The following is a 144,179-nucleotide window of genomic DNA, read 5'->3' as shown; positions in this document are numbered from 1 at the left end:
CTTCAGCCCACATCTGAAGTCAGTCTATGCACTGCAGAAAATCAATATTTCAGGAAGGTTTGCCTGTATTAAAGTCCTCGGATCTTCTCTGTTAGCAGCTCCATGAAGCTTCTGGCCTTTCTCTGAGATGTCATTAACAGCTGTCCCATGCCTTATGCACACATCCAGAATAAGATCAATTCCATGAAGAGATTTTAATAAGGCTACTAGAAAGCAACCAATACTTAGCCCCTCAGCTATACCATAAAACTGCCTGCCCTGCCTTTGCTCAGACCCCCCATAGGCAGTTGCAGCTAACAGTATGGTTCACCCTGCTCTCATCTTACAGGAGAGACATGTGGCACAGATGCACCTGCCTCTGGCCTCTAGCGTGGAACTTGTTTAGGGGTCTTTCTGCTCTTTTTGAACGCCATCACTATTCATGGTATATAAGTTGGAGATAAGTTATTCCATTCTTGATTAGAAAGTATACTGACTTGCACATTAGAGCATCTTTCTTCACAATTTATCGTCTTCCACTGAACCCTCTACTTAGTCAAAATTGTACAATATGGATCAATTCAGATGGCATCAGTTCTGTATCTTAAAACTGAGGCTTGCGAAGATTTTTCTCTCTCTTTGAATGTCCCATGACCTTGTCTGCCATTTTTAATGCAGCTAAACATTGTCCAGATGGTTTTAGTGCTAATGATCTTCCCAATGATACCACATAATGACCTGCTATTTGCAATATGTGAGAAACATGCTGGCTATCTCATCTGATTAAATTACTAATTTGCTAAATTATTAGCTTCCTAAGTATCACATTTTCCTATACCTAAATAACCTTCATAAATGTAGTCACAAAATAAATTAACTTTGAGGCCAAAGTTATACAATAAATTCAGAGAAAGGGGAATAAAAAATCATTTTCTTGGCAAATTTCTAATTTCAAAATATGTAAATGCAAAAAGTGCCAAAAAAAAAAAAAAAAAAAAAAAAAAAGGAGTCAATGAATAATTTCAAAAATATTTGACTGTTTATCATCTGACAGGCACATTTTTTTTCAGTTAATTTGGTCAGGGAAACTTTACAGATGGAGTCTTTGTTTTTTTGCTTCGCCTCTTCATTTGCACACACTACACATTTTTTACATGACTGCATTCTTTTCTTCTGAACATGAACATGCAAATAAAACTAACTCTTTACCCCCAGAGAAGTTTTGCAGAACCATAGTTACAGTTCAGACTGAATTATAACAACTAAATGGTTTTAAATGATACCCCATGTTCCAAACTAACAATAATCTCGGTGATGGCAAATTAGAGTTTCTATTGCTCAAAGCACTATTTAATTAAAGTAACTGCTCAAACTAAATCACCATAATTCAAATAGATAAATAAATAGATATATAAATTGTTTAGACTTTCTGGTGATTAAAAATTGGAACCACAAGTTGGAATTTTATTTTTTGCCTAAAATAACTCTACTTATCTTTTTCCAAAGCACAGGAAACTAGGAATTGGTTTAAAGCTTTACTGCTAAAATAGTACATGGTTGTGGACATTAGGAAAAAATAATAGAAAAAAAAAAATGAAAAATCTAGAGAAAGTATCTTGGAAAGCAAGGAACAAACACCTTATTAAATCTACCTCTCTCTGTATATATACATATAAACTGTTTGCACTTTCTCTCTTTCTTCCACCCCCACCTCCCAATATATTTTCTTAGAAATACCAGCATCGATTAATTTTTTGCTGTTATTGCATACTAGCATTATATTCAATCTTCTTATTCACATTAAGTTTTTCTCTACTTATGGGCATCTGCTTAATTCTATTATGGGGTGATTGCCTATGGCTAAGGCATCTGGATGCTGATGAGCATTTATTTCACAAGAAAGCATCAAGCAGCCCTTGCCACTCAAGATAACACTCAAAAACATATTTTCAGGATTATTAGGGTGAAGTAATAAAGTTTAAGATAGACAAACTTGCTGCAGAGAGGCGGTTCTACTTTCAAAGTTTAAGTAAGGGACCTTTAGCAAACAAAACATGATTTGAAGGTTTTCCTTTTATATATCTCCCACGTAGTTATAAGATGCTTCTTTAAGTATGCTTGTCTGTGCTCTTGAATAACCATGGAGATACCGAACCACCACATAGGTTTGATTGCATCTGTTATCAACATAAGCATATGAAAATTAAGTCTGTTTAAGTTAACACTTCCCACCTCCCCCCCAAATCATGTTGGGTTTTAAAGAAAATACTTCTAGTATTCAGCAAGTACAAGATAAAGTCCCAGTTCAACGATAGACTTACAGAGTAGGGAATTTCCTTTTTTAAAACAAACAAACAAACTATTGTGTTGTCAGCTATGAGTTGAATACACATACACACAAAAGCTACAGTTTGTTGGGTGTTTCTAAAGCAAGTAAAAATGTTGAAAAGCTCAGTTTTTGTGGAACTAGAATGACTTTCTATCTGGGAAATTTCTGAAGTCATTTAATAGCAGTCATTTAATAGTATATATAATAGTCATTATATATATATTATATTTATATTATATATATATTTATATATATTATATTTACATTATATATATATTATATATATATATATATATATATATATATATATATATATATATATATATATATGGTATTGATGCAGAGGTAGTGCTTATCTGGTATTCTGTTCTTCCACCTTGGCAGTTACAAATTGGCACCTATTCCCCGAGTCACCCCAAGCTCTCCAAATATAAGTGAATAAATGTACAATGTTCTTTATTTGTGGACATGTATATCTATCAGATCACCTATCACATTAGAAAACATGCTTCCCTTCTGAAAACACATATGTGGGAAAAGACTGGCTTCTGTTCCTACACAAACTTCTATGAACATCAGAGGAGCACTTCTGGACTAAGAATAAAATCTGCTCTCCCATATGGTCTTGCAAAGTAGGTGGCAGATGAGGAAGAAACAGAAAGAGCCATGTTCTGTCATGTTTAATTACCACCAAAAAGCTGGTGCCCAAATGCCCTCAGCTTCAATTCAAATGTTTTCTTTACTACTTCTTATTGGAACAGTGACCCAGAAGCTGGGATTTGACTAAGACAAAGGGTAGAAAGCCAGAGAATGAAGAAGGTTATAGAAAAACCCTTGTTTTCTATAACCCTGTTATAGAAAAAACCTTTTACCAACCGTAGATTCTGCCAAATGTAAAATCAATAAAATTATTCTATCTGCATTCCTACAGAACTTTATTCTTAATCAAAGGTCACCACTGTGAGAGTGGTGAACAGAGAATAAACTATTATAAACTAAATAAGTTTCAGGGGAACCAAAATAATGACATGTCAAAAGCGTATTGACTACACTACCCTTCTGCTGATTCTGTCTTTAATGATAGGAAGCAACAGCTAATTATGCTGTTAGCATATTGCTTTTTACTATGTAAGGTTTTCAACGAATTTATGCATAGAAAAGGTCAAAGCATTTTCTCAAAAGATAGGACTGAAGAAGGTCACAGTCCAGTAAAGAAATCTTGCTGCAGTGAATGATGCTTCCAGGATGAAAGCAAAGGCAAATTTTCTTTCCAATATATTAAAAACACACTTCCAAAAGAAACATCTTCCTTTTTGTCTACCTATGGGTGAATTCCTACTAATAGTGTTGTAGTGTGTTCATTCTGCAAACTGTATTAACAGCTAGAGACAATGACAAGTGTTCATAAACACGGGAACGCGATTTAACAATCCATGCTTTTGTATTATGTTTTTGTGCATGGAAAGGTAAACGGATTTGTAGGCTCCTATTGCATATGACCCCCTCCCCCCAACCCCCACCTCCCTTTTTTTTTTACCTGCAAAAAACAATGATTATGCAATAAAGGCAGTAGAAAGGCAATCCGTAAACTGAGTCACGCTCTCAGAAAGGGTCATCTTAGAAATTCCCACACTTATCAGGAACCTTCTACAAAAAACAAATGTACTTTCCTAACAGCCACTGAATCCCCCAAACATCATATAATTTCTCATATCCATATTTTCCAGTGTTATTAATGCACATTCAATGAGCTTTGTTTGGGTTTTAAAACAGCCTACTGCAAATATCCCAGGGATTCTGAGCAGCTGAATTTACTTGAAAGCAAATTCACAGATGTTTATATTCTTATTCAAAACTAAGTACATACAGATCATGCCGTATGGCCAGACAGCCACACAGAGGTACAGAATCTTTTGGTCTGATAGAGATTTTCATATGTAATTTGTCCATGCTGAGTTTCAACGTTGAAGGGACATGTAAAGTTGTGGTGCCCTTCCCCCCCCCCTTCCATCGCTCCCCCTTCCTCCCAGCCTCCCCTCCACTAGTACCAGGAACAGAAAGCCAGGCATTAACAAAAGTCTTAGAAAATGAAGTAGAAGATTCTGAGATCGATAAGCAATTAATTGAAGGTGTAAAAGGAAAGTGTTAGCTACAGGTTTAACACAAAGAACTGATGGGAGAATTGTGATACTATAGGATATTGGACAGCAATTGGAGAACATAAGAAAGCATGCTGGGGAGCTGAAATATTATTACAGGTTTTAAGTAGAAAATGGATAGGGCCTAATTTGTATACCGTTGTTAGACAGGCCTAAAAGTAAACCTCAGACAGGGATCAAACCCCAAACAGGAACAATAGGGAAGGGAAATGTTCCTGGGAAACAGTGGCAAATTGATTTTTTCAAACTCTCAAGAAAAGGAGGCTTTAGATGCCTATTGGTGCTAACAGACACCTTTTCCAGATGGCCAGGAGCATTCCCACATAGAACTAACAAAGCCAGAGAAGTGTCCAAAGTATTGTTGAATGAAATTATATCGAGATTTGGTGTACCCTCAGTAAGGTCTACTGACAGGGGACCACATTTCACTGCAGAACTGACCCAACAAGTCAGCAAAGTGCTGGGGATTGATTGGCAACAACACACTCCATATAGGCCGCAGGCATGTGGCCATGGGAAAAAACATGAACCCTTTGATAAAACAACAGATTGGTAAAATATGTCAAGAGACCAATATGTACTGGTAAAGATAAGCCCCTGTTGAGATATTGTATGGAAGGCCTTACCAAATGCCATACAAAGGAGAAGATCTAATGCAAGGAGGAAACCAATCTTTGCAATGACATCTTATAGTTTGGGGCAAGCAACTAGAACAAATAAAAAAAAAAAAAATGTTTAGGCACTAGACCTTTTAGTTGCCTCCCAAGGGGAAGTATGCACTTTAATAGAGATTAGTTGCTGTATGTATGCAAATGAGTCAGGACGAATTGAGACTGATCTCTCTCTATATATATGTATTTGGAAAAGACCAAGATTCTATGTAAGGTAGCTCAAGATGACACCTCATAGGGTTTTGGAGAATAAACTTACCTGCTTTATAACCATCCCAAGGTTATAGACAGTCTGGTTTCCGCAAGTCAGTAGCTGACCAACACTGTAGAACTCAGAACAGGTGTCATCAACAGACTTCAAGTGACTGATCGGCTAATTTGGTGAGCTAATATGACTAATTATCTATAGCTACCAGGACTAACAATTGGGTCTTTGTGGAGAATATCATGGAGATGAAGGAGTGTTCAAATGATGATGTACTAGTTTTGAAGTCTACGAGGATATTCCACCAAGCTTTTGAAGGATAAATTCCATGCTAGGCCAATTGTAATGAAAATTTTCTATTATTTCTACAAAGCTGTCTCAGTTTGAAAACGTGAGACAGTTCAGTGTTGGGTAGTCATCTGTCTTAAAATGCTGAGAAGATGGGGCTGCTTTCATTTCCAAACTGGCTGTCATAAAGGCCTTAAACTTTGCATTACATTGAGGCAGTGGTGATCTCAGCCTTATTATATTTCCCTGCGTAATGTAGCTCCCAAAAGAGATCCCAAGGTCCAGAACAGACATGGAAATAATTGTTGGGTTGTAAGGAAAAATCATATTCCATTCTACAGCAACACCAGAGCTGTCTGAAGAGTTTAGGAGTCATCTGAAGTTATTTATGTTTGATTTGGACTGAGTAAGATCTTACTGAGTAAGTATTTATTAATAATTAATTATTTAATATTGCAGAACTTACTAGCACAGGTATTATGGTTGAGTTTGGGCCAGTGATCTTAATGTTGCCATGAAGATTTAAAAGGCAGTCCAGGGAAATGTCTTCCAAATATAGAATCATAGAATCATTAAGGTTGGGCCTTCAGAATCATCTGGTCCAACCATCTACCAACGTCACCCACTAAACCATGTCCATAAGCAACACATCCAACTTTTCCTTAAACACCCCCAGGGATGGTGACTACACCACTTCCCTGGGCAAACTGTTCCAAAGCCTGACTACTCTTTCTGAGGAGAAATGTCTCCTAATTTTCAATTTAAACCTCCCCTGGCAAAACTTGAGGTCATTCTCTCTAGTCCTATCACCTGTGAGAAAAGGCCGACCCCCCTAGATCCCCATAGATTCCTTTCAGGTAGTTGTATATGCATTACTACTATCTGTTTAAAACATCTGTTACTTTCACTCGTTACCAAGATGCAAGAGAGATTTCAGACAATGCAACTCTTCCACATCTGATTTTCTCCATAATTTTCATTTTTCATCTGAGACATCTCCAAAGAAGGCAGAAGTTCATAAGAACTTTCTTCATTCTGCTATAGAAAGAGTCTACTTACTGGAGATGATTATGCTATTAACATAGCAGCAATTTAAATTACCAGAAATATGTGCACCAACACTGGGGAAAAGGCCACAGTATTAATGTAATTAATAATAATAATAATAATCATCATCATCTAGGTAGGAAATTAGTATTTGCCTAAACTGTCTGAGAGTTGTATGAGTCAGCTGAATTTCTGCTGATATTCAACTTACTGTTACACCAGCCAGGATGGACTATTTTATAACCAGACTTAAGTAAACTCCATAGTGCAGTGATTACAAAAGTATAAAAGCCTTATTAAAAACACAGATTAAATACATTGTTATTTAAATCTATTTCTGGAAGATGATGCTAATGTTCCCTTTTTAAGTACCAAACGTAACATTCACATTATTACAGAGCGGTCTTGGTCAGCCTTTGTAATTTTAATGAATCAACAACTGCAATAGTCTGAGTGCACGTGTATAAAAGGGGTTTGTAAGTATAAGTAAGCTCATGTTTCTTTTTCAGACTATGTTTTGCATGATTTCACACAAAACTGTGTTGCCATTGCCCATCAGACAGAATCCTGCCACAGAAAACAAAACAGGATTTAACTCTGCAAGGTATTGGATGACCAAGAAAATTATGTTTGAAATCATAAATGATTAAATTTTACTCAAAACATATTTTTTACTGATTCCACTACTAACACAGGAAGTCTCTGGAGCCAACATGAAGAACATGAAACACATGGATTTCACAATGGAGGAAATAATGTGGTGCCATGTTTGTATTTGACTATCTTATTGCACTAAGGCACATATTTTCCTGACAGTGCAATGGAACGATTACAATGTAGTTATATACACTCCCAAAGTAATTACACAGCCCAGCATGACTGCATCTGTTCCCTCAACAGGCCTTTCTTGTTTTACTATGATGTTATCCTCTATAAACAGTTTTGGGTGAGACATTGAGCTAAATGAGGCTCATGAAATTGAAAAAACTTTGTACATAAGGAAAGAGGCTGGCCTTGAAGAAAAAAAAAATCTGCTTAAAAATAATAATAAAAAAAAAAAAAAAATTAAAATAAAATTAAAATAAAATAAAATAAAATAAAATAAAATAAAATAAAAGAGTAAATTCTATCACTGTGATTTCCTCATCTGGATGGGAGAATGGAAGCCAGACTTTGTTGTAGACACAATGGCTCCCACTGGGATAGATATAAAGTCCTCCAGCCACAAATGTGTCTCCAAAAGAGATGAAATTATTGCTTCTCCAGAGAAGAATCCTTCCTATTTGCCTGCAAGTAAGAAATATGCGTGTTTTGTGCCATCCCTTTGGATATCTGCAGCCTTCTGTCCAAGATGAATTCTGAGGCCCTTAGAAGAGAGAACAGGACAACATTTTGCATCCCTAGTTTTCTATAAGCCCTTAAATTATTCACATTCCCCACTAGCATTAGGAAGAACCCATTTCTGTTCCATAATTTCAGGGCTTTCCTCTACAGTTTTAGTAAGTCTTCAAAGTGCTCATTTCTTTCACTTCCTCTAACCCATTGTTTCTCAATGGACAAGACCAAATAAAGGGCAGGTAAAATAACTGGTGTGATGTTGCTCATGTGCTGCCTATGGTAATTCCATAATAAAAGTACAAGAAGAAAAGAAAGTTCAGATCAATTTCCAGAGCATAAATATTTGGTGTTAACATCCCTCCTTTCACTTTTATTCTTAAACTCCTACTTTAGCCCCTACTTAAAACGGCTTTCACTTGCTTGACAAAAGTCCTGTGAATTCTCCAGTGAAATTAGTTTATTCTTTCTTCAAACTGAACTGAAGTTTCTGGAAAACCTGAAGTGATACTAAAGCCAAGAACTCCCTACAAAATGCCTTTGCATTTAGCTGGAATCAGTGATTCTCTAGCATAAAGTGACACCTTCTTCTAAGAGCTAAATATTCAAAACTGAGATGTTTTGCATTTTTAACTTCCTTCCATAATAAGTGTTACCATATTGATATTTATATTCATATATTTTTTCACTCTATTTGTTCCATGTCTGATGAGTTGAAGCAAACATCAGTCTCCATTCCATACTTGCCTACACTAGCTGTATATGTAGAAATATTCACTTGCTCCACACTTTGAAAAATCTTGAGAATGTAAGTCAGTTAATCCTCTTGATCAATTTGGTGTTTAAAATCTGTTCAAAGTCATATATGCAAAAGCTAGCACTTGAGCTCACAGAGCCACATTAATGGTTAATGAATCTACCAGGGGAGGTGCCCCGCTGGACATGCTGTTCACAAACAGAGAAGGACTGGTGGGAGATGTGGTGGTCGGGAGCTATCCTGGGCAGAGTGATCATGAAATGGTGGAGTTCTCTATTCTTGGCGAAGTAAGGTGGGGGACCAGTAAAACTGCTGTCTTGGACTTCCGGAGGGCAGACTTTGAGCTGTTCAGGACACTAGTTGGTAGAGTCCCTTGCAAGGCAGTTCTGAGGGGCAGAGGAGTCCAGGAAGGCTGGGCACTCCTCAAGAAGGAAACCTTAATGGCTCAGGAGCGGTCTGTCCCCATGTGCCCAAAGATGAGCCAGTGTGGAAGAAGACTGGCCTGGCTGAACAGAGTTGTGGCTAGAGCTTAGGAAAAAAAAAAGAGAGTTTTTGACCTTTGGAAAAGAGGGCAGGTCACTCAGAAGTATTATAAGGATTTTGTAAGGATGTGTAGGGACTGTGTAAGGATGTGTAAGGAGGACTAAGGAGAATCTTCATCCTTTACTGGATGCAGGGGGAAACTTAGTGAGGAGAGATGGGGAAAAGGCTAAGGTGCTTAATGCCTTCTTTGCCTCAGTCTTTAGCGGCAAGACCAGTTGTTCTCTAGATACCCAGTACCCTGAGCTGGTGGAAAGGCATGGGGAACAGAATGTGGCCCTCATAATCCACGAAGAAATGGTTGGTGACCTGCTACAGCACTTAGATGTACGCAAGTTGATGGGGCCAGATGGGATCCATCCAAAGGTACTGAGAGAACTGGCAGAGGAGCTGGCCAAGCCACCTTCCATCATTTATCGGCAGTCCTGGCTATCAGGGGAGGTCCCAGTTGACTGGCAGCTAGCAAACATGATGCCCATCTACAAGAAGGGCAGGAGGGCAGACCCGGGGAACTATAGGCCTGTCAGTTTGACCTCAGTGCCAGGGAAGCTCATGGAGCAGATTATCTTCAGTGTCATCACGCGGCGCTTGTAGGGCAACCAGGTGATCAGGCCCAGTCAGCATGGGTTTATGAAAGGCAGGTTCTGCTTGATGAACCTGATCTCCTTCTATGATAAAGTGACATGCTGTGTGGATGAAGGAAAGGCTGTTGATGTGGTCTACCTTGACTTCAGTGAGGCTTTTGACACAGTTCCCCACAGTATTCTCCTCAAGACACTGGCTGCTCTTGGCTTGGACTGGCATACGCTTCATTGGGTTAAGAACTGGCTGGACAGCCAGGCCCAAAGAGTTGTGGTGAATGGAGTCAAATCCAGCTGGAGGCCGGTCACTAGTGGCATTCCCCAGGGCTCAGTACTGGGGCCGGTCCTCTTTAATATCTTTACCGATGATCTGGACGAGGGCATTGAGTGCACCCTCAGTAAGTTTGCAGATGACACCAAGTTAGGTGCGTGTGTCGATCTGCTTGAGGGTAGGAAGGCTCTGCAGGAGGATCTGGAAAGGCTGCACCGATGGGCTGAGGTCAACTATGTGAAGTTCAACAAGGCCAAGTGCCGGGCCCTGCACCTGGGGCACAACAACCCCAAGCAGAGCTACAGGCTGGGAGAGGAATGGTTGGAGAGCTGCCAGGCAGAGAAGGACTTGGGGGTGATGGTGGATAGTCGTCTGAATATGAGCCAGCAGTGTGCTCAGGTGGCCAAGAAGGCCAACGGCATCCTGGCTTGTATCAGAAGCAGTGTGGCCAGCAGGGCTAGGGAGGTGATCGTCCCCCTGTACTCAGCTCTGGTGAGGCCGCATCTTAAGTACTGTGTTCAGCTTTGGGCCCCTCACTACAAGAAGGACATCGAGGTGCTCGAGAGAGTCCAGAGAAGGGTGACGAAGCTCGTGAGGGGTCTGGAAAACAAGTTTTATGAGGAGCGGCTGAGAGAGCTGGGTTTGTTCAGCCTGGAGAAAAGGAGGCTCAGAGGCAACCTTATCACACTCTACAGGTACCTTAAAGGAGGCTGTAGCGAGGTGGGGGTTGGTCTGTTCTCCCATGTGCCTGGCAACAGGACAAGGGGGAACGGGCTAAAGTTGCACCAGGGGAGGTTTAGGTTGGATGTTAGGAAGAACTTCTTTACCGAAAGGGTTGTGAGGCATTGGAACAGGCTGCCTAGGGAAGTGGTGGAGTCACCATCCCTGGAGGTCTTTAAAAGTTGTTTAGATGTTGAACCTAGCGATATAGTTTAGAGGAGGACTTGTTAGTGTTAGGTCAGAGGTTGGACTCGATGATCCTGAGGTCTCTTCCAACCCAGACGATTCTGTGATTCTGTAAAATACTTGTAATAGAAGATAATATTAAGTCCTCAGATTACAAAGGACATATGAGAAACTGGTCTATTTAAACTTGCCATGTATTTAATATTTCTTTTGTGATGTACCGTCCTCAGCTGTAACCAGTGAATAATTAACCTATCATATTTCCCCCCCAGACATGCATTAAGGAGGATGGGGTCTTTGAAAGTTCAACATTTAGTGAATATTGAAATTTTTCACAAACTTGATGTACTACAATCTAAGTATAAAACAACAGTAACATGAAAGCAATATTCTTTTATCTTAATTTGCTTGCTGATTTTATTCATAAAATAAAATGTCTTTTTATAAGACTTTAATTATGATTTGGGAAGAATTGATTTTAGAGTTCAAGAAGAATTATGACATTTCACACTGTCTAACAATGACAATGATCCTTAAGAGAGTTAATACCCTGACAATGATCCTTTAACGGGTTAGGCTTTTTTAGCTGACTTTATTATAAGACATTGCACCTTTGAAACTGATGGCTTTAGTATTGTATTGCTACAAGGTGTTTCTCTGCCAACATTGGCCAGTAATATCATATAAGCTTGATAGTTAAGATTTTATAAGGCCACTTATGAGTTTCTGTAGCATGAAGTTCTAGTCCCAGGAGAAGTGGAACAGCTCTTACTCATATGGCAAATTCAGAGGACCACCAAGCAAGCCAGACTGCTAATGTGGATGTGCTTAGGCAATAATGAATATCTTGTCAGGTATTGATGTATCAGGCATCATAATTTTGCAGACCCCTATTATTTGACACTCTTATAGAAGATCACTATTTTAGTTTTGAATACTGCTCGTAACACTTATGTGACACTAACCAAGAGCATGGAAGTGCATTTTGATGTTTGCCATTGAGCAGTATACAAAACAACACTTATGTAGTAATACCTTATATCACTGTATTGCACGACAGATCACAAACAGAATCAGCTTATCTAATAGAGAGGCACAACAAATATAAAATCTTTTTGATTTAAAGATTCAGTGGCTCACTGCCTGGATGACAAGAAGGATAAAGATCTCTTGATGTGACACGTATGTGACATGTGACAAGCAACTTTTTACAGGGAAAAAAGGAAAAAAAAAAAAAAAAAAAAAAAAAAAAGCTAATCAACCAAAGATGGAAAACTTGAAAAATGACTATACCTTTATGGAAAACAACTAGCTGCCATTAATACAAATAGCAGATGTATTGTGTGTACTTGGTGCTCAATTCAAAGACACTCTGTGATGTCACTGGGCTTTAAAAGGAAAATCAAGACCAGTTACTGTTTGCATATTTCGTATGTAATCCAAGGTTGAATACAATCCAGAGATTCACATTCGCTGATATCTCTACTCAGACGAATGCTACTTGGTGATTGGCTGCAGTTGGCCTTCAAAAATTTAGTAAAATGATGTGTTTTTGAATGTACCAAACACAAAGCAAGTAGTCAGTGATGACTATACACTAAACAATTTTGCAACTATAAGCCTGCAGTTATAAGTGTGTTACTCATTTCTTGCTTTCAATAGGCTGTTTCATAGTATGTACCTATCTGTCTCAAATATTTGTCATGTATGTTTAAGAACCTGGGTTAAATAATGCTAGTTTTCAAAACACTGCATGCACACAAAGTTATCCCGAGCAAGGGGTATGAAGAGGTAACAAAAGGAGTGAAGACTCCAAGCACGGATTTTGGACTGGGCAAGAAATAGATGAAACAGAAGAAATTTATGACTGAAACAGGACAAAAACTGTTCCTTTTAGGAGTGGCATTATTATAGAGCAGTTTGTGTCATGTATAAGTAGTTTATATTTTTAAAACATAATACCCTTGCACTTCTGAAACAGGCCCCAAGCCAATCTTATTTGGTTTCAGATAACCATTATTAATCATTTCCTCTAATTCCAATGTTTCAGGAAAGAATAGGGGTCCATTATAATAGGTTTTATACAAATGGCTACTACAAAAATTCTCCAACTGTAAATAGTTCACACACGGAAATGGTGGGGAAAGAAAAATAATATTCTTTGTTTATGCATAACCATCCTCAACAGAATTAGTTTAGTAATTTAAAGAAAACCTTGAGCTGGAAGAATTAATAACTTCATGGTTATTCAAGTCATATGGCATGTGATATATTTCTTGATTACGGCAGGACTTGCTCCTAATATCTAAAACTTATTATGCCTCTGTGGCAATTAGGTATAAAACAGCTTCTGAGAAGTGTTTCATAAGCTACTCTACCTGTCATTAGTTCTTTAATTTTATGGTCTACACAACTCAAATATGTGCATCATGATCATTGGCAAGAAAAATTCATAGACAGTACAAAGTCAAAGAACTGCATGTGAACAGTAGAGAATGAGCAACTGTCACACTGTCTTGGAAAAGATAAAAGTTATTGGGATCCATTAACTCAGCTTTTGTATTTTTTTTTTTTTGCTGTTATTTATTATTATTATTATTATTATTATTACTATTATAAAGATAGCTTGAGGCATTACTATAATTATATGAACAGCAAATGAAAATCTTTGTAATCTCTTAGGACAACTACAAATACAATTTTATAAAGAGATTAATAGAACTTGCCAAATTTAATTTGTATAGACACCAAACAAGCAGCTGCTGCAAACAGCTTTCTGTCTGTTCATTTTCCATTTGCCATTTTCATTTAAAATGTTGTATGTCACATACTTTCTAGACAAATAACAGGTGCTTCTACAAAACAAATGTATAGAGCACCTGAGTAATTGCATACGCTATGGAACTACACACAGCACAAAAAAAAAAAAATGAAATAAATAAATAAACAAAGGCCCCTCAGTGTGATCATTTTAAATTCTACCTGAGTAACTAGGTCCTTTTGTTCATATTTATTTACAGGAATTTGTATTTATTAAATTTGAGAAGTTACCTTATTATCCTAGATCACATTTAAAAAGACACTCTCTGTCTGTCTCTACATTACTGACTGTGACAATAAATAACAAAAGAATTAAAAATTCATCTTTCAATTTAAAACTGTACATATTCACTCTCAAAGCCTAAATTTACCAGCCCAGTTTTACTGATAGCTTCACTGTAAGAGAAAAAAAAAAAAAAAAAAAAAAAAAAAGAAAAAAGAAAAAAAAAAATAGGGGGTGGAGAGAGCGAAGCAGTACTAAAATGGTCTAAAACAAATCTCACTAAACCTCTGACGTTACTGAAGAGAAACAATAAAATACTAACTATTTTCTGTTCACAGAAACTCACAACAAAACCCTGAAGAGATACCTAAGGATCAGGGAATTGGCCCACAAGGCAGACGTCCAGGTGGGTGTCTGTTGTAGACAGCCAAACCAGGATGAAGAGATGGATGTGGTGTTCTATAAGCAGCTGGCAGAAGTCACTCAATCAACAGCACTTGTTCATGGAGGACTTTAAATTCCTGGAAAAATGCTAGAAATACTATACAGCTCAAAGGAAGCAGGCTAGGGGATTCCTAAAGTGCATGAAGACAGCTTCCCAACTCAGCTGGTTAGTCAGCCTACCAGAGGGGGTGCCCTGCTAGACCTGCTGTTCACAAACAGAGAAGGACTGGTGGGAAATGTGGTGGCAGGGAGTTGTCTTGGGCAGAGTGACCATGAAATGGTAGAGTTCTCTATTTTTGGTGAAGTCATGAGGGGGGACAGCAAAACTGCTATCTTGGACTTTGGCAGGCTTTTAATTGTTCAGGGCACTGGTAGGGAGGATCCCTTAGGAGTCAGTCTTGAAGGGCAGAGGGGTCCAGGAAGTCTGGACATTCCTCAAGAAGGAACTCTTAAAGGTGCAGGAGCAGGCTGTCCCTGCATGCCATAAGATGGACTGGCAGGGAAGAAGAACAGCATGGCTGAACAGGGAACTTTTGCTGAGTGTCGGTGAGAAAAAAGAGTTTATGTCCAGTGGAAGAAGGGGCAGGCAACATGGGGAGAGTACAGGGAAGTTGCCAACATATACAGAGAAAAAATCAGGAAGGTCAAAGCCCAGCACAAGCTCAACCTGGCCACTATGGTTAAGGATAACAAAAAATGTTTTTACAAATACAATTACAGCAAGAGGAGGAACAAGGAGAATTGTCATTATTTACTGGATGCAGGGGGGAACTGAAGATAAGGAAAAGGCTGAGGTTCTTAATCCCTTCTTTGCATCTGTCTTTACAGACAGATGTCTTTACTAGCCAGACCACTTATCCTTGGCATACTCAGCCTCCCAACCTGGAAGTCTGGGATGAGGAATAGAAGAAACCCCCCACAGTTCAGGTGGAAACAGAAACCTGCTGCTCCACCTGGACCGTCACAAGTCCATGGGGCCAGATGGGATCCACCCGAGGTTGCTGAGGGATTTAGTGGGTGTGATTGTTGGGCCACTTTCCATCATCTATCAGCAGTCATGGTCAACCTGAGAGGTGGACCATGATGACTGAGATGACTGGAGACTTGCAAATGTGATGCCCATACATAAGAAAGGTCGTAAGGGACACCCAGGGAACCACAGACCTGTCAGTTGGACCTTGGTGCCAGGAAAGGTGATGAAACCAGTGATCTTGAATGTAATCACACAGTATATGCTAGACAACCAAGGGATCAAGCCCAGTCAACGTGGGTTCATGAAAGGTAAGTCCTGCCTGACCAACCTTGTCTTCTTCTACGACCAGGTGACCCATGTGGTGGATGAGGTGTTGATGTAGTTTACTTAGACTTCAGCAAGGCCTTTGACATGGTCTCTCATGGTATTCTCCTGGAGAAGCTGGCAGCCCATTGCTTGGACAGACACACTCTTTGCTGGGTTAAACACTGGCTAGATGGCCAAGCCCAGTGAGTGGTGGTGAATGGAGTGACACCCAGCTGACTACTGGTCACCAGTGGTGTTTTTCCACTAGGGCTGGGGCCCATCTTCTTTAATATCTTTATTGATGATTTGGATGAGGGAATTGAGTGCACCCTCAGTAAGTTTGCAGGTGACACCATGTTAGGGGAAAGTGCCAATTTGCTGGAAGTTAGGAAGGCCCTGCAGAGGGACCTGGACAGGATGGGACAATGGGCAGAGGCCAGTGGGATGAGATTCAACATGGCTAAGTGCCGGGTCCTGCACTTTGGCCACAACAACCTCATGCAGTGCTACAGCCTTGGGGCAGAGTGGCTGGAAACCTGTGCAGAGGAAGAGGATCTGGGGGTGCCAACAGCATCCTGGCTTGTATCAGAAGCAGTGTAGCCAGCAGGACCAGGGAGGTGATCATTCCCCTGCACTCTGCTCTGGTTAGGCAGCACTTTGAGTACTGTTGTCAGTTTTGTGCTCCTCACTACAAGAAGGACATCAAGGCCCTAGGATGCCAGAGAAAGCGTTACAAAGCTGATGAAGTGCCTGGAGCACATGTCCTATGGGGAGCAGCTGAGGGAACTGGGGTTGTTTAGTCTGGAGAAGAGGAGGCTCAGGGGAGACTGTATTGTTCCCTACAACTACCTGAAAGGAAGGTTTGGGGAGCTGGGGATCAAACTTTTCTCGCAGGTAGGACTAGAGGGAATGGCCTCAAGTTGCACCAAGGGAGGTTTAGGTTAGAAATTAGAAGACATTTCTTCTCAGAAATAGTCATCAGACATTGGGATGGGTTGCCCAGGGAAGTGGTGGAGTCACCGTCCCTGGGGGAGTTTACAGAAAAGTTGGACCTGGTGCTTAGGGACATGGCTTAGTGGGTAATATTTGTAGTAGGGTGATGGTTGAGCCAGATGATCTCAAAGGTCTTTTCCAACTGTAATGATTCTATGATTCTAGAAAAAAAAAAAAGGAAGTTTAAATAGAAAGGGAGGCCTGGTCAAAAATGAAGAGAAAATAATGAGGGAATAATCAAAGATCAAGATTTATGAAAATAATGTCAGTATTTTATGCTTATAAATTGAATTTTTAAAATGAGCAATTTGGCTAGTGTAGCTGTGCACTGCATCAACAAGGTTCAAGTAATTCAGGTCAGTCCCTTTCTGCTTTTACTCACCATGTTTGGCTTGCAGGATCTTTTATCTGTCTTACAATATGCACTAACTTGCATAAAATAAACTTCATCTTTCTCTGAAGTGTATTTTTGGAATCTTTTTATATTAAAGACTTTAAAAATTAAAATATAAATAATTTTCCATTTTTTTTGCTTCTTCCTCTTCCATACTCTATTAGTACTCATTTTACAAGAGAATAATCTCAAGAAATCAGTCTCTGAAAACACAAAAAGCTGCAAGTTTCAGATCTATGTTTGATCTGTGAGAGTGTGTGGGTAAGATAGTTACACTTCTCACTTGTCAAAAGGAGAAAAATTTTAACCTCTCCCTATTTTTCCTAGTACTTGAACCTAGTAGAATGATTATCACAACTAGAATGATTATCACAACTTTAACCCAGATTCATGAAGCTTTGTACTCCCTTACACTTTTCAATGGAAAAACTTTGCTGATTTAAATGAGCCTTCAGTGAGCTAAAGTCTCACTCTTTCAAACTTCAAAACTTCAAAAGCAAAGAACAATCAAGGAAAGAAATTGGCACTCCTCTACAATTTTGCATCTGTTGTATTGAATAGTCTTCACATTAATCTGAATAATAATTGCTGATAAAGTGACATTAAAGGCAGTGACACATTCAGCTTGGCCCCAGAATTAATTTTTTGGCACTTTAGAGTTAATGCATCATCTCTGCAGAGCCTCTTCCAATAAAGTTTTTGCTGGCAGCAGTGTCTGTCCTTGTGAGGCATTAAGATGGTGAGAGGAGACTCATGATGTAAAGGACAGCAGTGAAATTGCTAGACTGTCAACCTGATGAGATCTTTCTGAAAAGAGCAAACAGTTCTGATTTAAATCCAGCTGGAATGTCATAGTGTTTATCTCACAACACATTGTTTATCTCACTCACAACACATTATGTTAATTAGATGGTGACAGCATCAGAAAAAAAATCAAAACAAATAAACAAAATCTTTTCTACAGGGGATGGTTTAGGATAGGATAAGACAACGACACATGAAAACCTCTGAACAAAAGTACATCTGTTATTTGGCAGATTAAAATATTAAGGGTTTGTCCGTATTTTTGTTGTTGTTGCTTGTTTGTTTAGTTTGTTTTTATCTCATATACATACTGTCTGCATAACCATTTATTGCTGACAAGTTTTCACAAAACAAAAGCCAGCATAGACAGTACCGAGCAAGGAAGAGCAAAACTTTCCTGTCTTCTTCTGTGCCTAATGGCAAACAAAGAACTGTCTCACTGAGTCAACAGAGTCACACTGGTGTGAAATTAGGGAAAGCAAAGGGAAATATAGGCTTTGTGAACTATAAAATCTGGAGTCTAAAAGCTGTCCATTTGGCTCAGTGAACTAATATTGCAATCTCTCTGACTGCTAGTGAATACTCACCAAGTCAATGAAGAGCTCACATTGTCACCTGTGAATCAGCTAACAGCTCTTGATGTATGCTATGGAGAAATCATCAGATGTTACTGGAAAGAGTACTTGAGCACTTTACAATAATATTTAATTGTTTTTTAAATAATTTAAGATGTAGAGACAATAATTTAAGATGTAGAGACAACTACAGAATGCTGTAGAAGCCAGCAGGGGATGGGAAGGACTGAATTTGCTGGTGACCATGCAGAACATAAAACAAATGGAAATGTATCATGTTAACAGGGAAGTAGGTGAAGTAGAGAATGCCTCTTAAGGATTACAAGCCACATGCCAGTAAGGGAACACAGTCAAAAGCAAGAAGGAAATGTACTGTTTTTTGAATCTGAAATGTCTCACTGCATAGTAGCCTGTTTGTTCAGCATCACCAACAGGCATCAGCTGCTTTGTCAGATTCTGTTTTCCATCTTCCTGAGCATGTGGTGTGCTCCCTATGAATATTTTCAACATGTTGATTCTAGACCAGCTGGCACAGTACTTGCTGCGTATTGAATGTGGCAGACATACAAAATTGTTTCCAACATAGTGAAAGGGCCCTCAGTAAAAAAAGTGGATGCTTTAAAAGAGGGTTGTTTTGTCCTTCAGTCCTTTTTGATAGTCAAGCAAGCTGTAAGTAGGAGCTCTATGGTTACCAATGGTTACTCAATGAATAGTGCACTGGCTCTAGAAAGTTTGCTGAGATTCTCCAAATGCTCTACCAGAGCATGTGCACCAATTTATCACCCAGTTTCAATAAATAACTTATCTCATGAAGCGTAAAGAATAAAGTAAACTTAGGAAAATCTGATATATATACATGTATATATGGAATAAATACAAAATTTTAAAAACACATACAAGCTCATTGTAATTTGTGCCATACACACATTAAGCACAGACTCTCTCAAGAGAGGTTTGCTGCCTGCCTGTGGCCTATATTCTTGACATCACAAGGAGGCTACTGAGACTGGTCAAGCCAGGTGGTTACGACTGAGGCCATGACAAGGAGACTCAGAAACATCAAAAGGGACTTTATGTCCTTTGGAATGATGCTGAAGAGATCAGGAACACAAGCAGTGTTCTCATCAATCCTTCCAGTTGGAGACTGGGATCAGAAGAGGAGGCAATGTATGGATCGGGTGAATGATTGGCTGCATAGCTCATGCCACAATCAAGGTTTCAGGTTCTATGATCTTGGCATGCTTTTGAGAGACTGAGCATTCTGACACAGGAGGGGCACACCTGACCACATGAGGCAAGAGCAGTTCGGGCAGCATGCTGGCTGGATTCACTAGCAGGGCTTTAAACTAGATTCAGAGGGGAGCAAGTAATATTTGGGGAATTCACATCAAATTGTAATTATGAATACTGTAATTCTGGATATGGCCATACTACTTGTTTGCAGAAGACAGGAAAGAGTCAGGACAGTTTTATAGAAACATGTTCTGTTGTATTTAGGAAATTTACTGATTTTGTAAACACAAACCACTAAAAAATCTTAGTTAAATGGCTTATAAATGTGAAAGTAACTGTCAAAATTAATTGATTTTGTGTCTAAGGATAAACCTTATGCCCTCCTGCACAGCAATGAAATTAGATTAGTTTCTGCAGAAGTACAGGAGTAACATTCTCTGAAAAAACTGTCCTCTATGCAGAGTTGATTTAGTGGGACAGTTTCTACCTTTTCTGACTACTTTATTGTCTATTCTTCTGTACAGTAAGACAGAAACCAAATATCGGGGTGCAAAGACGATCCATACTCTAATGAACAAAAATTCCTTTCCATTTCCTCATATAGTCAAAATTTCAGTGACAGAACTGTAGAGCTGCAGAGAACATTAACCTTCCAGGAATGACCCTGTCAGACATACAACCACTAGGTCAGGTAGGACCTGATTCCCAGCACCTTTATGTGGCAGCATTAGACTGCAGTCATGAGGTCATGCAGAACCAAATTCTCCATTATTTGTGTTTTCCTGCATTCTAAATCCTGTCTTTCCTCATGTTTTTCCTTATAATGAATAAAGACAACAGGAATAGACAGAGAATTTGGAAATTTTCTCTTGCTCAGCCAAGACTTCAGCACTTCTGTGAGAAAGAAGAGAAAATGAGAGGCAGATAGTAAACAGGCTGGGGAAGCCGCAGTGGAACACATTCAGAAGAAAGAATGATGGATTAAGTCTTAGCATGGTACTCTACAAGTCATTCTTATAGTGTCACAAGTCTATCTGTTGATAGTTACATAGCAGATCCTAACAGGATTTATAATATGTGGAAATTCCAAATTCAAATACATCATTTGTCCAAGAAATTGAATTATAGTCTATTGGTGCTGCAGAATGTTAGCTAGCAGAACAACTCATGCTTTTTTAAGCTTCTTAATGCAAGGGCAGAATGTTTGCCTACCCAGATTTTTAATATTTTCTGTATATGTTAAAAAAAATGGAAAAAAAAAAAAAAAAAAAAAAAAGATTTATGTGTACCTTGGTTCCTTTTATTTACTGCCTCAATTTTCAGCTCCTTAACTGGGTTTTTGCTGTCACTGTCGCTCTACAGGTTTAAATCAACTGTCCCAGGTATGTGTAGTGGCAAGGCTTTTGTAGTGGGGGGCATAGGGGTGGCTTCTGTGAGAAGAATCCTGAAGCTGCCCCATGTTAGATAAGGGGCCCACCGCTGGCCAGAGGCAAGCCAATAAGCGATGTCATTTGCATTTCTGTGAGAACAGATTTAAGAAAGGAAAAAAAAAAGAGGTGATGAAAAACAAAAAGAGGTGATGGGTACATCACCAGAAAAAGAGGTAATGGGCACAAATGGGAACACAGGAACACAGGGGATTCTCTCTGAGCATCAGGAAGCACTTCTCTACTGTGAGGGTGATAAAGCACTGGCATAGGTTCTCCGGAGAGGTTGGGGGGTCTCTTTCCTTGGAGATCTTCAAAAGCTTTCTGGACATGGTCCTAAGCAACCATCTTGAGCAGGGGATGGACCAGATCACCTCTAGAGGTCCCTTCCAACCTCAACCATTCAGTGATTTTGTGAGATAAAAATGAGACACTTTGCCCAGTGATTTTGTGCCTTCATTGGTGAAAACATGTAATTTTGAGAGAAATATAAGTTCTGTTCCAGTCTCTGGGAAGAATACAATTAGAATCTAATTAGAGACAAGAATCTAATTAGAAAAATAAAATGGAAATAAATGGAAATTTAAAATATTATTCTATATTGTTTTTCAACATTAATTAATCTTTTTATTGAGATGAGCCACACATGACAAAGAACTTGTCACAATTAGTGGCTTAAAACTCATCTGATTTGACTTAAGTTGTTCTGCATCACTCACACTAGCTCAGAACCTAAGCAGAAGAAATTTATGAATCTGAAGCTTTCCTGTTGTAAGACACTTTCTTACAGTTGAGATGCAACAACTAACAGTATGATGCTCTTGCTTCCTTTGTATCAGACCACAGCCTCAGTTCACACCCAGCACAGTTGGGTAGTCAGTTAAAGAAGTGATTTCTGGTTCTTTATTGGACTACATTACTGTGTTACCTGATATACAGATGAATTTGAATTAACCCTGTGCTATATTGTATAGGACAGTTTAAAATCTTTAGTGTCTCTAGGCAATGGAGTAAGACAAAAATGAGAAAACCCCTCACAGTTCTGATTCAGGTTTCCAGTAAAAGTTCCAGTCCCCTTTTCTGAAACCCCTCTTTGAATGTCACCACATTTCAATTCAATTTTTAATATTATCCCGGTGTCATGAGTGCACTTGGTTTCCTGCTGACCTTGTATCTGACTCCTAGTCTTACTGTAAGTTTATATTTCAGGAGTACATTTTTTTTTCTTTAGAACTTTTTTTAAATCCTTTACTATTTTCACTGAAATACTTCAGATCTCCAAGTCAGATCTACGGCATGAAAGACTTTAGTCTAAAAAAGATAAAAGCTCCTGTCACAAATAGGATTTTATTGCAGAAACTCTTGGGCAACTTAAATAGACAATACAACAAGACCAGGATGCAATATTGTATTTATTGTAAAGTATTGTAGATGCATTTAGAAAGAGTAACCTTTTATTTTTTTAAGGTGAAAGCAGTTTCTCCTCTGAGGGCTAAATGTTTCTTTGACATCTTAAAGCATTACACTTTCTAAAAATATTTTTTAATTAGTCCTCTTGCCTACTGTCTGTAGGATCTCAGAGAATAGAATGTATATATATTAGAAGAAGGAAAATAAATCATTGTCTCCTGTGATTTTGATATCACTTTTATTAACGTGTAGTCTTAATCTCTCTCTCACGAAAGTCTTTGAATCACAGTTTGTAATGATGGCCTGATGACTCTTGTGATGAATGATTCTCACTGAGTTCCTCTATTCTAACAATCATGTAGTGTGTTTCAAGACATGTTCTTTGTTTTAATATACTTCCTAAATGTACTTGATTTCATAGAGCTATCTAGAATAAGTGCTTGGTTTAAAACAAACCACCCAGTACATCATGAAGTACAGACAAAAATCAAAACAGTCACACACATGATAAGAGACCTTCAGCCATCATGAGGTTTTGGTTTGCAGTGTGTTCCATGAGTGGTAGCACATTTTCAACGAAGCACTGTGGCTTTTCTCCAGTTCCCTAAAATGTGAATATACTGACTAGTAGAGAACTTCCGTGTGGAACTAAAAAATCTGCATGATATCACCAGCAGTAAAAGGTAAGGAGTTATGAGAAGATTAAAATATCTTTATGAGTTTATGGTATTTAACCTCTGTCAGTGTTTTATGGGTATCCAACCTTTTTGGTTTTTGCTTTTATCTGAGGTATTTGGCTCAGAAATTGCAGAGTCCAAGAAATAGTTTAGCAATAAATAAATCCTGTTAAAATTCTTAGACCTCATTTACTTCATTAACTGACAACCATTCTTTATTTCCTCTTCATCCAAAGCAGCCTGAATGCAATAAAATTCCATGCATTCTACAACTAAAAACAAATTTAAAGATAACAAAAACAAAACAAAACCAAACAAACAAAAAAATGAAACCAAACCACCACCAACAACAAAAAACACAAACAAAAGACAATGAAAAAACAGCCCCCATTTTTCCCATTTTTCAGAGATTTTTGAAGAGGATAAGGAACTTTCATGAAAGAACAGAAAACCCTGAAAAGACTCTCTGGGAGTCCTTTCAATTATTGTCTTTTTTTCGTTGATGATTTCATTAATGGAAGAATTAGCTGTGTTTGAAGGTATGCAACATTTGTTCTTTTTTTTTTCCTTTTTTTTTCCAGATCTGTAGAGAATGGTTTACCAAGCTCTGCTGCAAGTGACAAGTTGATTGAGCTAGGAAAAAGAACATTTCATCAAGTCTTGGCAAAATAATTTTACAGTCATTTCTACAGTACTAAATTTCTTCCAGTATAAGAGAACAACAAAGTTTTCCCTGCACTGAGGTAACTTATGTTTGTGTATGAGTTTCAGCATTGGTTCATTTTGATTTATACAATAATTTAATTTCCCTGTTATGAGAATAAACAAGGAAAAATATTAGATCACGGCAACGGACTTTTTGGTAGGAATGAATATAATAGTTATATAGAACAAAATCACTTTTTACAAGTTCTCAAAAGAGAACTGTTTTTGTGGTTGGTTTTCTGCTTGGGTCTTTTTCCTTAGGCAAGTATCAAAAAATCAGTTAGTCTGATTATATAGAAGTCAGAATGTGTGCTTCTGAGGAATGGAAGGAATACTTTTAATTACAGCACCCCAGTTACAGAAAAGTACCATCATGGTAGAAAAATCTGCTTACTTCATCAGTGTGCAAATTCTGCTGACAGCTATGTTGACAGCTTTTTAAGTTGTTAACATACTTCCCAGAAGTGCATCCTGTGGTCCCAAACTGAAAGGAACTGGTCTTGAAAAAGAACATAATGAAACTGCTTGATTGTTTCAAATATTACACTTAAAGTCATTTTTCCTTCTTTCCTTCATCTTTTTTCTTTCGTCTCAGATTCAGTCTGTTGACCTCAGAGTCCCTCAAATCACAGCTATTCTACTCATACTGACATGAAAGAATTTGAAGAAACAGAAAGGTAAGAAAAACAGTCACTTGGGCATATCTTTTTGCTGAAATCCTGGGGATGTACCAAACTAAGTGACATCAAGCACCAACATTTCTGAGAGGTGAAACTAAAGGTGAATGACCTGTTGATAAACTCAATCACGAGCAGTTGACAGATTTAATTATCTTGTCACCAGTTCAAGTGCTGCCTTATTGTACGTTTCACTGAAGCACAGGCTGACAGTAGCCAGAGGAATTGTGTCCCCACTTCTCCCATTCATCCATCATTAGTATTCATTCTGAGTTAAAAAAAAAAAAAAGTTTCTGGAACATTTGTCCAAGTTATCAGCAGAATTCCTAACATCTCTGTTACCTTCCAGGTGTCATGACTGCTCATTTCAAGTCAAGAAGCACTCATCTCCCTCAGTCATTTTTAAAAACAGTGCAGATCACATGCCCTGACTTCAATTTTTTCCCTCATGGCACACAAAGTAATTTCTCTTAGGCTCACAGAGGTTCTTCTTGTCTTCAATACTTATTACTAAGAGATCAGACTAAGAAGAGGAGAAAAAGAGTGTTTCTGACAGAGGCTTTGATACAAAGCCCTAAATTCTTAGATGTTCCCAGCTTCTCAAGATAAAGTACAATATCAGCACTTACTTGCTAAGCAGTAGTAGATGCACATGCCCAGACATCAGAGATAACAAAAGCATCTAGAAGAGCTGTGAAAACAAACACCAATACAAAAACAAGCCGTATTTGTTGTTGGTTCATAAAAACAGGTGGATGTTCTGTGTTGGCCAATAACGAAAAGTCCAATTACATTAAGTATCTAGGTGTAAGCAAGAACTGGAATTTGACAAACCTTCCCCTGAACCTGTTCTTTCCCACAGAAGGACATGCCACTGTGCACTAACTACACCTTCTTTAAGGTTCACATGGTATATGATATGCATCCATAATGATGCATCAGCAATATTCTGTTATGACTAAGTAAAGAAGAAGCTATTGTTTCAAACTAAGTTACAAAAACAGAAGATAGAGCAAGAGTAGCTTGGAAACAGAGAGAAGGCTAGTTTGAAGAACTGAAATTTTTAAGTAAAACAGAGAAAAGCTGGTCAAAAAGAGAACAATTAATCCAAGGGAGGAAAAGTCTGCCACTTTCATAATTTTTATCAGTGTAATAATTGTGAAGGCTTAAAATTCCATTTATTCCGTATGAAATGAGCCTATTTTCTACACATACTTAATGTTAGTTTGTAGAATTTGGCTGGTGTAGCCAGAAATCTACTCAAGATTATGAAAACTATTTTTAAGATTTCAACTGCTTATGTATTAAAGAAATTAATCCGAAGCAGAATATCCTGAGCTTCATCCTTTTGAACTAGTTTTCAGAGCCAAATGAACAGGTCTTGGAAAACACTATAGAAGCTGCTTGTGCCCATTAAGTTTTACATGGACAATGCTGCATATTCCTGAGCACAATCTACTGTTACTTTATCTATGGAGATGTTCCTCCAGAAGAGTATTCCTGTATTCTCATGTCTGAATAGAAACATGAGGACAGTATTGTGGTGCTTTCAGGGGCTGTATGAGAGAAGGATAGCTGTTCTTCAACTCTACATGCTGTATCTCTGGAGCTGCAAAATCCATTCTGAATACTTTTTTTTTTTTTTTTTTTTTTTTTAATAGAGTTTGTCCCATTTGAAATACATTTTTTAAAATAGTGTTTGCTTAGTCTTCATTCTTAAAATCTTGTGTTACCATTTTGTATATGTATACTAGCTATACCCAGTAACCTCATGAAACCCGTATGTATGTCATAGAAATTAAATCAAACAGAATACCTGGGCTTAAATTTCATTATTACCACAATGAAATAGAACATTGCCAGAGTTAACCCTCTGCTTAGAATACTTAGAGACATGACACAGCTCTAAAGAAAGGGAGACAGTGGTTAGGATACTTTGGAAGCCAGTCAGAGACAGTTGATGATAATCCAACCACAAAACAATCTGTTGGGTCCGACATTAACTACCCCAACATCTAATAAATCCCAGTACCATTAAAGCTATCTTTTCCCAACAGAAATCATGCAATAAGGCTACATTTATGCTACATCTCCAGGGAGGGAACCAATGTCTGAGTGGTAGGGTGATATATAGGCCCAATTTCATTTCTCTGTATGGAGACTTGCCATTTTTTCTAGAGTGGTTTGCTTGTGGTTTGGGTTTGATACCTACTCTGTAGTCTCTATGTGGACATTCCCATGTAGTTCTTAGTTTCACAATCTGTAAGTCCACACTGGCCTGTTCACAAGTTTATCTGATACCCAAAGTAAGCTGCAATGATCTGCTTCAGTAACTTGCCCAGTATGTTTTCTATGTAGGTATCTCATCACTCTTCTTCCATAAATACAACAACAGTAATATGTGACCATAGAGTCTTGATACAGCAAAGAAAGAAGCAAATAATTATTACTGTTGCCAAAGTCTTTGGTAATGGTGTTTTTTTGTTTGTTTGTTTGTTTGTTTTAATAATTATAAGAAAAAATTCAAGTGTTGAGGCAGTTTCGAATGTAATCTCTCTCTTTTTATTAGAGACCACAGTGATAACTAGCCCTAATGATTGAGATCACATGTCAAAAAATTTTGCCATTTGACCCATTTTAGAAAAACTTCCTATTGATATCCATTACATCATTTTATGCAAAAGCAGCATTTAATAAACAAATAACATTACTAGAATGGTCTTTTTTTTTTTTTTTTTTCTTCTAAAACAACGGTATTTAAGCTAGTTCAGTATTGATAAGCTTACATCATGCCATATCACAAGTGAAAGCAGATACACATGTGTAGCTTCTCTTCTCTGACACCCAATATAAAGTGGCATTACATTGAGAAAAGCAAATGCAACATTAAAACTGTGAAGCACAGGAAGCTTATGTGGAGGCTTAACTCTCAGTGCTAAATACCTAAATTTTTATCTCCGCATATGCAAACTTAGGTGGCAAAAGGGGGAGTTTTGGTTAGGAGAGTCCTGATTTTTCAAAGGTTTTGTTTGTGTGCTCCCAAATGTTAGAGCAGTTAAGTCTTAAACATCCTAATTTAGTTGATTCTTTATCTGATATAGGCTGCTTCCACAAAGAAATGTAGCTTCACTCAAGCAGATACAACAATTTCCTATAGTTTAAATGTTATTCTGGTGGTAGTGGGAATATTCCCTAGGTAGGTTTCAGCTCACTGTTATTACCATAACACCAGCAGTCAGCAAGATGTTTGCTCTCCATAGTTAGATCTCTGAGTGTATGCTTTTCTGCATTTCAACTGGTGCTCTCATGCAAGTCAACATACCAGAAATAAGGAGAAAACAAATTAGTCAGAATATGTGTATACATATATATGTATATTGTCTAGGTTGAAGTGTATGAAAGATTATATTTTAGAACAAAATCTTTTCTTTGTCAAGGATTCTGGAGGATTTCAGGTAAAGTAATATGATTTTCTTGATTCTCAGGTGACAACTGGGGATATGAAAGAAGACAGACCTTAGTCATGCAGTAAAGATGAACAGAATTACACTAACAAAGGTGAGTTCTAATGCTGCCCACTAGTAGAAATGAATGGATTTCTATTTCACTTGACTATATTTTTATACTTCCCTGTACTGTAAAGTAGCTTATTGTCAAGAAGCATGTTCACTGAAAACTATCCAGGGAAAGCACAAATAATACTAAAAGCAAACAACAAAGCAAAAACAACCCTAACAATAAAAATGAGCTCTGTCCTGTTACATCTCCAGCTTAGTTCTCTTGAAAAGCAAAATTCTCATTCTTTTAGTGAAAACTACACCCTGGTTTCTGAAAGGTTGATTGCAGTCTAACTGCTTTCTGGTACATATGGTCAGCATCTGCCTTAGTAAACAATGACTGAAGAACTTTTTTTTCTGTTAATCTTTAAATAAGTCTGTCCTCTTAATCTCAGTTAGCCAAATGGAGAATAACCTTACCTAACCTTAAGGATATGAAAACAGTTATAGTGCCAGGTGTTACTCTGTAAACTTCAAATGTAATCACTCTTTGAACAAAACTACAAAAATTTCAACTATGGTCTCAAAAAAAAAAAAAAAAAAGTTGTTATACATGCCCTAGCATACCAAAAAGATGGTCTGTAATGGAATTAATACAATATTGATTCCTCAATAAATTGCAGAGTTACACTGTAGGAAGCTTTTAAATAAATAAATAAATAGTTTTCAATATGCCAACTCATTAAGCTTAATTTGAACAAATCTCTTTGTGTCATAGCAGTGCATCAGTGATACAGCAGCACTTATCAATGAAATGACTTCTCATGAAATTTTTAAAAAGAAATGAAAACACAAGAGTTAAAAACTTCAGTACACCTAAATAACTAAACTTAATAGATACAACTTTAAGACAGTACATAATTTATATATATATATATAGGGAGAAAAACAACAGGAGAAGACCTCCCATTTTTAATCAAATGGTATGGAAAGAGGAGGTGAGGCTGGGTATATCCATGACAGATGAGGGGAGAGGAGGCAGATCCTCCTTTGGCAATGTACCTGAAAACAGTTTCTGCTCTAGTTTAGTTTCTAGACAGCCCTCTGTCTCCACTGACCACACAAGGATCCTGGGGAGAATTGAAGTGCTGTATAACCTTTATGGCGTTGTCCCATTATCAGACCATGGACAATCATAGGTGAATTTCTGATTACAGGAAAGGGAAATTCTACGTTCCCCTAAGTGGTATCAAGTGCTCAGTACTGAAGCCCAAACCCATAAAGTCCATTCTTCTTCCAGATGATAACAACATCATTTGTTTTTTATAAGCAGGTTCTTGCTGATATTTGATTTAAACAAAGAATAGAAAAGCACAGGATAAAAGTGCGTCACTTCCTTGCGAACCTAATTCTATTACTCTGCTTTCTCACTGTTGTTTTGACCAACATGTTTATTATTTCATAGAAGAGGAGTACTTATAGTAAAAATCTGAAGGAAAATGACATTTTTTCATTGTTTTTGTAATTGAAGTTATTGTTTTGCTACAAACTTGCAGTCTTCCTTATTCTTATTTTTTCTCCTTGTGTGTTTACATCCCTCAGGTTTGGGGTGGAATAAATCATCAAGTGGAACAGCAGGTGAGGAGGAGAATATTGGCAGACAGATGATAGTGCTGCTTAGCTTTCTGCACAGGAGATGCTTTTCTGGGCAGCACATTGCCACCTACCAGCAGCTTGGCTGAGCAGCAGATTCCCGTGTATGGCTGAAGCATTTCCAACTGCACTGAAATGCAAAGGGAATGGTAGAAATAACATGCAACACTGCAAGCTGCACTCAGCAAGTGCAGATGGAGATCTCCCTGGGCTCATGCAAAATAAGAAACTAAGGGCATGAGACTACCACATGAACTAGAGAAAGCACAAATTTCAGCATCAACACTAAAAGGAAATTCAGTCTACCTTCATGGTGGTTTCGTAGCTTTACTTTTAACACCTTTCCATGCACAATCACTGAGTGCATTTGAGAGACCAGTAGCATTAGGGTTTTTAAGTAGTTGACCATGTTGCAAGGAGTAGTCTGATGCTTAGCAATTATTTAGAAATTCAGACATAATTAGGCAGTTCCTCCAAATATACTGTTGTGCAGCAAATTGTTTAGGAGAATGCAGTTACAACAAAAAAGCTTCCAGAAAAATCTGAAAAATCTACCTGGCCATGTGATGAGAAATTCTAAACTGCATGAGTCTTTAAAATGCGACCAACTTTTATTCCTTCCTTGCAGGGAAATAAGAAACTTTCTCAGTGTGCTCAGTGACCAAGGTGTATCTAGTTAAGCACATGGTTTCATAAATCCAAGCTCTTGAGGTGCTAGCTATTCTGAGAAAATAAGTCTTTGGAAATTTCTTTATGAAGTCTTCAATCTGAAAATATTTTATCTAAAAAATGTTACTTTTTGAAGTCTTCTGTGCATGAGCAGATTGACTATGAATCTCTTTTGTCACACTTGTGGAACTCTATTTACCATATATAAGCTAACAGTGACAAGCACTCCTTTGCTTTGCTCTGGGCTAACAGCCAACTGAAGTCAGCTGCAAGCAGCTGGCTTGGCTCCAGTGCACCTTACACTCTTTCCCACCATTGAATTATTACCAAATTCATCTTCTTAACAAGTCATCAATCCTTCATCAATCCTTCATTGTACTGGCCTGTGCTGCCCTGAGAAGCTGTCATCAGCCCAAGCTTTTCCTGTTGGTCTCTGCACATTCCCAAGTCTTTCCATTTTTTTTCCCAGCTGTGGATAACATATTGAAGAAGGATCCTGTAAACATCTGTGTCAGGATTATCATTCATTTTAAATGAAGATACTGTTTTAGTATAATATCCAAGCTGGTAAACTCCTGACAGACTCTCTGAGCTGCAGTTTCAGCACTAAAGCAAATAGGGAAACCAGAAGCTTCCTCATCAATTGCATTCTACAACAAAGAGAGAGACAAGAAAAAAAAAAATGTTTTAACAGAGGGGAGCTTGCAGAATGACAGGCAAGTGGAAGAGAATCTACTAGGAAATGCTACTATGGGAGTGTCTAAAAATAAGAATTTCTATTTTAAGATTGAAAGAAAGTACAAAGTACTGCACGACTACGTCCTTTTGTGCAACAAACGTGCCAAAGATCTATTTTTTGATGTGTTTGTTTTTTAAAGCAAATATTTATACAAATAAGAAAAATTGAAATATTGAAGTGAAATCTGCAGCTTAGGGGTTGAACAAGAGCAATTCAGTCCCTTATCCATAAGGACTGATTCACTGTCCTGGAACCTCCTCAAAATCCCAGTACATCCTACACCTTCTTCCTCTTAATTGAGTAGCAGCAATAGTTCAGACCCATGGGCCATCTAGGTTGCAGCCAGAGAAAGGGATATCCAGTGCTATCCAACAGTCATTTGCAATATTCCGCAAGGAATTTGGCAGCCAGCCAACAGACAGTAGCCTGGATATGGTCTGTAATTCACACTGATTAAGGGTACAACAATGATAACCTCTATCTGATATCGTCTACAGAACACTGACATCACTGTTCTATGCCTTAGCTTTCAGTTTGAGATGGCTAGACAATAGCTGTTGAGAAATACTATCAGCTAAGATTAACATACAAGATAACTTTAACTAAGAAGCAGAAAATTTCTTGAATTTTGGCAGTCCTGGCTACCAACTTGAAAGGAAATTGTAAATATAACAAACACTCAGGATAAGACCTGAGTTTTGTAAGAGGACTGTAGATTCCAGCCAGATATTTGATTGAAACAAAGAGCATCCTTCTATCACTAAGTTTTGTTAGCTAATAAATTTTCAAACTACTGTCAAGCTGATGAAAGTCACACACAAAACACTGTTTTTGGTGGCCTTCCTTAAGCACAAGGGCAGTTTCCCAGGTAATATTCCTCACAGCCTCCTCATCATCTAGCACTTACCTTTTGTTTGACTTTGACTATGCTATTATAATAAAATGCATTGCAGAGCACTTTACCATTAAGCTTTAAGTCTGTGAAGCGTATTGCAATGATCTTTTTTGCTTGTGTTAAAGGACCATGCCAGATTTAAGAACATGACATCTCATGGCATACAACTTGTCATTTGGAACACAAATGCATGTCGCAGTATGTCTGGTCCAGAAGACAGAAGTTTCACATGGTGAAACTAGTAAATTACCGATATTGCAAGATGACCTCAGACAACTTCACTGCAAAACACTCCCTTTCAGTAGACTGATTTAAGTAGTCAGAAACAACTTTCAGAGAATGAACCACCAAAATAAATAAAAGCCTTTCGTGTCCCATATAACTTTAAAGAACCAAGAGCCATATCAAACAGGTTGCACATTTTTCATCTCAGGTGTTCCTTGGTAAAGAAAATATACCAAGTTTATATTATTTCCATAAAAGGTCAGCTTCAGTGGAATTTCATTTCTCCAAGGCTAAAGAAAAGAAAAAAAAAAAAAGAAAAAGAAAAATTAATCCAGGCAAAGTTTAGCTACAGTTGCATATTGTACACAAAAACAACTCTCCGCCTCCCACCCCTACACCCACCTTTTAAAAATCAGCTTGCCAGTTGCTATCTCCAACACATTCCTTGACAGTTGAGGCATATCTTCTAATTTTTGCTACTTTCTGAAGCACCGGACATGTGCCATTTGCAATTACCTTTTAAAATAGAGTTCTCCAAGGACAGCTCATACAGCATGCATCCAAAGTTTTAATAGAAGTAAAGGCAAAGACAGCTATTTGAGAACAAGATATGGGTATTGATCCATTAATAGAGTTTTAATCTTCACATAGATTATGATTAGACATTTTTCCTATTTTAATAATATATTACATAAAGGATGGAATAACATTATACTGAAAAAGTACATTTGCTTCCAATTTGATTAAACGTAGTCTGTCAAAAATACTATACCTCCTCCAGTATTCTTCCCCTTAAATTTTTCTTTCTTTTGTTCTTAATAAGCACAAAGCCAAATGTTAGTGCCCTGAAATCCTTTAAGAAATGGAAATTCAATCCTCAGCACAGATGCTTTTGTCACACATTTCTGGTTTTATTTTATTACAAGCCACAGCACCAACACAAAGCTTGAGTACAAGCACAATATTTCATATCTGCTGCAAAGTAAGCAACAAAATATGAAAATCTGTTTAGTAAAAACCTCGAGCAGTGTCTGTCTAGCTATAGTGGTGCTTCAAATATCTTTGGATTAGTGCCAAAGTAGTGCAGTATATGATTTAACAAGCATTTCAAACGAAGTGTTTATTTCATTGGTTATTTTATTTCATACACCATTCCCCCTAGATCTGCTAAAACATTTGAGAAACAGTAAAATGTAGTGGCACACACACTAAGCAGTACAACAATCTACTGAGGACTTTCTCAGACAGAAAGCTACACAAGGAACAATAATGAATAGCAAAGAAAAAAAAAAAAAAAGAATATTGTAGTATGTTCAAGGAGCCAAGGATGTAGGCAGAAGAGAAGTGATCTTTTGGCATAAGGAATAAATTTAAAAAGCAACAGCTTTAGCTTTTAGATCCTGCCTCATCTAAACCAAGGCTTGTTGGACACTGTAGAAAAAATTCTTTTGATGTCCACAGGTTAGCAGTACTTTGCCTGAAGCCTTCCAGGGGTGAAGCCTGATTTTTTCTTTGCTCAGACTGCCAGCACATAAACCTGAACAGAAAAGGTGAGGGCCATCAAATTAGAGCAACAAAATTACTGATTCCCGGAACACAAAAGACAAAATACCAGGAATCTTCAGCAGAGATGTATCCCAAAGCAAAGAAGTGGGAGGAACATATACTGTAGAAGTGCTTATTTCACCCTCTCTTTTTCCTCCAAACCTTGTAGATTTACACCACACATAAAATAAGAACAATGATGCCTCTCTAAGCATCATTACATCACAGAGGCATACATCAGACTTACACCTATATCTACACATACATCAATTACATCTACACATACATCATACATCCCACCTACAGTAGGACTTATATGAATATACGTTTAAAAACTTCAGTTAGAAGAGGTCAGCCCTCTGTCAAAAGCTGATACTCCTGCATCTGTTTGTCCACATCAGACTCATACTGAAATCCACCACAACTGCAGCAACGTACAGCTTCTGTCACAAGTACCATTGTTGTTCCTCAGAGAGATTACACCCTTCTGGGATTTGTTCACCCTCAGGAGCATTTATGGCACGCAGCACCTAGAACACCCAATATATGCAGAGCACAGTGGTTTCCTTGTCCCAGAGCTTGCTTTTGGCAAGTGTCGATGGGCTCCTGATGGAAGATGACTTCCCTTCTTTCCAAGGGAAGCTGAACAGCTATTTCTCCAGTGAACACTTCACTTGCATGTAGAACAGAAGCAGAGGAACAAACAAGCTTATGGACTCCTTTTTTCTTCATTCGGGTCACACCAATTTGGTCAGTGTGACAGGCGGCGTGGGAAGAGGGAAGGCTGCTAGGCACAACAGTCAGGAATGTGATTCCAAAGCCAAACATAAACACCTATAAGTTTGTGACAGATCATCTAACCAGACTGCTTCTGAGGAGTGGAAACAATAGAGGCTATCTTATAGAGATGCTTTGTAGTTAGTATTGATAATTCTCCAGGCTCTTATTTTTTCTTCATAACAAACTGCATTTTTTAATGCTTCTGCATTTGCTCTGTTCTAAATTCTCTAACTACTTGCATCTTTTCCTCATGTAGGGTTCACTTTGAGGGTTCACTTTCTTTCTTTCTTTCACATACACACACATTTTTAAAAAAATGCAAACCACAATGAGCTGAACATTGGACTCTAACTACAACTCTACTAAGCTAGTAGAGTTTTCTGTGACTACCAGCAATTGACATCCATGCCTTTCTAGAAGTACATAATCTACAAATTTCATAGGCATGAGTAAGAAAGATGTCAGTTGTCCAGTTGCCTGCCTGTATGAATGGCTCTTCCCCTTTGTATTCTTTTCTCTGAGAATGTGTTGAGAACAGCCCTGAGCAGGTAAAGAACCTGGGGGAGCTGGTTGATGAGAAGCACAGCATAAGCTGGCACTGTGCGCTTGCAGCCCAGAAAGCCAACCGTATCCTGGCCGCACCAAAAGCAGCGTGGCCAGCAGGGCTGGGGAGGTGATTCTCCCCCTCTACTCTGCTCTCATGAGACCCCACCTGGAGCCCTGCGTTCAGCTCTGGTGCCCCCAGCACAAGAAGGACATGGACATATTAAAGAATCTAGAGGGCCATGAAGATGATCAGAGGGCTGAAGCACCTCTCCTATGAAGACAGGCTGAGGGAGTTGGGGTTGTTGAGCCTAAAGAAGAGAAGGGTCTGGGGGGACCTTACAGTGGCCTTCCAGTACCTAAATGGGGCCTACAGAAAAGCTGGGAAGCGACTCTTTATCAGGCAGTGCAGTGAAGGGGACACAGGGTAATGGTTTCAAATTTAAAAAAAAGGTACATTTAGATTAGGTACTAGGAAGAAAATATTTATTCTAATGGTGGTGAGGCACTGGAACAAGTTGCTCTAAGAAGCTGTGGATGGGATGCCCCTGGAAGTGCCCAAGACCAGGTTGGATGGGGCTTTGAGCAACCTAGTCCAGCAGAGGGTATCCCAGCCCATGGTAGGGGATCAAACATTATGATCTTTAAGGTCCCTTCCAATACAAACCATTCTATGTTGATAAGACAGGTGGAAAATTTAACCCCTTAACTAATACTCTTAAGCGTTGAGTTTGGCTCCTAAATTCACTAGGAGAATATAGGAATAAACAGACAGACAGAGAAACAAACAAAAAGCAAAAACAAACAAACAAAAAAAACCCTTTGAACAGTCTTTCTTGCCATTTCACCTTAGCTGCAATGACTCTGAATCTAAGCATAGTCCTGTAAGAGTTAGGAGGAGGTGGGAAGGAATAAATAAAGGAGCAATAAACAAGATAGCACTTTACCCTGAAATTAATTCAGCTTCTATGAAAGAACAACCTTCATGTGACAGAATTCTGGGTGCCATAAGAAGGTGGTTGTTAGAATATTACAACAAATTTCCATAAGACTAGAAGCTTTGTGCTATCTCATTAACATGGCTAAAAAAAGTAAATATCACTCCTGCAGAGGTTTTAGAAAATATTAAACAACAATAACAACGAAGCTATGTTTCAAAAGAAAAAGCCAACCATTTTTTTTTTTTTTTTTTTCTGTGAAACGGATGCTAAGCTTTCCAACAAAATTTACTCAAACAACCTTTTTGTTTTGAAAATTAATTTATTAAATGCTCTTTTAAGGTTTTAGAAAATAAATACTTAGTGATCAACAACATATTTCCAACATATGGCTTAATTAAATCAAATTGATTTGTAATCTTACAAAGATACTAAGGAATAAAACTAGCTCCTTAGCATTTAGAAAGGTCGTTCTTTTTTCCCCTGATTAAAATTCATAATTAAATTACAGCAGCTATGTTTTTCATCAAGGAAGTAGTTAAATTACTAATTTTATATAAATACATTACATGCTAGCTCAATAAATTAGAAGGAACAAGGATAATCTGGTTAGAATCCAATTCAGAGGAAACTGTGGGCGGATGGCCATTTACATGAGAAAGCACAGGATAAATAAGGTTCATAAATTATTCACAGCTCACCAACAAAATTTAGGGCATCAAATCTTTTTAGAAATTAAATGAGAACTGCTGGCAGAGTGATTCAATTTATTCCCCCTGAAGGGAGAGAAAAAAAATAATTTCCAATCTCCTAATAATTCTGATTTCTTTATTTTGTCAAAATTACCCTAAAAAGGAACCAGTGACACATCACACTGTCACCGGTACTGGTATTAACCGTCTTGCTACAGTTCTGATGTTTCAAGGCAGATAACATAAGATTTTTTTGATTAAGTCTTTCATTTAATTAATGAATAAAAATGGCTGGTATTCCATTTTCTGTGTGAGTTACTCACATTAAATGGAATTTGGCCAATTCAAAAGCCAAATTTTTTTTGCAGCTTTAGAAAACTGCTGGTAGTGAAGTAACAGTCTGCAACCCTGTCAGAAAAGCAGTCTGTGGTGTGCATCAGAACATTCTAACAAGCTGTTTATTAAGCTGTTCCTAAATCTTCCTCTGTTCAGGATCTGAATCAGCCACTATTATACTAGTGAAATGTTCCAAATTTAGGTGTTATCTTAAAGCAGAGTAGGGCTTTTCACCTCCAGAATCTTTTTTTTTTCTTCTTTCAAAAGAAGAAGAGCAAGACTTTGCTCTCCCTCCTTCCAACTAAGCTAAGGTTCTTGCTTCTTGTGCCACAATAAAAGTTATGATGTAATCCTTATTTTTCCACATATACTATCAAGGCTTTATTAAATTAAATCTTATGATTAATATAGCAGTTACGGAAAGGAAGCTGCTGTCATCATACAAGGAAGCATTTCCAGAACCATTACTCTCTTCCTCCCTGCCCTGCCTTCTTTAAGCTCTTTCCTTCTTCATGCCCACACTGTTTACAGAATCTGTCTTCAATAGCTAGTTAAAGCCAAGAAATATCTAAAAGGGAACGAATTGTACCTGCTTCTTCAATGCCTGAAGAAGGTGCAAAGTTCTGCGAAATATGTGAAGTATAGGAAGGTATTTGAAGCACAAAATCTGTCATGAAAATGAAACAGGCTGAAAAGGCTTTGCTATTTTGAGGCACCTCACAGGACTAGTCAGATTAGTGAGTTAGTCCTGCACAGAAGCCGTTTGATTTGTTTAGAATGTAGTAATTTCTTACCGTATTTACAGTACCCCCAAACCATGTATTTCTTCTCTTTCTTTTAGGAGGTAAATAATGGACAGAGAAAAATGGCTTCTCCTTTCCCGTACAAACTAAGCCTGGGCCATAAAAACAAAAACAACCACAGATTTTACAAGTTTCTGAAGCTGTGTATGAAAATATGTTTTAATGTATTTGTTGTATCTGCACATACGGATTCAGTATTTATGTACTTGCAGACTGTTATGGTTTAATTTGACAATTCTCATCTTTCAAGTGGAAAATTTTTAATGATGTGTAAAAGTCAAACATAAAATTGTGAACAGGATGGGTTTTTTGTTGTTTGCTTTTTGTTGTTGTTTTATCTTTGTTTTTGCAATCATTTTTAAGCAGGTTTCTTGAAAGAATCTTCCCTTAGTCCTACCCATACTTAAAAAGGTTTTTCTATTTGTCAGTGTTTGCTTCATTTAAACAAGCTGGTACCTAGATTTTCTAGTGCACTTCAGCACACTGAAGTCATTCTGACTTCAAAAATTAATCTACCTGCCTGTCTATTTCATGAGTGATTAGTTAACAACTACTTTTATTAAGAAGCAAAACAAAACAAAACAAAATGTAATGTGTGCAATGAAGTGACCTGGAGTGTTTTCTGATAGATAATCTATGCAAGTAGATTGAGGACAGTATCTACCCTAGACCTCCACTGTAGAAGAGCAAACTTGGCAAAGATACAGGCCTATGGCACCAGGTTTCATATTGGTCTATGCAGATGATGAGGTATTTTATCCTACAGAAATAAATTACTGTTCTAAATCTTCAGAGTACAGAAGAACAGATTGGAGTGCAGTTTTGTTACATTCAACAATAAGCAGCCCCATATCATTTTAGAGCATCTAACGAGTTTTTCCACCCTCAGCCTTTGACAAAGATTTCATTTTACAGACTTTTTACCTGTTGAAATCTTTTGGATACAGAACCAATGACTTGATTGATTCTTCTACTGATTTCTTGTATAAGTTCATCCTTTGTATAACAGGAATAAGAAAAGATGAAGCACATAAGAATTCAGCCTCACCTTCACAAACAACATAGATTGTTTGCTGACTCTCAATGTCCAATATGGACTGTGTGGATATTTGCCAGGCTAGACTTAAACAGCAGAATATGAAACATGTCATAAACTCATATTCTGTTTCAAATTTTCCTCTTCTCAAAAGACTGACAGCAGAAGGTGGTCACAATAATGGTATTTAACATGATCAAATGAATTGCATCTGAACTTCCCAGCTAACCTTCTAAAGGGGCTAGTGCAATCTTTGGTTTGGGGCAGAATACAGAAAAAAAAAAAAATCTATTGAAAATTATCAGTGCACTTATACTGCAGTCACTAACCTTTCAGATAACTGAAAACCCTTTCCAAATTGTGTAAACTATGTTAAAATACTTGAAGTCTTCATGGATTCTTGCCTGCTAGATGTCTTAATCTCTGCTAATACAACTGTATACTTCTAGACTACTAGCCCTGCTATGGAATGTGACAAATTATTATTTTAATTTGGGACAGTCACAATTGCAGCTTCCACTGGCTATATGTATATTTGGTAATCATCATTTTCAACTCAGATAACAAGAACTGGAAAAAGAGTCAACCGCTCTGAGCAACCATATATTCATGATATGTCCATCCCTGGAGATATTAAAACTTGACTGGACAATTCACTTAACAAGCCAATCTAAGCTGATCTGGCTTTGAATATGACAGTTAACAAGATGTCTTTCAAAGACCAAATTATATAATTCTGATTTCCGTTTTGTACAAGTCCAAGCAAACATGCCCAGCAAAGACATAATTTTTTCCACTTACAGGTTTGGTACTATGGAAATGGAATGTAGGAGCACACATATTGATGTGATAGAAATATAGAAGTTCCTGCATTGTGCCTTGAATTGGTGTTACAGCAAGACCACAGGGACAGACTCTGAAGAGCTGAAGACTTCTAACAATATATAAAGGCAGTTCTCAGTGCTTTTATATTCGAACATATGATGTTTGGGTAGATATTATTTCCTCTTTTCATTTTCAAAATGCATCATTTTTCTCTACTCCTGCACAGAATTCGATACAACATGGATTTTAAGATATTTTATCTGCTGTATCCCAAACAAAAATTAATTTATTCTTTTCCATGGGTAGAGAAGGAAGGAGATGACACTGGCCTAAAGCACTTGACTTTGCCCTGCACCATGTACTATTTCAAAATGATGCAATAGGAATTTTCTTCAGATGGAATCATTCTGTCATCAATGGTCTTAGCCTCAAATGTATCATAGCATCTATCTTCAGTTCTCAAAAATGTCCATGTAATCTCAATAGAACAATGATCCTTGAATCACAGAATAGCAGGTGAGACTGGATACAAAAGAGCCTTTCAGCTTGTGCTCACCAAAAGGGTTATGACTATATTTCACAAAGCCATCTTCATCACTTCTTTCCTATTATGTCCATCTCTAGCCTCTACCACGCCCACAACTCTTCCTCTTACTACCCCAAACTCCGTTTTGAAGCCAGCATATTCTATCTGATCACAACTGATAAGCACTGTCTGTTGATACTTGTCTCAGCTCAGCACAATGAGAAGCCAATTAAAAGATAAAAACAGTTCTGTTTGAGAAGCAACTCAGATGATCTTCCAGTGGTACAAACTACAACTAAATATACACTCTTCCTTCAGTTGGAAAGACAAAATATATGAGCCAACCCTTGACAATCATAAACACGAGCTTTGAACTTGGCAACCAACACTACCCTATTAGCTTGCATATCAAACACGTTTCCAGGGGTTCATAGACTGAGATCAAAAAGCCAGTCTAATAAATACAGTTCTTGCCTTTGAAGTTGGAAGTGTTGAGGCATACTTTGATTTATTTTTGCTAACAGAAACTACACACATTGTTGAAAGAAAATAGTTTAAAAAAAAAATCAAAACAACAGCAAAAAAAACAACTGCTGAACTGCTGCTGGAAAGAAAACAGAAGATTACATCACAGAATCACAGAATCACAGAATTTCTAGGTTGGAAGAGACCTCAAGATCATCGAGTTCAACCTCTACCTAACGCTAACAATCCCCACTAAACCATATCCCTAAGCTCTACGTCTAAACGTCTTTTAAAGACTTCCAGGGATGGTGACTCCACCACTTCCCTGGGCAGCCTGTTCCAATGCCTCACAACCCTTTCAGTAAAGAAGTTCTTCCTAACATCTAACCTAAAACTCCCCTGGCGCAACTTAAGCGCATTCCCCCTCGTCCTGTCACCAGGCACGTGGGAGAACAGACCAACCCCCACCTCACTACAGCCTCCTTTAATGTACTTATCAAGAGCGATAAGGTCACCCCTGAGCCTCCTTTTCTCCAGGCTGAACAAGCCCAGCTCTCTCAGCCGCTCCTCGTAGGACTTGTTCTCCAGGCCCCTCACCAGCTTCGTCGCCCTTCTCTGGACCCGCTCAAGCACCTCGATGTCCTTCTTGTAGCGAGGACCGCAAAACTGAACACAGTACTCGAGGTGCAGCCTCACCAGAGTCGAGTACAGGGGGACAATCACTTCCCTAGCCCTGCTGGTCACACTGTTACAAGCCAGGATGCCGTTGGCTTTCTTGGCCACCTGAGCACACTGCTGGCTCATATTCAGCCAACTATCCACCATCACTCCCAGGTCCTTCTCTGCCAGGCAGCTCTCCAACCATTCCTCTCCCAGCCTGTAGCTCTGCTTGGGGTTATTGCGCCCCAGGTGCAGGACCCGGCACTTGGCCTTGTTAAACTTCATGCAGTTGACCTCAGCCCATTGGTGCAGCCTATCCAGATCCTCCTGCAGAGCCTTCCTACCCTCGAGCAGATCGACACATGCGCATAGCTTGGTGTCATCTGCAAACTTACTGAGGGTGCACTCGATGCCCTCGTCCAGATCATCGATGAAGATATTAAAGAGGACCGGCCCCAGCACCGAGCCCTTGGGGACGCCACTAGTGACTGGCCTCCAACTGGACTTGGCTCCATTCACCACGACTCTTTGGGCCCGGCTATCCAGCCAGTTTCTAACCCAATGAACCGTGCGCCAGTCCAAGCCAAGAGCAGCCAGTTTCTTGAAGAGAATGCTGTGGGAAACAGTGTCAAAAGCCTTGCTGGTAGACCACATCCACAGCCTTTCCCTCATCCACCCAGTGCGTCACTTTGTCATAGAAGGAGATCAGGTTCGTCAAGCAGGACCTGCCTTTCATAAACCCATGCTGACTGGGCCTGATCGCCTGCTTGCCCTGCAAGTGCCGCGTGATGACTCTCAGGATAATCTGCTCCATGAGCTTCCCTGGCACTGAGGTCAAACTGACAGGCCTGTAGTTCCCCGGGTCTGCCCTCCGGCCCTTCTTGTAGATAGGTGTCACGTTTGCTAGCCGCCAGTCAACTGGGACCTCCCCCGATAGCCAGGACTGCTGATAAATGATGGATAGTGGCTTGGCCAGCTCCTCTGCCAGTTCTCTCAGTACCCTTGGGTGGATCCCATCTGGCCCCATCGACTTGTGCACATCCAAGTGCCGTGGCAGGTCACCAACCAGTTCTTCGTGGATAGTGAGGGCCACATCCTGCTCCCCATCCCCTTCCACCAGCTCAGGGTACTGGGTATCCAGAGAACAACCGGTATTGCCGCTAAAGTCTGAGGCAAAGAAGGCATTGAGCACCTCCGCCTTTTCCTCATCTCTTGTAACTAAGTTTCCCCCCGCATCCAGTAAAGGATGGAGATTCTCCTTAGTCCTCCTTTTTGTGTTGATGTATTTATAGAAACGTTTTTTGTTATCTTTAATGGCAGTAGCCAGATTGAGCTCCAGATGAGCTTTGGCCTTCCTAATTTTGTCCCTGCACAGCCTCGCTACATCCTTATAGTCCTCCCTAGTGGCCTGCCTACTTTTCCAAAGATTATAAACCCTCTTTTTTCTCCTAAGATCAAGCCACAATTCTCTGTTGAGCCAGGCTGGTCTTCTTCCCCGCCAGCTCGTCTTTGGGCACGTGGGAACAGACCATTCCTGCCATACATGTATATGATTGATTACTAGCCAGCTACAGTACATTGCAGAGCAGCCATAACAATCGTAAAACAAAATAAAATCAAGTGCTACACATGCATAAAAAAAAAGAACAGACACTGTCAGAAAATAAAAGTGATGGGCATCAAGGGTTCACTTATTCCTTGATGTTATAAGTGATACTGATGCACAGCATCTGGAGCATGCGCTGCCAAGTTCCTGCTATAGTTTGAGTAGAGAAGATGAAGGTTCCCCTCAGCTGCATTCACTTCCAAAAAAGTATTTATATATATCTCAAAACACTACGGAAAAAAAGAGCCAATTATTCTGAAACAGAAAGGCCATGTACCTCTACAAACATAATGGATTATCCAGCTGATTTTAAAAGGGCTTTAAAATTTATACCACTGTTCTCCCTCTATTTTCTACAAAATTTTCTCTGCAAAGGTTTGCACTCAGCTTCAGGGTGGATATAAAATTCACACCACCTTATCTCCTTCCCTCAGCTACATCTGAAGCTGTGCTTAAAACCATAAATAATCCCATCAAGATGACTATTTTACTGCAGGCTTTCAAACCTTCATACACATTTTAGAAAACACTGACAACCTGTGTATAGATTACTGTTTTGAGGTTCCATTTTGTATGGCCCTAGCCAATTTTTTGGAAGGGTCCTCAAACCAGCTGCCCAGGTATACAGAAAAAAATCTGCATGGAAAAAGAAAGAATTCTTTATACACTGTCCACCCAGTTTCCTGCATTATCTGCTCCCTTGTGACACTGACATAAACCTACATGCTGTTGCTTCTTTACTTTCTGTTCAGCATCACGTGTTCTCTATCTACTGACTGTCACTGTAAATGAAGCAAGTTATATATTTTTGAATGACACTAATTTTCAGAGCAAAACAGTCAAACTTAGGGACAAGGCTGGTGCAGGCCAAAAGTAATATTCCCCCTCTGCTGTACCGGTGACAGAGCACTGGCACAGGTTGTCCTGAGAGGTTGTGGGGTCTCCTTCCTTGGAGATCTTCAAAAGCTGACTGGACATGATGGTCCTGGGCAGCCTGCTATGGGTGGCTCTGCCTGAACAGCGGGTTGGACAAGACGACTGCTAGAGGTCGCTTCCAAACTAAAATAGTCTGCGATTCTATGAGATGTGAGATAAAGTAAGAAGAGAAGAAAAAAATAAGTCCAATTTGGCAGGAATTTTGGATAATCTTCTATTTGTCAGAGAGATCAAAGTAACTGTTTACTATAAGTGATCAACTCTGCACTAAGGCAACAGACAATAGCTTGTAGGTGTTGGCTTTGTAGGTGTTTTTGTGGCTTTCTCCCACCACTGTCTATGACCAGAATAAGCATTTGCATGACTATATGAAAGAGGATTTTTTTGGTTTTCATCTTCATCATTAAGAAAGAAACCACTAACAATTTACAGAGATCACAGACAAAGGAACTAAATGACAGATGGTTCTGATTTTTAAGCAGCACAAAGTACCCCAAAACACTGGAAAGTAGAATTTACAAAAGGCCTAGTTGCTCAAACTAATGCTGAAATTGGTAAATTTCAGTCCCATAACTGATCATTCACCTGTGATACTACACATAGCTTTACAAGCAGCACCTGCTTCAGGTACAGTTTCAAAGAAGCACATTTCAAAAGTTTAAAATCCTTTACTCAGGATTCATTTTGCACTGTTATAATTAATTGTGTGTGACCTGTACATAAGCTTAAAAGGTTCTAAGACATATTATCCACAGCTACGGCAGGCACAGAAGATTTTGAATTTTTCCACATTAGAAACTATTTTCTCCTTAAGTTTACACCTAAATTTAGCAGATTTGTTTTATAGAAAAAGTTTAAGTACGTGCCTGTTTGTTGAGAAGCCTAGATTACAATTTTTTTCTTTTCCAATCTTCTGTTGCAGAGGTGGAACTAAGCGGTTGGTTGCTTTCAATCTTACTGAACTGATTCCATCTGTTTACAAAGAAAACAGCTTGACTTTTTTCCTCCTGGATGAAAAACAAGATTCTGTTTATAGCAGAATGGCATAAACCATCTGCAAGGCTCCTTCAGATCAGTGGGAGTGATTTAACTTCCGTTCAGTACAGCTGTAGATCTTGTACAAACTTAAAGCTGCTTTCATTTATAATTCATAAAGGATTGACCCCAGTTTTCCAGATGGATGTATTTGCTGAAAAAATGTGTCACAGTCTTCAAAGGCTGTGATTTTGCCATAGCACACACTCGTTCAAGTTATGGCCTATTTTATGCTACTAACAGTTCAAAATAATTTAAATAGCTCTGACTAATTTAAACAAAGCAACAATAACATAAAAAAAGCAAAAAAAAAAAAAAAAAAAAAAAAAAAAAAAAAAAGCCCTCTCAGATGCCATTAGTATTTATGTAAGGTATCCTTCAGCTAGCGTATGTATTTTGATAAATAGATTCTTCATTTAGTTAAAAGAAATATTAGGGTACCCCAGTAAAACAAACCAAAAGTGAAACCATGAATTTGCAAAGTTGCTTTATAATTTGTCATTTCTGCTATTGGATTTCAAAACATATGTGGTATTTGACAACAATAAAACAAAATTAAAAGACCTTATAGTATACTGGGAATTATGCACTTATGATTGTATATATTCTAGAAAACAGCTTTATTTGTTGTTTTCATAACTACACACATTTATAAAACAACAGCAGAAAATCAGGAGGTAAGTACTGATATAAATATTTAGGTGTATCTCTTTAAATAAAAGCAATTAGCCTTGATAATAATTTTGTTCTTCTGTCATATGTGAAATGTTGACTAAGATAATGGATGTCATTCCCATATGAATCATTATACTTACATACATACAGAGGAGAAAGTTTCTTTGTTTTAGAGATAACAACACTAAATTGTGATCCTACTTGCTTAGTCTTTGCAGACCATTGAATTTAATCAGAAAATTTTGTCTGACAATTCCAGATATTTAATACACATGCAGCTGAGGAGCAAAAAAGTAAATAAACAAACAAACAAAAATGTGTAAGATCACTAGGACTACTAGTATAATATACAAAACAGAAGGTATAAATATACTTTTAGGATGAACAAGTAGATGTTTTAAATGAGTACATTTGGATGTCGGCATTCACACTGATCAGTTTAAAATGGCTTCTGTCGGAGAGGTAGAGATAAATGAGCTTTCTTTAGTTGGCAATCTTGAATCTGAGTATTAGTCACTTTTTCATTTCCAAGGTCATTCTTAGGGAGAAAAAAAAAAAAAAAAAAAAGTTTTGTTTATTAATATATTCAGCTGTTTGAGACATTTATGCATTAATATAGAAATTTATGCGTTAATATGGAAAAAGCATTATGTTTCAAACTGAATATGTGTATGGAGAAAAAGCAATAGGAAGTTTTTATGATTAGAATAATCAGCTAAAATGAAAATAAAATCTGTAAGTAAAAGAAACCAGCAGAAATCTTTGAAAATTGCTACGTAAACTGGTCTGGATGGTTAAGTCTGTATGCACAATTAGCAAGAGGGCAAAGTTCTGATATGGACATTTACTGACTTGCTTAATGGAAACGCTTCTTTTTCAGCTAGCATACTCTCTTGTGTTAGTAAGGGCCAACTGCAATGTGCTGTTTGACACCTATAGCAGTAACACTTTGGTATAAACATAAGCCATCAAGCCAACAGCAACAAAAAAAGTTAAATAAAAATTCACAGGAGATAGTACATGCAACCAGTGCTTTGATGTGAATTTTTAGTTTTAAGGCCACAGTAGCTGATAAAATGTTAACAACAGAGCTATATGATACAGCTTGTAGAGTGACCCGGATAAGAATAATCATTTTTTATGACACCTCTCCATCCCCACTACCTCTGGAATATAGGGTAATCCAGAAAGTATTAAGAGACCCATTTGAATTTCCTCTCTGTCACAGTGAAAATCACAAGGTACTAATAAATACTATATCACAGCCACCCACTATAAGTGTTACTATAACCCAAGGCACTGTATGTCCTTCTCTACTAACACCATAAATAACTGATTATGACACTCTAGGGAAGATGGGTGGTTATTTTCAGTTATAAGCAGGATCCATGTTCAAAGAACAGATTAGAGATAATTATGTGTGCATTTATCTCTATTAATTATTCATTAATAATTATGCATGTTTATGTCTCCTGTCAGCTCAGCCAAAAAGTTTTGAAGACAGTCTCATCATAAGATAGCTGGAAGCAAAATGAAGGCTTACACTCCATCTTTCAACAAACAGACACTATGCATTTTGTAGAACCTAGATATCTTCTAAATCAAAGTGTGTTCTACCTTACTAAAGTTTCACCTTCACCTTGTAAAATGCAAAAAGCTGAAACAGGAATATGACCAAAAACTTACATGCTTTCCTGATATTTAAAAAATAAAACATCAACATACATGCATATGCAAAATAATAACTACCAAACAAACAAACAAAAACACTTATTATGAATATTTGAAAGGGTCAAGCCAAAGAATTACTAGAACTTGACAAAACAGTAACAGCCCACAGTCACTTTACTGCAGAGAACTGAATTTCTTTTTAGATATCACTGAAAAGGAATGAAAAGGAATGAAGGGTACATCTGTCTTTTTTCTTGTTGGAAAGAACAGATTTTTTTTTGAGCCATGATTACTAGAGCAACAAAAAGGGAACAGGTCCTTCATATCACTCCCACAGTCATCTATGCCACAGAACCACAAGTTCCAAGTCTGCGCTTACCAGCAGTAGCTGTAATGATAATCAGCCTCAGAATATTGCTGTGTCAGGACAGAACTGAAAAATACGATGATTCAGCAAATCATGAAAAAGTTCACTGCTCTGTCAAGAGAATGTGACAAGATTTCACTGTTACATACTTACCCATCTACTTCAATGATAATGTACATTTTAAAAATAATCTAGTTTATATTAATTAATACTACTTAAATATAAACACTTTACCAAATCAGAGCTATTGCTAGATAAATTTATTACATAAAACAAAGTGTAGGCACTTTGTAGGTACTGAAATCTCTAAATCTTGTTAACAGTATGCACTGAGCATGTATGGTGAATGTGTAACAGGAAACTCTGTACCACAGCATGCCAGAAGATGAAGCATCTTATCTGCACAGTCCCTTCTCAGGACACTTCCCCAGCTGGCTCCAAAGGCAGAGTTGCTCATGGAACTGCCACCTAGGCTGGCCATAACAAGGTGCATGTGGAAAGATAATTAGAAAGTCCCAGCATGCTAGTCTTGTGATTTCACTACTGAATTAGGCAGTGAGAATCTGCTCTACAATTGTGCACTTCAAGCTTTATCTTTTAAAACTAATCTGAATGAGGTAGGCTTTTGTTTTTATATTACCCCATCAGCTGAAAAGAGTTTGATCAATCATTCTATCATGCTGTCCTAACTTGGAAAACCTTACCTCTGCAGTCATTTACACAGAATAAGCAGATTCACTTTGCACAGACATCAACTGACATGATAGTTCAATCTCATTTCTCAACTTTTTTACTGGAAACAGTCTCTTTGTACTGCTGAAGAAAATTCCCCTGGAATGTACTACTCAATTTTATTCAAACGTACTGTTACTTTTCAAGCATTTCCAGATAAACATACCTTCATTTTAAAAACAGCAACATAGTAACACAGAACACACAAAAGAGGAAGTTGGTGCGTAAAGGACATATGCCTTCAGTTATAAACCGAAATGATAAAGTTTTGGGAAAAAAAAAAAAAAAATCCAACTTGCAATGCTCTCTTCTTTACTCCACGCCAATACATGTATAACTTATTAAAAGGGAAATTTATTATTTCTGTATCTTCATTTCTTCTACTCTGTTAGCACAGAATTTTGTTTTACTTCTGTTATTAACAAAAATGCTTAAGAATAGCAGTATTTATTATACAAATACTGTTGCTTAGTGCATTTTCTAATACATTTACATTAATTAGAAGGAATTTATGCTTGCACAGAAAATTCAATATATCTTTCCCTGTTGCATTTTGTGTCTCTTAATATCTCTTAGTTTTCCTCTTCCTTTTTCTTCATTTCCAGGAAGATTCTTGATCTTTCATTTAAAGTCAAAATCTTAAAAGTTTTGGCTCTCCTCATCAAATCATCATTGTCATCTAGAAGGAACTGAGAACCATAGCTTGCTTTAGTTTTTTGAAAACATTTTGGGGAAGGAATGGAATAACAATCATTAAATATTTGTAGTCATCAATATAAAAATAAGCTTTGTTTCTACTTCATTTCTCTCATTCATTCTTCACGAATCCCATCACCACCACAACTAATACTTCATACTTGTCTCCCTAACAGCATCTGCTTAGCATATTCTTTTCTATAAACTTCTTGTGGAAAGCTTTACCTGAACCTTTTTATGTAACTTAACGTCAACTTTTCCTCACAAGTCCATTTAATGACATTATTACTTGCAGTCTTGGAAGCAGAAGGCAATCTAATCCTTGTCTTTCAGTTCTACTCGGTATTTTCCCCAGTGAACAATTAGTCTGAGTACAACGATTTACAAATACTGAGCTAGTGTCTTCCTACACCTCCCAGTTTGTCTCAGAAACTATCCTTTCTGAAGGTCTTATTGAACTTCTGCCTGGCATAGGACGCTGGTGCAATTGCTAGGCCGTCCCTTGTGCAAGCAGTAACTAACGCTCTTAAGAAACACAGCATTCCTCTGAGTTAATAAATACAACTTACCTTGCCTGAAATTCCCTTCTTTTAACCATTCTTGCCATCTTCTCCCAAGTCTGTAAAGCAACAGAGGCCATAAGTGAAGGAAGAAGAGGATAAAGCATGGATGGAAACACAAATGGCAGTCACACACTGTACAAGCAGAGATGCAGTTTTCACACTATGGGAGGCCTCAGTAGCTGTTCAAACAGCAGGGTCTGAGTAAATCTCAGCTAGTCTGCCATGAAGAGAGTTATTACTCCCATTTCCAGGGAATTATAGGCTACCTGGTATAAGAGACTAAGAAGCAAAAGAGGATGATGTCTCGAACTCTCAGCAGAAAAGGTTGTAGCCACATTTTAAATTGGCTTAGAAAAGAGCATCCTGCAAAAGGCCAGCCTCCTGGAAACCATCTGAGACATCTCTGCAGCTGTGGTCCTGGCAGTGGGCAGAAGGGAAGGCCTTAGCAACACCTTTCTCTAAACACCTTTCTAGAAGATTCTGCACATGCAAAGTAATGGCTACTGGCTTATAAATGTCAAAGCTCTGAGGGGCCGTGTGTGCACCCACCACCATCACAGACAGACCAGAGACATCGCTGGAACCCCGGGCAGTGATCCGAACCTTTCCCTCTAAGTCTATCACCCTCTCTTACACTCTCTCTCCCTCATATCTTGTGGGCCATTCAGCCCTTTGAAAAATAACAAGGTGTAAATAGCTCCTGTTATAAACAACAACGTTCAATCAGTTTCAGCCAGAATAGCTTCTGCTGTCATTAAAACTTTTCAATCAAACGTTTGGTGTAACATCACCTTACTGTCGCCCAAGGGTACTTTGAACATCAGCACTCACCGAGAGGATCATCCAGGACGTCCCCTCTGGGCCTCCACACCTGGGCTGCACCTGCCAGACAAGAGCTGAAACCCAAAGGGAAAAACATCAAGATGGCCAGCTTGCAGCCCAGTCATGCTGAAGTGGATATTAAAGTTGTGTCCTGTGTCTGACAAGACCCAAAGTTTCTTAAACAACAGCATACCTGCGGGAAGAGTCCCCAGTTAAGCGTCCTGCTGCACAATGTCAATTCTTTGCCAAATATAATGAGAAAAACAATATAGAAATATAGAAAAACAAGCAGTGTGTCATTAAATAACCCTAATTCAGAAATCGAAAACCAATTTTAAAGTAGCAAGTCTAAAGAAATTTCTGGGTTTTTTTGAAACAAGACCTACAAGAAGGGTTTCCACTCAAGATAGCAAAGCAAACTAAAACCTTAATTAAACAGCAGACCTAAGAGAAGGAAATAAAACCAGCCTAAAGACAGGAAACTTGTGTAGGTTAGGATCTTACCTGAAAGGTTAGAGGAAAGGAGGTAAGGAATCACATGGACTCACTGGAGATGTTAAAAATAAATGGATCCAGGGTATTTTGACAACTTAGCGTATTTTTTAATGTGGTTACAGCTTGTTTTGTGATTACCTGAAATACACGAATAGGGATATGCATGAGATTTTATGCCAGACCTCCACGAATCCACAAAGGAGTTCACTGTGAACTTCTACAGAAGAATTTTTTTTTTCTTCTAAAAGAGAAAATAGTTTACTAAAAATAAATTTAACTGGAAAATACATTACACTTCTGAAGATCTAGCATGTTGGAACTTTGAATTTCCTGGCAAATGTCATTGAAGCATGAAACAGTAAGATTTGAATCCTGTTTTAATTGAAAATATTGCTACAATTTCAACCAGGAAGCTGCTAACAAAGCTTTCATAATAAAGATTTTAAAACAAAATTGTTTGTTTCTAAATTCTACACATGCACTCAGTTTTATTTTGACTGAAAATGTAATTATATTCTTAAAGTCAAGAATTATATTCTCTTAAAACTGAGACTACTGCTGAATTATGCCAGTTATACAGCCATTTCAAATTCATATTGAGCTTTTTTTTTTTTTTAAGAGAAAGTAAATACTTCCAACAATCCTTTGCTTCAGAAAATATAAGTACCCTTTCATGATAAATTTATGTGTGTGTGCATGTACAAACACGTATATGCATGAAAAAAATAATTCTTCCCACAGTACTTGTCTTCAAGAATCTCACTGATCAATTTCTTATTCTATCATGGCAGCAACTAGGAATTAGTTTTATGCCTTGCAGTAGATGACACTTTTTGTGTTAATCATGCTACAAAGCTCAAATTTCATAGCTAATAACTAAAATTCAACAATGTGAGGGATATGCTAAAGGCCACTTCAAACTTCAGAACAGCAAATCTATTTTCTGCTCATGGTTAAGTATATTTACATTTCTGGAGGCCTGAATAAAGAGGTCCTATTTACACAAAGGGTCAGCCATTCTTGAACTCTGCATATTGAATGGCATATTTTCTTTAGTCACTCATGGTATGGGTACAGGACAAACAACTCAAGTTCAGGATTTCTGCAGATATTCTTTACTTATTGCAATGTGGAGGTGTGTCATTTCTCTGTTGTTAATGTTTTTAATTCAACAACCTTCTAAGCAGAGAGGGAGTTGTTACATAAAATACAAGGACAGCAGTAACATGAAACTACTTAAACTTACAACTGAATTATGTTGTGATATTATTGTACACAGACAAGCGAGAAAATGACACATCTAATAAAGCAAGATGAATAAAAATAAAAATAACAAATCAAACAACGAACAAACAATTCATAAGAATCACCTCACTTAGTTTGCTACACTGTCCTGGGTTCAAATGATATGACTGAGGTTGGGGAATTACACATCCAATATTGGTATACTACAATTTGAACTTTTGAGTTTTTTGAATTTTTGATTTTTTTTCGTTTTTGTTTTATTATTATTATTATTATTATTATTATTATTATTATTATTACTATGGCTTCACAAAGATGGAAACAATTTTGTTTCAAGGAAAAAAAAAGTTTTTCTAGTTAGAAAACATTCTGGTTTAGGCCACTTATTTATTCACATTACACTAAAAGGGACCTCAGCATTTCACATGCTTCATTTCTCAGCACTATGACAGGAAAAGCTATATCTTTAGATAGTCCTGACAATGATATTTCTCGAATTCTAGTAGGAAAAACTCTAAAAACTCATGGACACATGTAGCCCATTCCTTTATGATTCCATTACTTTTTTATATATTTTTTTTTTCCCCTAAAGTGTTGTCTGAATTTCTTTCTTTCAGTTTATGCCTGTTACATATCTTAAAATACATTGCCCAAATCTGAAATGGACACCTTTCTCTGTGTAGCAGACTTTTTTATGGTCAAATATCTATGTTTCTAAATATTCAGAGCTTTTCTAAACTTCTTTGACTAAGCAGCTGCAATTCATTCACTTGTACCTAGCAGATCAAGATTTCTAGATCTCTGATCATGTTCATTTGTAGCTGTTGAGACACTGGGGATCAACTATCTGGGGGCTTGGCCAGAGTAATTCAGTTAAAATTCAAAGCTGAACTTTGAAAAAAAGCAATGCTGAGCACTTCCATTACCAGGGCTATAGACCTGTTCATTCATCAGAGAAACAAATTTGCTAAACATTCCTTCTCTCAGTTAGTTTTTTTCTCTAGTTAGTTTGTTATTAAGCAGATAAATAAACAAATCTAATTCTTTTATATTATTCTAGCACTGGCAATTAAATAATTTCTTTCACATTTTTGTGTTTTGTTTTGTTTTGTTGCTGTTCTCAAAATCATGTTATTTTAAGTACATTCCATTTGTTCTATTTTTTCCTATTTTTGTTACTTTGTTGACTTCTTGATTGGACAAGTCTGTCACTAAAAATGAAGTTTCCAAGCCATACACCTTTCTTGTTCTTGCTGTATAAAAGTTGACCTACAGTCTGCAGTATCTAAATGTTTTATTTTCCACTTTCTAGTTAGGGATTAAATTCTAGACCTCCTGCTCTTAAATTTTCTCTGAACAGAATGATCCCTCTGGCGTTATTCTCATACAGCACATTTCTGAGTTCCTTGAAATCACCTGTAACCCCTGACGACTCTCATGGAAAAGCATGTTTATGTGTTAAAATATGTATGCTCAGAGACAGCTAGATAAAGAAGCCCACTTTACCATGCAACCTTAAATCTGTGTGTGTGTGGTGGTTCTACCGTGCTAGGCAGCCAAACACCACAACCGCTCTCTCACCCCTCCCCCCCAATACAGTGTGCAACAGTGTTATCCACCTTTTCTAGGATGCATAACTTACAAGCATAACCCACTATTAACAAGTAAGCAAACATTTTCAAGCTTGACATTTCTTACAAATTGCTCTAATTGTCTCATACGCAGAAACAGAGAGAAACCTGACTCAGTTGTTCTGTTCATGCTCTCTAATACAACAAAACAAAACTAACCAAGCATTTAATTTTACCATTTAACAAATACACTACTTACAAACACAGAGACCACAATACTGGCTTGTGAAATCAAACCTGATCTCCTGCTTGATTATTTCTGTTTCAAAATCTGTCTTGCCTACTGAGACTCTACTGAGAGAGGTTCAAGTCATTGCATGTTCTAGTGGAGACAATTGCCTATTCATTTGAAACCACATAAGCATATTTCATCTATACAGCTAAAAAAAACACCCATGAGATGGTAAGGTCTTGCTGTTTTATTACAGGGCTGCCTATGAATCAGTCACTATACAGACAAAAAAGTTTCAAAAGTCTTTTATTAGCTCTGAATCAGAAGTGATCCAAGAATCAGCATTTTCTCATTCATCTTCCTTCACTGAACATTATCAGGAATCCTCACTGATCAACAGAATTATTTTGCGTAGGTTGGCACATCTGGAAAAAATGGATTGCATCACTCTTCATGCTGATAAATATTTTAAATTACAAACAAACTTTGGTTAACATACTTATTCAAAGCACAGAGAAGCATAACTAGAAACATGGGAAACAGATATGCATGAAAGCAACAGACAAATGCAGCGAGCATAATTTAGGTGATTTAAAATGTAAGGATTTGGACCTAAGAAATGTTCTGCCAAAAGTCTGTAAAATTCGGTTTTATTATTCACTGAACTATAAAATACAAAGTTTAGAAATGTATATTTTGCACAGTGCAGATGGCACACGATGTGAAAGTAAGCAAGTCACTATCACATTCCTTCAGAGACTGATGACGTCTAGTTGCGTGATGAATGTGCCTTAGGGAGGCTGTGGTAAGCTCTCATAGGACTAACATGAAGATCAGTGTTTGCCTTGTGGCAAGCAGGTGTTGGAATAATTTGTTAAGTTTTCCTTTAAGGGCACCCTGTAAAAGCAATAAGGCTATGCAAAGGAATAGTTAATGTGGTGAAATAAAAGGAAGCTGATTATGCTAGGTGAAAGGCGACAATCTCCTTTAAGCACCTGCAAGAACAACTGCAAAAATGCTGATGTTTATAAAGTAGCCTCCTGGGACTATAATGAAGATGTCAAAACTTCAGGCGGGCAGCCTTTCTTTAGTCCCCTTAAACCATCTGTGGATAATGTGTGGAGGGGGGGATGATCTCACAAACCACATAATCACAAATTTCGTGTCTTTTAGTCTCTTAAAACAAATATAAAAACAAAGATCAAAGCCACCATCTAGGCTGTGCTGATTGACTTTCTGAGGAACAGCCCAAAGCTAGCATAAGCAAGCATTCAGAGTTCTAAACAATCAGTATCAAAAAAGACTAAACAAGAACATGTTTATCTACCAAATATCTTCTTGTATCCTTTTTCTGTTTAAATCTTCAGCCAGCTGGACATTCAATTTATTGAAAGCATGCCTTCATTTACTAAGAACATGAGTGTATTCTTATGGATATGGAAATATATGTTTATAGACAAAGTAGAGAGAAAATACATATTAAGCTGTACATAAAATGAGGAAAACAGCTGAGAAAATACGTACTCAGGCAGCGCATCAGCTGGTTATCTTTTTTTTTTTTCTTTCTTTCTTTTTTTTTTTAACAGGAAGTTTTTATTACAACTTATTACATAGTTTGTAAAGTCCTGTAAAATCTCTGATGTAAAGTCTTATATTTCATATTGAAATGCAAAGAACCTGGATTTAAAATTACCACTTAAAGATGATATTTTTATGGAAACTTGAATCCTATCACTGTTTTTGATTCAAAGTGTTCCAAATCATTATTTCTCATAATTACATGCAAATTGACATCTCATATGAACACATGGATTTCTATTTTATGTCATTAAGAGACTGAAAACAGCAATCACAAACAAAAAGTAACTGAACTCTTTCCAAAGTCTGAAAGTCTACAGACAAAATTTGCTTCGGTCTTTCAGTAAACCAAGCACTTGCCCAAATTTTTAATCTTTCTGGATCCTGCTTCTCTAAAAGTCTTCCAATGTTTTTGCTAGACACAGCCTGATTTCATATGGCAATAAATATTTAAAACAAGAACAGACCCAAAAGCACAGGTTTCCTGCAACAGACACCGAGATTTAACTCTTAGTTTTTCACTAATCCAGGAGCTCCAAATGTCAAAAATAATTTACAGCCTTTTTTGTCTTGGTCCCTCATTAGCTGTGCTAAATGTCCTTGGCATCAAGAAATGAACTAGCCATTTACACCCTGTAGTATCCTTTGAACGGTTGTAAACCAATAACACATCAGGAAAGCTACTGCTTTGCATCATTAGATTTATTGAACTAGCAGGGAACCATTCTGTTGCATGACTGAAGTCACTATTTGACTAAATAAACATTTAATGTATTTTAACTCATGTTTCATGCCTACATCACGGCTTACAACTATTGCAACTATACATTTCAGCCATTTTCCATTTTTTTTTCCATAACTGCTTCTGATTTTCTTCAGTCTAAACAAGACAAACTATAAAAAGGTCTTGCTCTGCCAAACTGCCAACCTGCATTGGTAATTTACATATTAATAATTACATACATAAAATAGTAAAGCATTACTTAGCACAATTCATTAACAAAAAACAGTTTACATGTTGCCAGAGTTGAACATCACACAAGAATTGCAAGACCTGTCGCCTTTACATTAATATGCAATGCAGGACTTCAGCAGGTGCTCAACCTCATGAAATCATTTTCATGAACAATTCGTCATGAAAAGTACTCTGACTGAAATACAATTTGCAATAGAGACCAGTGAAAAAATCACATGTTGTCTCTGGCAACTGTACCAAAAGTTCCAGTCATTTGTATGGGGCCAAAAAAAAATCAAATCCAGTTCCATACCCTCACGTCATATAAAAAGATAAACTTATTAAGTACTGTCCATAAGGCTATGAGTGTTTTTATCTGCTTTTCATGAAAAACAAAGAAAGAAAATCACACGCACCCTATCCCAAAGTATCACCTCTCCTAAGGCTTGAAATTTGCTTTTAATTGAAGCTTTAACACATCTGTGCTCCATTCCTACCTCATCTCTGTGTGCCAATGGTGTCCATACAGAAATACATACTTCATAAGAGAAAAAGAAAGATGATGACAGTTCCCTTGATCAATTTTTAGCAGGCTCCTCTAGGCAGCTGTAGCTTTTATTGTTAGACACTGGAACAGGCTGCCCAGGGAAGTGGTGGAGTCACCATCCCTGGAAGTCTTTAAAAGATGTTTAGATGTAGAGCTTAGGGATATGGTTTAGTGGGGACTGCTAGTGTTAGGTCAGAGGTTGGACTCGATGATCTTGAGGTCTCTTCCAACCTAGAAATTCTGTGATTCTGTGATTCTGTGATTTTATCCCTTCTTGGAAAGGAATTGACTACTTGCTAAGTAACAAATGAAAATGATCTGAGCACTGGGGTGTTGCTTTGACCTTTGTTCCTAATATGCTGGAGAATAGGGAATTTTTTGAAAGAAGAGTTTTCCAGGCCTGTGGAGGGGCAGAGTCAGAAACTAAGACTAAATCTGTGAAGAAGTGCATTAAACAAATTTCATCCACTATGAGGGTGGTGAGGCCCTGACACAGGCTGCCCAGAGAAGCTGTGGATGCCCCATCCCTGGCAGTGCCCAAGGCCAGGCTGGATGGGGCTTTGAGCAACCTGGTCTGGTGGGAGGTGTCCCTGCCCATGGCAGGGGGTGGAACTTGATGGTTTTAAGGGCCCTTCCAATCCAAACCATTCTGTGATTCTACGAATTGTTGGAACTGTACTGTAGCATTCCAGCCAAGCTTTGTGTACTGGGTACACATGGTAAGGGTTTGGCTGCAGGGGTGAGCAGAGCCCAGCAGCTGCCTCATGTCAGAGCAGAGCTAGCTCCGGCCGGCTCCAAAAGGTTCTGGCTGCTGGCCAGAGCTGAGCCAGAAAGTTTAAATCACGAATTTAAACTTTCCACTTACCACAGCAAACTTCTATGCATGTCACCTGTTGGTTGCTTAGATCTCTTCCTGATGCACTGTAGCGCAAGGCTCCATTTTAAAAAGTCCCTTATTAGGAAACCAGGATGAATGTGACAAGAAGGGAACACTTTATCACTTCATTCTTTCTCTAACTATCTCCCATTCTTCACTTCTAGGGCAGGAGGCTCAATTCACTAAACAATATATTTTTAGAACTCAAAGGGAGGAGCTCACACTATAAGCAGTAAAAAAAAAAAAAAAAAGGCAACAGGCTGTAGCCACCAGGAAAAAAACAGCTATGATGGAAAGCCTTCAATGTAAATCATTAGCTCCAGACCTTTTTAAGTCATAATCTCATCATAAAATGAAGATGAAGATCTCATCATAAAATGAAGATGAAAGACATGGTCAATACAAATTCAGAAAATGGTGGAACAATCTGTTTCTTCAGACACAGAACGTTTGCATCCAGCTACAGTTTGCAAGTAATCAGATGTGCACACGAGGATCAGGTGGAGCAGTCAGTTTACTGCAGTACTACTTTTCTCAACTTATAACTTTTTAAGTGCCTTGTTTTCTCTCTGCTTGTCAAGCCTATTATACCAGGTATGTCTTTGTACCGTGCCTTCTGCCTATTCAGGAGAAAGCAGAATGATAAGGACAATATGCTTGCTTGTCTACTGCATGCTACAGTAGACAAATCACGGAAACCTTAAACCTGGAAGTTAAAATTTTCATGAACGTCTTAAAAACAATAATAGGAAACTTTTTTAATAGTTGCTATGATCAATCTAAGAACAACTTTTAATTTCCAGACCACTTGTTTTCAATTTTTCATTTCTAGACTATGTCTTTTTAACTGTGGGTGGGAAGTGGACAATAAAATTAAAAAGAATCATGGATGGATTGAAGATAAATTAATACTGATGAAGATATATTTGTATTAACAGGCTGTGAACTGTGTCTATTTTCAGATTAAAGTTTGCTATAAAGAAACGAAGCCGGTATAAGTTTAAAGCCTTCAAATATATTTTGGGTATTTGCATAATTACACTTTAAAATTAAAACTCCACTATTAAATACATATATATACAAGCACACCTTTTTATTACTTTTTTATTTTTTTTTATGGATTGGCACTGGACATTTTCTGTAACAAATCTTTAAATGATGTTTAGATGTAGAGCTTAGTGATATGCTTTAGTGGAGGACTTGTTAGTGTTAGGTCAGAGGTTGGACTAGGTGATATTGGAGTCCTCTTCCAACCTAGATGATTCTGTGATTTTGTAAAATATGATTGACCGTGATTTTACCACACTTATTACAAACAATTAAATATCATGCCAAGTTTATTACATCAAGGCACATATCTTTGTTGAAGAAGATAACCACAATGCAATTTTAACATTTAAATGATAGTACCCAGCACCTCAATTAACCTAGTGCTCATGGCACTGAAAGGACAAAAAAAAAAAAAAAGACAAAGGAACACCATATGCATCTGCACATTTCTTAGCAAACAGCAAATTAATTCTGAGTGAGCAGTTTTGAAGTTAGATACATCATGCATTTGTGTCTCTTGGTAAGAAGTCAGTTTCTCTCATATGCACAGCTGAGCTACAAAATAAGGAATTACCAAGCACCTGACCTGTTGTATGTCCACACAGATATGGAAATCAAGCTGAACTGTTTGCAGTTTCTATCTTTTCTAGAAACCCTAAGAGAACACAATGAGGATAACACAGGTTTAATTCCTGTTTTCCAGACAAATGGCAGTGCTCCCTCTAACATAGTCTATACATAAGGGTTTAGCTTTAGATAAGTGTACTTCAGAGAACTGAAAGGATTGGCCATCTTAATGGTAACAAAGGAATTTCTCAGAATTACTGACCACAGAGATTCATAGGAGCAAAGAGTAAGAAAAGATTTTGTAATGGTTTGTGTACTCTAGGAGACCACAATCTCTTTGCCCCCTCCGCTCGCCCCCCCACCCCCCGCCGCTACAGCCAGAATTGCAAATAGCTCTGTAAATGTTAGGGAGAGCTTTTTTGAAATCAATTCTAATAGCTTTGAATATAACTATAATCAGATTTTGTTTAAAGCTCTTGATATGTTCTTTGCACTGGATGGCTATCGGGCACATATAATTGAACATTATATAATAAAGAAAAAACACATTGGCTTTTTGTTCTAGGCACTAGTTTCCATGGACTACTTCTCATTGTATACTACCATTTTCATAAAAGCAGCTCCAAACAGTTGCAAAGACTTATATATGTAGTCATTTTTTTGCAAAGCCCACAAGCTTTAACATTTCAGCTGTTCAGAATGTTACTGGCCTATGCCCCTTTCCCCAACAAAGGAAATAAGGGCACAAAAATAATTTCTCTTCTTGTTTTCTAAGGTCTTAGAACAACATATATTCTACCTACACCTGAAGAGGCAACAAGTCACCAAATTTCAGGAAGCATAAAGCATTTAAGCAGGGAAGTCATGCATACACTATTTGGCATGTGTGAAAACCAATCCATTTCAAACATTCTTATTTGTATGGAGAATGTAGGCACTTCAGCAATTCCATGCAAATGGTCCAATACTGCTTTCACCATGTTCTCTCTTAAATAATGTGAACTAAAATATATGCTAACCTCATTCATCTCCAGAATCACAAAATTGGTGCAGTTTACTGAAATTTTGAATGAATTCTCCACCTATTTCCAACATTTGCTTGGAAACAGAGCTGAGAGTGACACCTTACCACATATGTTTCATTTAGAAAAGATTAGAAGACAAAACATAAGTTTACTGCAAGGAAGTACATAAATTTTAAATTAGTTAGAAATATTAGTACACACAAAAAGTACTATACTATTTTGAATAAATTCCTGGAACATTACTAAGTAACTTTAGGTAAAATAATGTTTATCTAAGAGAAACACATACTTGCTTGTCAGACAAGGAGTAACCTAAAGAGGGGAGGCTTAGATTAGATATAAAGAAGAAATTCTTTGCTCTGAGGGTGGGGAGGCACAGCAACAGGTTGTCCAGAGAAGCTGTGGATGCACTTACCCACAGAGAAGATGTGGAACACTTCCCCACCCATGGAAGTGCTCAAGGCCAGGCTGGATGGGTCCTTGGGCAACCTGGTCCTTGGGCACCAGGGAGGTGTCCCTGCCCTTGTCAGGGGGCTTGGAACTCAATGATCTTTAAGGTACTTTCCAAACCAAACCATTCTATGATTCTGGGATTCTCACATCCTCTTTCCTTACTACCCTTTTGGAAGTCAGTACTCTTCCAGACAGCTGCAGGCCCTCTTTCAACTTACATTTCTGGGAACAAAAACAAATTTTCATGTTGAATTTATGTCTCACTTTTGAGTATTTGGGCTCCTCAGTGTTGTATTTGTAAATATTTCATTTCTCTAAGTTTGCCCTTTAAAAACCAAGGGCATTAAAGATCTCTTCCTGTTTACCCATTTAAGTTAAAGCAAATCAATGAAGAATCATAGGATGTAAAGTTATTTTGTTTTTTCCTAAAATTTTTCTTAATCATCAATATCGGGTTTGTCATGGCAAAGAAATCAATGAAGATACTGGTTGAATGAACCTAGGCTCTTGGATTATTACTACCATTTTTTTCCCCATAATCCATATTTAGAAAGCTAAAATGTCGTATATTACTAGAGTGAACACTCCTATCTACTTTTTTCCCTTTAATATTGTTAGAGAGATCTACAGTTTCCAAAAACTACCTCATCAGAACTTCCTTAGTATCTCTTCCAGACTTCACTGACTCAAGAAACAATGTTACTGACCATACATCTTAGCTTCCTTTCTATTTTCTCTGAACATCATCTTAATTTTTGTAATTACTTTCGTTAGTTAACCTATAGAGCTGGGGTTCAAGCAGCTCAAGTTCCCATGTCTAGACATATGTTCCTATGTCTATTATACTTCCCCCATTCCACACGAACACCTCTATAATGGCATGCTGACCACAACTAATTAATAATCAAATCCATTCTTCAATGGAGTTACATATCTGGTTATCCCTATTATCAGTATTTATATCTTCCTTTTTCCCTTGCCATTTCTCCTATTACTCTTTTGCTATTTTTACTACATATGCCATTTTCTTTTTTTTAAATTCTTCTTAAGTACTAAGTTAGTTTAAAAGAATTCATGACTTCTTCCAAAGTCTCATTTTTGACACTTTCTTTTACTATTTTTCCACTCTCAATTTGAAGATTACACTATTTCAGTGGAATCTATCCATCATGAAGAGCTTGATTTCGTTCAATGTTACCTTGTAGTCAGGTATTCTAAATGAATCTTGAAGTGCTTTTTGTTTCTTTTTTAACTTTTATTTATTTATTTATTTATTAAGGGGATTAAAATAATTTCACCCATATAACCCCAGTACCTTTCCTAATCTTGGGCAATTACTCATTAGAGCAAATAATTGTCATTTGTTCCAAGTACCAGTCTTTGCTAGTAGTGACATTGTTACCAGCTTACCATCCCCCTCCATACTAGACAACCAAAATTTTCTTTTTAAGTGAAAGAACATCCTTCTAGAGAATGGAAGTTTTTACCCTGACATCTTTTAAGGCACTGATCCTTTATTTCTGTCTTACTATTCTAATCTTACTAATTACTATTTAACACCCAAACTACTCTTTCCCATTATGTTTTTGTTTGTTTGTTTTTTAACATAATTTGCAAATTGCTTTCAGCAAAGCATTAAGGATAATGTTATTTCATTAATTTAAAATTAGTCAAGGTGATTCTCATGATATTTTCTATTGTTCTTATGCACAAATTGCAAAACACAACTTTTATTAGCTTCACACTGAATTACTTAATTACAGGATGAAATCATATTTAGTAATAACAACTAAAGCACTTAGCCCTGTTCAAGAATGAAGTGAAAATCATTTAGATTCTTGCAAGTGGGTTCTCAGAGTTCCAATACATTTTTAAAGATACTTTTATATCATATAAAACGCATTGTTTTATATGATAGGACAATCCATAACAGAAGAAAATCAATATCTTCATCCACTACAGCACTCTTTACTCTGAAAGAGAACGTCATGCTATAACCATTACAAAGAATTTCATTATTCTCTCAACCACAGCAGCCACCCAGTGGCTACTCTTTGTAATACTCAGACATGTATAAAACCAGGAATTTAGGAGACGGTCAGAACCTGCAATTTTCAGTGATACCCCCTTGCATTAAATATTCCTTTTATGTGAAAGAGGAAATAAAGCCATCAACATTTTTTCTTTGGAAGCAGACTCTACACAAACATTTGGAAGAAGAGGAAGAAGAAAAAAGCAAAGATATGGATGTAAATGTTGTGAGGCTCTTTTGTCATTACTGCTTATATATATATATAAGCAGTAATATATATATATATATATAATATATATAATAATATATATATATATATTATATATATATATATAAGCAGTAATGTATATATATATAGTATATATATGTGTATATATGTATATATATATATATATAGTGTCTGCTTGCTTTTCGTTAAATAAGAGACTGTTAATAAGAAGATATATTGTTAATAAATTTTTAATAGGAAAATATTTCTGTGTGATAGGCTATTTTTTTCTTTAAACTATAAATCTAGAGAGGAAAAAAAAAGTTATTAAATGGAAAAAAATATATTAATGGATGTTAAAAGTATCAAGGAATTTAGACAAACAGCACTGACAGATGTTTCTGAACTACATTATAAGTAATTATGAAAGTTTTGCAGCAGTTCTCAATCTTGCAGGAACGTAAGAGAATTTATTTCATGCCTTATTTAAGTGTCTTTTTGCGTAGGTGCCAGAAAATGGCTTCATATCCAAAAGCTTGCCTGTTTTTTTAACTGTATTGGTCTAGCTAAAAATGTTACTCTCCCTGCCATTTTTGCCTTGAAAATATTCGTAAACCTTCAGAGTTTCAATATTCGTGATTTTTAGACACTTTAATATTTATAAAGCGATTATATACAGCCAAAGAGGAACTTAAATAATAAAATTCATTTAAGATGACAAGAAGCATGAAGTTCTTCATCCACATTCTTATGATCTTCCAAATACTCTACTTGAAACCACTTCTTTCCATTTTCTAAGTTCCAAGTTTAACAAAATCTGTGTACACAATGTTCCAATAATGAGGAAAACCTCTATAAAATTCAAAAAGTATAACAAATATAAATTATTATCAATGAATAATGCATGTTACTACCAGACAAGAAGTGACAAACGATTACAAAGCAAAGAACCAATACACTTTGTTGTAAATGGCATCAGTTTCTGCTGTGCATGCCTAAGTATGTTGGAAGATATACACTTATTATTACAGGAGTTCCCTTCAGCAATCTTAATATTTGGAAACCACTATAGTGCACTCTTATTTCAATTGAATGAATGCCATTCTTTGATATTCCTGTTTAAGAAACAGAATCAGGAATGATTCTTTGAAATATAAACTTGTGTAATAATTTTGCATTCTTTCACGTTATTACTAGCCTCTACAACTGTATTACTTGTGCTTTCAGTAAACTGATAAAAATTTTTGCCGTTTCATCTATAATGATAATGATCTCTAGGAAACAAAATACATAATTAAAAAATCATGGGCTGACCTTCCCATGTATGTTGGGCCAAAGTTTGGAATTTCTCTTTTAACTGAATCTGATAATTGTGTTCTGTGCTAAAGACGATCACGTACAGTCAGGACTATGCTACAGCTTCCTTGACACAAAGCTACACAGTCAGTGTCACCAGTCTTCCATACATGTATAAGACAAGCTCACTTTCTGCATCAAGCTGAGTGAAGGTCTACATGAAGTCTTTTAGCAGCACCTACAGATTCCTGTTTTTTTTTGTTTGTTTTGTTTTTCTCTCAGAGATAGCCACTTCTTTTTGTCACATTTTCTGCTTACTTAAATTTCTTTTTCTTCTCCATCATTATTTGCCCCCACCTTCAAGTTGACCCATTTATTTCTGCCCATTTTTCTTTGTAGAGGATTCAGAACACGGGAATCAAACATTTTGACACATCTACTTGTTGGTAAACAAGTTTGACACCTGGAATTTACTATATAAATATAAATTCAGGTTGAGGAACTGGTATGTTCTCCAAAGCAGACTGCAGGCAACACACAAAAAGTTAATGGAAATATGTAATTTCTTCATACATCATCCCTTCTGATAGAGGAAAGTAGTTACTAACTTGTTTTATCTTTGTTCAACTCCTTAACCTGAAACTATTTGCTCTCAATAATTTATATTTGACCTTAATCACATTTCAGTTCTAACTTGCAATGAATTCTGATAGACCATATTACTGAAAACATTTGCTTAGTGTTTGCATCATTTAACCAAGGCTAGGGTCAATAAATATAAGCTAGCAGTAGGCCTACAGTCCTAATTTTTATTTTTGTTTAAATTCCTTCTGCTGGACTACTGTGCTACCTGAAGCTACGACTTCAGCTTTTCCACTGCAACATGCTTAGCCACTGACAGACTAGGCTGTTGTATGGATAATACCCTTGCCAGAATTTTAAACCCTGCCCAGTGAGATTCAATTTTTATTGGACATTGGAATTATTAATGAAATCAGTTCTTAACTGAATTTAGCAAATCCCAAAGACCTTAAATTCTCTAATACTTGATTTTTTATTTTCCACTTGGAGTTTCTGAAACAAAATGAGAAGAATATTAATTAAGTAGTGGAAGTAAACAAAACCAAGCATTAATATTGGATTAATATTAATGATCCAATTAATGGAGCAGTTTGTCATTCACTGATGGATCATCATATTAGCCATAAAACATGCAACATGCTACAAAGCAGGGTTCAACATATCCACTATTTAGAATAAACAACTGATGTAGTGTATGCCTCTGTAACTGATGTATGCAGTGTATGATAAGTGAATAAGAAATTTGGAAGAAGCAATAAAGTAGAGTGAGCCAGAGCACAAGACGGTATGAGAGATGAAGAGGGACAAGGTGACTGTGTAAGAAAAAGACTTGGGCAAGCACACAAGACTAAGCATGAAGAAGCACGTGGGAGAAAGACAGAGCAAGAGAGCACGTGCCCATGACTGAACACAAAGGAGCATACAGAAGACTGACGGACAGCAAGTGAAAGGGCAAGAGCCAAGACAATGAAAGACAGCAAGTGAGCCAGAGGTAAAATGAAGAGAGTGCATGACAGAGAGGCACACGGGGGAAGGGGTGCACACCCAATGATGGCATGAGAGCACGACAGAGATACAGAGCACAAGGTCTCTTCTCTGGTATCTCTTTTAAAAACCAGCACATTATAGCATCCAGATATTTTCTCATATTAGGAAAAATCAGGCAATCCAGTAAGCCTGAATGTTCCCCACATGAGTGATCACCACTCAAACACTGTAACTTCACACAGCATTTGGCATGAAAGGCAAATTACTGGTTTGGTAGGTGAGGGGGTTAAATCTGACAGGGAGCTAACACACACACAAGTGAAAGAGGAACTCTTCACACGCTACTTTCGTGTACAAACAAAAATTTCATCACAGTGGAGCAAAAACATATAGTAGCAATAGCACAGGTGTCTTATGATCAGCAATATCAACAATAAAACCACAATCTTACCAAAGACAGGAGAGAATATTTAAGGTTTTAAAAACAGAGTCAGAAGTTAGTAATTATTTTTAAAAAACTGACTCACCCACTCACCTAGTGCACTTTAAATTGGAGAGCAAAGTTAGGAGAAAGCAGCTGTCTCTTTCACCAATTACCTGCCAGTGCTAAAGATCTTAGACAGGGTATCTGGGGTTAGTTAGGACAAGCAGCTTAGGGGAAAGTTGTCTGGTTTCAGTGTATATGCATCCTGCTCTCTTTGACAGAGAAGACTGACCTGATTTATTTATGTTTGCTTGCAAGTGGGAAGAACTGCCCACTGAAACACAAAGAAAGGAATACAGTCTCCATATTTTCAGATATGAGATGCTGTTTAAGGTAATTTAGACCACAGGACAGAGGAGTAACACATAAAAAGAGTAAACAGAATAATACAAAGATACATTACCATTATGATAAATTTAGGCAGAACAAAGAAATCAGAACCTAAAAACTTAGAAGTTAATAGCACAGTAAGATTCAACATTTTGGGGGTGGACTTCCTAAGAAATAAGTTTGGATTAAGATTCTGCTTTGCACATTTGGAATGATAAAAAACAAAAAGGTAGATAAAAATACTATTAGTTAAATATTTTAATTCACACAGTACACAATTCAGCATTTGGATGAAAAGTACTATCCAAAAATACACCCAACATCCAACAATATTAATTGGATTAAAAATTGACTGTAACATTAAAAATAAATAAATAAATAAATAAACACTTAGTAAATAGCCTTTTAACAATGGAGCCACAATTTTAGTCACTGTGAGATTTATTTATGGGTAGTCTGTCAGTGTCAGGTCAGCTTGTTCTTTAAACAAAGGGCCTTATTAAAGGATACCCTAATTAGGGCTTAATGTCCTTGAAGGGAGGAACATTCTGAAAGACCGTCAGCTCTGCCAAGGATGTTAGCATAACTTTAAAATTGCCAGCAAATTTAGAGATTAGATTGTCTTCAGAAGAACTGGCATCATTATAACACTAAAAATCACACCTCTAGTGCAAAGACCCTGGCCCAACTATAGACTCCATGTCTTTGAGCATGTTCAGTGTGTATATTTAACTATGCAAATTACAAATCAATCTAGGGTTATGGTCAGATTAACAGGGAAGTGCTAACAGAATTGGGTTGTATAAATAACATTGGCACCTTTTGTTAGGCATGCCGGCTTTGTGGGGTAGCACCCAAATTTGCGCAACTTCAAAATAAATGGTATCTCTGCTTTTGTGTGTCAGAGTGGCATATTGCATTCCAGGTAGACAAACCGCCATTCGTGGGACAACACGGTTAGCAAAGTTCCTAGATAAACTCTTCTCTATGTAGCAACTTATTTATTAGAAACTATGATCCATAAAAAAAAAAAAAAAAAAAAAAAAAAAAAGTACAAAATCAATACCAGGAAGAGGTGCAGAAAACTAAAAAGTAGAGTAAGATTAAGAAAAATATAGGAATAAATCAGCTATACATCATCAGAAAGAACAAGGGTAAGGAGTGAAATTTACACGTATCAGGCAAATTTTAAATATGCATATGGGGCACACAATTGCTCAACAGTAAACGCAAGGCATCCCTTTTCTTTGAAGTTACCATGAAATACTTAGTAGTCACAATGCAGTAATACACACAAGACCATTATTGTGCAGCACATTATGTTTAACAGCATGGTTTACAAACACTCAAACAGCTGCTCTTTTAACAATACTATCATTACTGCCTAATTCTGATTTATACATACAGGAAGAAGGAACACAGCCAAAATGCAATGAAATACTGTTTAAACACAAACCAAATGTAACATATTTAAAAGAGTTAAAAAGCTTTAGAGGCCAGAGCAATCAAGTGTCAGTAAAGTTCCAATGCTATGTGTATGAGCTTGGGATAGTTAGGTATAATACAAATTCATAGTAATTGTTAGAATGCATCAGGCCTAAAGACCCAAGACTGGTTTTACAGTCATTCCACGAGACCACCAACTTACTGAAATGACTATTTCCATTCAAAACCTGTCTTAATGGCACAACAGAGAGCTGAAGATGCAATACACACGTAGTCCCAAAAATGGGAAAAAATTAGAAAACCCTGAAGAAAACTGGGAGGCCTGTAGCTTGTGTAGTTTTTCTATAGCTTGTGTAGTCATTTAGCTGAAAATAAGAGACAGGTGGCCTAGAGCTAGCAGAAGCAAGGTAGATAAGGGATAAAAGGTGAAAAACAAGGAGAAAAACAGCTTCAGGCTGACCTATAGTACCGTCTTGCTCATTAAGGATCATTAACATATTAAAAATCACATCCATCAACATACTAATGTATGCTAATGTGGGATTTCACACACACACACACTTGCTGTTCCTTTGTAATGCACAAACTCAGTAGAGATATGTTAGGTGAGCTGTAATAGCCAATCAAAAGTAGCCAAAGAGAGAATTTTCACAAGTTTGCTGTATACGGGAATGGGCTTAAGTTGCACCAGGGGAGTTTTAGGTTGGACCTTAGGAAGAACTTCTTTACCGAAAGGGTTGTTAGACATTGGAACGGGCTGCCCAGGGAAGTGGTGGAGTCACCATCCCTGGAAGTCTTTAACAGACGTTTAGATGTAGAGCTTAGGGATATGGTTTAGTGGGGACTGTTAGCGTTAGGTCAGAGGTTGGACTCGATGATCTTGAGGTCTATTCCAACCTAGAAATTCTGTGATTTTGTATAAATTACTGTGATTCGAGTCAGAGATGTGCTCACTTTGCAAAAGACCGCCAAGCAACTGACTCTACAGAGTTATATAATTAATTATTTATTTAAAGACTTTTGTGTAGATTCCAACTCTGTTTATTGGCACGGCACACCAGGCATGAACCTACAGACAACGCACACACATGATCTATTTCAGCCTTAGATTAGACTCTTGTGATATAGTATTTGTTTATGATAAAGACAGAGTTCTCAACTACCTTGAGATCCATGGAAGAAAAGAAATTTCTAATAGCCAAACTAAAGTACTACTGTTTGAAACAGCCATAGAATCATAGAATCACTCAGGTTGGAAAAGACCTTCAAGATCACCTGGTCCAACAATCCCCCTACCACCAAGGTCACCCACTAAACCAAGACTCTAAGCACCACCTCCAACCTTTCCTTGAACACCCCCACGGACGGTGATTTCACCACTTCCCTGGGCAACTCGCTCCAATGCCTGACAGCTCTTTCTGAGAAGAAATGTCTTCTAGCCTCCAACCTAAACCTTCCCTGGTGGGAACTTGAAGCCATTCCCTCTAGTCCTATCACTAGTTACCCAAGAGAAGAGACTGACCCTCAGCTCCCCACAAACAATCCCCAGACTCTTCTGCAGAGCATTTGAATTTTAAAACTAAGATTTTCTTATTTTCCTAATTCACCATAGAAGCTAATAGCATGTTATCTTACACCAGTTTTTAGAAAAGATCACGTACGTGCACAAAAAAAGGTGACAAAAATGTAATGTCAATCTATCATAAAGATTTTTAAGATTTCATCTAACTTGACAATTGGTAGATTGCTCACCTCCTGAGAAAAATACCTGATGTCAAACATGTCAGTTCTCTTAGCAATAATTTTCAACATGCGCACATCTCTACTTATTTTAAAAATAGTTTATTTGATGGAAAAACATTTTAATATTTTTTCCCCATTATGCTAGAAGAAAAGTTTATTCTCCGTGGACTTTTAGTCATTAACAGAAACAACCACTCTCTAACAAAATTTTATAATAGCAATTTGAAACTATTATCCAATTTGTTTTGTATGTCATGAAGTGTGGATCATCTCCTCCACAGGGTATGTGGCAACAATGAAAACAAAAAGTTCCCCAAAGTTTTCTAAGTACTGATCCAACTTAGTCACATTATGATTTTGTGTAAGTGGAACATATTAACCAGGCTTTGAATGCAGAATTTAAAGAAAGTACTACATTTGCATCCACAAAATGCAATGCAAAACTAAATTTTACTGCATTAAGAGAACTGCTTAGTCTATCACTTCACAGTTCAGAGAAAACATAGAAGACCCAGAACAGAATCTTGATGCACTTCTGTTTTAAAATGCAAGTCCCGACAACCTGACAATGTTTCATGTAGCCACTTCAACTCAAAAAATATATAATAATAATAAAAAATAAAATTAAAAATCTCTCTCTCATATGAAACTTGAGCTATCCCAGAATGTATTGTTTCATTTCTAGCACACATGAAATATAACAAGATATTGCACTTTGGTTGCCTTTTAAAAACAGAAGCACAGCAGAACTCAACATTATCCACAATCCTTTCATTCACATTTTTCCTCTCACCTCTTTCATTTTTTAATCATAAAATTGAATTATTATTGGCCTTAAAAGGCTGATACTTTACCACATCTTGCAAAGTACAAAAGCAACTTTACCTTTTCCCTGCTGCAGTCTGCCTTTTGCTCTTCTTAATCTTTAGACTAGTCATTTTTAAAATCTTCTCCACTGTGAAATCAAATAAATACAATTAGATAACATTTCATTTACTGGGGCTAGCATACTTTATAATATTAAAATCATGCTCAAATTTTTATTCTAAAGTTTATTTTAAAAGATCCATTATTTCTAATGATAAAAGAACATATAATGAAGACATCCAGCATCTACCACACTGTGTTGGGTTTATGAGGCAAGGTTTTGGCAGAGATTGCCCTCCAGACTGTGGAGAAGACCACAGTGAAGCAGTCCTCCTGCAGACCACGGAGGCCCCTGCAGCAGTTGGTTGTGCTCTGAAGAATGCTGCTGCCCATGGAGAGCCCACACAGGTGTTTTTTGGCAGAACTGTGGCCCAAGATGGGCCCATGCCTGAGCAGTCTGCTGCTGGAGGACTGCACCCCATGGAAATGAAGCTTGCTGGAGCGTTCTTGAAGAATGGCAGCCAGGAAGAAAGGGGAACTTGTTAGGAGGAAGGAGTGACAGAGACTACCTGTTATGAAGAAGCCACAACCTCCACTGCCGGCCTCTCGCACCACTCAGGGCTCAGGGTGCTGAGGTGGAAGAATTGGGAGTGAAGTTGAGCCTGGGAAGAAGGAGCGGGTGAGGGGAAGCTGTTTTTGTTTTGTTTCTCACCATCCTCCTCTATTTTTACTTGACAATAAACTATAATAAATTTCCCCTAGTCAAGGGTTTTTTGGCCATGATGGTAACTGGTGATTTCCATGTTCTTATCACAGGTTAGGAGCTTTTCCACCCTGCCCTGTCAAGGACAGGGTGTGGGAGGCTGGAGGAGGCTAGGTGGGCACCTGGCAGTTGCCACAGTCAAGCTGTTTTACTGGTAAATAATATTCATGGTGTATTTGGGTGACCCCTGAAGAGCCACTCCAGAATACAGACCCAGGTCTGTATTTCCATCAAAAATACATGCCAAAACAAGCTCATTTTAAAAATCTTACCCCCTTTGCAGAAACATAGCTGTCTCTAAAGGGAAGGAGGAAAAAAAGAAAGAATTAAATGAAGCATTTGCCCTGCCAATAACCATTATTTATTAATGGCAACACCTCACACATATTCTGAATTAATCATATTGCTTACAGAGTTTGCATTTACTGCAAGGTAAGTTTTAAATTTTTATAGATGGTTAAAATAAAAATGCATCCTAAATTCTCAGAAAATTGCAAGCACAGAGGAGTAATGACTCTAAATTTCTTTATGAGCATTGCGTGGGCAAAAATATATGCTGGGTTTTGACTGCGGATTGGATTCTCGTTAGAGAGAATACTTTTTTTTTTTTTTTTTGAGCAGAATAATCAGGGTGTATTCTTATAGCTCCCTTTCTACCTCTACAATTACTTTAAAATGTTGTGAAGACTCAGCTTCTCAGCACAAGCTAAATAGGCAGTTCTTTGCCAAGATCCCTGTCCATTGTGCATTCATGAAAGCAAACATGAATGCCATTGATCCCAGCAGGAAGGCTTGCAGGCTTGACACACTCAGTGCCAAAGCAAGGGCTCTAATTAGTGATCCTTCCAGCTGGACAGTAAAGGCCTTACCCTTCCTTAGGGAATAATAAGACAGGCAATGTCTGAAGCCCCCAAGTAAGCTTTATAGAATAGGGAGCATGCAGAGAACTGCATTAAAGGCACTAAACCAGCCGACACAGGTGACCGAACAGTGAACTGTGCACTTGGCAATGAACAGAAAAATGCCTGCTACACAAGCATCGTCTGGTCTTTGGTTCCTCCTGTTTGCCTGAATTACTGTCAGAATTCAAAGGACTGTAATGGATGGCCCAACTATTTAAAAGAAAGCAATAGATGTGTTGCAACAGTGATAGTTTTGAATATCTTCAAACCTTTTCTTCAAAAACAATGCTTGTTGACAATATAACATACCAATTCATAACATCACCATTCTTTGCAGAATAATGATAAAAAACTCATTAGCAGTAACAGGCTTTGAAAAATAGGCAGTATGTGTAATTTCAGTATTTCAAAACTGTTAGCAATAAAGTCACTTTTAATTATATTTCTTTATAAAGAAAAATTATCTAAAGGATTAAAAATAGAAAGTCCTTTCATAGTAAAGATTACTAGCACTAGACTGCAAACACTGGAAACAGAGAAAAGCACTTGTACATATATGCAAAGTGTACATCTAGGTTTCTGTATATAAAAGATCTTATACAACTTCTTTTATTGCATTGCTACTTCAGAATTCTGACAACCACAATATTCAAAATGAGAGTTTCACTGAAAAAGCAGGATCTACTGAAAACAGTGGCTTATTTAAACATACTTTACATATAAGTGCATGAAATGCATAAAGAAGCATTGACATCTTGAAAGATTACAATGCCAAAAATTGCATGAAGCTACAGTAGAAAAAAATCCAAATGGTATATGCATATCCATTGTATACGTCAAATATCTATTAACAAATTCCCAATGTAGATAAATTCCTCCTCTGTTAAAAAATAAAAATAAAAAAATCAGAAGTTAACACTTTTAAAAATAAACTAGAACGTACAAGTTTACACCCTTCTAAACCAACCACATTTGCTTTTTGAAAGCAAATGCAAATTCTAAAAATGAAATATTAAAAGTATTTAAAAATGAAGAAAATTCTTCATTTAGAATTATTATCCTACCTTGAAAACTGCAGTTTCTTTAGCCAAGCAAAATGCTTGGTCCTTCTGATGTTTGTTCCATTTTCACATCAAGTGGATATTAATTTTAACTACTAGCTTTCACTGAGAATCTTTCATTCTTGAAGAGACATAAGAAAATTACTTACTGAAAACAAACAAGACTCATTTCAAACTAGCAGCTTATAGCCAATAGTTTTCTGATTTTCTACCTTTTGTTTAATACTGGTTATTCTTACTTGCCTGAAAGACTGCTACATTTCTCTTATCAGCAACATTATTATATTTTTTCTAAAAATAAGATTAAAAAAAAAGAGAAGAAGAAAGGCTGTAAACAAAAAGCTGTAGAATACAAAGGCAGTTACAAGTTGGCTTCACAGCTCCTCAAAATAAATACTGAAGGATTATGATTCTGTACCACAATTAGGATCTTTTTTACATCAAAGCTAGAGAAAATTAGTGCTTTGGACTCTAAATGGAACATACTGTTATTGCTGGGCAATAACTGTCCTTGTGCTGAGTGACAAAAAAAAAGGGGAAAAGGCACGCTTCCCCTCCCACACTCCCTGTATATCTCTAAAAATAAAGGACAGGTGAATATTCAAGGTGAAAATCAATATAATTTTTAAGAAAGCCAGGAAGCCTTTAAATTACCTGAAGCACATTCTGTGCTCATTTAAAGAACATTCTGTATGCAGGCTGTAGGACGAAAAGTATCTGTAGAATTAAGCAAAAGATCAATGAACAAATTTTCAGCATACCACAAACACAAAGAATTCATAATGTAATAGTTATAAAACAATTGACTTTATGATTGTTTAACATTATCACAGGCTCATAGAGATGTATATTCAAGGTATTATAAGGTTGCATTAAAGAAGGTCACATTAAAGTGAGGACAGTACCTCTGAATCTCAAAGGATTTGGTCTAAGAATGTGTTGGAAAACGAGAGATTCATAATAGTTTTTGCAGCCTGTTTTAGCATGTTTTCTAATACCATGACGTCTTATGACATATTTAAAGTCAGTTTAAAGCTTATTTTTCTTCATTAAGACAATAAAGTGTGTTTTTCCTACATTCATGCTATCTATAGCACTTTGGTTTGCACTTCTGGATGCAGCCCAGCTAGTATGCATTTTCTTCTACATTCACTAATGAGGTGGTACAAAAATAAAATAAAATAAAAATAAAAATAAAAATCAGGCAATAAATTAGGAGACTAAAATGCAACCTACAGTGAGATGCAATCTACAGGTTGGGAAACATAAAAATTGACAAGTATGTCAGCGTAAATTGATCGTTATGCTCTGGTAAAAGACGTATTCAAGTGGAGAGAACATCTGTCCAGGCTTGGAGTCAATCATATGCAGTCAGTAGAACCTGGCTCAAATAACAAAACCAGTTTCTGACACTAGGTCCTTACTGCTTCAAAAATGAGCAGCTAGGTTCATTTGATGCTAGACACTGCCCCTCTGGTAGTCTACCCAGGGCCTAGGAGGGACATACCTCCAATCTCTAATGACCTAATAGTTGGGCTGGCAGGAAACTGGCAATCCAGATAATGACAGGTCCAAGTTTGAGGTTTGATAGGAAGGTTTTGAGAGCTCTTGCTTTGTCACAGCCTGCCAGTTTTCTATGCCCAGGAGAGAGCTCTACTCTTTTTCTTCTCATGGTTTTATTCTCAATCTGAACACATAGAAACTGGCTTCAAAGTCTCAATTCTCCCCACACTGTGATCAAATAAATGAAGTAGTATCGAGGCTCATTCTGATCTCTCCACTCTAATTTATGTACCAGAGCTCTCTAAATGGCATCTGACAGACAAACTCATGTCTCTGGCTGGACAGCAATTCTAATAATAATAATAACAATAATAATAATAATAATAATAATAATAATAAAAGCTCTCTGTCTTTCCTTCCTTTTTTGAAAACTAAGCAGTTATCACAATGACAAAGAAAAATGACTGCCCTCTTTAAGACATATGCAAACAACCAGACGATTGACAATTATAGAATTTGGCTTACAGAACCTTAGTAACCAGTCAGAAGAATTGCCAATGGCATATACATGTATACAGTTTTACCACATGGCATCAACTTGTACCCAGCTCTGACTGCCACACACCTTAAGTTAGCACCACCCAGTCTGCAGGAAGGGGCTGTTACCTGCAAGAGTAAGACTGCATTTAATGTTAAATGTTTAATGTCTAAAAAACACTACTGTGTACAGAACTTGTTGGAAGTCTCTCACCAAACATAAGAAACTTAACTAGCTTAGAAAACGAGCCAACCTTTCAGACTTTATGTTTATCCCTACTACTGAGAGCAGTACCACCACGATGAGGCAGAGCTAAGAAGCCTGCATGTGTGGAAAGAAACCTCACTAATGTACTGCACGAGCACTAAGCTTTACATACTACTCAACATGAGTATTAAAATAATGGTGTGCTTTGCAAGCCCTATAGTTTTTAACAAATAAAAGAATCTGAAAAGCTGAGTTGGTAAGTATTTTACGAAAGACTTAAGTGTTAAACATTCTGTATCATTGAATTAAAGCTGAAAGGTTCCCATGTTATCCACTCTGAAAATATCCACTACCCTGCTTTACAGCCTTCAGGAGGCTGTTTTCAGCTACGATGGGGGAATAGACCCCAGCTAGACCTCACACGTATCAGACAAGCTTCAACTCCAATGCAAAAGGAGCTGTCTGACCACCAACTAAGGCTCGTGAAGTGACTAAACACTTCCTTGACAAGTGCCAAATGCTGATCTAAAATTCCAGATATAAACATGTAGGTAACATAGAGCCACCACTGTGGGTCCTTATACATACAGCAATTACTTTTTTTTTTTTTTTTTTTTTTTTTTTTTTACTAATTCAGACACCTTAGCAGTTACCTAAACTATAAACTGTAACACTACCACAATCTATTCCCTTTAGGGTTATTACTAATTTTCATTTGAAACGGAACACCTGAAGCAATAAAATTGCTAAGCATTCATATCTATCTTGAGAACAGTAGTTTCCTAAAACTACTATGAAAGAGCCCACTATATGAACTGCACTGTTCAAACCTTGTATTAACCTACAGCTTTTGGGGATTTATAAAACTCCTTGCAGAAGAGAATGTGCAGCATTTGTACACTTGGCATGGATTCTGCTATTCATTAGAAAAAATTTATAAACAGAGTTTTTTCTGACACCACAATGATCATTCACGTACGTACACATATACACGCATGCATATAAAATGGGTGAAACCTATAACGCTTAAAAATACAAAAAATGGAATGTACTTAGGTGTATTCTTCATGATGTCAGCCAGGTCCTTAGAAGTATACCGACCAGTCAAAACTAACAGTATTTTTTACAGTGCTTATTAATAGTTACATCAGTACAGACTTCTAGAGAAGTTTCATGGTTAAACTTCTGACTTTAAGATCACATCACATTTTGGTTTTTTGTTTGTTCGTTTGTTTGTTTGTTTGAACTGTTTGTCTGTTCATGCTGAAATTTAGGATCTGATTTCACAAATTCAACTTTCCAGATGCCTTAAAAGCCAAGAATTAAATTCTGGTAGTCTTACTGTCCACTATATCATGCATATATTGAAACAGCCAGCCTCTTAATTAGCTAATTATACAGGGAGTTAACATCCCCTTTTTTTGCATTGAGTTACCTCATTTGGATACTCACGTTGCAGTCACATATTCCTCATGTTTCTAGCAGAAATACTTTATAGACTAATTAGTCCTTATAGACTGCTTATAAGAAGGACTACACGAGGACCTACATGAGAAACCAGAGAATAATTTCTCTGCCATGCCATCTTGCAGGAGGGAGGGAGAAAGAACCACCACCAAAAAACACTTCAGTTTCATCTCCTGTTTTCTAAAACACTGCCGCCCCCCAGAGGCAGCGGTTCACGAGCTGCAGCTCTGTCAGCTAAATTTGCAAAATTCGAGCAAAATTTGAGCGCCCTCAGAAACATTGCTGGGCGTTTCCACGTTAACCGGTGCAGACAGAGTTAACCTTGATAACGTATATTGGAAAAACAGCCTCCGTGAGCAACATCACACTGCAGGTTAGACATGATTTGTTTCCAGGTATTGCCACCTAACAGCACACGGATGGAATGGCTGCAGCTGAATTTCTGCCTCTTTGGGCCCCGGTATTCCTTATGGCACTAACGGGGTTTCACAGCGAAGAAATGTGTCCGCCCCCGGGACTCGAACCCGCAGCCTCCGGGTCTCGAACCGTCCCGCCCCACTCCCCTCTGCGTGCGCACTGAGCGGGGCTGCCAGGCGCATGCGCACTGGGAGCCTCCACGCCCTACACACGCACAGAGCCTCATGGCCGTGGGCGGTCGCCGCGCAGGCGCAGTTGCAGCCGGGGGCAGCGCTCTCGATGTTTGTTGCCGTGGGTGGTGTTCCCACTGGATCGGTCTGGGCAGATACACATGCAACCCCATTAACTCTTTTAGAGTAGGGCGAGGGGTTAAGCCATCACCTTAAGGCTTATTCTGTCTCGATTCGTAGACGCTTATTCTGTCTCGATTTTGAGTTGTAAATGACTTTGTTACCAGCTTTACGCGAAGGTACATCCGAGGACATGAGTCTATATGTAGCTGCCAGGACCCAAAACAGGCTCCGCCGGTGTGGGCGGAGCAGAGGGCGGGGTGGGGGGGAAGGGGAGGGCGTGTGCATGCGCGGTGCGTCCGCGTGAGGCCGGCCAGTCTTGCGAAGGGGGTGCGGGCCGCCATGGGGAAGCTGAACGTGGCCGTGCTGCGGTACCTCAGCGGGCAGCACTTCAGGGTGCTCACCGCGGTGAGACGGGACGGGACGGGGACAGGGGAAGGGGAGGGAAGGGAAGGGAAGGGAAAGGAAGGGAAGGGAAGGGAAGGGAAGGGAAGGGAAGGGAAGGGAAGGGAAGGGAAGGGAAGGGAAGGGAAGGGAAGGGAAGGGAAGGGAAGGCGCAGCTGCCCTCCCCTCCCCTCCCGTCCCCTCCCCGCTGATCGTTTTTTCTCGCGCACCCCGCAGGTGGAAATGGGCATGAAGAACCACGAGATCGTGCCTGGCAGCCTGGTGGCGCCCATCGCCAGCCTGAAGCACGGCGGCTGCAACAAGGTGCTGAGGGAGCTGGCGAAGCACAAGCTCCTGGCGTACGAGCGGACCAAAAGTGAGTTTGGAGCCTGCGCTGGGAGCCTCCTCCTGGCCTTCACGGCTCTTCAGCGCCATGGATAAAATAAGTAATTGTTTGCTAAGGTAGTGTTTAAGTTCACATAGGGATCAGCCCAAATGTGTTACAGTCTTATAGCAGACGAACTGGAGCAGACTGCAAAAGGCTTGTACCTTCACCCAGTCAGAAACGATCCCTAAAGTAGTATTTATTCTGTCCCATTCTGTTAACAGCGTTGGAATTCCTTCAGTCTTGCACTTGCATCTGGCTTTGCAAGCACAATGTGGGAGTCTTCATGAAATTCATCTCCTTTTTGTCTCTGTTTTTCAGAGTGCTAAGGTTTGGTTTAGGTCTTAAAACAATCCTGAATCCTTGCCGTGTCTCCTAAGTAATCATCTTTCAAAGTAATCCCATGCGATTTGAAGCATTGTCATTGCCTGCGTTACCAAGGGGCTAACAAAATGTCTACTTTTTATCCAGTTAGTTTTCAAAAGGCTTGCAGGAATTCAAACTTACTGTCAAGTTGGGTTGACACTAGCCAACAATGAAAATACTATTTGGGTGTTGTGTACCATAAGCAGAAAAAAAAAAGAGAGAGACCAAAATGAGACTTCTTTTAAAAGAAATGTATATGTAATATGGAATTAAATGCTGTGTAATTTATTTTTACCTAGCTGTCCAGGGCTATCGGTTAACTAATGCAGGATATGATTACCTTGCCTTGAGAACTCTGTCTTCCCGGCAAGTCATCAGTTCTGTTGGAAACCAGATGGGTGTTGGCAAAGAATCAGGTAATTCAAAAAGCGTTTTCAGTATTCATATATATTTTTTTAGAGGAAATGGGTCTCTATTTTTGGTAAAGGTTTGTTGGAAACTTGGTGAATTTACCTTTGGATAGTCATACCAGTTAATGTGTCAAACACCAAAATTTATGATGTTTCGAGTTCTGTGTGAGTCTTTTGACTACATCTGATTTTTTTCACAAAAATGTTGTTCCACTTTGACCATTTCATACAATTCTTGGATGATTCCTTAAAAGCTATTTTGCAGACAGGTGACAGTTGTCTCATGCCTTGAGAAGAAGTTTGAAGCCTTCCATCAAAAAGTTAACATCAGACTTTTCATCCCACCTAAAAAAAAAAAAAAGTAATACACAGTCCAAACTATTGGAGTGCTATCTTGGTTTCTCATGCTCATATGTTGCTTGTAATTTGGCACAGCATGTCTTTTGTCATTAAAGAGTGAGCAGAGGATTACTTGGGACAAATGGTAAAAATGAAACATTAGCTAATTGGTAACACTGTTTAAAGTAAGAGGTACCTTGAGTTTTCTGTCCAGTCAAAAGAAGTCTTTTATAGTGTGCTGTTTAGTTACTTCTTATCCCCTGGTCTGAAAGATGTTTCAGATCAGATGGATGGTTTGACCAGATGATCTTGGAGGTCTTTTCCAACCATAATGATTCTATGATATTCTGCTAGTGGAGCAGCATTATCTCTTCACCAATAATTTCTTCTTGTTCAGATCTTTAATACGTAATATCCAAATTTGGTTGTCTTTTCTGTTAAAAGAAGTGTAGTAGACTTTGCCATTCCAGAAATAGCAGTTACAAGAAGTCAAGTAACAGATTTCTCACTGCACTGTTTCATTATATACCTGACAGATACCATTTATTTCTCAGATCTGTGCTGCTATTTTTTCTCCTAGATATTTATATTGTTGCAAATGAAGACGAGCAGCAGTTTGCAATGAAATTGCACAGGCTTGGAAGAACTTCCTTTCGCAGCCTGAAAAATAAGCGTGACTACCATAAGCACAGACACAAAATGTCATGGCTGTATTTATCCCGGCTAGCAGCAATGAAAGAGTTTGCCTACATGAAGGTAGGTGGTTGTTTGCACCATATTAACAAGGATGTAATAGACTGGAATGTACTTCTCAGATTATCTTCTCATCACTTCATATTTGCAATGTATGTTAGGATGTATGCTTTTTTGTTTGTTTGTTTCTAGTGTACTTAAAGTATACATTTCAGAGAATGACAGTGCTAATGCATCTTGTATACTTTCAAGTGATAAAATCAAACTTTGCCATGGAAGTCATACGGAACTGAAGCAATTTCCATAAAATTTCAGGTGAAGCTGTCCAGTCATCTGAATCTTAATAAAGGCAGTGAATAAGCTATCGTCATTTCACTTACCCTTGTCTTAGAAAAAGCAATGGAGAACTTTCCTATATGCTAGGGAAAATTTGTGAAGTATCTACTAGTATTTTAGTCTTGTCAATTTAGATTACTTCCACAAACATAATTACAGAGGATTTGTTAGGTCTGTAAGCGGTGAGTTTCAAACTGGGAGGAGAGCGCACTGAGAGCAGCCCTGCAGAGAAGCACTTGGGAGTTCTGATGGATGAAAAGCTTGACATAAGCCAGAAGTATTTGTTTGCATCCCAGAAGGCCAGCAGCGTCCTGAGCTGCATCAACAGAGGAGTGGCCAGCAGGTGGAGAGAGGTGATTGTCTCCCTCTGCTCTGCCCTTGTGAGGCCCCACTTGGAGTGCTGCATCCAGGTCTGGGGCCCCCAGCACGAGGAGTATGTGGAGCTGTTAGAGTGGGCCCGGAGGAGGACCACAAAGGTGATCAGAGGGGTGAAGCATCTCTCCTGTGAAGAAAAGCTGAGAGTTGGGGTTATTTAGATTGGAGAAGAGAAGGCTTAAGGGAATGCTAATAGCAGCCTGCAGTACTTAAAGAGGGCCTACTGGTAAGCTGGGGAGGGACTTTTTTTCAGGGAGTGTTGTGATAGGACAAGGAGTAAGAGTTTTAAACTAAAATAATGGTAGATTTAGATTAGATATTAGGAGGAAATTCTGTGCTCAAGATGGTGAGGCACTGGCACAGGCTGCCCAGAGAAGCTGTGGATGCTCAAGTGTTCAAGGCCAGGATGAATGGGGCTTTCAGCAGCCTGGTCTAGTGGAGGTGTCCCTGGCCATGGCAGAAGGGGTGGAACCAGGTGGTGTTTAAGGTTCCTTCCAACCTGAGCCATTCTGTGAATCAAGTGAATGATTTGGTAAATATGGTTAGAGCAAGCTAACAGAGCTACAAAATACTATGGCCTACCCTTAGCTAATCTTTAATGTAGTGTAATACTGGATATTAATATTTAAGAAGAAACTTTTGCCTTACTGAGACTGTGTGTGGATTACCTGACCAGCCCGAACTGTATTTACAAGAACTGTGGAACCTTTTTCTAACACCCTATTCCCAATTATCTGCTGGTGGTTTCTTAAGCTAACAGACCAGATACTATTCTGCTGTTTTTCTATCCCATTGTGTTTTCCTGCCACCTGCAGGATAACTAAACTCTGGAAAATACAGAAGCATAGTTAGTAGTGAAAGTTCAGATTGCTCTTCCTCCTTAAGCACGTGATTTGATTTTTACAGTTAGCAGTTGAATAATGTGTAGGATGCTGCTTCCACAATGATACTTAACTGCTTATCTTGGATTTGTAGTTTGTCGTGTATGTAATGTTTTCTTAATGGTTATCTTTCATTTTTTCAATATGTTGTCTCTTTTCAGGCTTTGTATGACAGAGGATTTCCTGTTCCAAAACCTGTAGACTACAACAGGCATGCAGTTATTATGGAACTCCTTAATGGCTACCCTTTGTAAGTTTGGAAGCTTGAAGTCTGTTTTACAGAAACCCTAACAATGATAGGTTCAGTAAGACAGAAGGGATGACATTTTTCCTTATAGTGTGAGTCAGTTCTGATCATGCTGAATAAAGCATGAATAAAGTCAGGCCCAGAACGGCTAGGGTTCTGCTTCATTATATTTGGAGAAATTGGTGAGAGAAGGAAAACTAAAAAGATACTCTCTTTGTCCAAAGAGACAGAGGTTAGTGCTACAACAATTTTCTACACAGAAATTTTATGTTCTATATGTTATCTATTCAATGATATTCAGTATTGATATATTCAGTATATCAAATATTCAGTATTGAGTTGTGTATCCTCCATGTTCTGAGCTCCAGTTCATGATCCATGAAGTGGTAAAGATTCAGGTAGGATTACAACTTGTACAACTTGCCATTCTAGAACTTCTGTGTTGGTTTTTGTTTTCGGTGTTTGTTTGTTTTTGTTTGTTTTATTTTTATTTTATGTATTTGTGTGCATTGAACGCTGTTTTTTGCTCAAGAAAGATTACTTTTCTTCAGTTTTTCAACACCCAGAAACATGAAAAAATGTTGAATTTTGTATGTGAATGAATGGTTTGTATTGTTTCCATAGCAGAATGCAAAATAGCTATTTGATACTCTATATAATGTACAGTAACAAAGGTTCAGTGTAATTAATCCCAAAGTATACAGTTGAAGAGTTACATTGAAGAAGTGCCTTTTAAGACTTTATTCTATCCTGTTTCCCCACCTTTGTTAAATAGTTCCACATCTGTCCTGTAGACAGAAAGCTTTAAAGTTACATGTGGGCATTGCAGGTGAGGTTTACCATGCTATCCCAGTTCTGCAGTTTTAAGTAAGCATTTCCTGAAGGAGATGCTGTACTAGATGAGAATTATTTCAGGTGATCAGCGTCTCAGAAGATACCAGTTTAGATGACTTCCAAATTCAAAGAACAAATGATATATTTTATGATACAGACCTCTGGCTATAAGAAATGTCACCAATTAATTTTGCTGTTAATATGAAAATATTCAACAGCAGCCTATAACAGAGCTGCTAGAATTCCATTGTGTTTTGCTTGTATGTGCAACTGATATGTTCTCATAACACTACAGTGTTGCATTCGGGCCAAAATATATCACAAACTAGCTGTAAATGACGGCTTCTTGACAGCTCCTGGTATAATAAGACAGCTGCCTATTTATTCTGCTTGTAAAAATAAGGTGATGTCTATTCTGTGCATTTTTGGGGCAAAACATATACTTTGCTCTTATTCTGGAGTTTATTCTGGAGTGCTTTAAGCTTTTTTTTTTTTTTTTTTTTTTTTGCTTTGCCTTATCCCCAGCTTAGTCTTGAAAACACTTTTTTGTGAGGCATTTGAATGGCATTTGAATACAAGAAGACCTAAGTTACCTAAAACAATCCAGACATAAAAATTCGCTGATCCATTGTTTAAATTAGGCAGCATAACCATCATGTTTGATAGGAGGACAAGAGACAAAGGGCTTTAGTTAAAATGAGGGATTTAATGTGGAGATAGGAGAAGCTTTCTCCCCATGAGGGCAGTGAGGCAGTGTGGTGGAGGTTGCACAGTATGTTTCCATCCCTGGAAACTTTCAAGCCCGCATTGGTAGAGCTGTGATTAGTCTCATCTAATCTCAGAATTGACATAGCTATGAGCAGAGCATTGGACTAGTAACCTCTGGAGATCCCTTATGACTAAAATTGTGACCCTGTCACAATTTCTCAGATGTAACTCATATGCCTTGTCTATATTTTTAAATTAATTCCTTCAGGGTTCAGGATAACTTCTTTTTTATTTATCTTTCCAGATGCCAAGTACACCACATAGAAGACCCTGCTGCTGTCTACAGTGAATTAATGGATCTAATTGTAAAACTTGGCAATCATGGTTTGATTCATGGGGATTTCAATGAATTTAATCTCATACTGGATAATGATGATCATGTCACTATGATTGATTTCCCTCAGATGATATCAACATCACATCCAAATGCTGAATGGTACGTACAAAGTTAAGGATGTATGCAAAATAAACCGGTTAAGTGCTGATAACAACAAATAGTCAACCATGATTTGTTTTCATAAGCCTGCTTCAAATTCTTTTTCTAATGTTTTCACCATACATTACAAATGCAATTTGTTTCATGAATGAGTAGAAATCTCCTTAGGATAAATGTGTAATTAATTGCTTCTCAGTTAAAATTATTTCTTTCAATTAAGAAATGAATAGAAATAATCTGCATTTATTTATGTATACCTACACGTGTACTTTTTCACTTGCAGTCACTGGTGGCTATTAATTTTCAAATAAAAGGCAAGAAAGTAGAGTAAAAGTTTGTCATACCAGTAGACTTAATTTCCTTGATTATTGCATTTTTACAATTCTATATTTTTTAAACAGGTATTTTGACAGGGATGTTAACTGCATTAAGGAGTTTTTTAAGAAACGCTTCAACTATGAGAGTGAGCTCTTCCCATCATTCCAAGATATCAGGTAAAAAATGCCAGCTGACTCCTAATTCCCCCATGTTATGGTAGTTATGTTGGTTTTCTGAGAAAAATGGATGCCTCTGAGAGATGATTTTAGAAGTGAACAGGGGGAAAAAGAGCCTAACTATGCATTTTGAAATATTTTTGTCATTCTTACAGTAAAAAGGATCCATACTGTCTTCATTGGCAGTTACTAAAAGTGGTTTCCAAAAACTGAAGCACGTCTTAAAATCTGCTGTCTCCTTTGTCTTACCTCTTGCAGCTAGGGGAAAGAGATACATCCAAATGCCGTAAATGTTACAGTGACGCAGAATTAGTTTCTCTGACTCTTAAAACCATATTTAACAGTCCTGGGGTATCAAATATTAACTTAGTTTTCAATTTTAAATTTAATTTTCAAAATGCTAGTACATGTGGTGACCGCCTCTTCAAATATTATCTTCAAAGTTCTCCTACTGTAGTTTGTCCCTTTTGAAAAGCAAACTATTTTCTCACATATTTTAAGAGCAAAGCTGCTTCAGTTAAAAGGGTTTTATATCACTCTGAGCCCTTTCTCAAAGGGGAATTGTCTGTGTGTGTGTCAACATGTCCTTCATCGTTCTGTGTGCACAAGCATAATTTAAGTATTATATTTGTTAAAATCAAATTGTTTGCTTTCAGTAAGTGCTGATTATGAAGATGGAATCATCTTGTATGAAAGTCTGGTTCTGTCAGGCTACATCCTGCTAACTATCCAAAGCCCTGCGCTGTAATGTGTTACCTATGTTCCAATGGAGTATACTCTTTTTGTTAATAGCATGGTAATTATAGTCTAACTTGATAGTATTTTTAATCCAAAATACAGCATAATGATTTGATATATTAAAAGAAAGCTCACTTCTGTTTCTTTCAGGAGAGAGAGTTCTCTTGACATAGAGATTGCTGCCAGTGGTTATACAAAAGAAATGCAGGAAGATGATGAGCTGCTTTACCCAGAGTGTTCTGATGAGGATGATCATACAACAGAGGAGAGGGAATTTGTAGAAGATGCTGAAAGTAACGCCAACTTCCTCAGCCAAGATAAAGAAAACAATGCAGACTTCATGTATGAAGTGGTTTCTGAAAGCAGAACCTCTGAAGACTTGTATCACAGTGAAGATGCTGAAGCCACTGAAAGTAGTGAAAATTCACAAGGACTGAGTATGTCAGAGTTGAGTTCAGCCTTAGAAAAGGTTGAAGGGCAGCCTGTGCTTTCGAAGTCCAGTGAAGATGCAGAGAGTTGTGCACTTGGTTTTTCTGAGCACAAAAGAATACCTGAAAATGCTGCTGAAAATCAGACAGAGGGCTGCAGTGGTAAGGACGACGATGAATGCCCTGATCTGGTTGACTTGTCAACTTTAAATAAGGAATTGAGGCCTTACAGGTAAATACTTATATTTACTGTTTAGTGGTGTGGTGAAATTTTCTTCTTTTTTCTTTATTTCTAGTAATAATGTAAGTAAAAGATTTTTTTTTGATATTAAAACGCTGCTGCTGCTAAGTAGCTTTGACAAGTAAGTTTATAATTAGAGTGCTCTTTCTCAGCCTCTGCTCCTCACTCGGCTGAAATTAGCAAGAACAAGCTCTTTGGAATATATTATTCAAATATATTTTACTGAATGTCATACCATGTGGCTTTTAATGCCTTTACTGACGCACTTGGAAATTCCTTCTTACCTTTAAGCTAACCCCTTCTTATATAAAATTCAAACTATTAGTTTGCAAGCTCCCCGTGTACCTGAATGCATATATAAAGTTCATATACCCTGTTTTCTTTTTGCATTTTTCCTTTTTCATGAAATTCTACGCCTAGGCAATGTACAGAATCTGAATTAATCTTTTTAGTGTTCTGAAGCTTCTTTTTCTTACACTACTTTGTGTAGTATGTATGTGGCTATTGCACTATAATCCTTCCTGTCATAAAACGTGTTTTTTGAACTAGTGTTAATATTTCAAATGTAAATGTTCTTTCTGTAGTACTCAAATGTTCTGCTAGCACTTTTGATTATATATCAAAAAAATGACTGAAACATGATGCTCATAAAGGGAAATGATGTTTATCTCACTGAATGGAATAAAACATTAATTTACCTATTTCAGAAATGAAGACAGTATGGTTCATATTGCGGAGCACAGAACAAGAACTAAAAGTACATCAGCCAGCAGTGTTGGGAGCTGTTCAACCATTCCACCGGTAATTATTACTGCTACTGTCTAGTTTACTCTGATACCATCTTAGGACATAGCTGTTGAAGATATTTTTACAAATACCTACTTAGCAGTAACTGTCTTTAATTGATTACGACTATGTACATCTTTGGTTTGTAGTTCCATGCTCACAGAAAATAGGTCTGATGCTTTCTAAGTGTTTACAAGTGAATTATGTCCAGTGCTGTACTTCATGTGTTGTTCTTTGCTCTTTCACAAAAGCTCTACTCTGGCATTAGCAACTTGAATTTTGTTTCTGTTGCTAGAAATCAATTCTGTTGCCCATAATTAATGTTTTTGTATTTTAAATTTGTATGCTTGAGTAAAGATTTAACTTGGCTTTTTTTCATCTGTCTTTTTAACACATCTTTTACCACATTTCTGAAACATATATATGAATTCATTGTAGTCATGGTGTCTTTGGCGATATGAATTTGACTTTTAGCATTACATAAATCAATACTTTGTGGCAGAATTTTACATCTTTCTTCATCCCTACTCAGTATACTATCCAGTATGGCTACCTCTATCACATTTTAAAAAGCGTATCTAAATTTTAAATGGAAGAAAGGTTTTATGCATAAATAAATGTGTTAGGGAACAGCATGTTTGCAAGTTGTGTAAGACTTTTACAGGACTTGATGTGAAGGAAAGAGAGAGACTTTGTTAGTCATCTCTGTTCTTACTGTAGGACATGGCCTTGTGTCTTATTAAGGAGAAAAAGAATTAGCCTTGAATTATGAAATGAAGTAAAGAAGAGCTAGGATAAATGCTAGGAATCGCCTGGCGTCTGATCCATGCGATACATGTTTTTTCCCTTTCAGTTTGCTAACCTAAATGTCTAGGATTTCTTTTGGAATCGCTTATAGATCCCTATTTGAAATTATATTTCTGTACACCAGTAGGTGGTAGCAGTGGACACTCACTGTAGAAACCTTCCTGATTGTGTAGCGAACACGTGTTTTTTCTGTAGGCAGACACATCAAACTTGTTAAAATATTCAAATGGCATTTAAGTACCTAATATTCTGTTCTAAAAGAAAGATAAAAGCAGAAGCAGCTTTCAAGAGATTCAGCCACATAAACATCCTGTGTCAATTTACTTTGTGTAATCTTTCCATTTATATGCTCTTACACTAAATAAAATGTTTCTGCCCATTGTTAAATCTTATTTGAACTTTTGAATACTAGAACTAAAGAAAGGATATGCATGATGAGCTATTTGTAACATCAGAACATGATTGCAAAACTAAAAACACAAAAGGCACTGCAGTAAGACCCACTGAGCTGCTTAGAGCCAATGCCTGTTACTGCTTCTAGCACTTCTCTGTTGTTTATATAGCTTTCTCAATGAAGAAACACATTAAAACATAAGCAGGTTTCCAGATTAAACACACAGAAGGAACTCATATGGGCATGTATAAACAATAGCAGTAATAGCAGTAGGTGCAGTCATAGCTGGGTGACTGTGCCAAAAAGAAAGCCTTATGAGTTACAGTCAATAAGCTATTCCAGACAAAATAAAATGTCTTGTTGTGCTTGTACAAATCTTTGTAGGGACTGCTGTAATTTAATTATAGGAAATAATGCAAACTGTGCAAAAATTTAAATAATAAATTATAGATTTGTTTATTCATTTTGCTTACAGTCAGGCTTAGGATGATGGAGAGACTAGTGAGACTTGCATGCTGTGGTTGAGCAGTAGTATTTTGTGAATTTACATTTTTGCATAGTGAAAATATCTGGTATTTGTATTGCAAAATTTCTTCTAGCGAGCCTTGTATGAACTGTGAAGGAAGTCATCTGTCCACTGAAGTGGGAGAAGTAGAGAAGCCTTCTTTCAGAGCTCTGCCTATAAAAAGCAGAGGATAACAATTGTCTTACTGACAGAAGAAAAACATCAGTGGCCCAGTTTAAACTAGTTCTTACCAGCTTTCCTCAGGAATTTCTTCTGGAATATTTTTAAAGAGCATTCACAGATTTAATTTCCAAAATGCTCTTGTTTAAATACTGAGTTCTGCTAAGTTTCAGAGAAAAGAAGGACAGATCTTATACTGCTCTTTTTATTCACATTTTTGATAGTCAACCTGCATGTGGTAAAGCTTAGGAAACTACTATTCAGGTGAATACTATGTAATTACTACAGCATTCTTACTGAAATCAGGATTGGGTACCTGGATTTACTTACCACCTTGTATTTGCTTAATGTAGTTGTATTAGTCACAGCAGTTTTTAAACAGTGCCAAAATAATTTTTTCTGGTTCCTGACTTAACTACCAACTTACTACTTAATGTGCTGCACTGAAGTTGAGCTGACAGTATCATAAACAAAAACCAGGCAAGAGAAATTGGGGTAAATGCAAAAGAAATGTTACTAGATTGTGTGGTAATTTTGCACCAGTAGGTACCTTAGCTCCTCCATGCTTCTCTTAGCCCTGTCCTCAGGTGGAAAAAGGGGGAGAAAACATGATGATGTAAAAAATATTCATGGGTTGTGATAAGGACAAGGAGATCACTCCTTGTGCTGGAGCAAACTGTTCCAGCACGGGTCCCCCACGGGTGGGGGCAGCTCCCCCCAGACCCCCTGCTCCACGTGGGCTCCTCTCCACGGGCTGCAGCTCCGGCCCGGGGCCTGCTCCTGCGGGGGCTCTCCATGGGCCGCAGCCTCCTCCAGGCCACATCCACCTGCTCCACCGGGGGCTCCTCCACCCATGGGGGGGCTGCAGCGTGGAGATCTGCTCCATGTGGGACCCATGGGCTGCAGGGGGACAGCCTGCTCCACCAGGGGCCTCTCCCTGCACAGCCCGCAGGGGAACTGCTGCTGCCTGCCTGGAGCGCCTCCTGCTGCGCTCACCTGAGGGGCAATCCTAACCTTAATGGGAGAGTGCCTCACAGCAGGTGAAAAGCGGAGGAGGAATTCCACGTCACTGACTGACACGCTTAGCCACACTTGTGATAGAGTTGTTTTCAGTTAGAATTGTACTCAGAGCTTAGTAATCCAAGTTTTATAAAATCAAAGTGCTAAAACAAATGTAGCCGCAAACCTGGTAGTTAGTTATTGTAGGGCATAAAATACTCTCTTGGTCCTTTTTCTACTTACAAGATGTTTGCCAAATCTTCAAGCACAGGACATTATCATTTTTGCTGAAGGCATATATTTTGTACTGAAAAGTACTGGTTCATTATGATTCCTGAATGAAAGGCACCTAAACTCTGCAAGATATCACCTAAGATGCTTTTTATTAGAGCTAACGCTAAAAGAAAAAAAAAATAGCACAGGTGATCATACACCCCGTTAAATGCTGGAGCCCTGAACCTGACTCCAAACCACATAGCTATACTATAGACCTTGTCTGTAGCAGAGGTTCTCCCCTTTCACTCAGTTGAGATAATTACATGATTTTCTTATAAAGAAACAACTCTGCTTGCTCAATTTCTGCTGTTGAGAAGAGGTGAAGTTCTCATTATAACTTCTTTCTGCTCTGTTAGATAAAGGCAAGACCACAGAGCAGTGGTAATCACTGGAACCAAGCGGAAGCTGCCTGCAGGCTCCTCTGTCCCAAGGAGCTGGCTGAGTTTGCCCCAGGCCAAGGGATTTGCGCAGCCCCACAGAGGGCTATGGGGCCACACAGTATGGGCAGCACAGCACAGGGCAGGCCTGGGCAAACTCGAGTTAACCCTGGTGTGGATCACCAGCTGCTCAGTGCATGGTGGTCTTCTCGACAGGTTCACTACCACATGTTCATGTTAGTACTGAGAATACAGTATCATTATGGTAATCTTAGTACTAAATGATGTTCAAAAAGTTCTGATACTGAATTGTTTATTTATTTGTAGGAACTGGTGAAAAGGAAGATAAAACGTCAGCTGACAAAACAGCAGAAGTCTGCTCTGAGGCGACGACTACAGAAAGGAGAGGCAAACGTTTATACCAAACAACGTCGAGAAAATATGCACAACATTAAGTCAAGCTTGGATGCAGCTAGTTTCTGGGGATAACTTATCATAGCTGCCACAGAACATGAGAAAACTCACAGTACATACAGCTAAAACAGTTACCTAATAACCAAGCATCCTTTTATACAGTGGAGGAAAAGTTCTTAACAATACCGTGTATTTTTGGAAACTAATAAACATCGTGCTGGTTCCTCTGGTTTTGTTTGCATGATTTTATTTTGTGTTCCTAGTTAAAAATATTGACTGTAACTTAAAATAAATTAGTAGTACTGGGTAAGATCATTTTAAGTACAGTATTTCCAACAGTATCTTGTTTTAGGTCAATTTTACTGTTTTTGTATAGATTAAGAATCTTCTGATGTGCAGAGGATTAAAAATTTTCCTTTGTTCCTACAACATAAAATTTAAATTTGAAATCCTGCCCTCAGGTTACAGACAGATATTTGTTTGATTTAATTAAAAATCAAAAGGAAATAAAAACTGATAGCTTTTAACACTCTAAAATTTCTTTGGAACCTGTACAAGGATTATCAAACAATATGATAATGTACATTCTTTGAACCAAGCAATTCTTACTTATTTTTCCTTTCATTCCAAGATCTTGTATAGATCTTAAAAAGATCTATAGATAAGAGAAAAGGAATAAATAAATGCTGTAGAGATCTGGCAGTCACTCAGGTTTTGAATTTGGCTGTGCAGTTACCAATAAATTTAATTCATTTAACAATTTACATAAAGTGGTGAGCATTCTGAACTTCTCGTTTTAAAAAATATTACCATGTATTTTTTTATGTTATTTTGGGTCTCTGAAGACCTAGAAAAACAAGTATCTTGATGTATCTGTGATTTAGTTGAAGAGCCTTCCTAGAGACGTATGACATGGTAAAGTTCGTCATCAATCCATAGTTTGCAACGTTTTAAATCTTTTACTTGGCTGGGGAAATGAGAAAGTTTGGATTTGAGGTTGATTTTGTACTCACACCTGATATTCTACTATTCTATATTCTACTTTACCCGAACTGAAAATCAGCTTTCAGTCTATTGAGGAATTACAGCCTCTGTCCTGTCTTGCAGCATGCTCTGCTTTGAAACTTTTCAACTTCTGTCTTCTTGCTCTTACAATAAAAAACCTAGTCTTAGCTAGCAGCGGTATACATTCTTAAAAGCATGGCAGGCTGGTGCAGAGATGTAATAGATAAGTGTTTCTTTTAGCATCAAAGCTGCAGGAAGGTCTGGTGACAGAAGTAAGGAAGTCCAATTAAATCTTAAATGTGATTGTTATCAAGGTATGTAGGGCTGTTTCCTGATGCAAATAGCTCTTTTTAGCACGGGCAGAAAAGCGGCCTAATTGAATTTAATTTTATTTCCATTTTAAATGTAAAGGGAAAAAACATCTTTTTATGTTTCTACACTCTTATCTGTTAAGAGGTTGTTTTAGTGACTGCTTAACAAGATTTCAGTTGAAGCTCTTTGCATAAGATGTGCACACACTTTTTGGCTTCTAATTTAGAGCTTTTCACAGTGGGTGAGTTCTTTCTGGTGCATGACCTTAAGTCTGTCTTGGTAATGGGTTCCAAAAATATACAAAGCCTGTCCCGTTTGATTGTGCTCCATGAGAACAGAAAGGATGGAATGATGGAAATCCATGCTGTTTATTTTCAAAATGTTCCTTTAAAGCATCCATTAACTCTTTTAAAGGTATTCTAATGGATGGCTGTAAGTTATCATTTTCATTTACTCTGCCAGACGAGACTTTTCAGAGAGTAGAGTTAGTGAGGGAGTTACAGCTTAATATATCTTTATTAAGCCTTTTTTTTTTTTCAAAGCAGCAGAATTCCTGAAATATCTGAAGTCATCAAAGGTCGCCACAAAGTTTACACATGGAATGAAGTTTAAAGTTCTCATAGAGTGAACTTGGGAAAATGCAGAGGTTAAGACAATAGCATTATTGATTATCCTAGCAAATTCACCTAGCAAGGAATGTACGGGTAATAACAAAATGGGTTTTAAATGTTTTAGTAAACAAACACAATGTTAGTTCATTAATTTGTAAACAAAACATGAAGATAAAGACTAGATACACCGTGTGCAATGCACACTCTATAAATGAAGCAGTATGTACTGAAACTTGCAAGTGATAGAGATACAAGGTTGCCTAGCAGTTTTCCACTGCTGCATCTTTTAAAAAAAAAAAAAAAAAAGAAAGAAAGAAAAAAGAAAAAAATAGTATTTTTTCTTTGGGAAAGACTGTACAGTAATTAAAGAACACACATCCTTACTTTGGGATTTTTTCCAAATCAAAAAGAAGACTTTACTGGAATTGAAATAAAAGTAAGCTGAGCAAAGCAACTAATTTGTACAGTTTATGGCTCTTACACAAATGTGTGTAACAGCAATGTATTTACATTCGTGCTTCAAGCTTTTGCCACTGCATCTGTGTCTGTCTTGATTGGAGTGCCTCTTCAGACCTCTGCATATCCCACAGGTCCTTTTAGATGTAAACAGTTTAATTCACTGGTATTTTAATACATTTATTGTATAGGGAGTAAGGAAACTGCTTTTCAGGAAACCGGATTCAAATTGGGTTAACCTAATATATCACAAGTTTAATTCTGCTAATCGGATTAATTTTCTATTTGCCATTAATATCCTTCTTCTCCAGTTACATAGTTACAGGAAGAAAAAAAAAAAATCATACTTTTTATTGAATTTGTTGTTTTTAAACAAAAGCCTGCATGCTACTTTCAGGCTATCACGTTTAGTATAGCTTTACATAAGTATTTCCTTATATTTGCAATCTTTTCCATAATTTGAGGGTTTGGGTGAGCAAGAGAGTCTCTTTATTCATTTGGTATGAACCAGAGTGGTCTTTGCCTCAGCACATCGCCAATAAACCGATGAAACAAACTCCTTTCTGCTGATTAGCTTCTCTCCCTGGCCTGTAGGTGGGTGTGTTTAACAGAAGGAAGGAGTAGGAATGCGCCTGTCAGTCTGCCTTTGCAGCTAATTAGCTCAGCATACAGCAAAGATAAGCAGTCCGGGGAGGTGGACCCTGCGGAGGGTCGTGGGGTTTGAGGCAATGCCTGATTGGGAGACGTGGGGAGATTCCTCAGGAATCCAGCGCATCAATGAGCTGCAGAAAGTTGGTACAGGACTTGCCTGACTCAGGCATGAGGGCAGCGTGTGGCTGCTTTCTGGAAAAGCAGAGCAGAGATGGACAGAACCTTGGAGTCTCTGCAACTTGTAATTGCCCAAGTTCTGCCTCATCGAGACCCTGCCCTGGTTTTTAAAGACTGTAAGTACCAAAGATAATTATTTTATTTCCCTGATAGTGAGTGTATTTAATTCAAATGTCTGTTGTACCCAACAAATTAAGAGAGAGAAGTAATTAACATGCTTGTACATGTATTTGTGTGCATGCCACAAACTATCATTATTTTACCTTGCCTATTTGAAGGCAGTGTTGCTGCTTATTTTTTAAGTTTGCATTTCAGAAAACTGATTCACCACTTTTACTTAGGATATTTAATTGCATTCTAGTAACATTGTAAAAACTTTATTGCTTGACAGTTTTGGAAAACTTTATGCCAACTCTCTTTCTGTGGTTAGTTCGTCCTATAAATTACCTTTCTTAACTGTAGTACTGCAAAATATCAAATATTGCAATCTTTGTGTTTACACAGATAAAGTGCAATAGGCTGCTTCTCAAACATAAGATGTTTTCCTGCAAGTATATGGAATGTGATTTCCCTCCCCCCCATATCAGACTTGACTATGGATGCACTTTTTAAACCTGGCCAAAACACTTATTTATTCTCTCTTTCTCTCTCATTTTACAAACTATCCCTTGTGAAATGTTCTGAAGTACCTTTCAATAGATGGCACATAATAAACTGGCCTGATGCATCCCTTGAAACAGAGTTCAATGCAACTCACATCATGAAAATATGAGTATTTAAATTTGAATTTATGATTTGAGTGGGGCTATGCATGGAAGTGCTATTTAATTAGTAATTTTTTAGAAAATCCATCCACAGATTTCATACAATGGAAAAAACCCTCTTCAACAGATCAAATGAAACAATAGTTAAATTCCATTGTTCTCAGTTTTCTTCACAGGTGAATGAGATCTCTTGATCTCGTGCCCCCAAATCCGGTCCTACATAAACAATTTGATTGTAAAATTAGTATTTTGCTGGGTGTCATTTCAGTCTGAATCACTTAGTCAATCATTTAACATGCAAACAATGCTGGAACAATGTTAGATTTTTAGAAGGGAGTTTTATTTATTTATTTATTTAACATTCGCTTCTAATTGTAATCTCCTGTGTGACCTGAGGCACACTGCAGAGACATTTATTTAATCTCCACTTCATTCTTTTGTCAACAGCTCTGTTAGAGTTAATAAAATCAGTCTCATACAGTCAACTGTTGCCTTCTAAACTTGCTGTAAAAGGAATAAAGACTTAAAGACATGGCTAGAGATGGACCTAGGGGAAAAACCCATGTACATCTGCATTAAACAACTCCACTTGCCAGATTCTTATGCTCATAGCCACGCTGAAAAGTCAGAGGCTGACCCAGTAGTTCCCTGGGACTAAGTTGGATTTACTCTTGTAGAAGGATGCTACTCTTGTGTGAATGTAGCATAAGGATCTGTCCCAGAGCTTAAGAGTCTGACATCTGTTTCTCAGGCCACCCTGCAGGAGGTTTTTATGCTGCTGGGTAGGTTTGTATTACTGTTGCAGTCTTGGGACCTCGTGGTGCAGTCTGTGAATGTACACACATCACAGGAACAAAGAATTTGATCGGGGTGCAGTGTGGGGGGTGGGCTCGAGGAGAGGGGCATTCCCTTTCATAAGTTTCTACTGGTAACCAGTTCCTGCAGGTCTACTGACAAGGCTTTTATTGAAAGTGTATGTACAAGCTGCTTGGACAATGCATTTGTGACCACCCATAGATCTAAGGGAGGGAGGGATGATTAAATAGAAACAAAAGTGTGAGTGGCTTGGAGTAGTTTTGTTTTTTTTCTACTTTAGATTTTCTGAGGTATGAAAAGAATTTTGAAGGCATTCTAATATAAATTTAACCTGTATAGGCTTGAAGTTGCTGTGAGTGTGTGCCACTAATTCTGACTGGTGACAGACATTCATAGTGCTTTGTCTATAAGTCAGATGAGAATTTACATGCATTCTTTTTATCTTCAGCAAAAAGTCATCTTTAGATCTAGGTGGTGTCCATCTCTGACTTTTAATCAGATTTAAATACAGCAAGCAAGTATTAGACTAGAAAGAACATAGTGTCTCATGTTTCCCCATGGGACCATGTCCACATCTCTTACAAACACATTACTTTCAGACCTTATTGGAAAGAACAAAATAAGAATGAAGTCCATTCAGGATCTACTTTGTTGCAGCAGCATCTACCCTTTTCACAATGTGGTGTGACTCAGTATGTCAACAGGACTGAGTTTTGCTAGGGCAAGATGTCAGAGCAAGTCTGCTCATCACTGCTCAGCACCACATACACTTCATACACTTTTTGTTCCCATTCCAACCAAGGGGTCTTTGCTTGCACTGTCCCAACACTTTGTTCTGTTGGTACTGTCTCCACAGAGGGCTTTCTTCAGCAGCAGCAGGGAGAGACAAGATGTTCAAAAGTCCCTGCCCTCCTGGGTGCAGCTTGCAGGAGCAAATACAGTGAGTGGTGCTGTGCCTGCTGCAGCAGTGCTCCTTCTGGGCTAGCATCTCCCCAGCAGAGGCAGAGATGATGGGATTCGGGAAAGATGTAAGATCATGGCTGGATGCCCTGGCAACAAGACAGCAGGGACAGCAGGGATAGTTTGTTTCTCACAAGTCCTCCCTGCCATGAGAATGCTTCATCCTTATAGTGGTAGGCAATCTCCGGGGGGGGGGGGGGGGGGGGGGGGGGGGGAAGGGGGAATTTACCTCAATTTAACAAATTATTCATCTCTCTTTGAAGAGCTGTAATCCATGATTTTTGACAAGATCTTTTCTAAAAAAAAAAAAAAAAAAAAAAAAAAGGGCCTTCTGTTTTACAGAAGTAAATGGATGTGAGCTACCCACATTTGGAAAAATCTGTTTGCACGTGACGTGTTGAGTGGAGACAATCCTCAGGTGTGAAATTGCTTTCCCCGATAACCGGCTGTCTGCAGGGAGAAAACAGTGTCTCTGGGCTGCTGTGAAGCAGGCCGGTGGCTGCAAGGGCCCTCATGTCCCCACATGACCACGCAGGCTGGCCCAGGACCCCATCGGGCAGGGATGCGGTGCCCATGGCAGAGAGCAGGGGTCTGAGCAAGGCCCCGTGGTGCAGGCCTGCCACCAGCCCATCGATGGGGGACGGGGAACAGTGGGCTGCAGAGGGGCTGGCAGCTCCAGCAAGAATGGGACAGGCAAAGACATGGAGGAGGAAGTCAAGAAGAAGGAGCCCAGTGCTCAACTCGTGCTACTGCAAGAGTTGTGTTTGCTTTTTGGTGTGTGTGTTTCCCTGAACTGTGCACTGTATGTAGCTTCCATCCCAGGTAACACAGGAATCCTAAAGATAATGCTTTCTACCATGCAGACCTAATTAACCCCAGCATTGGTCTAACCCATATGCTGACCTTATTACGACTTTGTTTTCATATCAAAAAATATTATCAGGTAGGAGTTACGGTATAGCTTGGAAAAAAGCTAAGTACTTCCAGAAAGTCTTTTTAAGCCCTGACTTGAATTCATGGTTCCTCGCTGGATTGCTACTTGGTTGGTTTGTGAACATTTAGCAAAGTGATTTTGCATCAGCTGAACAGCACTGTGTCTCCATTTCTTTTTACTGGTAGCAACAAATTGCACATTTTCCTTTGCATGTTTTACCAGCAAAGATTTCAGGTCAGCAATAGATGGACAGGTTAGACTGTAGAGTTTTTAATAAGAAAGTATGTTAACTTATGAGGATCTGCCCATAATTTTTAGTAGAATCAGCCCAGCTCACTTATCTTCATTTAACATTGAAATAGATTTGTCAGTGGGTACCATACTAGCTCTCTGATGCAAGCTTTTAAATTGAAGTGTACTATAGCCAGAGTAAGTCAGTTGCCTTGGAGAAATATTACAAGATTAAAAGTTTTATCAAACAAACAGTCTTTTTCTTTCTAGATTAATGTTATTATTATTATACTATTCCTGTGCAAATCAGTTATACTTCTGATTTTCACAAGAGATTGACCAATTTATAATTCTTTATTGCTATATTCAGATATTGAAATTATACCAAAGTTCTTATCATTTTCCCATGTAATGCTACATAAGAGTGCAGACCAAGCCAAGCTGTTCAGCAATGATTAACAGTTGTCTTCAGACTATCAGCTTAAAAACACCTGACTTTAGTATGTCTACTCATTCTGTTCCAAGTGATAACCTGCTTACTCAATTCGTAATGCTGCAGGGATTGACTTTTTGCCTCAGTCCAACGGTGGTGTCAGTGAAACCCTCCCAGTCTCCACCCTTCCTTTCCCTAGCTGCCTCTAAATCTGCTGTGACTACAAACATACCAATGGTTCACAAAGCCTACACCGTTCTCTGAGCTGCTTACCTCCAACATCTTCTTCTTTCTTCCTTTACTTGGTAACACGTTCGGAATGGCTCTTGAGGAGGCCATCCAGTTCATTTATTTAATTTTATTTTGTTCTTTTTCCAAATCCTTGAAGTCTAGGAACTGTCAGTCAGTGCTGGATTTAGGTAGTCAGTGCCAATTAAAGATGTTGCTTCTCACAAGTGGAATCTCACCCCACAATCAGATCTTCTTTTCCTGAAACAACATCTTGCTACTTTTTGTGCTTTTTAAGGGTTTTAGACAGAATCACCTAGCAGCCCACTGCTAGATCAGCTCACTCATATAGCATCCAAATCCATTATGGAGAAGGAAAAATGCCCCTGAAGTCCTCTCAGCACATTGTTGGTGTCCCAGTACATGATACTTGTTAATGTTTTTATATATATTTAACAATATACCTAATTTCATTAGGTTTAGGAAGGATATGGGGCTTTTTATTTTTGTACATATACATGGAGAACAGAATAGTATAGCATAGGGAACAGAACAGAATAGCATAGGGACCAGAATATCCTAAAAAAATCACTGCTAACATGCTAATATATAACGTAATATATATGATAAATGCATAGTAAGATCATGGGAAAATTAATTGATATTGTCTACTCACATTTGTACCTTTTTTTCCTAAAGCTATTATTTATATGTTTAAAAATATGCAAAATAAATCAAAAGAGAAGCAATAAAACCTTCCCTCAAAACAGCTGGATCCCACTCCAGTTGCTGCCTTTTTTTTTTTTTCTATAAATTTAAACAGTATCTCTTTGCTAGCCTGAGCCCAATTTAACAGCTTCCCTAAGATGTATGCATTAAGTTACAAGCCTTAATAGGCTGCAGCTGGGGAAGGGTGCACTTGTAACTTATGGACTTTGTTTAAACGATATAGTTTTACTGATTATGTGCCATGGCTTGATTTAAGACATGTAAGGGAACTTTACTAGCCTCTCACTGAAGAATCTTCTTTAATAGATTTCATATTACATATTTCTTTCATTCAAAAAGCTTGTATTTTTCTTCTGCATTCACGTATTAAATTAAATCCACGAAGGCAGTTAAAAGGACTTTTAGAAACAGCTGTTTTAAGTTTCAAAATGACAAAGTAGGTGGTTATCTTGTGTGTGTGTTCTTTATACTCCACTCTCTCAGCAGTGAGACGTTGTCAAGTATACGACTCCATTCCACTTCAGTGGCAGAGTCACTTGGCTCCCACTCTGATTTGCCCTTCCAGTCTTGGCCAAAACACCCCCCTCCCAGTTGGCTAGCCTCATGTTTATGGCATTGTTTGTTTGCCTTGGTTGAGGTGAATGCCTAGCCAGTATTTTTAGCAGTAATTCACAGAAACCTGGAGCTATTTTTTTTTCTGGCATCAATGCAGTGCAAACTTACTGACATAATCCAAGTTGGAGAGTTCTGTTTCCCACTTAGAATGATATTTAATTTGACTCACTGACTTCCTTGAGCAGAGGCAAGACAGTTGCTACTGAAAGGTGAGAAATTGTCTGGAAAACAATGTTGTGTTATAATAAATGTGTTATCATTTAATCCTCTTTCAAACACAGTTCACATCAAACTGTATTTCTGAACTCTCAAAAGAGCTCAGGGTTCATTTAGGGTAAATGCAGCAGTATAACCCACATATTTGTTGTTCCACAGAACTTGCAGCCTGTCCTACATTCAAAAAAATAAAATAAAATAAAAAGTAAAAAATAAAAAGTCCTTAGAGTCTAGGAAAATTTCAAGAACTCTACCAGAATTTGCACTTGGGGACAGCTTCATTTGGTACAATGCTCAGCCCCTGGGCAAGAGGCTTTTCTAGCTGAGTAAAAGGCAAAGTAGAGAAGAAAAATCATCTTCTCACCTCGTAACTAGGCATTACAGCCAGCATCAAATAGACTGTTGTGGAACCATTAATATTCACAGATGGGAGAGTACTAAAGGAGGGTATATGGAATTCTTGCTCTTGAACTTGGTGATGCACGTACTACTATGAAACTCTAACTGAGAAAGATCTGAGGTATAAAGTGGATAAAATATTGTCTGAATGGGGTCTTGGCATTGCCTACAACAAAATCAATACTGTTAACTAATTCAGCAATTGACAGCGTACAAAATAAATTGTTTTAAAGCATGGATGATTTAATCCTGAAGAAAATTGTTTGTCACTGCATACAAATACTATAAGCGTTATTTTAAAAACTCAACCACATCATAGGCATCTTTCAAAATGCAAAAGTCAATTACAAGAATGAGAATGGCCTTTCAAAATGAGATGTAAATTACAGTATTCTGCTGCATTAAACCATGAATCTTGCTGTTTCATTTATGTACTTCTGAAAATTCTCATTGTTTTCCATACTGCATTTTTAGACTTAAAGCCAGTTGGATGCCAAATACTGATATACAACATAGAGATTGAACAACATTCTGCCTGGAATGTTTAGAAATGAAGGCAAACAATGCATGTGATTACAGGAAAAATGAATATTGAGAGATCTTAATACAACATTAGCAATCATCATATTAGCAATCATCATATTAGTAATCATTAGTTACTATCTTAGAATAGTAACTTAGTATATTTGATTTGATCATATGTATACATTTTTCACATCTTCCTAAACTACTACAAATACATGTGATACATAATGAAGGAAAAAAAAATAATAGTGGCTGTTAGGCATAAATAAAATCTTTTTTTTTTTTTTTTTTTTTTTTTAGTAGAGAACTGTATTCACACACAGAATTTTTACTAGTTTAGCTGAAATTTTTTTAATTATATATTTGAAATTGATATGCTGTTTTAATTTCATGATGATAAACACACTGATTCAAGCTAAACAGATGAGTAAAATAAATTTAATTAAATCAAAACATAAGGAATTCTTGGGGAAAAAGAAGTTTGAGGCTTTGATATCAGGGCTGCATTCTGTAGTTTAACCTGATGCATCTTCATGTTCATCACTGTTTTGAGGTGCTAGCTTTGGCTAGGATTGAAAAAATCACAGCAAAAACTGCAGTGATAATTTGATGCTGCCACTACATATATACCACCAAGTATTTCCTGCTACCATCCTCACAGCTAAACCAGGTTTTATGTTTATCCAATTCAGTACAAACCCAGGCACCTTTAATTACTTAATTACAGAGATATCCAGCTGCACTGTGGGATAGACACATAGCTTTCATTTGACAGAAATTCTAAACAGAATAAAAATGATGCTGCTCAGCTACTGTTTCTGTGTTAGTCATACATGTATTAGTTTAATCTGTAGCAGCTACTCACTGCTTAGTAGTCCTCTGGTAAAATATTGCTTTATCTGTAATATTTGAGACAGCTTAAAGCATGTTTCAGGATTTCAGGAAAAGAAGGGAAATATATTTCTGCTGGTGTATTGCAGTGAAAGGAGATACCTCTCTATAGCTCTAAAAAGTCTTTTGAATATTAGTTTTCAGAGTGGAAACTTTCAGCCAAGTGAGAGATGCAGGCTGTCCAAATGCTGAATTACCATCGAAAGGACTCATGAACAAGAATGGAAATTAAAACAGAAATTTTACACTCTGAACTCTTAATTTCTGTAAAAGTAACAACAGAAGAGAAGCAAGGATCAGACACACAGAAATTTAGATCACCTATTGCTACCATTGGTACTAAACAGTTTAAATACCTGTTTCTTTTATAGACCACTATACCAGTATAATTTCCTCTTGGTAAGCAAAAGCATGCATGATATTTATGGGTCGTTTCCCCTCCATCAATGAGGGGCATAGGATACTAAAATCTAGGGACTTGGACTGGACAAAAAATGATCATGCTTGGGATTTCCCTATGCAGCTTTGCCAATTGCATTGTACACCTTCTTAGAAGAATCAGCAGTTTATTACCTACAGAATAATTGATCTCATCATGATGTGGGAGAAATCAAGCTTTATTAAAATTTATTTATTTATTGTTTTACCAAAAGTTGTATCATACAGGCTGAATGACGAGACCAGAAAGAGTACTGTGGGTTACCTACAACACCAAATTCGTTATTCCTGTGGACTTTGCATTATTGTTTTTAAGGACTGCACTCTTGGACAACAGTTGTTTCAAAAACCAAAGCACTTTATGGAAACATCCTAAATCAGTGATATTCTTAAAGCTGATACTTTCTGTTGCTATCTATTTCAATACCAGTAAAGGACTGAATGTCACCAATACCATTCTCTTACTGAAGCAACAGCTTCTACTGAATTGTCATGTTTAAACTTGGAAATTTTACATTCATGAATTTTATGTTCAAATATCAGTTTTCACTTAATGGGTTTAAAATTAGATTATTACCCAATATGTGTGTGCATGCTCTGTGGGGCAGAAGGTCTCATTAAAAAAAAAAAAAAAAAAAAAAAAAAAAAAAAAAAAAACACTCAAATGTTTACATCAGTGAGGTATTCAGCCAGAGACCAGTTTCTGAAGGATTACCATTTGGAGTCTGTACTGGCAGCAGTTTCCCTGGCTAGTAGACCAGTTTTTCTCCCACATTCATTATCATTTAGAAAAGCAGAAGTCAGTTTCTGTGGTTAAGAGTTCCGCAATATTTCAGTTTTTTCTCACAGCTGCACTGCAACAGTGGTTATCCCAACGTGTTTCCTGTTACAAATACAAAATTTATTCAGATAGCTTTCTTCTTTATGGTGAAGCAATATTCCAATGCCATGAGAGTTCTGCAGCTTTAAATGCCCAAAATGCCAGAACTGGTAGGAGCCAACACTGCTGCTGCATCCGTGACACTATCCAGTGGCAGACAGCAGTGTGCTCCAACCACCCTGCCTCGCCTCCTCAGAGCTCAGACCACGCCACCCGCACTTCCTCATGGTTTGAGCACAGCAAGAAGGGAACTGGTGATGACCACACTCTGTGTGTCTGCCCTTGTCATGGCTAAATGCCAGGAAAAGCTGTTGTCTGTGAGAGCAGTGCAGCTGCCAGAAGTCAGGAAACAGGCGGTGACAATATTGGAGCTCACATGGCTCACCCTGCAGCAAACAGAGCAATGCCCTGTCCATAAATTGCATGTGAGCTACCACCAGGGTGACACTGTCTCAAAATGGATCACTTCTACGTTATTCCACTACTAACAAGGTCAGACGAGATGAAGAAAGAGGAAAATTATACATGTATGAGGAAAATTATCTCTGCCACTGATTCCTGTATGAACTAATACTTGATAGCCTCATGATACTAAACCAGTATCAATACTCTGAAGGATCCATACTGCTGCCTAGGGCTTCCATACTTCCACTGGAAGGTCCAAATTAAGAAACATACTTCTTAACTTCTGAATTTAAATTTTCAAGTGAGAAATGATGAACATCATACACAGCTGTTTGTTTGTTTGTTTGTTCGTTTGTTTGTTTTTGCATAGTGTTGTGGTTTAACCTATCAGGCAGCTAAGCACCATGCAGACATTTGCTTACCCTCTTACCCTCCTCCCTCCCTCTGTGGGATGGGGGAGAGAATCAGGAAAAAAAAAAAAATAAAAAAATAAGGAAGAAAGCCTGTAGGTTGAGATAAAGACAGTTTATTTGGAGAGAAAAAAAAAAAAAAAAAAAAAAAAAAGAGGACGAAGAAAAAAGGAAAATAATAATAATTATGATAAGAGTACTAATACCACTAATGTGTACAAAACAAGTGATGCACAATGCAATTGCTCACCACCTGCTGAACGATGCCCAGCCTATCCCCAAGCAGCTGGTCCCCCACCCCGTCCAGCCACCCCATATTAATTGCCCCGCATGACACCACATGGCATGGGCCCTTTGGCCAGTTTGGGTCAGCTGTCCTGGTCCTGTCCCCTCCCAGCTCTTGCTGCACCCCCAGCCTGCTCACTGGCAGAACAGAATGAGAAGCTGAAAAGTCCTTGGCTTACTGTAAGTACTGCTCTGCAGCAATTAAAACATCAGAGTGGTATCAACATTATTGTCATCCTAAATCCCAAACAGAGCAGCATACCAGCTAGTAGGAGGAAAAATATCCTAGCCAAAACCAAGACAATAGACTGGTTTCTATGGCAAGTTCTTAAGGAAAGACTGGTAGCTTTGACAAAGGTAAAATAAAAATGCATTATGGTGCTCTTCCTTCTGCAGTCATTTCCTAGAAAAGTAACTTATCTCTAAGCTACACATGGCTGTGTAAAAGGAGTCTAGATAAACTATACCAAAATTCTTTTTGAGTCCAAGCCAAAAAGTGTTGAGAAAACCCCATCACAGAACGTAAAACGTTGGAGTACTGGCTCAATAGTCATGATGTCAACTGGATTTCTGATTTTCACATTTCTTATTTCACATTAGCCTGCAACTATTATCATCATAATATACAACACCTTTTCCCAGCTACTTCATAAAGTTTTGCATTAAAAGTCAGCTGCTTTCCTTGCATGACCATGTGTTTTTGTTTTTGTTTTTGTTTTGTTTTTTTGAGAATGGACAAAGAGAAATCTGAGTATAACATTTTCTCATGTTTGAAAGTGAGCAGCTCAATGGCTGCTGTGATATCAAAGTTCCAACACATTGACATAATAGTACAATGTTGCTGACCTGCAATTTATGTTCTACAGTAGCCTGTAATCCCAGAAAGTCCAAAACTGCCACAAAATCATATTTTCACACCAGCAGAGACAATCACAGACATTTTATTATCAATGATGATTTATAAATGTATCAAGCTAATATGTCTGCATTTCTTGTGTAACACAGAAAACACTAAGATCAAGGACATGTATGCATCCTACATTCAGCGTTTTCATATCTTTGACAGTGAATGTCGTAGCAATATTGCAGGAGTTCTGGGAAAGCAAACAGAAACAGAAGGCCATATTCCCAAGTGAAGGCATCATTGTGTATGAATCAGTGAGCTCCCTGGGCCCACCATTTGTGAGCTATGTTACCTTGCCGGGAGGAAGTTGCTTTGGTAACTTTCAGGTAAGTGTCAGCTTCCAATCTTTGCCAGGGGAATTTTATCTATTTATTTATATATTCATTCATGAAAATTGTTTTGCCATAAAAGATACAGGACAACTACTTATGTAACAATGAATTCCACACTTGACTTTTCCAATATCATTCTGTCCCAGCCCTCACCAATTTGAGAGACAAGGTACCTGAAGGAAAACAACACAGAGTTCTAGGAATTAATTTAGTATGGAATGATTTTACCAGTCTTGTCTCTGGTTTCCAGTCATATCTACAATGAAGTGAAACATTATGAGTAACTCAACCATTTCTGTCAGTTGAATCTAAGACCAAGGTGCCTGTAGTTTCTTTACTTCAGAAAACAGTAATATCTTTTATGGTGGAGAAATAGCTTAGTATTTTATTTTATTTTATTTTATTTTATTTTATTTTATTTTATTTTATTTTATTTTATTTTATTTTATTTTATTTTATTTTATTTTATTTTATTTTATTTTATTTTATTATTAAATGGGAAGGTATTTCTCAACATATTGTAATATGCAGCATCCAACCCATGCTAAAGCTGTGCTAAAATATACAGAACAGGGTTCAAAACTAACCAGATACCGATCAAATTCCAATTTCAGTGAAATAACAATTGCAGCTAAATTTGACACCTTCAGTCTCCAGGAGGAGGAAGGTTGTCTTGTAAAACACTCTATCCTCTACCTTCCTTTCAGTAGATAACAATAGCTTAAACTTTCACTCCATCAGTATTGACACTATGAAACACCTACTTACTATGCAGGAATTAGGCCTGCACAGAAGGTCTCACAATAGCAGTTGAAGAACAATCTTCAACAAACAATTATTGGACACAGGATTAGCATTCTTCCAGAATATCAGTTGCAATTTTAGTAAACGAGCTCTGCTTTAGTAAACCAAGCTCTGCTTTTTCACTAGGAAATAATAGCCTTTTCATGGACTCTTCTGAACATTCCAGGCCTATTTTTCCTAATGATTCAGCCCTCACTATGAAATTGTTGGAAGTACATTTCAGAGTTGCTCCTAGAACTTCCTGAATACCAAACATTTCAGGAACATGTGATGACACCAAAGCAAGATAATTTTGACATTATAGTCTTTAAACTGAGATGTAAGAAAGGAAAACAGCATTTTTTTTTTCTATTTTGCTCTTTGCTAAAATCTTACTCTGCCTTCTGTGTCATTGACTTTTTACATATTTTGCCAACCTTTTATCAAGACCTGCTCCCTCCTTTTTTCTTTTTCTTTCTTTTTTTCCTTAAAAAATATATATAAATAAAATAAAATTGAATATGTTCCCTGTGCATTATAAAATGCTGAATCAGGTATTTCTGTTATATAGCTGCACTGTTACATTCAGCCAGGAATACACTTCAGAAGCATCTGACTGATAAAGAAGCTGAGGCAAGCCAGCTTGACAGTGCAGTTCCCGTGATAATCTATTGCAGATGGACATTAAGAGATTGGTCCTATTCATGCGTTCAGGAAAAAAAATATATATATATAAAATATATATAATTTTATATATATAATATATTTATATAATTAGTAATTAAAATATTTTTATACATATATATATATAATTAATATATAATATATGAAGCATACAGAGGGGTCTCACTGAAAATGTCTCAAAAAAGACATGTGCTGAATAGGTTTAGAACAAGTTAGTAATGAATTGCCAATATCTTACTTTAGAGGTATAATGTATTTCAGTGTCCAGATCACTTAAAAGCTACTGTAGTTATATTTACAACACCACTAAATAATGGTAAGCAACACAACGCAGGACAAAATACAAATGTCCCTGCTTAAGTCTTGTTTCAAATAATCCTTGAAATAATAATGTTCTGAATCCTTATCCCAAATCCTTATCTTGCCTAAAGACAAGCAGATATGTATTACATTATATACTTCATGGTACTTCACAGTCAAAAAAAATTGTTCATTTGCTTAGATCTTTTAAAGATTTACTCTCCCATTTTTGTTCTGAGCACTTAATATCAGGAATCAGATACCACGACTAACTCTGAAAACTGCAATAATTTTCACTTATGACAAAGGGACCAACATAAGGCCCATCTAATCGGCCTCTGGCTCCCCTCTTTCTGAACTCAGGCATCAAGCTGCTCATGGTTTTACCATATGTTTTTGTTTTTAATACCAAAGGGAAATATGCTGAATATTTTGACTTTATAAATGCAGTGAAAAGGGTTTGAAAGTCAAGCCTAGCTTTCATCTTTGCAAGTGAGATCATCTACAGCAATGAATTCTTTTGAACAATGGGTTTGTAGCTCACCAAGGATAGAAGCACTAAACATTCCCTGAACTGATCATTCAAATATCAAATGATTGTTTTCTCATGTACTTGCTGGCATTTTCCTGCTAGTATTAATCAAAATTAGCTTTAGAAGGAAAGATTATATCTTTTATTAGACTAGGAAATATGGTTGAGAACAAAAAGTAAAAATTACAAGATTTTGAGTGCATTAGCACTTTTTTGAATCTGAAGGACTTGAGTACACGCAGGTGTATGCAACTAAAATCTCATCCTTTTTTTTTCCATTTTAATGGAAGTTTAACTGATTAAATAGGTCACTAACTAGTGAATATTCCCTCAATTACATCCATAGATTTTTCTCACAACAATATTAATACTACCAAAAGTACTACAAGTTTAAAGTAGAACTACAAGCACTACTTTCACTAAAAGTAAAAAGTACACAAGCTTCAAAATATATGTAATGGGAATAGTCATTGGTGACATTCACGGTGGTACTTTCAACCCTTAATCAACAACTTGTGGTGTGAAGAAAATGGTCATAGCTAAATACAGTTTAGGAGATGTAGAATTAACATCCCAGACAGATATTTGAGACAACATATTATTCTTTAACTTGAATATTGTTTTGAGCTTCCTACGGAGTATAACAAAAGTCTCTGTGACAGTGTCACATTTTTCAGCTTCACAACCAGAAGGCTAAGAAAGTCACCTTTTATTTAACTATGTCTTAAAGAAAATCCAAGGCTGTATTATCTTCTCAAATACTAACTCTTCAACAAGATGTATTATGCATACCTCTGCATTATTTTAAATTTGCTTGTCTACTTTTGCCACAGCATAAATAGTTTTGCAATGAAACTAGAATATCAGTCTGGAACATGGCTTCCTATGTCTTCATCAGTACAAAGGGAAAAAAAAAAGGGCAATAAAAAGGCCAGGTAAATCCATAAAGCTCCAGTGCTCTCCTTCCCTCCCCAGCTCCAGGTTACAAGTTTTTTTTTTTGTTTTGTTTTGTTTTGTTTTGTTTTTCCTGAAATTTACCTTCATAAGGGTACGACTAAGAAAATAAATAAATAAATAAAAATTAAAAATAAGAATAAAAAACACCTTTTCGTGCAGTGATGTCACTAGTTAAGGTCTCAGTTCAATTCTTATTAAGGGATTTAACAAGGGCCAGAAAACAGCCATTTAAAATCAATGAGTACTGTCTCCCTGATCTTAAAGGTTTGAATAATTCAGTAGATGTTTCAATGTTTTTTTCATGTGTATAAATAAGACAGCCAATATGGGGCATGAGGAAACAGATAGCATAAATAGTGTAGTGTTTGTTGCCAGTATTGCCTGCAGTCAGCAAGGACCAATTAGGCTCTCTCACTGTGCAGCAATACACATTTGATGCTTGTTACAACTTGTTGTCCAAAAGAATTACATGAGGCACAAGTCAAGGTGAGGCTAGTGTCTAAACTCTGACACCACAGCACTACAAACGGACAAGGAAAATGTTAGTTTTCCTAAAGTGGCTGGCTCATATTGACGATTGGGTAAAGAGGCCTTGAAACCTTCCCTCACTGCTGCCATAACAGTGCCAGCAGATACTTGTGTGGGCTTTCAGCTGCCTCAACTATCAAGCTGTCCAAGATGGCTGAAGTAGTATTTCGGAGCTGCAGCAGTTCCTGTCCTGGATGTCAGGCTTAGGAAAGACAGCAGCAGAGCAGGAGGGACTTCCTTTTTGCCACTAAGGACAAGCAGGACTCCTTTTATTCATCCAGGTGGACACAGCTGGATAGCCAGCCCCTAGAAACATAGGGAGTCACTAGAAAGACTATTGAAGTCTTTCTAGTAGGTAGTCTTTCTGAAGGTAGGAAACTTCACAGAGGGCAGGGGAAGTCTTCTGGGTCTGAAACATTAGGCCTAATGTTTTGGTCTAAATGATTGCTTCACACACTTTATTGTACAATGTCAGTTTTTTAACCTCCCTTTACAGGCCTTTTCCTCTTTTCTCTGGAATGGTTGAGGTTGGAAGGGACTGTCTGATCCAACTTCTGATCAAGAAGGCCCACCAAGAGCAGGTTTCCCAGGACCATGTCCAGGCAACTTTTGAATATCTCTGTACCTGTCTGGGAAACCTATGCCAGTACTTGGAAACCTGCACGGTTGAGAAGTGCTTGTGTTCCAGACTGTGACCACTACCTCTTGTCCTGGTGCTGGGCACCACTGACAAGAGCCTGGCTCTGTCTTCTTTACACCCTCCCACCACCTTCCCACTGAGCCTCGTCTTCTCCAGACTGAGCAGTCCCCAAACTAGTTTCACTGGTTACAGGGATGATGCTTCAGTGTTTCATGTCCTGGCAGGCACCCAACAGGAGAGGAGACAGCCAGGAGGTGCCTGGTTTTGACTGTGATCCTCTAGGGTGATTTCAGGTCTTGCTGTAACTGGCAGCAGGAGGCAGGTTTTATCACGGTGCCCCAGCACAGCAGCAGTCTGCATGGAGCTGTCATGGGATTAGACAAAGCCAGAGCTGACTTGTGCACCTTGCATGTGCTCACATTGCAGGGGGTAACTGCAATATGCAAAAGTGCATTTTACATACACAGAGTTTGGCCAGTAGCATTCATGCTTACAGCACCATGGCATATGGGAGGTAAACTTGCTGTTTAAGACAGATAGCGATTATCCAAGTAGAAACAGGTTATAATGAAACATTCATGCTTTTTGAATATACTCACCTACTGAGAACAAAACTATCATCTTTAAGCTAAATGTTACTTTCCTTGTTTCTGCTTTTCAGAAGCACTGTGATGTACCTGCTTCATTGTGTCTTGCTCATGGCCAGCCGTATTAGCCCAGTCAACGTCATCTTTTCCCTGTGGGGACCAAGGCTAAGGCTTCTTTATCCCTTTTCAGCTGCAAATATCAAAAGTCCCTAAAAACAGCATGTTAAGAGTGGGCATGACTATCAGTATTTCAGTATGTGTTACACCGTAACATTATAGAAGAAATGTCCCCTACCCTATCTTTCCTGGAAGCTGAAGCTCCTGAAGAGCTAGACCACTGGTATGGCTGGCTGTGAGATCTTTGCTGCGTTTTCCACCACAGCTTTAGCTTTGGATAATGCAACACTTCTTTGTAAAACTGAGCCAAAGAGTCACTGAAATCTTTGCCCTCTGAGAAAATATGTTAAGATTTTACCATTTAATTCCCCAGCAAAAATGAGCTCTAATCAGTTTCATCCTTTTAGGACTGAGAAGATAATATATAAATTAAAGGAAAAAAAAAAATCACAGAGAAATGTCATATGTCATCACTTTAAAGTATAATCTCCATTTTTGTATTCGTTCTTATATATCCCATTAAATTTAGTAAATTTTAAGTTTTTTTTCTTTTTTTTTTTTTTTTTTTCTTTTTTTCTCTTCTTACAGATTTGTAAATCTCTTGATCTCTCAAGACTTACCATTTGCCTATGAATATATGCAGACTGCTCTGCTGGTCTTACTTAAAAGTGAATAGTATTCTTTTATCTGTCATTTTACTAGTTTTCATCTGCACAAAGATGGTTTTATTTCCAAATTTTTTGGCTTGGTTTGTATTATAACATTTATTATTGAAATCACATAAATCCAAGTTCTGTTCTCAGATTTTTGTAAAAAAGAGTCATGTGCAACCTGCAAGAGAATCTTTAAGCATAATGAAAGGAAAATACAGTGATGAAAGACTTGACCTGGGCATCTTCAAACAGCTATAAAAGCATTAGATATTTTGCACATTCAAGGAGACAGCAGCTTCTGAGACAGCATGATAGAAATAAAATAAAATAAAATAAAATAATAAAATAAAATAAAATAAAACAAAACTCAATTTCCTTCTAGAAATCAAATTTTTGTGAACAAACTTGCAAAAAATATTATTTTAAATGGGAGGTTAAATTGGTTTTCTTTAAAATTAAAAATATATATATATATTGCCCTAAAATAGAGCAAGCATTTTAAACTTTACCGTTCAGAGTATTACACTTCTATTTTCACTGCATATAATACAATTAGCAGTTTGTTTGATGGAAACCAGTTATTACATCATAATTAGAAGCCTCCCAGTAGTAAGGGAATACCATGCATTCACACCATTTATTAATGTGGATAGAAGCAATCCAGCAGAATTAAAGAAGAAGTGTTAGCTACTGAATATGTTAAGGCCTGGAGGAATAAATAAATAATAATAATAATAAAAAGCTTGTAGAAGAATCTGTGAGTATTGTTGTAACTGAACACAAAAGAGTATGCAGTTTATCATTTCAAGTATTGCAAATGAAAATGGATAATTAGTTGATGTATTAATTAAAGTAAGATAAAATCTCCAAGTACAGCACAGCTTGCCAGCCATGAAGAAAGTTAAACACTGGAATTGTAAAGGTGTTAATCAGTGTTTCTTGCCATCTGAAATACATTCAGGTATTTTTTAAAGATTGCCTTTCTTTATGTCTAACAAAAATCTAATCAGCACATCTTTACAAAGATGGCTTTGGTCTTGATAACCATGGCAGGTTCTGATTTCCCCTGTTCTTTGAGTCCATTCATAATATAGTAGAGGAACACAATCATACATTGACTTAATTATACCATAATACTTCATTTCTATATTAAGACAATTGAAATCAAATGTCAATTAGTTGTTTTGAAATACCAGGAAATTGTGTTATAATTATTATTATTACAGCAAAATATATTTTTCTCACCCCATTCCCAAATGAATTATTGTGTATACATGCAGCTGGTGGGGCGGAGAGGCAGCAGCTGGAAGAATGGACAAATCAGATATTGAGAGTGACTGCTTTTCATTGCAGCATCAGAGAAGGGCCCTGTCTGGGACTGATTCACCAGCCAGGACAGAGCAGTAACTTAAAACAGTACAGAACATCTGCACTCTGCTCTCCATCTTGAGTGCTTTAATTGCATGTTCAGGTCTATAGTGTTTCCCAGATTTGAGATTCCAGAAAAGTTTCACCCTTTGGTCAGGTTAACATAAATCTTTGAAGGCTTTTTTAAGTCTGCCTGAAAGCCCGGGGTGCAGTTTCATATGGATTTAGTTCACATAATCCATTCCCTGTAGTTGCTGAGACTCAGGCATTTTTGGTACTTTGGTTTTTACTTTTCTGTATCCGTGGACACAATTCAGTCTTGTAAAAGCTGTGACATAATTAAAGACTTGGGCTTGATGTAGGGTGTGTGGGAGAGTCCTGGTGAGATATGTAATACAAGAGGTTGGGCAGGATGAAGTGGGGACGTCTTCTGACTTAAGACTCCACAAAACTAGCAGTGTGACGCTTTGTCCAGGTCACCCCACAGAGTTCATGTTTAAGAATTTCCCCTACCTCCTAAGTGAAAAAACCCTAAACTTATTAAAATTATGAATGCATTGTTTGCTTGTTGAAAAAACTAAGAATTGTTCATAACTTATTACAAAAACAAAGAAATTTAACATGAGCTGGAGTTCTGAAGATTAGACTTACATGTAATTAGCGAGTAGCCCCCTGTAAGCTGTGCAAGGACAGCATCTACTATCAGCTGGTAGCACAAGCAACTGCCAGCTTAAGCAGCTCTGCAGCAAGGTGGAGTGAACAACAGTGGGTGACAACCTTGTTTCAAGTTGTCCTTTCCAGTGATCAAACCTCCTGAAAATTCCTGACAGTATATTTGGTTTAAAAGAAACGAAGCACAGAACCAGCAAGAAATTCAGTGTCATTCTACTTTACGGATGGCAAATCAGACACTTGTTTTGAAGGAAAACATAAATAAAATAAAATAAAATAAAATAAAATAAAATAAAATAAAATAAAATAAAATAAAATAAAATAAAATAAAATAAAATAAAATAAAATAAAATAAAATAAAATAAAATAAAATAAAATACATTTTCACTGGAACATTTTTTATTTTTTGAATTTTATTTCATTCCCAACTTGGCTGTTGCTAGAAAGTTTGATAAGCAGTAAATTAATGCAATAACTATTTCACTAACTATTTGAAAATTCAATTAAATGCTTACCAAAATTATAGAATTTTATAAAATACTTTTTTACTTAATCCAATAAATTTTATGAAAACTTGTTATAAAGGTCTTTTCTGGTTGAAGTATTGATTTTCAGAAGTCAGATTTTGTGAGAAAAGCAATTAATAAATAATAGAATATAATATAAACCTTTTTTATTATTATTTATTTATCTTTGTGGTATTGAAAGGCAAAAAACCACACATAAATGCGATGGGAAATACAGGTTTCACCTGAGATCTGCAAAATTATTCATGTGCTTTTTCAGAGCTGCTTAAGCAGAGCAGAAGCAAGGCGAGATGCTGCAAAAGTGGCTCTCATCAACTCTCTCTTCAACGAACTTCCCTGTCGTAGGATCACAAAGGAATTCATCATAGAAAGTGTTCGGGAGGCTGTTTCCTCAACCAGTGTAAGTACAAAACAAAACAAAACAAAACAAAAAAATAAATCAGGGGAGAAAAAGTTATTGGACATATGTATGATCCTGCAGATCATCAAATCAAAGCTTCACGTAGCCTACTTCTCCTCTACCATTGACCAACAGGTAGCACGTGTGAACAATGTTAATGAATGAAATATACATGATTATTATTCTCCAAAACTAGTGGATTTTTCACCAGCCAACAAATAAGCTTTTAGTGATTTTTATTCACCTTTATGGTAGTAAAGATTGTCCAAGTCAATTTTATGTTTAATATACTGGTATTAAAACATCATTTTTGAAAAGCTGTTTTAGTCCTCAAAGTCTGATCATGATTTGTTTTCTCTAGTATACCTAGATAAAATATTTGCAGTTCAGAACACTACAATGTAGCAAATATCACCTGAGAGTATTAGAAATCTTTTAAAATGAAAATACTGATTTGCTAAAAGGCATGTATCATAGATTAAGGAAAGATTAACTGAATTTCCTTGTGTTGGCAGAAGTCATTTCTGCTAATAAGTGTGGAAATGATATTTAAAATTTTAGAAACATCACTATTGTATTTTGTGACATGATCTGTGGTGTTCACCTTCTGAGCAGAAAGTGCTGTAGTCCCTCATGAGATGTATTTGGGGAATGATGTAGAAACAGATGAGTGTAAGGAGGTCTGGTCTGTATCTGTTTTACAGATGAAAGAATGGTTTTCTTTTCCAGTATTGTGAATTTTATACATTTTGGAGGGACAAAAATCCATAAAAGTTAGGAAAAATAGAGCATGATTTATTTGCGTATGCAATTTAAAGGGAGTTTCGATTCAAGTAATTTATCATTTTTTTATGGAAATTTTTGAGGTAAAAGGTTATATGCTTCACAGAGTTCTGCTTGGATTTCCTTAGGGATATTTAAAAGCCAGCATAAATATTGCAGCAGTGGTGTGTTAACGCTACAGCATCCAAAAGCCATAAATTTACTTGCAGTTCAGTGGAACCATATTGGGTAGAAATCTGTTTAACTTTCTGAAGTTGCCATTGAACACCTGGGGTTATGCAAAGGAATCCATCCAAAATTATCTCATTCCTTTTTCTAGGTTTTTCCCTGCAAAAGAGAGGAGAGAGAGTGAATTTAAGTGAAACTCAGCCCCTTGCTCTACCTGGCTAATTTACGCAGCTTTTGAATTCTACTGAAAAATTAAATGTAGAACTATGGACCATGTCATCATTCTTCATCAATATGGTCATAGAGATACTTTATTAAATGTACTCATTCTATAGACTTACATTATGAGATGCGAGACCTACTCAGCATTTGGGTACTAGTAATAAGAATTTCTTAAATGCCTGAAACTAGAAAGAACTGATTTAACTGAAGGGGCATTTTATTGATTCACCTCAAACAGTTATTCTTAGGTATAGATGGATGAGCAACAGTACCACAGAGATTAGTAAATCCTGGAGCCAGGAGATGGCTCTCCCATCAACAGAGCACTGGGACTGCAAAGATGAGTTAAAGGGCAGCAGGGCATTAACATAAGAATATAATGTACTGCTGAGCCACCAGTCACTGTCAGTTTATTTCAGAAGCACTCAGGAGGGATGCTGCTTTGGTTTATAAGAAAACCAAGAATGGCTTCAAAAATCTAGACCCTCATTATAGTCCCATTACAGTCAATTTATGTTAGAGCTGTCAAAGCAAGAGAGTATTTTATCTTTTTGACTAAGGAGGGAAAAACAAGTCTGGACAGAACAATAACAAATTGTTTCCCTTTGTTTTCTGCATCTCCTCCTTCCCCAGTCTTGTATTTCCTTCTGTCTTTACACCTGGTATAGGCCTTTTTAAGAGCTCCAGGATGATCAGCTACCTCACCTATACAATTTTTCTTTCTGTAGAGAAATTAAAACTTCCTAGTAGCCTTTTTTCTCCCAAAATTATGTCTTCTTTACAATAATGCCATCTTTTCTGGGGAGGTAGAAATAATCAGACTAGTGGCATCCTGGCTAGATAGAAGGAAAAGAACTCTTGAGCAGGTAGAGTGAAAATCACACCCACAAGGAAGGGCACATCAGATAAATATATATGATATATACATATACATATACATATACAATATATATATATATATACATACATATATATATATAATATATATGGTTTACATATATCAGCAGAAAAAATATTTAAGGAACAGTAGAAGCTGCATGGGAGGCTAGCTAGGAAAGCCTCTGGAATGCTAAATGCATACTGCAAAGTAAATATTAAAGCATTTCTGGTTAATCTCACAACTCCTTTCCTCCTACCAGTGACCAACAGGTCATTAGGCACTTTAGCACTCTGATTTGCTGTCACTCTGGGAAGACCCAGAAACACATAAAGGCATTGAAATCTCCAATGCTAAATTTGTCAGCGTTTAAGGAGAAAGAAAACAGGGCCTACCAGTTGCTAGGGTCATTTCACAGTAATCAGATGGTACACAAAACACTAGTGAAAATAATAACATCCAAGGTAACTATGATTTACAAAAACAGATTCCCAAACTGTTTGCTGGGGAAAGGAAAGGAAGGGGCATTAAAAATGTCTCAGGATTGCAGTAATAAAACATGTTAACTATGATATAAAATAAATACTATATATAACTATAAAATAAACTATAAATACTTATATATATATATAATTTATATTTTATAAATAAAATATAAAAGCAGTTAACTATAAGTTAAAACATAACTATAAAATATGCATCACACCAAAAAGCAACCACTTGCCTTCTAACCACATTCTCTTGTTTCTTCCCTCAGGGTAACCTAAAGGATGCTGATGACCCCAGCACTAGTATTGGAGCCTATCATTACATGCTAGAGTCAAACATTGGAAAGACAATGCTGGAATTTCAGGTATCAGAATAACAGTGCGGCTTCTGCATCATTCACAGCTGAATGAAGCAACTTAATTTCATTACTAATATCTAACAGAATGATAAAATGCCCTCCTTTATTCCACATCCCAATGAAAAACATGAAGATAAATCTAAATAACTTGAGAAAATACTCTGAACACTATCCTTATACTGGACTGGTGCATTCTAGTGAGAGAGCACCTGACTTCCTGCACTGGACATGGGTGAATAAATTGTCACACAGTGCCTGATGTAACATCTAAGTGCAAATATTCTTGTAATTCTGGTCATTTCAATGGAATGTTGACCACTTCTAATACTCTGTCAGAGCCTTTTCAAAATTTTACACCAACTGAAAAAACTTTTCAGGTTTGAAAAAACACTTCAGAAAAGACAATCAAGACAATATCAAAATATCAATATCTAATATCAAGACAATAACAAAATCTCCAGTTGCTTTTTTGCACCTTTCTAAATTAACCAAACTGTACATAAAACCTCCATCCACAAACAGTTATTTCACATAGGTGCCAATGTAGGTACATATTTCTGGGTTTGCTTTTCCTCCATTTGATGAAGTATGAATTGTGGTGATGTCATATAAACCTTAAACAGCCTGCAGTATACTGTAAAGTTTTGCTTGAGGTTAACAAATAACACAAGTTAACTGGAAATAGATGCTATGTTGTGGGGGCCATTCTGCAGCACCTTACTGCTGCAAGCAAGACACAGCCACACACATATTTCAAATGAGTGGAGAGTGGGAGCAAATTTGGGAAAATAGTATGAATATTCCTAGAGCGTGCCCATTATGAACTGCATTTTTCCAGAAGCCTCTGCATTCTGGCTGAGTTATAAGTAACATCTCATTGTGTCATATCTAACCCAGAGTGAAAAATGTCATCAAAGGAAAAGCTGCCCTATTTATTTAATATCATAAATAATGATACTGCGGTGGAAGTGCAAGTGGAAGAAGGAGAGTTGCTGTGGATTAAGTTACATCCTTAAGATGTCCAATCTTACCCCTTCGCCTGTTCCCAAGATGCACTTCATGCAGGGATGGAAGCCAACAGGAGATATAACTTTAAAAAATCAGGCCTTGAGAAAGAACACACTCAAAACGCAACAACATTTAAAGGAGTAAGATGCTGTGGCCTACAAGAAGAGAGTTTTGTGAAAGAAAATATGTTTATAAATCCAAATCCAAAGTTATCCTAATTAAAATTGAGAGTCTTTTCCTCACCACTTTGATAAGTATGACAAAAAGATCTGAGTGACTCATGGTGAGTGACTCATGGTGAATGGAGTTAAATCCATTTGGAGGCCAGTCACTATTGGTGTCTCCCAAGGTTCAGTAGTGGTGTCAGTGCTCTTCAATACCTTTATCAATGATCTGGATGAGGGGATCCAGTGCACCCTCAGTAATTTTGCAGATGACACCACATCACAATGAAGGTTAGGAAGTAGGTAATTTAAAGCTCTAAATACCACTACTGACTACACTAAGCAACACTACGACTACACACAAGGTTGTAGTGGTCACCTAAAAGTGAGTAAAAGCTTCTTTGTAAATCAATCTTAAACCTATATTGCTTAGCATATGATTATGTGTGGCCACTGTGCATGCCTGCAAGTAATTGCATTCCTGGAAACCTCACAAGTTTCACAGCAGGCCCCTGAATGTATACAGTTGTTTAAAGCTTCCAATGTGGAAAGAGGAGGTGTCTCCCTTTTTGATTCAGGATCCTCAGGAAGGACCTTCCTTTGCATGTGCACTGCCACATGCTTGGCAGTCAAGTTTTTTAATTGATGGCACATCCTACAATATGTGTGAAAACATAACAGCCTACTCAGACATAGGAGATCTAAACCCCCAAAGACTTAACTGTCTGGGAGATAAATCCCTCAGTTTTACATATTTACATCCCCCACCGCCACCACCAAATTTGTTTTTTCAGTGCTGAGCTGTGCTGCCTGTTTGATTCCTCCACAGGCCTGGGAGGATAGCATAAGACTTTGTAGCATGGTTTAGTGGTGGACTTGTCAGTACGGGGTTAAAGCTTGGACTAGATGATCTTGGAGGTCTTTTCCAACCTGAATGACTCTATGATTCCATGATTTTTAGTACTCTACTTGCATCAAAAGAAGAAATTCTAGTTTTCAGCTCCCTGGCTATAAGACTTTCATTATAACTTCTAATGGGATTTTGGATTTTGTTCCTTTATATCATCATCTTTAAATACCAAATCTTCTCTGTTTCTTCTTTCTCTGAAGTAAAAAGATGTGTTTTTTGAAAATTTAATCCATAATCAGTATGCTCCCATTTTGCAGGAGTTGATGATTGTCTTTCAGCTTCTGCATTGGAATGGAAGCCTTAAAGCACTACGTGAAACAAAGTGCTCCCGGCAGGTACGACATAACTAGCTTCTAAAAGTTGGCTGTGTGAGTGGGTAACTATCTGAGGTTAAAATATGTAAATATATATATTTTTTGAAGTTCTGAATTAATGTATTTTTACTTTATTTTGATATAAACAGGACTTCAGACAAAGCTACATTTTAAAATGTATTTATGTCTTCTGTATTTGTCCCTTGCTATCACTTCAAGAAGCCATAGGCTATTTCTCAGTTTTATCTATCAAGAGACAGGCTGAAAATTCACTTGAGAAAAACTGTTACCCCAGCATGGTTTGATATCTATTTTTGTGAAAACTTTGGGAAATGCATTAGATTGAAAATTTTCAAGACATTTTTTAACTTATGAAATTAAGTTTTGTTCTGTATTGCAATCTACAGAAAAAAAAGTATGCATTCTGAGTTTTCCAAAGGGGAGAAAATTACTTTTAGCATTTAAAAAGTTACCTTCCTTCAAGAAATGTCATCATAGGCAAATTTAGTTCCATCCTGACATTTAAGTCTCTTATAAAGAAATTCAATATTTGACGGATGTTTTATTCCCTTTTAGTTATCAGCTTATGAAAGATGTATAGAATGTTACAAAAGGATTGCTGTGTAATTTTTGTCCAGAGCTGAATTGTTCTTGAGGAAACTGTTGGGGAAAATAATAATAATAATAATAATAATAATAATAATAATAATAATAATAATTTGTAACTGACTTCCATATCTGTTGTCATTTTCCTGAATAATAGGAAGTAATTTCCTACTACTCCCAGTATTCCTTGGATGAAAAGATGAGAAGTCACATGGCCCTGGACTGGATTATGAAGGAGCAAGAATCTCCAGGAATTATTTCCCAAGAGCTGCAAGTGGCTCTTAGGGAACTGGAGGAAGTCAGGAAAGCTGGGCAAGAGCTAAGGTTCTACAAAGAAAAGAAAGAAATACTGAGCTTAGCACTGAGTCAGATCTACAGTGATCAGGTTACCACTTCTTCATGGGACGATCAGATGAGCTTGGCCCTACATGGCTATCAGTAACCTTGAAGAAGGTGTTTGACCTCAAATTGTAACATATTTGTCTAGGTTGAAAATATCCCATATGTAAATTGGTAACATTCTTTCCCATGGATGTTTTAATTTCTGTATCTAAAAGCACTGATGTCCTTTTTGTTTCATTTCTACTTGGTGGATAGAAATATTCTTCAGGTAAAACCAAAGCTACCATGAATATTTTATGTAGTACTGGTACTAAGATATATGTAAACATAAATGGAGACAAACCACAGAAAACTTTTATAGTACTCTGGATATTGAACTTGATATGGTACTCTAGATTTGGAGTTCTGCAAAAAGGCTCTACATTTTCCTTGCTGAAGATGTAAAAATTGTTGTCAGAAACCTACAGACTGTTAGCAATGAAAGACAAAAAGGGCAGTTTAGGCACTGGTACGTTTTTACTCTGACTCCTTCCAGCATCTGTGTGTCCTCTTGGCAGTTCATTTATTCTGTTTGTTCAAGGGTAGCAAGAATCTTCCAAGCAAAAAATAATAATAATAAAAGTTGCACACAGCTATTACTCTGGATTCAATGTGCTTCAAAACTCTGTTGCAGCCAATGAGATATTACAAAGCAGTAAGGACATAAAGATGAGCAAAAATTAGTAGACTGACCAGATTCTGTCTGGTATGGATGCTATGTGGTAACAGTCTGCCAGTCAGACTTTTTCTTTATGTGCCTTTTCAAATTTACTTGCACTGCAACAAATGCCTACTGAGATTCAAGATCTTTCCTTTCCCCATACTGACTGCCAACATAATTCCTCTGCCAGAAGGTACTGTCCCTGGAGCAAAGTCAGCAGCATATACCTGTATCAGGCATGGGCTCATAATAACCAGCATGTTATCTTAGCAGATGATAAAGGCAGAAAGGTGCTAAGGCACTGGACAACTAATCTGAGCACATTTCTTTCTAGTTCTGCTTCTCAGAAGCTTCTGACGGAAGAATGGACACCTTGCAAAGCTGTAGTTTAAATCAACTCAATAGTAGCAGAAGTAATTTGTAGCATCATTACAATTTATTTTAAACATTGTATATTTCCACATAAAAGAGATAAATAGTTCACCTGGAAGAGAAACAGGTTGGGGAAAACTCATTTTTTTCCTGTTGGAAGTGGGGCACACAACTAAGTCATGTCTCATAAAAAAAAAAAAAAAAAAAAAAAAAAAAAAAAAAAGGCGGGGGGGCGGGCAGGGAAACAGGTCAGCAGTAATAATCCTGCTGCAAACCTGTTCACACCACTGCTAGGGAAGTGGTCAGCAGTAACAATTCTGATGCAGACCTATGCATACCACTGATAGTGGGAGGATGTGGGATGGCTATACAGTGTAGATGCCCAGCACAGGGGGAGCCAAGCTGTCTTTAGAGCCTACCTACAGAAATCACAGCTTGAAAAGGAACAGGAGTAGTGCAGAATTTGAGAAAATTGTGATGGAATTTTATTTCTGAAGGAAGAAAAACAGACATCGCTGTGTTCCTTTCTGCCTCCCTCTTCTTGTCTATTGTACATTAATTTTCCAGAGGAAAGAAAAGAAAGCAGTCTCCCTCCACAGCAATCTGAGATCTCTGCCTGAGTTGATAGTGACATGGACTTTAAGAGTCTTGGATTCTTTCTTTATGCCCAATGAGGAGGGAAGAATCTTAATTTATTGGCAGGAACCAACAAGTCCCAAGAGCAGAAAATCATTTTGTAGCAATATTGTTATGTAAAATGAAAAATAGATGGGGAAAAGAAAAAAAAAAAAAAAAAAAAAAAAAAAAAGTTGGATATTGATCAATATACTAGTTAATAAGAAACTTCAATTTTTATTTCTTTTGAATAACACATCAAAAGAGTGTACACAGCTGGCTGACTATTACTCAAAAACCATATTTTATTAACTGGAGGAGTAACTTTTTCTGACTTTTAATACTTTGACAGGACCATTTTAAACATACTCTTCTTTCAGGACATTCCAAATATACAACAATAAAGTGAAAACAATTTTCATATTGCTTCGACAGATTATGCATACTGCCTTGTGCATTTAGGTTGAGTAATTTATGTAATGGTTTGTCTCCCATCAATGCAGTATCTAAATTATTTCAAACAGCAGATTATACACAAAGTACTGGGGAAAAATGGATTTTTGTTTGTTGATCAGATGAAGAAATAAATAATTACACTACAATGGATTGACTGATATTTCACCATTAAATCTTTATTTTTCCTGTTAGCTACTTCAGCTCTAAGGATTTCTACATAAAATTTCTGCACATCAAAGCACAGACTAGTAAGACAGAAGCCACGTCGCAGCTCCCTGTGCACTCTGAGCTAATGGGAAGACACAAACTAGAGGTTGCCTTTGACAGGTTGCATTTAACAAGTACTGCCTACTTTCCCATTTGTGGTCTCCTCATCTCACTCCTGTCTCTCCTCACCATATTTTTATCTTAATATAAGCCTTAACACGACGTAAGCCCAGTTGTGGTCAGTACAGACTATGCTCAGGTACCCAGCAGAAGATATGTGATATGTCCCTCCGGGTTACATGCTGTACATGTAGCATGGGTTACACGGGTTACTCTGACATTACACTCAATAGATACATAGACACCTGCAATTTCTGGAAGTAACTATGTGTCGAGAGAACCAGACTCCATCCCAACATTTCTGTAACAAAATACACCCATTTGCCAGATGTTGGGAAGATGTATAGTCATTTTACTGTGCAACCACATCATTCCTTCAGAGAGACACTCAGGTAAAGGATGCTTTGAAGTTTCATAGAAAAAAATTCCTGTTCAGGGCAGCTGAGAAGCAAAGGTTATTGTGGTTTCTAATATGAACCCTCTGAAGAGTTGCCCCTCTTGCTCTTAGCTACTTGAGGAGAAAATGGTACATGCATATTTCATCTGTTTACATCACAGAGAGATGAAGTTGTATCAGGAGATGTAATGCCCTGAACAGAGTGGAATGCATCCAGAAAATTCAGAAGTGATGACAAAAGTTTGCTAAATAAACCAGCAGACATGGAAAAACAGAATCCTTTGACCCCAGATGCACACTGCTGTCAGGAAGCTTTTATCATTTACTTCGGATTAAAATTGGCAGAGAAGGCTCTCCCATCAGACTATTTCACCATCTGTTTGTGAAAATATCCAGATTATTTTTGCCTTCAGCTATTAACAAGAGGTATAAGGAAGCTCTGCTTTTCCACATTAATCCTAGGTATTGCTGTTCTCACACACATTATGAGCTGGATTTTCAGAACCAAAACATGTGGCCTAAAAGAGGAAAAAAGAAAATCAGTGTAAATGTTGTTGCTCAGCAGTTTACTGTGTCTTAAAACTTAGCTCTCTTTTTGGTATATCCCAGTTAGTACAATATTAACAAGAACAACTTTTGGAAAAAAAAAAAAAAAAAAAAAAAAAAAAAAAAAAAAAAAAAGACCAAACACTTTGAACACATTGAACGTGTCAGATATTTGATGACAGAAGCTGTCAAAAGCAGACACCAGGCTTTTGCTGCCTCTATAGATGAATGTTCACTACTATCATCTATGACCTCAGCCCTTTTCAAAGAAAAACACTGCTTAAGACTGATGATCTCATCTCAATGAAACCAAAACTCTAGGCATATTTGATAATGTACCAAGTCACTAAACTTGAAGCACTTGAGCCTGTTCCTCCTGGTCTTAAATTCATTGGCCTTATCTCCCTCCCCAGACACACCCCCTTTTTTTCCCTTGAAGTTTATTCTTTGTTTTCTGTTGGTCAACGTATTTCCTAATTTAAAGGAACAAGTAAGTAGGAAAAGGTATGTAAATCACAAATATTTGTACTCTCTTTGTGTGTACTTATTGTATTAATCCTTTAATTATAGCTAAGCTTTAAAATTACATATTAATCCAGATTCTTCCTCCTCATGTTAAAGTGTCCTGGTTGTAAGATATTGGCTTTTTCACTCTTCCACACACGTAATTTTAGCTCTGCCCTTTATATGCATCACTTCCATTCACAACTTCTCCACAGCTTTGAGCTCCTGTATGATGCTTCCTGCAAATCATGTATGGAGAAGCACACAGTAAACTCCAACTGTTTGCTAGGAAGTATAGATATAAAACCAGGAATTATTTCCTGTAATCTGGAGGCCAGCTAGATTCACAGCCTTCTTGATTATGACAGCTAGAAAAAGTTGTGGTACTAATTGAAAAAGCATGTACATTAGATTAATCTTGACATTTCCTTTACTTTACTATAAAACACAACTCAGATAAAAAAAATCCATGCATTAAAAAGTCAAGAAATACAAGTAATCAGTGTGGCCATTTCATACATAAAAAATAAAGAGATTCTGTACAACAGTGCAAAAGGTAAGGAAAAGGGGTTTTAAACACGCAATAAGTGAATTCGCCCAAGACAGCAATTGTAACAATTATTCATAAAGTGGCAGAAACCATCTGTCAAGGACCAAGAATTCCCTGTGGAAGGCAGGGTACAATGTATAAATGTATTACACATTTATCTGTATCTATCCATATATGAATATAAATATATCTACATATCTATCTACCTTTGTCTATGAAATATTTATATTTAGGAACATATAAAAAATGTTTCATAGATTTTTGATTCTGGTCTGAATTGTTACATTTAAAATATATAAGTTGCCTACAAGGCTTTGCAGTATCTTGTGCTCTCCTCCCCTACAGAACTGAAGGGTGCAAGTTTTCTGCTAAGGCAGTCACAGAAGAATGATAATCCCCTATGCAAACTTTAAAACATTTAGACACCCTTCTCTACCTTCTGGCTATCTCCATTGTGATTTTTTATTTTTTTCCTTTTGCACTGATTGATGAGGCAGGTTGGTGAATCTTATTTCATCAACCTGTTCATCAACCAACCAATTGCAGAACACTTATAATAAATAAATGAATACATACATACATACATACATAAAGCATGGTACTGAATGCACTAAGATGAAACTTACCTTAAAATAAACATCAGTATGCAAATGCCCTCCAAAAATGTCTTTTATCACAAATTGTGGAGGGAATATCCTGTCCATTAAATAAATAAATAAATAAATTAGTTAATCTGTGAATTAGAATTTACTTTCCTTCCATGAATTAGAATTTACTTTCCTTTTTTATATTATACAGGTATTTTACCTAAAGATTAGAAGGACATAGAAATTGTAAATCCTCTGTGAATCTATGCCCTTACTATGAATCTAATTAGCAGCATAAATAGTCTTACTGTTACCTGATTTGATTCTGAATCACTTTGGGTGTAGTACAGTTGAATCATTAGTGTCTGTGCCATATTATTCCTGTTTTGGAATATGTACTCAGAAATATCAGAACAGCTCTCACCCCCAGAACACATTTCAAAATACGGACTTCTCAGACAGCTGTCAGAAGCAGACTGGTCTGAGCTCCACAGATGAAGAAGGAAGCCTGTGAAATCTAAAAAAGTAGCATATTGACTTAGCTTACTACAAAGCAAGCACAGGAAATTCTTTCAAACAATGTGCAAGTAAAAATAACCAGTAAGTAGCAGGAAAATGTTGGCTTCTTTCTTTCATGCTGATCCATTGTAAGCATTACTCCAGTCATCCCTTATTGTTAAAAGGAAAAAATACTGCTCTTATATTACTTTCCTCAACAGAGAAAAGAAGAGTCTGTAGCATAACAGGCAAAACAGGCACTTGTCAGCAAATCTCATACTGCAGGCTGTTCATCATGTAGTCATGATCTGATCTGGTCAAGTGCCACTGTAGAATGTATTAAGTTTTGCCCTCACCCCTTACCTCCTACATCACTTTGGAAGGTGATATGAAATCTTTTCAAAATAAAAACATGAACAATTAGAGATATGATGCAAAATATGATATAGAAAATAAAATTCCGAACATTCTCCAGTGTAACTTCTCCAACTTCCAGATACTACAAATGGAACTGGCTGGGAATCTGGCAGTGACTTTTTTTTTTTCTTTCCCCCCTTTAGAAAATGCTTCTTGGTTCCAAAGGGAGATGAAAAGCCATAAAACCTGACTGCTTCATCCAATATAGTGTTGCAAGTCACTTCTAACAGACAACAAGAAGTCTCCACGGTATCAGTCAACAATGAGGTTACTCAATCCACTAAGGGATAAAAAAAAGAGACCTCAGTTTATGCACAACTGAATCATTAACCTTTTCTACAAAGCCAAACTTTTCATAAAGAAGACATAACAAGTGCTTGTCAAAAGGTTTCAGTGTTTAGGATTTCCTTGGGCTGTGGAAACTGAAAATTTCAGTATATATACACTTAAGCTTCAGTCTCTCATTTCAGAGGTGGATTGTCTAATATTTTTAGGCTACTATTTTTGACTAGACAGAGAAAAGAATTTTAAAACAACATTTTATATCTGAAACAAATTCATATTCCGAGATAAATTGAGCCCAGACTGAAATTCGCTTTGCAACTCCACATGGAAAAGTAGGAAAAACAAAACAAAACAAATCCTTCAGCACTCACTGAATACAGGCTCTAAGAGAACTAGAGAGTATATCTGAATTCAAATCACTGCCCCAGACAATTTCAATTACAGATAAACCATACTGACAGATCCCACAGCTTTCAAGACAATATGCATTTAGATATAACTATGCTTACATCCTTTTCTTAACATCAGATCTATCCATCAGTTATTGCCTTCTTCTAACATATTTCAAAACTGCTACCGTATATCCAAATTTAGCCCCCATGAGATGATACAAACTCATGTCCTTCAGTACTTCCCTTTTAAATCTCTGATGACCATTATTACTCATCCTTTAGACTTTTTCCAGGAAAGACATATGCTAATTTAGTGAGACATCAGAAGCTAAATAGAGTGGTTTGGTTGAAACCTTACCAATATAAAGCAGAACAGTTATTTTCTATGTCTAATCTAGAATACTCTTTCATACAGATCAACTTGAAACTTAGTGGGCTGAAGGCGTTTGCAGCTGGATGACATTCTTGGGTGTTCTGGGTGTCCACTGGCTGCATTGTAGGTACCTCTAAATAGCATACAGTGCCTATAAACCCCTACTTTCAAATCTCCTGCAGGCTGATGGGGGAAAAAAATGAGGAAATAAATCATTCTGTTAAAAAGCTGTCATTTCCCCCCAAACATGCTGTCTTTTGTAAACTGTCACTGTGCTGGGAGTGGAGTACTGTACTGGGATGGAGTTGATTCTTTTCACAGCAGCCCATACAGTGCTGTGTTTTATATCCATGACCAAAGCAATGCTTTATAATACAGCAATGCTATCAAGCAGTGTACCAAGTCACAGGTTTAGCTCATGGGTAGTAATGCAAAGTTCTGTCAACAACTGAACTCAGGAGGAATAACTTTCTTGTGGATTTCATTCTTAGTAGCTTTTCTCATGTAGAAAAAGAGAAATAAAAAATAATAATAGTAATACTCAAAAAGTCCTCAGAAATAACTGCTTGAGATGGTTATGGAGTACAGGAATTGCAGATAATGCTTTTCATGAAAGGCATAGCAATCATATCTTTTTGTATAACCTGGTCTCCAAAGATTTGGTACAGAACTCTTTTTTGCTGGGCATCACCTTCAGTACACATTGAAACAACAGGATATTAAGGCTTGTTGTGGTTTGACCTTAGTAGGATGCTTAGCACCACACAGCTGCTTGTTCACTCCCTGTCATTGAGACAGGGAGGAGAAAAGGACGAGTAAAAGTGAGAAAAAAATGTGGGCTGATATAAAGACAGTTAACTAGGTAAAGCCAAAGATGCACTTGCAAGCAATATGAAATGAGGAATTCATTTGCTACTTCCCACTGGTGAGCAGGTGTTCAGCCTTTTCCAGGAAAGCAGGACCCATCACATAGAATGGTTACTTCTGTACTATATTTACCACAGTGAAATTTCGCATGATACTTAATTCAGCAATGATACCTCAGAGCTGCAACTTTTGACAAAAGTTGTTCCACACCACTTATAATTTAAGAAGACACATTCTTTAAAATAATAATAATAATAAGTAAATATAATAAATAAAACTAATTTTTAAAAATCAGAAAGTAGACTCCCCCCCCCCCAGAGGACATAGAACATTATAAATCTTACTAAGAACAATTTTAAGTCTGCATGTATTTGACAAGTTGATGCCATCTCTTTCGGAGTTATTTTAAAAGTTGTTTGGTGATACATTTCTAAACCATCAGTATCATAGAGTCATTGAATTGTAGAACTGTAGAATGGCTCAGATTGGAAGGGACTTTAAAGACCTGGTTCCAGCCCCCCTGCCAAGGGCAGGGACACCTCCCACCAGATCAGGTTACTCAAAGCATCCAACATGGTTGTGAACACTTCCAAGGATAGGACAGCAACAGCTTCTCTGGGCAACCTGTTCCAGTGTCTCACCACCCTCAAAGTAAAGAATTTCGTTCCAATAGCTAGACTAAACTTACATTATTTTTGTTTAAAACCTTCCACCCTTTTCCTATCAATTTTATGATAGGACATCTTTTTTTATAAGGCCCCTTTAAATATTGAAAAGCTGCAGTGAAGTCATCCCAGCCTTCTCCATGTCCATCATGACCAGTTCCCCCTCCTCATCCATCAGTGGGGGCTTACTCTCCTTGGCCTTTCCTTTCTGGGCAATGTACCTGTAGAATCCCTCCTTGTTACTCTTTGCATCCCTTGCCAGGCTCAGTTCCATCTGTGTCTTGGCTTTCCTGATCCCACCCCTGCACATCTGGACAGCATCCCTATCCTCTTCCCAGGCCACGTGTCCCTGCTGCCACTGCCTGTGCATTTCCTTCTTGTGCCTCAGTCTGACCAACAGGATCAGCCATCCCAATTTCCTACCCTCCATTCTTGCTTTCTTAAACAGGGGAAGGGCAGCTCTTGTGTTTTGAGAAAAGCATCCTTAAAGAGATGCCAGTTCTGTTCAGCTCCTTTGTCCCTGAGGACAGTGTTCCAGGGGATTTCATCCAATAAGTCTTTAAACAGCTGGAAGTTTGCTCTTCAGTGGTTTAGAGTCCTGACTTTGCTCTTTGCCAGGCTCACATTCCTCAAGACCTTGTGGTCTTGAGACTCAGCCAGGCATGGTCACTGCAGCCCAGACTACCTAGGATCTTAACCTCTTTAATGAGTTCATCTGCATTGGTGAGCACCAGGTCCAGTAACACGGGTTGGTTAAGACCCAGACAAGGAAGTTGTCCTCAGTGCACTCCAGGAGTGTCCTGGGTTGCTCACAGCCTGCTGTGTGGCTTTCCTAGAAGACATGTGGGTGGTTGAAGTCCCCCATCAAGATGAGAGAGTGCAAGTATGACGCTTTTTGTAGTTGAAGACAGAAGACCTCATCAATGGGCTCCCCTTGATCAAGTGGCCTGCAGTAGACCCCATCCACAAGGTGCCCTTTATTGTCCTGGTCCTTAACTTTTACCCACAAATTTAGAAATTACTTTTTGCCTTGGTCAAATAATAATAATAATAATAATAATAATAATAATAATAATAATAATAATAATAAAAGTATAAGTTGCCATATCACATTATGTATTCCTCAATTTTCCAGTTATGCTTGGGATAACAAAATGCTTCTGGTACATCACTCCTAACACAGAGAACAGAGGGATCTGTAACATCCAGGCCAATAGGACGAGAGTAGGTTATGATTACTCTGTGATGGCCTAGAGGTCTTCTAAAAGCTGCGGAGGTGACTATTAGACTATGCACCATACTGACAAGCTTTCCACTGGCCAATAGCCAAAACTGGGGGGGGGGGGGGGAAGAGGGGAGGGGTACATGTTTTTCTCATCATGAGAAGCCTTCTACATAGGAGTCAGGTTTTTTTTGGTGCCTTTTGGCTCCTCCCAAGAAACTTCCAAAATTATGAATTCAGCAAGAATCCAGGTCACAAGAAGAGCAAAATTCCTTTTTTACAGCCCACTGTGTCATTGGCTACAAATAAGCACATCTCAAAAAAAAAGCTATGTTAACACAGGGGGAGGGAGAAAAAAGAAGAAGAAAAAAAAAAGAAATTTAGTATCTTGCCCCCTTCCCAGAGAAATGAAATACCTTATAATCAGGAGCAGCTGTTATTTGATCAGGTCTGCTGCTAGCACCAGTGCAGTTCTCTGCTGGCATTGCTGGCAGCTGGTTTGGCTGACACATCAGCCTCTGAACAGCTCTTGGAAGCCATTATCGTCACTTCAGGAAAATAGAGGACTCAAAACTCAGGGAAGGGCTCACGTACTGCTTGTAAGCTCTGTGCCAGGCAGTAAAAGCAGTGCAGCTGTGACTGATGAGCACTTCCCTGCGCACACACTTGCTCACTCTCATTTTATATCTAGTGACTCATTCTAAATATTCTCTCCTACGTTCTTGTTAGCAGTGCCTATCTCAGCTGGTGGCCTTGGCTTCCCAGTGATCTCCACCAGAAGATCTGCATGCATAGGTGCTGGATAAACCTGCCTCCATGCCCATCATTCAGGGATGTGTGCATGGCAAGGACACCACTCCATGCTCTCCAGCCTCCTCTCTGGTCTGTTGGTCACAGCTGACCCATGAGAAAGCCCACCCCCAGCTGCTAGTGAGGAGGGTCACTGTTGGAACTGCCAACTGTTTTCAGTTCCTGAAAAATATTTTTTTCCTCCTCAGGAACGTAATACATCATGGGAAAGAAATCATGCCACTCTCTCATCTACCAAACACACTCCACCATCCGTCCAAGTTTATATTATTCCCCTCTTCCTTTATCTCACACAACCTACACGGACAGTTTTTGTGCTTACCTGCCACACTTAGATAATAGACCTAGGTAGACCTACAGCAGTTTTTGGCAGTATCAGCAGACCGGTGGCTGAAAAGTGGATTCCAACATCTAGAGCTTCCAACATCAAGCTACCTCACACATTAAAATGTGCAGAAAAATAAATAAATAAAATAGCAAGAAAGCTGGTCTGAGCATGGAGTCCTATAGGCCAGCACAGGCCGCGTTTCTCACTAGCAGTGTGTGCTAGTGCTTTCAGAAGAAAACACTTCTTCACTCAGCAGAAGTGGGTCTGCCTTAGAGTGAAAAAAGAATGAGTTGTACAGCTTTTGAGGTCTTTATAGATTTGACATTTTTAACTGGGAGGTGGTTCTGATCTTCCCATTGGTCTGTTTTCCTGCCCACCTTTAGTCTATGGGCAAGCTGTCAAACTGTTGCAAGATTTAAATGTTTTCTTCTGCTCTGGCAGTGTTTGAACTGTGTACAGTCCCTTTTCAGATGCTGAATCTTGCATTTTGCATAGAACATATACTAAAATTCAGACTTCACGTGATCATCAAGACTGGATTTATTATGCAAGTTGTTACCAGCTTGTAATGAAGAAGAAATATGGCAATAATCAACACATTTAAGTTCCTAATATGCGTGGAGGAGCTGATGACTGGGCTGCTTTTTACAGGATGTTCTATACATAGATTTACGACAGGGCTACAGGGAAGGCATTTTCCTGGAGCAGATGTAGCTGTGATACAAGGGGGAGCTGGTACAATTACATGGGTCACACAAAACTGAGCAGCAGTGGGACAAGTTTACACAACAGATGACCAAAGAGAGTCTGGGACAGCAACTGGACTTTCTTTACACCTTTCCTGCATCCACAGCAATGTCTTAATTAACTGGGTAATACACTAATGTTATCATTAAGAGATTTATGAGAAGGTAACAACAGAATTAAATATTTAGGAGAAGTTGCTATATAAGGAGAAATCCTGTACAGCATCATACTTGGAAATTTATTCACTGTTGTGAAGCTATTTAATGACCACCACCATAAGCTGAATAAATTACCATATTTTTCTCACAGAACTGAGCTGGCATACAACACTTTGGGTTTCCACTCCATCGGTAGATTGAAGCAACACCAAAAATTTAGACATTTAAATCCCTCCCCCACCATTATGGCCCTTGTGACAGATGTTCCAGATCTCCCCAGGAGTCCTGCAAATTGTGTTTACCACCCCTTCCTCCTTTAAACTTCCAAGTAGCATCTCCATAAAAATCAGTAAGTACAAACAACAGTGTAATTTAAGAGTAATTACAAGCATACATATCTTTCTGTACAATATACCCAGATGTGGAACAGTAACTTTTACCATGTGCTGGAATGAAGCAACTGTGAGAAACATGATACAGGAACTCTGAAGTCCAGCATACAAGTCCGGATGCATGAAACTCATACAAAAATGTATGGTTAGTGAGACAGCATTGTTTGAAATTTCAGAGTGCAATGAAAGATAACATCTTCCAGCATTGGAAAAATCCAGTTCATCAGAGGAAGGAATGTTCCATCTAATAGAGAACAGGTGAAAACAGGGAGACATCAAGAAGAACTCACTTTATGGATCAAACTTCCTGCAGCCCCTTTGTGGCAAGCGAAAATAATTAATGCCACCATGTTTCATGCAATCTTGGTTTTATAATGCGTGGTCAATTCTATCTGCCTCAGACACTGCAAGATATTTCAACCTGGTAGGAATATTTGAAAATAAAATGACAAAAAATAGATCACCACTGGATGTACAGTAAGTTCTGCAGACAAAGGCTCTAGGATGAGGATGAGATGCTAGTGTTTAGAGAAAGAAGAGTTTTTGTTTAACACCAAATATTCTGATATAATTTAGTAGTTTACTGATTACTCGAGAACAGAGGAGCATCAGTATACTGTGTTATTCTGTTGAAATAGTAATTAGGTGTCTGTAGACAATAGATTGCATGTCAGTTTGTGTAAGGAGCTTAACTTTCCCTGTAGGTGCAAGTACCCAAACACATTTTTCTGTTCCCAACAACAGATTTTTTATATATGGTCAAAGTTATTTCCTTTATTCCAGCTCCTGTTCCTGTCTCAGCCAAAAACAGATTTGCTCATAAACATAACACCACTGCTCTAAAGTAGGAATCCACTGGTTTCTCTCTGTAATAGGTTTGTCTGGTTAAGATAAAATTGATACACTTTTTAGCTCAGCAATTCAGAACCATATAACCTATATATACCCCTTCCTGGAGACCAGAACCTGCTGTGCCAATATTCATCTACATGAAACAGAAGAAAACAAGCTATAAATACAGTGTGGAAAGAATAGACCTCTCACACTCACGCCAATTTAGTATTCTATGATATTCAGGGCAAACAACAAGTTACTAAAGAGGTGTGGAAATTTTGCTAAAAGAACAGCCTTTGGTATGCAGTGACTCCCTCATTTCTTCCTGTAATTTTGTTATAGCCCAAGTTAAAGAACCAGCAAATTAACGTATCATCTTGCCAAACTTGCAGCTAAGGATGGAATCCTAATTTATTTTTTAAGCTCTTTAGTGAACAGCAAGTCTTTCATTTCCATATATATTGACAGAATCTGAGTGGAAGCATAAATATTTATACAAATTATCACACAATTTTAAAAAAGATCGAGAAAGCAAAAAAGAATGCTAAAAGAAAAAAGAATGTTTTTGATGTGCATGACAGACATAATTGGTCCCACTGATTTAGGAATGATGCCAAACAGCCCTGAGCACTATTCACTGGCACCATCCCTGTTAGCTATTCACAAATACAAAGCAGGTTTCAAGTGGTGCAGGATGACAGGAATCAGAGAAATAAATCCATTAGAACAAAACTGAAATTTGAAACGCATGACAAAAAACAGTTATAGCTATGTGTTATGGTGTTGTCTGTGAGGGTCAGCTCTATGTGAAGGACCTCAATAGGTTTGCCTATTGGTTTAACTGTGGCCCTTTCATCCAGTGAGCGCACCAGAATACACAGTGGTACAGGACGGAATTAAAAGTGAGTGGTGAATCAACAATCTGAGTCATCTATGTTCAAAATAAACCTCCTTGTTTACAAAATAATAATAAAAAAAATACATCATGCATAGTCTTCAACATCTTCCAAGAGAATGTGTCCTCACCTCCCCAGCCCTGTTCCCTACAGCTCCCATGCTGCCGCTGCACTGAGCTCTGTTGTCAAGGATCACTCCATTCCTGCTTCCCATCTTGACACAAACTGCAATAAATTACTTCAGCCATCCTGATGTCCCTTGGAGAGACAACACACTAGGACAAAAGCAATCTAGAAGGTTCCTGGATTTCATTTATAACCTCTTCCTCACAGTAACAGAGGAGCCAACAAGGAGAGGTTCTGTGCTGGACCTCATACTCACCAACAATGAGGAGCTTGTTGGGAATGTGAAGGTTGAAGCCAGCCTTGGCTGCAGCGATCATGAGACGGTGGAGTTCAGGATCTTTTAGGCAAGAAGAACAGCGAAAAACAATCTCACAGCCCTGGAATTCAGGAGAGCAGACTCCGGTCTCTTCAAAGTTCTGCTCGGAAGAGTCCCATGGGATAAGGCTGAAGAGGGGCTCAAGAAAGCTGATTATTGTTCAAGGATCACCTGCTCCCAGCTCGGGAGACGTCTACCCCGTTGAACAGAAGGCCAGTCAAAAATGCTGGGAGGCCTGAGTAGATAACAATGAGCTCCTGGACAAACTCAAAAATACAGAGGGTGGAAGCATGGACAGATAACCTGGGAGGAATACAAAGACATTGCCTGAGCATCCAGGGCTAAAGCTAGGAAAGCTAAAGCTCAGATGGAATTGAATCAGGCCAGGGATGTCAAAGATAACAAGAAGAGCTTCTCTAAGTACATTAGCAACACAAGACTAGGTCAAGTGTGGGACCCCTATTGAAATAAATGAAAGACCTTCTTACTCAGGACAAGGAAAAGGCTGAGGGAGTGAAGGCCTTCCTTTCCCCAGCCTTTACCTGCAAGAATACCCCTCAGGAATCCCAGCTTCCAGAGACTGGGGAGAAAGGCTGGAGCAAGGAAGATGTCCTCTAGATGGAAGAGGATCAGGTCAGGGAATACACAAGCAAACTCAGAACAGGTAAGTCCATGCCCCTGATGGGATGCATCCATAGATGCTGAGGAGACTGGCAAATGTTGTTGCGAGGCCACTTGCAATAATCCTTGGTTGACCATGGTGAGTGGGAGAAGCGTCCAGAGACTGGAGGAAAGCAAATGTCACTCCTCTCTTCCAGAAGGGTGGGAAGGAAGTTGTGGGGAAGCACAGGGCAGTCACCCTCACTTTGATCCCCAGGAAGATAGAGCATCTGATCCTGCAAACCATTGGCAGGTGCATGAATGTCATGAAATACAGAAGTGAAATTAAGTGCAAATATGAATCAAGAGATGCACAGAATTTCACTAAAGTTATGTTGGTATACAATTGAGACACAGCAATAAGAAGAGACAACTTACCTTTCATGCCCTTTAAAAATTATGTCTCCTTCCTGTTTTCCTGAGGGGGCATAAAGGGGTAAGATAGTCAAAAATGGTTGCCAGCTGGACTGCAAAGCAAAAAAATAAATAAATAAAATAAAATAATTTTATTTTATTTATACATATATTGCTGTATGAATATCTGTTGTGGTTCCGCTCGAGTGGGCAGCCGAGCTCCACCACAGCCGCTCTCTCACTCCCCCTCCTCCAAGAGGAATGGGGAGAAAATATGTGAAAAGGGCTCAAGGATTGAGATAAGGACGAGAAAATCACGCAATAATTATTGTAACGGGCAAAACAGACTCAGCATAAGAAGATAGTAAGATTTATTGCTCATTACTAACAATTTTGAGAAGTGAGAAACAAAGGAAAGAAACCAAAAGCACCTTCCCCCCCCATCCACCCTCTTCCACCTCCTCTCCCCGAGCGGTGCAGGGGAACGGGGGAATGGGGGTTATGGTCAGTCTACAGCACTTCTTCTCTGCCGCTCCTTCTCGGTCACTCTCGTCCCCTGTGCTGTGGGGTCCCACCCACGGGATGCAGTCCCTGATGAACTGATCCAGCGTGGGCTTCCCACAGGCAGCAGCTCTTCCAGAACTGCTCCAGATATGGGTCCGTACCAGGGGGTCCATCCCTCAGGAGAAAACTGCTCCAACCTGGCTCCCCTACGGGCAGCAGCTCCTGCCAGGTCACCTGCTCCTGCGTGGTCTCCTCTCCACGGGCTACAGGTCTGGCCCGGAATCTGCTCCGGCAGGGGTCTTCCACAGGCGGCAGCCTCCGTCGGTGCAGGGCCACCTGCTCCACCGTGGTCTCCTCCACGGGCTGCAGCGTGGAACCCTGCTCCACCGTGGTACTCCATGGGCTGCAGGGGGACATCCTGCTTCACCATGGTCCTCACCACAGGCCGCAGGGGACTTCTGCTCCGGCGCCTGGAGCACCTCTCCCCCTCCTTCTACGCTGACCTTGGCACCTGCAAGGCTGTTTTCTCACTCCCTTCACTCTCCCGGCTGCTGTGTGGCGCAGCGTTTTTTCCCCTGCCTTAAATATGCTCTCACAGAGGCGCAAAACAACATCGCTTATTGGCTCAGCTCTGGAAAACAATGGGGCCCTTCCCAAACATGGGGCAGCTTCTAGATCTTTCTCACAGAAACCACCCCTATGGCCCCCTGCTACCAAAACCTTGCCACGTAAACCCACTACAATATCAGAATGCAACATCTAACTATTGGGTTTTTTAAAAAGCGTCCAGAAAGAGACTAAGGTGTTTAAGAATATTAGCAAATAGCACTCCTCCTGCCTCCTCCCACTAACTTCTATCCTGAGGAAAACTGAGGCGTTCTCTTCTCCCTGTGATGCCTCTACTTACTCTGTATTTTGATATTTAGATCTCATTTGTATTCATACTAAACGTAAGTGTTAATGATTTCTCGGAAAGCCAAGACAGAAACCGAGAACACTTACATCTCACTGAATGCAAACTGGCATTCTGTGTAATAATATGTGGGGAGAACTAAGAGTGGAAATATTTTGAACATGAATTAAAAAGTGTTTTGCTTCTAGTGGCTGGGAGGGTTTTGTATGTTTCCCCAAAAAGGCAACATCTATTTTTGAGAGCTAAAGATACTGTGCTTCATTATAACTCAAAGCATTTGCCCTCCAACTTTGTCACAAAGGCTGGAAATTAAAACACCTGCCACTGATTTTTCTCTGACCTCTCAAGAGCACACATGCCTTTGTGATAATACAAGCCAGGCAGGCCTCAAGGCCTCTACCACTCAGTCACAGAGATTTTCCTCTGCCGCAGAGAACAGAGAGATTTTCCTCTGCCCGTGGAAGCTTCCAGCTTATTTGCACTGTGCTGATATGTATCTGGGCCTGTGGCCGGACTTCAAATGTTCTCATCTCCCTAACGAGCTGCATGTTGAGATTTTCACTGCAACGCAACCTACTGGCTGCTGTGGAGCTACTTGTGACAATTTATCCCAGCACAGTACTAAGGAGATGGCAGGTCCTGCTAGGTTTTAACACAAGCAGCTTTACTCTGATTGTTTTGTTCTCAATTTACTTTTGGCCTGCAGTGGCTAAGAAGACGCTGTTTTCATATTAGATATATGATCTCTGGCAGTTTCATGTCAATCAGCTTTCTGAACTGTAGTTCTAGCCAGAGATTTAAGCCATTCAAGTCTCTCACTATACTACTCATTTATTTATTTAGATGGAGAAATATCAGTAGCCACATACGGATTTTACTGGAATAATTAAGAGTTGGTTTTCATTACAAAAATTTAACTTGGTGCTATCAGTTTGGCACAAAGCCATGCAAGGCATATTTATACAGTACACAGATATAGAGTAGCAAGAGATACACATAAGGTGAGGCAGAAAATCTGGCAGCTATAGTAAAATCACTTAAACATTCAGAAACAGATTCACCTGACACATAAAATAGGAATCGTGCTTAGCCAAAACGTATCTGGCTACAACAATTCCTGCCTCTTAGAAACTGCTTGAAAGATTTCTCCTTACCTTGTTACCCTAGAGAAGCAATTGGTATAGTATCTTGGATGTGTCTGAATTTTCCTCTCTGTGGGTTAAAAATGCAGCCTATGCATCTTGACCAGCTCAGTTCCTTTTTTCTTGGGTGGTTAAACCTCAGCAGTGATGGAAAGGGGTTGAGGGATGATAGCACATTACAGTGCATGTTCTTCACCTTTCCACCAGCAGGAGTGAACTTGCATCTCTTGTTACTGTGCTGCAAAGCCTTACCCAAATAAGCATGGTTAGGCTTTGTAGCACAGTACAAAATAATTAATTAGTAAGTCTACGGGTTTTGATTTACATGCTGTACAGTACATTCACAAACATTATAAATTGACACAAAACCAGTATATGGGGTTTATGTGGCAAGGGTTTGGTAGTGGAATAGCTGCAGGGGTGGCCTCTGTGAGCAGAGCCCAGCAGCTGCCCCATGTCAGAGCAGAGCCAGCTCCAGACGGCTCCAAAGGGGCCCGCTGCTGGCCAGAGCTGAGCCAGGGAGTGATGCTGGGTGGGCCTCTGGGAGAGCAGAGTTAAGAAAGAGAAAAAATACTGCTGTGCTACAGCAACTGGAAGAGAGGATTGTGAAAATGTGAAAGCCCTACAGCCCCCAGGTGAGTGCCGCAGGAGGGCAGGAGGTGCTGCAGGCAGGCAGCAGCAGTTCCCCTGCGGGCTGTGCAGGGAGAGGCCCCTGGTGGAGCAGGCTGTCCCCCTGCAGCCCATGGGTCCCACATGGAGCAGATCTCCACGCTGCAGCCCCCCCATGGGTGGAGGAGCCCCCGGTGGAGCAGGTGGATGTGGCCTGGAGGAGGCTGCGGCCCATGGAGAGCCCCCACAGCAGTACAGGAGCACTCTGTTCCTGATGGACTGCAGCCCATTGGAAATGTCCACACTAGAGCACAAAGAATGGCATCTCATAGGAGAAACCCATGTTGGAGTAAAAGAGTATGAACAGGAAGGAACAGCAGAGGTGAAGTGACAGGGACCCAACCACCATCCTCCATCACCTTACACTAGGTGGCAGAGGAGGTAGAAACATTAGAAGTGAAGCTGGGCTTGGGATGATGAGTAGTGGAGGAAGCAGATGTTAGTTTTGTTTCTTACCACCCTACTCAAATTTTTCACTGGCAATACTCTCCCTAATTTGTGTATCTTTTGCTTACCAGATACAAACTCCCTATCTCTTACCTTGCTCCAGAAACATTTCTGCCTTATCTTCTCCCTCTGTCCTGCTGAGGAGGGGGATTGAGAGCAGCCAGGTGGGCACCTGGTGGCCTGCCAAGGCCCATCCACCACACCCAGGTTATTGCCAACAGCTGATTTAAAGAACATTGGAGTACAGATCTCTGCAGCCAGAGTATAAATTACTTTTGCTAGGGTACTGCTCACTCATTATTAATGACAGGAACTTGAAAACCTACTGTCTTCTAGGACAGAAATCCTTCTTTAAACAGAACTCCTTTCCATATGAACAGTGTGTTTGAATGTGGAAAAGCAAGAAATTAATGTATGAAGTTAACTATTTACGAGTCCCTACAATGAGTCAGAATAGAACTTACTTCATGAGGAGAAGGAAGTCTCAGGTCCCTGTGTCAGTCAGTGCCTGAACGAAGCCTCTCCCCGCCACCAGCACAGGGGGATGAAATTGTGTCCCTTTCTATCAGTTGCATTGGGTGCAAATCTTCATCCAAAGTATATTATTATGCTTCAAAGAATGCATTTTCATGTGAATAGAGAAAACAGCTAAAACAACTTCCCACTTTCATTTTATCTTTTATGTACTTTCTCAGGTTACATTATATTTTTGTGTGTTATTCAATCTCCTACCAGGCATCATAAATACATCAATATGCAGAGATTATACCATCCTCCCCAAAATATGTTTCTCAAACCTTAATTATACCTTTAGCCTGCCACATGCTTCAGTTCCCAATCTCTCCCATGCTTTTCTCAGTTCACTACAGCTTTTTTTTTTTTTCTCTGATCAGAGGCCCATGAAATTTTTCACATCCTCTAGAGCACATGGAATTGCATGAACTTTCCTCTGTCCTATACCTGACAAAGAGCTTTCTCTGCTCTTTACTGCCTCCTGGGAAAACTGGCAGTACATACTTCCAGTCTCAGCTGCTCCACCAGGCCTCTGCCCTCAGTTTGGAGATGTCAGCATTTTTTCTTTTTTGCTTTTTCCAATTTCTTTCTGCTGCTCTCCTAGGATTCCACCTATCCCAACCTTTGCTTAAACAATTTTAAACACAAGCACTAAGACCTACCTTGAGATCAAGGAGTGCGAGCTCTAACGCTGAGAATCTGTGAACTGTCGATGTACTCTACTGTTCAAGCAATTCAAGTTCATATGACAATCTTTTAGTATTATTGTCTTTGGTTAAGATAACAAAGAAATCCAAAAATGGCTTTTACTTTTAAATTGTAATTAGATACTGGTGAGATTTTGATGGATGGAATTTATCAATAAAATTCTGCTGCGGATGAAATAGTGAAGTGCAGAGTTTGATTTTTTTTTAAGGTGTTACAAACTTTCAAACAAACTTGTTTATGATGTTTTAAAAAAATATCACAAAGAAAAGCTTATACTGAAATACTTTATTTCCATCTCACAAAAAGCAATAGTGTTTGCAGTACACATGCCTTTCAAATCAGTGCTGGTAATATGCAAAAACATTTCTCTGAAATATAAAGAAAATAAGCTTCTCTTCCCTTTACAAATGAAACAGACAACTTTGCATATTTTATGTCTATCTATACATACACACACGCACACACACACACACACAATATTCAAATCCCCATCTGAAGGCAGGTATTTTACAACCTGAAATGTTACCACTCACAGTTCAGACACCTGTGAATTTACATTGTCTTATATATTTTTACAGTGTTTAAAATACAAAGACTAACCCATTACAAGTACCTACAGTATACAGCATTTCCAAATTAACTTGTAAGGTATTTTTCAGGGATACCTAACTTAACCTTGACTTAATGAAGACAGGGCTCAGTTCTCACTGCAAAAATTTGTTTTACACTATATATTCAAACCCCTCCAGTCTCCAATTCTTGGAATGGAAAATCTGTACTTCATTTTTACAAATTCAATTCGAATTACTGTGTTTCAATCCATTCAAGCCACTATTTTTTTTTTTTATAAAACTATATACTTAAGATTGTATTGTGATTTGATTAATGCCACCATCACTAATTCAAAAAAGATGCCCGTCTCCTGTTCTGCATCAAACAAAGTTAAATTGTCACATATAAAAGTCGATATATCTAGTACAACAGCAGGTTTAAATAACACAGCAAAATTAGAGATTTAAATTCTTTAGCAATATGACCTGAGAGTTTAATATGGTAAATGTACTTTTTTTCCCCTAGAAATCATGTGACTCCATGACATAAAAAAGTAACAGAAATCTTTGAACATTTAGTAGCATCGTGATGAGTGATAGATATAAATATAACTATTAAAAATAAGCTTATGTATGCACTTGTCAAAATGTCGAAAATAAACATTTAGCATGTCGAGAAATGAATGTACTACATGATGCATGGATTATGTGGAAAAGCTAAAATGTATGTGACTGAATGCAACAAGTGCATACAAATAAGAATGGTTACTGAGCATTAATTTAAATTTCAGAGTGCAAAGAAGGATATCTTCCAGCAAAGCAAAGGAAGGATGGTACAACCTGTCAGAAAATGGAATGTTCCACCAAAGGGAGAACAGGTAAAAGATACAGATTCAAGTTACACTTCCTACATCTGTTAGCCAACAAAAGAAAATTATTCCTCCCATGATTAGGGAGGAATGATTAGGCATTAGGTTTTTCATAGATCATTTCTACAATGTATGTTCAGAATTATGTGTCTCAAATACCTCAAGATCTGGAAAGTTCTCCTTTCCTATGGTAGACAGTATCTTTCTACACCTTCTGAGTGCCAAGTCTGATAATTAATGCAGAAATTCCAGTCCAAACAAGCTGGCTTTCCAGCAAATGAGTGATTTCCATATAGGAGTGGACAAGAAGAAAGTTTGTTTCTTCTAGAAGGATTAGTTTACAACAGAATGAGCTTGACAGCAATACAGTACTCAGGAGGAGATGCAACGTTATTTTACCAAAGTTTACTTATGTAGTAGTTCCATAGCTGGAAAATCTATATGCTGAAGTACAATTTGACATCATATTTATAGGATGCAACAAAAGCCAGCACTGCTCAGTGTACTCCCTCTGACAAACTTCAGTTACCCGTGAAACAATCCGTGTAACAACAACGAACCCTCAGCAATTGTAGTCTGCTTTCCCATTAGCAGCACTGAAACGCTCAGAGAGACAAGTCTCACCAACCTCTAAGAACAAGACCTCAGTCAGCTCCTGCAGGAAAACAGGATGTTTATTCTAACATACTGTCTAGCATATCACTTCGATGATAAGCCATAAGGCACAATGACCATCTATCACTATGACTGGTTACACAGAAAAATTAAACCTATTTTAAACACCTTCATTCCATATGTTACCATCTTTTCACACATTAGAAGAAATCTCATATTTCTCTGCTTGCACTTTTTCCATCTCTAAATAAAAATAAAAGCTGAGCTGGCAGAGGGCGCAATCCTTTTTCCAGGGACAACATTAAGAGCTCAACTGCTTGCTTACACTTTTCCTGGTAGGCTAATTTTACATAGGAAAAGTATTTATTTTTGATTTATTTATAGAAGTAAAAAATATATACATGCATATTTGCTTTTCACCACAATTAGCTCTTAAAATTACAAGTGCATTCATTATAAACAGAGGATACTGGAAAGTAACAAGACAATCAGTGCATAATGGCTTTGAAGACAGTAATTGATGTAGCCCATCTGAACATGTACTATAGTTCCAATTTATTAAACACTATGATTTTACATTGCAGGAGATGATACAAAACTAGTAGCATTTGAACTCACAGTTTTTCACTGCAAAGCTCTTCTGCTGTAAAATAAGAATGGCCTAAGATATATAAAAAACATTAGCTCAGTAAGTTTTAGCTAGAAAATACTATGGAAATTAAGTGAAGAGGTCCTATTGGCTACAATATGTTTTTCATTTGACCAGAAGCCAAAGAAAACTCAAGGAA

At 37.9% G+C, this 144,179-nt stretch overlaps 2 protein-coding genes and 1 long non-coding RNA gene across 4 annotated transcripts; 2 read left to right on the top strand and 1 right to left on the bottom strand.

The window, feature by feature from the left end:
* The first annotated feature begins 78,491 nt into the window (after positions 1-78,491).
* Positions 78,492-91,701, top strand: RIOK2 (RIO kinase 2). 2 transcript variants are annotated; one of them, XM_032206570.1, is made up of 10 exons: positions 78,492-78,556; positions 78,999-79,137; positions 79,812-79,928; positions 80,842-81,017; positions 82,708-82,796; positions 84,640-84,831; positions 85,233-85,325; positions 86,214-86,723; positions 87,440-87,533; positions 91,384-91,701. In XM_032206570.1, exons 2-10 carry the CDS (start codon positions 79,005-79,007, stop codon positions 91,543-91,545), a joined length of 1,566 nt encoding a protein of 521 aa, XP_032062461.1. In that variant the 5' UTR covers positions 78,492-78,556; positions 78,999-79,004; the 3' UTR covers positions 91,546-91,701. The 2 variants fall into 2 exon arrangements, with proteins under 2 accessions (XP_032062461.1, XP_032062460.1); XM_032206569.1 differs by lacking the exon at positions 78,492-78,556 and adding an exon at positions 78,693-78,785.
* Positions 91,702-94,578: 2,877 nt separating this feature from the next.
* Positions 94,579-122,321, top strand: LIX1 (limb and CNS expressed 1). The gene is made up of 6 exons (XM_032206445.1): positions 94,579-94,798; positions 105,908-106,071; positions 114,685-114,825; positions 117,633-117,728; positions 120,062-120,139; positions 120,882-122,321. Exons 1-6 carry the CDS (start codon positions 94,717-94,719, stop codon positions 121,164-121,166), a joined length of 846 nt encoding a protein of 281 aa, XP_032062336.1. The 5' UTR covers positions 94,579-94,716; the 3' UTR covers positions 121,167-122,321.
* A 644-nt stretch (positions 122,322-122,965) lies between these two features.
* Positions 122,966-126,380, bottom strand: LOC116501068. Its single transcript, XR_004254364.1, has 3 exons — positions 126,341-126,380; positions 126,160-126,229; positions 122,966-124,451 (listed from the first exon to the last, which is right to left on the bottom strand). It is a non-coding gene; the product is annotated as an uncharacterized LOC116501068 (long non-coding RNA).
* Positions 126,381-144,179: the final 17,799 nt, after the last annotated feature.

Source organism: Aythya fuligula, chromosome Z, assembly GCF_009819795.1.
Source record: "Aythya fuligula isolate bAytFul2 chromosome Z, bAytFul2.pri, whole genome shotgun sequence".
NCBI lineage: Eukaryota > Metazoa > Chordata > Aves > Anseriformes > Anatidae > Aythya > Aythya fuligula.
Note: the sequence above shows the minus strand (reverse complement) of the source record. Positions and strands in the feature narration are given on the sequence as shown.

Bases quoted from the DNA above. Each gene is read 5' to 3' on its own strand.
- RIOK2 (XM_032206569.1), top strand. From the start codon at position 78,720: ATGGGGAAGCTGAACGTGGCCGTGCTGCGGTACCTCAGCGGGCAGCAC. The intron at 82,797-84,639 runs GTAAGTTTGGAA...TTATCTTTCCAG, and splicing joins CTCCTTAATGGCTACCCTTT to ATGCCAAGTACACCACATAG. The intron at 86,724-87,439 runs GTAAATACTTAT...TACCTATTTCAG, and splicing joins AAGGAATTGAGGCCTTACAG to AAATGAAGACAGTATGGTTC.
- LIX1 (XM_032206445.1), top strand. From the start codon at position 94,717: ATGGACAGAACCTTGGAGTCTCTGCAACTTGTAATTGCCCAAGTTCTG. The intron at 106,072-114,684 runs GTAAGTGTCAGC...GTGCTTTTTCAG, and splicing joins GTTGCTTTGGTAACTTTCAG to AGCTGCTTAAGCAGAGCAGA. The intron at 117,729-120,061 runs GTATCAGAATAA...CCCATTTTGCAG, and splicing joins AGACAATGCTGGAATTTCAG to GAGTTGATGATTGTCTTTCA.